General features: G+C 43.9%; 1 protein-coding gene across 1 annotated transcript; it reads right to left on the reverse strand.

Moving 5' to 3' along the window:
* Positions 1–53,789: 53,789 nt before the first annotated feature.
* Positions 53,790–89,100, reverse strand: DCTD (dCMP deaminase). Its single transcript, XM_015426975.1, has 6 exons — positions 88,987–89,100; positions 80,067–80,178; positions 78,954–79,089; positions 64,468–64,584; positions 58,372–58,468; positions 53,790–54,945 (listed from the first exon to the last, which is right to left on the reverse strand). Exons 1-6 carry the CDS (start codon positions 89,025–89,027, stop codon positions 54,867–54,869), a joined length of 582 nt encoding a protein of 193 aa, XP_015282461.1. The 5' UTR covers positions 89,028–89,100; the 3' UTR covers positions 53,790–54,866.
* Positions 89,101–111,066: the final 21,966 nt, after the last annotated feature.

The raw sequence follows: 111,066 nt of genomic DNA on the forward strand, positions 1-111,066 counted from the left end.
AAGAGAAAGAGGGGAAAGGGAGGGAGGTCATTCTTGGTGGAAGCCACTGTTCTCAACCATAAACATGGTAGAACATCTCAGTTTTACAGGCCCTGTGGAAGTTCATCAGGTCTTGCAGGGCTTGGATCTCACCTGGTAAAGAGTTCTACCAGGCCGGGGCTGAAGAGGCCCTGGTTCTGGTTGAGGACAACTGGATACTTTCCAGACCAGGGATCACTCGTAAGTTGTCAGGGAACTCAGCCATGTTCACTGCACAGCTGGGTCTAGTCGATGGTCTCTGCCTGCCATGGGCATCAGCAAGGACTAGAATGAGCTAGGCCAGTTGGGTAGAGCTGTAGCTCAGTGCTACAGCATCTGCTTTGCATGCAACAAGTCCCCAGGTTCAGTCCCTGGCATCTCCAGTTAAGAGGAGCGGTAGTAGGTGATGTGAAAGACCTTAACCTAAGACCCTGGACAGCAGCTGCCAGTCAGAGCCAGTCAGAGCAGACAGCTCTGACCTTGATAGGACAAAGGTCTGATTCGGTACAAGGCAGCTTCAAGCATTCAAGAGAGTGCAGTGCAGGAAATCACATCCACAAAGCCCCCAAAAAACGAGAGCTGGGCAGCTGTATCACTGTCACAACTGCCACAGCTGAAAGGACTTGGCAAGCAATTTCTCCGTCCTCCATCACAGAAGTGCCAGGGTGGGAGGTGTGACAGCGACTAAGTGCTGTGTGACATGGCCCAAAGGCTGGAGGAAAGATGAGCCTTTGACTCCCAGCGCTGTGAACGATTGTTAATGGCTTATTATCGCATTGCGGGTATTATGTCGTTTCACAGAGGCTCACGTCTTAATGTGGAAAACAATTTAACATCTAAACATACCAGCTCCTCAAGAAGATGGCTGTTAAACTGTCTCCAACCAAGTGTCCAAACACACACACACACACACACACTGCACTAAAGCTATTTAATTTGCTTATCATCAGCTTGCTGGCAATTAATATGCCTGCCATAACAAGGCCCATAAAATTGCTAGCAGTAGGGGAGTGAAATGATTATAACATTTTCCCCCCTTTCAGCAATACCCGTCTACAGTCTGAGCACTGTCAAAATCTTTTTAAAAGAAGAAAAAGACGCTGAGCTGCATTGGAACAGCTGTTGTTTACTGAAGCAATAATTACCAACCGGGATGGAGTTAAAATACCTGCTACCTGAGGTAAAAGCAAAACAGCACACATAGACACCGACACACGCACGTGTGCAGCTCTGGCCTACTCGCTAGCCAAACCCAAACAAAAATAAACGGCTGCTGAGGCTTCTTAATTTGTTTTATTAAACATTCAAAAGCCTCCCACACCATTGCTCAGTTTTCGTTTAAGCAAACTTGCTTGGTGCCACGTAATGAAATCAAAGTCATCCCACTTGACGGTGCTGTGCCTGCCTGGATAACTAGAACCTACCCAGGGCAAACTATATTGCAGTGGGGATACAGGATCAAATCTCCTTACAAAGCTGCCAATTTGGATCAGTGGGGTTGCCAGTTCTGGGCGGGGAAATGCCTGGGGATTTTGGGGGTGGAGCCTGAGGAGGGCGGGGTTTGGGGAGGGGAGGGACCTCATCTCTCCTTATATATAATTGAATAGTGGGTGCCAAAGTTCTAATTCTAAAATGCACTCCCTTAGTGTATGGCTGATGGCACTGCTCCTCAACATATATCGCCACCAATCAGAAGGCAAAGCCCGGGTCCCGCCCACACCACAACTGCTGCGACAACCTGGTCTTTTGCATATGGAAGCTGATTGGACTTCACTCCATTCCACACCTCAAACTCCCCCCCCCGCAAGGCAGTTGGAATGTCAGTTGCATATGGAATCTGCTGTATTCTGGTGGTGTGCAGGTCCCAGATTCATGTTTTAAAAGCAGACTGACACTGTTTGCCCAAAGCCAGAGCACTCTCCCAGAGCCTCTTTCTAGATCTCGTTGTATTTATTTCCACAACGGGCCTTATTTCTAGTTGGTATATAACACCATAGAGTCCATCTTCTAAAGCGGCCATTTTCTCTGTCACCCAGAGATCAGTTAGAATCCCAGGAGATCTCCAGCCACGACCTGGAGGTTGGCAGCCTTATGGATCAGGGCTGCTGGATCAGAGGTAATTTAGACCTCCCCACCACCACCATTTATTCCACAGTCCCTGTGGCAGCTCCAGTGGTGGAAAAGGACTGGCATTGTCTGGGTGAATTCAACCACAAATTCACACAGCAGCTCACCTCTCTTTGCCACTTACTGTTTGTACCAAGCAACCTGCATCCATTTCCATCAGTTGGGAAGGGGTACAAAAGAGTAAACTTAAAAAAAAAACACCCATCAATCTTATGTGATTCCACGGCAAGGTTTGCAGAGTGGGTTATACTTTCTAGTTGGCATTAAAGTTCATGCCTAGGCAAACTAGGGACAACATGGAGACAGGTGAACTTACGTGCTACTATCCTGATTTTATCAGGACTGTCTAGAAAGGTGAATGAATAAAAAGTCCTTCTGTTTAGGGGTGGGAAATTGTTCTGTACTCAAAAGCAATCACTGAAAAGGACAGGTAGCAGCTGAACTGCCTGGAATCAGCGGCACTGTGTGACCACCCTCTCCCAGAGCCTCTATCACATTAGTCCTACTATCCCATCTATGTCTGACAGCCCTTTAAAGCTAGGAGATGTCACTGTTGTGGTCCTTTCCGCATTTGTCTGCCACTCCGGATGTTCTCAGTCTTTGAGTTGAGGCAATTTGTCCACGGCAAAACAGCATCCAAATAACCCGGGGCAACAGCAGGCTGAAACTGGGCTGATCACTGAAGGAAGGCAATGTAATACAGAATTGGGAGAAAACCCAGAATAAAAAGAAGGTTGGACTCAATTTTAGTGCAGAATGGGGGGGGGGGCTGGATTAAAAAGAAGGTAGAGTTCGATTTTAGTGCAGAATTGCTTGAAGGACACCACGGTGAACGTGGATTAAAAGGAGAGTGCAGAAATTGCCTGAGATTCCCCTTTGCTGGGAGACAGACCCTACGCACAGTAGAAAGGATGTTTAAGGAACGCTCAGATCAGCTCTGAAATGAGTGGTAATCAAAGCAAGACTGAGTTTTGTGGGGACCAGAGTTGTTCAAAAACAAAGCCCCGTAAGTGATAAGAAAGGGGTTGTCCTGTACTGACCAAATATAGCCCAGGGGTAAGGACAGAATAGAGGGTCTTAGCGGGACAACCCATAGCAGGCATAGACGACACAGCTAGTTGTAACTACTTCCCTCTCCCTCATACCACACTCTCACAACTTCTGGTTAACGTGATTGTAACTACTTCCCTCTCCCTCATACCATACTCTCACAACTTCTGGTTAACATAGACTTACATTTTCCAACCCAGCTGTGAAAACTTGTGAAAATAGCGGGGAAGAGCTTTTAGCCATTCACATGTTTACCTGCGTAGCACAAATATCAACATGAGCTGGAGCAGCTCAAAGGGGATAAAGAACAATGTGCAGCAAGGCAGGAAATAACCAAGCCAAGAATGCTGTGGGTACCACTTGTGATAGCTGAATTAGCTTTCCTGGAAAAGCGTCTCAGAATGCTTTCCAAAAGCCTGTCCTCCTCCTTGGTCAAAACCCAAACAAAATAGGTCTAAAGTAAATAGTCTGTCACAGTGCTGACTAGAAGAGGGAAATTCCCTTTTGACAGCCTGCAGTTAAGGCACACCAGTGAGCTTGGCATTTCCAACCCAGGCATTACACACAATCATACGGTGCACAGAAACCACCATAGCCCGTGAATAAATGATAGAGTGCAGCTGTTCTTGACAGAGGCTTCCAAGTGTTAGCAAAGGCCAGGGCCTTAACAACCCCCTGTTAATTTGTTTCTTCTACGTGCTCCTTTCAGGTCTCCTTTTTACAAAACGGAGCAACAGAGAGAGTAGGTTCTGGTGAGTGGAAATTTCCCACCTCTAACAATGTTCGTGGGTGTAGAACAGATGTTTTGGGGAGAGAGTAGCTGAAGAGAACATTGAATGCATTGTCTCTGGTTTCCCTAGTAAGTTCCTGTGATGTTCCTTGCATACGTGTAGAGCATGTACGTCTATAAGAATTATATGAAAGGCCCCCAACTTGCAACAGGAGGGGGGGGGATCAAGAGAAGATCCATCAGAACATTCCCCTCATGCCTACTGAGTCAATTTCCCTTCCTTTAAGAGTGAAACGGACCAGATCAGAAGTGATTTCTAAGTTCTCCCATCTTGAAATATTTACCATACCTGGAAGATGCAAACGGTTGTTGTGGAACTGAATTTGAACACACCATGCATCTCCCCATATACCACGTCCTTGGAGTCCACATTTATGCCATACCTGTCCACGTGGTTGATCCAGGTGGGCACCACCACAACCAGCATGTTTTTGCAGTCCAGAGCACTGGCTTTGCATCCTCAGCATGGCAAAGTTACCTATTCTAAGAATCTCTGCTGGGATTCTGGTTATATTCTAAAACAGCAAATCCAGATCATGGAGCACTGCCAAATAGCTGGCACCATGCACAAGACCCAGTATCTAAAATGTTCAGTCGATGGAAAAATCAGTGAAATTTGTCCTTACTTGCTTTGAAGATGCCTGAATCAAAATATCTGCTTAACTCCACTTCCCAACTGCCTGACATTTACTACCCCACTTCAATTACACAAATCATCAGACATGGGAAAGAAAGGTAAGGACTTGGGTGAAGGCTGCCGAAAAGCAGAAAAAGCAAACCTGGATCTCTTCTGTTCACCCAGTATAGTAAAACCTCACAGAGGTTGGGAAGCTGTCTAGTGAGCACAAGCAGTCAGAATAAAGAAGATCAAAAAGCTTCATTATTTAATTTTCCCCCCCTTTGGATTTGGAGCTGAAGCCTGAGACTTAAATATCTCTTTCTAGGCTGTTGTCTGACTTCCTGCCAATCAGTGAAATCCGCTTTGTGAGGGGTTTTTGTGTGTGCGGTGGGAGGGTGTGATCTTCACTGGGGAAAAGAGCAGCAACCACAAATTAAAGTGCAGCTTTAGCGTCCTTTTCAAGCACTACTGAGTGCATTTCATGCGGCACTTTTCGATTAGGAGCATGCAGAAAACTCAAAGGAAGGGGTTAGCTTTTCCCACTAGTTGACAGACAAACTGATGAAAGTTTAAGGGATTTTTAAATAGCTGCTGGTTTAAAACACAAAGTGCTATTGAAGTAAGTCCAGTAAATCCCATTAGTCACCCTGGCTCTGTCCTTTTATTAGTTATTTTATTGAGTTCTAATAGGCTCTTTGGCCCTGTCTAGAAGAGAAGCAAGAAACCCCGATCCTGATAACTGGACTCTCCACCAAAAAGCTCTCTGTCAACTTAGTGACTGAGACACAGATCTAGATTCTATAGAGGGAGGGAAGGGGGTGGGAGAGACTGTCCATCATTGTACCATCCTGAAACAAAGCAGACAATGTCCCACATATTCTCCACATATACTCCCTCCTCTGGCCATTGACAGAAATGCAAAAACTAAAGTGCCTAAACCGGTTTACAATGGACATCAGGGACTCGCTGCTGTAGTCCTTGCTTGATTTCAGCAACCAGGAGGGACAAAGATCTAGAGTCCAAGTGAGGGCCTTCACAGATCCGAGGATCCCGTCAACATCTATTTTCAGTGATCATATGAAAATTATCCGTAAACAAACTCGATGGTATACTGGACATTTCTAGTGCCTCAATTCTATTAAACCAGCATCAAATTCAGAATATATCTGAGAGACAGTCTCATCAAAACAAACAAACAAACTTTGCAAAAGCATCACAACTCATCGCGAGTTCCTGAGAATGGCCCCAGACTCCAGAGACAGCAAGTACCAAAATCCCTTAAACAACTGAGCCAGCCACAAACTCGCTGAACTGATGGTAGCAGAGAAGGAGGATTACTTTGCCACTGTCATCACCACCTCGTAAGATTTTCCATGAGCTCTCTCTGCCCGTGTCGTTCTAGAATTCTCCAAGCCCACATCGAGTGACGCAGCTGCACAGTAAACCAGGGCACCAGCTTCTGTCTGGAGGGCAGGAAAGGTCAGCGGGGCAACCATGTTGATTCCAGGTTCCCACCACAGCCTCAACAGAGCTGGCAACTGGGATCTTAAACTTCCCCAGGACATTCCAGAAACCAGTCAGACCCATAAAGCATTCTGGTCAACCCTGTCCCTGCAGAGCAGGGCTTTTTTTGTAGAAAAAGCCCAGCAGGAACTCATTAGCATAATAGGCCACACCCAACAACAGAAACTCATTAGCATATCCAGCCACACCCACCTTTTGCTTCTACATTAGCATATTAGGCTGCACCCCCATGTGACCAGAAGTATAGTCATCCAGCCACACCCACCTTTTGCTTCTAATTCTGTTTACCTTGCTTGTTGTCAAAACCTAGGGCTTTTTTTGTAGCAGGAACTCCTTTGCATGTTAGGCCACACCCCTAATGTAGCCAATCCTAATGAGTTTCTGTTGTTGGGTGTGGCCTATTATGCTAATGAGTTCCTGCTGGGCGTGGTCAACTTGGGGGCCAGCCGGAACTCCGTTCCTGTGCGTTCCTGCCCAAAAATAGCCCTGCTGCAGAGTATTGGAGCTACATTCACCCATGCCTTGAGGATGGCATAGACTGGCCCTCCAACTCCCAAACATGACCTTCCCCCAGAGATCCAGCACAGAAAATCATGTGTAAGGCATGTCTTTTGTTACGCTGAGGGCCCATCACAACCTCAGAGAGTGAGAAATGTACAGTGGCCAAAACCAAGCAAATCAGCGTTCTGAAGAGGAGCAGCAGCAGGTCATACTGTGGCTCTAGACATACCCATACATACATCCCTAAATAAAAGATTAAGTACAGTAATACCATTGTAAGACACAGAGTATTCTGGGATAGCTTATACACAATTGAACGTGTATAGGCCATTTTCGGTAGCCCAGTTTTTAGAGCAGAGCAGGGTCTGCTCTAAGGTCAGGCAAAATCGTCCTGGAAACATCATCACTGTTACAGTTAAGTGGTCATTTAAGTTAAAGGTTGCTTATTGCCAGCCACTGCAAGGGTTGCGGCTATTCATGCCCAGATAATCGTGTTGTTTTATTCTTCCATTTATTTATCAAGTAAATCAGACTAATAAAAACACAAACCATGACTACCATGGGAACACTCTGTGGAAGAGTGATCCAGCGTGGCAGATGGAAGGAGAGGAGTGCTGGCGTCAACTGTGTTTTGATTCACAAAGCAATCAATACAGTTTAACACAAATAGTCCTTGTGTGCTGTGTTATGGGGGGGAGTCTATTCATGCTTACGCTCTCTGTCTCTCTCTGTCTGTCTCTCTATCTGCCGCTTTCTCTCTTTGCCGGCTTCACATGTTCTCTTCAAGGCTTATTCTGTTTGTGCTTGGTATTTCCCACACAGTAGGCATATGGCCCTCAATGGGGAGAACAAGGCCCCATGGGTCTGTATTGGGCAAAGAAAAGGGCACCAGAGGAGGGAGGCTGAAGTGCCTCCCCAATCATGCTAAGGACCCAACCTGAATTGGGCCCCTGCAGTGCTTGGAAATCTAATTCCCAGGAGCTGCCATCTGACAAGAGTGGAAAGAAGGACACCCTGATCTGACTTGTTAAAAAAATAGTCTACTTTAGCCCTTACTTTTCATTATACATTATGTGTAAGTCTCTCTCTCTCTCTTTCTCTCTCACACACAAGCATTCCTGAAGGTGATACCATTCTAAAGCTTGTTCTAACATCCTGAAGAAATAAATGTGCATGCTTGAAAGGCACTGGTGGTCTACTTGGAAAAGGAGCAGTGCTTGAGGCTCACATTTTTAACAACTGATTTACTCATACTTAAGGAGTCACAGCTTAGCTACGTGGATTAGTTTTAGGGTTGCAAAGTCCCTCCTGGCAACCGGCAGGGGAATGGGGGGACTTATCAGTGTTCCTGGCATCACACAGGAAGTGACATCATCATACCAGCAACTTTCGGGTGACACTCTGGTATTTGGGCAAAAGCTTTATGGTGAAATTGGCTTCTACTATAGAGATTTTGTCCAAATAACAGAGTGTCACCCAGAAGTCGCTGGCATGATGATGCCACTTCCTGTGTGACACCAGCAACTTTGCTTAGACTTTCTTCTTTCTACTGGTAAGTCCTCCCTGCTAGCCAGCTGATAAGCAGCAGGGGACCCCACCCCATTGGGGGGTCTGGCAACTCTAATTAGTTTACTTTAACACTTTAATTATGCAATGCCCATGTAACCCACTAAGGTCCTAATATCTACAGGGAGAGTGGGCAGGTTCAGTCGGTTTTGACAGTGGAACTCCTTCGGTGGGAAGGTAATAGCGTTCCATGCACCTTGGTGTTTAGTCATGCTGGCCACATGACCACGGAAACGTCTTCGGACAGCGCTGGCTCTTCGGCTTTGAAACGGAGATGAGCACCGCACCCCTAGAGTCGGACTCGACTGGCTTTCGAGCAAGGGAACCTTTATCTTTACTAACTGCTGTTACTACACATGTACTTGAACACAGACATAAGAGAGGCAATACAACCAATGCACTTTAACATTTAAAATAAACTCTTTATATAAACAAAGCATGGAGGTTTTCATATAAATCCTCATTCACTCCTGGTTGGTTGCTATTACTTCATAGCAATGAATTTTCAGGATATTACTGAGTACACATATCTTCAGCATTCACAAGGATGCATAGAACAAAAAAAATACTAAGCACATAGATAATACATATGTTGTAAGCTCACAGATACTGGAACAGCGTATGAGGTTTCCAGGCTGTACTTGGGATGCTGCAGCTCTTCTCAGATGACTCCAGGATTTACCTGCAATAATTCAAGGCAGGCCTTAACACAGCAAAGTCTATATAGGTCTCTCCCCAAGATGTTGCTTCTTTCTGGGCCAGGCTGAACTGCTGGCTGCTTTAACAAACAGAATATTAAGGAAGATGTTTAAAAGGATCAATAACTATAAAATTACATATTTTCACAATCATATGAAATTACTATTAAGTTTCTTAATAGTCCCAAACCAACATTTAATAACTTCCCAATATGTAACTTCACCTTTGTTTGAAAGAATCTCTAATAGTTACATTGGTTAACAGCATTTACCTGCAATAATTCAAGGCAGGCCTTAACTCAGCAAAGTCTATATAGGCCTCTCCCCAAGGTGTTGCCTCTTTCTGGGCCAGGTTGAACTGCTGGCTGCTGGGAATACCCAGCCTCCTTTAGGGAAGGCTACAAGCACTGAGCATGCTCATTAACTAAGTATAGAGGGGGGGAGGAGTTAATTGCTACACCACCTATTGGCAAAAGCAGGCATGCCTGATCCCTGTATGCTGTTAACAGCTACAAAACTGCATGGGTTACACCCACATCAAGCAGAATCAGAAAAGGGGGAAATGGACAAAATGACAAAACTGCTGAAACACACCACAAAGAATCATTTTATTTCTCTTTGATCCTCTCCCAGGAAGCCACATGGGGAAGAGAAGGGTAGTAACGGCACCTTTGTAGAGGACAGGAGCTAGTCCATGTTAAACTCATATTGTGTCATTTGAGCTGTCTGTATTCACTACTAAGGTCAGTGAGTTACAGCTTCTTAGAGCATGTTTTCATGCTTCAGTGCTTTAGAGCAAACTATAAACATTTTAATTCAGAACATCTTAGGGAGCTCTTCACACTGGAACTCTTTCCAACAATTGGTTCATAATTGGTCACCGTCCCTAACTATTCTTTCCCTTCAGGCTGATACAGACAACCCAGTCCACCTAGAGACTTTAAGCACCCCACTTTAAGCACCCCACACACATACATCATGCTGCACCAAAGAACACCTGAGTAGTAAACATAGAGCACTCTGGAATGGCAGGACTGTATAGCCAGATTCGGGAGCCTATGTGAGTTCCATTAATAAAAAGAGAATATGGATACTTACAAAGAGCTTTTTAAAACAATACTGATCCCTAATATTCCCTTTTGTTTCATGTTAGGTGATTTCATAGTAGGCGTTTGGTCATTTGCTCATCTCACGTATAGTCAGTAGTCATCATTCACACACCTCATGTCTGTTAGATCAGTCAAGGCAAGCCCTAACTCCTAACTGAACATCTCCTTTGCAACAGCAAAAGTGAGATATACGGTGAAGGAGTAAGGCTGCCAAATCTGGGTTGAGAAATTCCTGGAGATTTTGGAGGTAGAGCATGTTGAGGGTGGGGTTCGAGGGAGGGCAGTGGTAGGTGGGGCTGAGAGAACTCTGACAGAAACTGCTCTTTTTCAAGAACAGCTCTTATCAGAACTATGGCTTGCCCAAGGTCATCCAGCAGGTGCAAGTGGAGGAGTGGGGAATCAAACCCGGTTCTCCCTGATTAGAGTCCTCGCACTTAACCACTACACCAAACTAACAAACTTAGAGAACAACACACTAAAAACAATATAATACAGACAAGGAGAACCCTTGGGGTATATTCCCTAACTTGAAGTCCAGACGCAGTAAATGAGAAACAGCTGGTACCTTTTTACAGCTAAAGGCTTCTCCTTACCTTCAACAGCTCTCTGACAGGCAGAATTCAGTAGGCAATACTCTTCCCATTGTTTATTTCCATGCTGTAAAGAAAAGTCATTTGTGGATTTCCTCCTGCTTTTCAGTTGTCAGATGCGCTTTCTGTCCATTTTCAGATGTGACAACCTCAGTGGAAGAGGTCTCTAAAACAGCTTTGCTTATTTCTAGGTTAACAAGTAACAGCTTCCAAAACATGTTTTATCACCAGAGATGAATTATTCACAAGTGATGTCTACTAACAAAGACAATATTCTAAATATATAATACAAACAGGTTTCTTACCTGTTCATTATGTTGTCACGCTGATAAACTGCACAATTCACTTGTATCAAAGGGAAGATATATGCTCATTTAACTGGTAGAAGACTGTTAACAATCAGTTTACTGGAAGAAAGAGAGAGTAGTAAAATTAATCAGTAATAAAGATTTTTTTGGGGGGGGAAACATGCTAATATGCCAACTCCATCATAAACTGTCCAAAATAATAAGACTTCAAACAAACCAGTTTGCCTCTTGATATATTGTTATAATTGAGTACAAGGTATTTTATGCAGCAATTTCCTCAGTTTGCCAATTACTGTTCTTGCACTGTGCTCAACAGCAACTCACAACCACCTCTCTCCCTAGTGTTTCTGTAGGTTTTCAGAGGTGTGCAAAATCTCACATCTGGAATCCCAGACCATGACACTAGAAAATACATTCAGTTCAGTCAGAGAGGTCCCAAAATATTTATCTAAACAGTGAGATGAATTATTAGTAAAAATAAAGGACATCAACAAATAAAACTGATTGCAAAGTCAACTGGAGACAATGACTGGAATAGAGCAACCAATGACAAAACAAACTCCTCAGAAGCACAGAAAAGAAAAGGCAGAAGATGAAAACAAACCAGAGATTTAATCCTCACAGAACCCAAAACAACAGAAATAATATCTCTCCCGAATTACTCCACCCCACCAACCAAATTTTGCCTCCCCCCTTTCCTACCCCCAGGGAAAATGGATGGAGAGAAGGCTAGCTAGTAATAATAAATTAATAATAAAAAAGAGTCCAGAGCACGATCCATCCAACTAACCAAGATGTCTTTCCCAAGACGTAAGAAGCAGTGCAGCACACATTTGGCACAAAATGGCTAACACAACTGAGAGCTCCTATTTAAAATTTCCCTCCCCTCAAAGAAAGACTGTGATTGGCCAAGGCAGCTCTCCTGAAGAGTCCCAGGGCTGAGACTGGCTGTGAGAAATACTGTTTCCTCGGGAGCAGGAGGCAGGCAGGCAGGCAGGCAGGCTGTGTTAAATTCCTGGCAATCGATTCACAGTAGCAGATCTGGGAGTCGTCCCAGGAAGGTTTTGTCTGCCTCAGATATAACTCAGATATAGTGTTGCACAAGATCTTGCAGATGTGGAACTTGATGAAGTCTGTTTATGCTTCTGCTTATGCATCACTGGATCCAAGTCTGAGCTGCCCTAGTAATATGTTTTTGTTTTTTGCTGAAGAACCCTGGCTGTCCCACCCTGTCACAGTACGATATTTTGGCTGTTGGCTCAGCCCAGGAACCTGAGGGAAGGATCAGGAGCCCCCCCCCTTAACTTAAACAACTGAAATGACACTCAAGGCATTTTGAAATTCAAAAATAACAAAATATTTTATTTAATGTAGAGGGGAAAGGTCAGGTGAAATTCGGAGTGGAAATTTTCTGAGGTAAAATCAGTACATGTCCAGACTTTAGTTCTTATGTTCCAGGCTAATGAGAGTTTCTCCAGCTATTCAGAGTTACTTAAAATGTTGAAAGGCTTTTGTTCCAGCGTTTTCCAAACACTCCAGTACATTTTCTTTGAGTATTGTATGACTGTTTTGGTTTCCAGAAAATGTGCACTGATGTCACAAAAAGTGCATTGATGTCACAACAAATAAAAAATAAAATTTAAAAAATGCTCACGCTGCTGCTGCCACCAGCACTGAACTGCACCCCCTGGTCTCTCTCCCTCCCTCCCTGCTGCCAAGCCGAGGCATGGATAGAGGGCACCCAGCTTACCTAGCTCTGTATTCAAACAGCCATGTGACACGGAAACCCAGCAGTGCCAGCCCCGAAACAGGGACTCAGCAGTCAGAGAGAATTTAGGTTGCTTTTAAATGTACAAGGTACACAGGTTTAATGGCCTTCCACTTCTGCAGAAAGGTGAGATTCCAGCCCTCGCTGGGCACAGAGCCCTTGGAATCGGGCTAACAGGAAAAAGCGGGAGTGGGGGTGGGGGGGGGGAGTGGAGAAAACTGACCCGGGAAAGAAAAACAGAAGCAATTATCAGGGCGAGGTAAAGCACAAGCAGCTTGGAGGGGAACAGGGGCTGGGGCTGGACCAACACTGACAGGCAGGCGATCGATCAGGGGTGAGGGGGCTGGGGAGAGGGAGGGGAACAGAGGATTGAGGGAGGGGCCCATAAAAACTGTGGGGGGGGCACGGTAGCTACGGGCCTGTCGTTGTGAGTTTTTGACTAAAGACAGTTTCTAACCACACCAGATCAGGGACCTCTGGACTCGTCAGAGCTAACTCCCTGTTTGACTGGGTAAGGAATTTTCTTCTCTCTCTAGAAGATGTATCCCCTTTCTTTGTGAGTTTTTGACTAAAGAGTTTCTAACCACACCAGACCAGGGATCTCTGCATTTTTCAGAGCTAACTCCCTGTTTGACTGGGTAGGGAATTTTCTTCTTCCTCTAGATCTGTCCCCTTTCTTTGGCCTGAATGGGGGTCTCCATCCAATTACCCACTCAACCTTGCCAAATTTTACCAGTTCCCCTGTCTGTGTTAAACTGCTCTCAGTCAGGGCTGAATTCCAAAACTGTCTCTTCTCAGCTAGGGCTGAAATCAGACTGAATTCAGTCAAAGCAGAAATCTGACTGAATATCTCCTCAGCATGCAGCTCTCTCCAGGGACATTCTCTGCTCAGCTGTGCTAACCAATTAGATTGCTTGGAGTAGCCTGTTACTCAAGGCTGTTTTTGTGAAGAATTAATTTCAGCTATTTGTACAGCACTTCTAAGCTTCTTAAAAGTGCAGTCCATCACACTCCACCTTACCAAAGAGTGTTCCTTACAGTGCAGACCTTCCCAGTATCATAGTCAGGCCAGTCCTCAGGCCAGCAACCTTGTCTCCTGCTGTATTAGCATTCTCCATGTAGATACCAAATTGACTATCATCAGGAAAGGGCACAAAACTTAAATACTTAAATAGGTGTCATGAGTTGGCATTTTAGGTCCAGTCCTCTTCTTAGTTTACTCCACCTGGATTGTTCCCTTCCCTCTCTAGAACTCCAAGACTACATCAAAACTGCAGGATCAGACAATGTATTAATGTGTCTTCTTTCCTCTCCTAACCTCTACCCACTTATTTATTTATTTATTTATTATATTTATAACCTGCCCTCCCCGCAAACGGGCTCAGGGCAGCTCACGTTGCCTGGCACAATGTGCCAAGATTCATATACAGTTAAAACATTTAAAACTTAACATTTAACACTGTTAAAACATTTAAAACGTTTAAACAATCGACAATTGCCAAATAAAGTGCACTCAGTAATTAGCAACCAAGATGGCGTGATGTGTCATGCAGGCTCAGGCGATTACATTCTCCTAGGCGGTTTGGCTCGATCTCACTGCAGCCAGCCTCCCCCACAGATATTAATAGTGGTCGTTGATGGTAATGTGATGGTAATGTGGGCGGCTCCTAGTTGAAGGCCTGGTGGAAGAGCTCCATCTTGCAGGCCCTGCGGAACTGCACAAGATCCCGCAGTGCCCTGATCTCCTCCAGGAGCTCATTCCACCACTAAGGAGCTGCCACTGAGAAGGCCCTGGCTCTAGTAGCCGCAAGCCTGGCCTCCCTGGGGCCTGGAATAACCAACTGATGTTGCACCCCAGACCGTAGTGCTCTCTGGGGTATATATGGGAAAAGGTGGTCCCTCGGGTATGTTGGACCCTGGCCATATAGGGCTTTAAAACTAAATACCAGCACCTTGAAGCGAATCCGGTATGCTATTGGCAGCCAGTGCAGTGCCTTCAGCACTGGCCGGATGTGCTCCCATCTATGGAGACAAATCAGTAGCCTGGCCGTGGCGTTCTGCACTAGCTGCAGCCTCCGGATTTGTGCCAAGGGCATCCCCATGTAGAGAGCGTTACAATAGTCTAACCTCGAGGTGACCATCACATGGATCACTGTAGCCAAGTCGTCGTGATTGAGGAAGGGAGCCAACTGCCGAACCAGCCACAGATGGTAGAAGGCCGACTTAGCAGTGGCTGCTACCTAGGCCTCCATTGCCAGGGAGGGTTCCAGGAGTACTCCCAAACTCCTAACCACCGGTGCAGGTGCTAATGGTACCCTGTCAAAGGCCAGGAGCAGGAGCCACAACCCCGAACTGCTGGTCTGGAGTCCGACTGACCGCCCAACATCAGATAGAGCTGGGTGTCATCAGCATACTGGTGACATCCCAGCCCAAACCTCCGGGCAATCTGGGCAAGGGGGCGCATGTAGATATTAAGGAGCATTGGGGAAAGCACTGCCCCCTGAGGCACTCCACATTCAAGTAGGTGCCTCCGGGACTGCTGTTCCCCTAGTGCCACCCTTTGTCCCCGACCTTGGAGAAAGGAGACAAGCCACTGCAAGGCAAGCCCTTGTATCCCCACGTTGGCGAGGCGGTGGGTTAGTAGCTGATGGTCAACCGTATCAAATGCAGCCGACAGATCAAGCAACAGCAACACTGCCGAACCGCCCCGATCCAGGTGCCTCCGGAGGTCGTCAGTGAGGGCGAACAGCACTGTCTCCGTCCCATGTCCCGGGCAAAAGCCGGACTGGAAGAGATCTAATATGGAAGCATCATCCAGATAGCTCTGTAGCTGTATCGCCACCACTCTCGCAATTAATTTGTCCAAATAGGGCAAATTGGAAACCGGCCTATAGTTGGCCAAATCGGTCGGATCCAGGGATGGCTTTTTCAAGAGAGGGCGGACCATCGCTTCCTTGAGTGCCCCCGGGAACCGTCCCTCTACAATGGACTTGTTGATAATCTCCCTAAGGGCATCACGAAATCCCTCGTGGCCGGCTTTAATCAGCTAGGAAGGGCATGGATCAAGGTTGCATGTGGTTGGGCGTACAGTCTTGAGCAATCTGTTGACTTCCTCCAGGTCGAGCAGGCCAAAAGAATCCAAAGCCGGAATCGAAGACATGCAAGGGGCCTCAAGTTCGCTCACTGTATCAACTGTGGCGGGGAGGTCACGATGGAGCGCCAAGACTTTATCCGCAAAATAACTCGCAAATGCCTCTCAGCCGATATCCAATTCCCTAAGATTTAGTCTGCCCTGTGGCAGAGCTGTTATAGCCCGAATTGTTCTAAATAATTGAGCTGGGCGTGAGTTAGCGGACGCAATCATAGCCGCATAGAAATCCTTCTTAGCAGCTTTGACTGCCATCTCATAGGATTTCATAAACGTCCTATAAAAAGTTTTTGTTGCGTCGTCTCGAGCCCGACGTCACCGTCTCTCTAACCGTCTAAGCTCTTGCTTCATAAGCCACAACTCCCGGGTATACCAGGGGGCAAGCCTAGAGCGAGGGCGCCGGGGAGTGATCTCATCGATGGCTGCAGAGAGTTGGCTATGCCAGTCCTCCACAAGCTCATCCAATGAGCCGCCAGGGGGCATCGGATCCCACAGAGCCATTTGAAGCCACGTAGGGTCCATTTGGCTTCATGGGCGAGCTAAAATCCACTCGCCGCCTAAACAGGGTCGGGGTGGGATATTCAGACGGGCCTTCAGAGCATGGTGGTCCGACCATGGTACTGCCTAAGCAGTAATCTGGTCCACTGTTACCCCAGTTGTGAAAATCAAATCGAGCGTGTGTCCAGCCCAGTGAGTGGGGGTCGTTACAAGTTGGGAGAGTCCCAGCGCCGCCATGGACAACACTAGGTCTGCCACCTGAATGGAAGTCACGTAAACGGCATGGACGTTGAAATCACCCAAGACAGCCTAGGGTGTTCCAGCGCCCAGTCTGATATGGCCTCCATCAGGGCCAGTAGGCTATCAGCCAGCACGTTAGGCGGTCGGTACACCAGCCAAATCGCCACACTCTCCCCGGCCTCCAGTACCAGACCGGCACACTCAAGACCCGTGATCTCCATCGATGGGAGCGCCCTGAAGGAGTAAGCCTCCTAAATAAACATAGCCACTCCTCCCCCCCGCCCCCTAGTCCGTGATTGGTGTAGGACTGAGAACCCAGAAGGAGCTAGCTGGGAGGCAAAGCAGCCCCCGGCTGTCAGCGGCGTCGCCACGAAGCCAGGAGCCCAATTCTCACCAGCTCCTCTCCACTCCTGGCCTTGCTTGGAGAAGCCTCAGCCCTGTGCCTTGCTTTCCTCTTTCCTCACCCTTCACAACCTGCTTCTCCTCCTCCCATCCGCTTTCTGTTGGGGATACCATACAGACACTACAGCATGAGAGGCTTCAGTTGTGAGCAACAGCTACCAGAGAATATATCTACCTTAAAATGGAGCGGCTTTCCCTAGGAATCATGGCAATTGCTTGTTGATGGCTTATTCCATACTGTGTGTGGCTTGCATTTATGTGAATTTTTAATGTTCGTGTTTTCCCCAATCTTGATGTATGTTATTGTGCTGGCTTTTTATCTGCTCTCCTTCCATGCAGTCTCTTTTTGGTTTGTATGCCCTCTAAATACCAAATCTATGTCACTTCTATATTGACACACACACCCTTTCACAATTTCACCCAAAATATTACCCAAGGTTCTGCCTGCGTATACAAGGCCACACACGTGTAGCCCCCTCTGTCCCTTGGTAACACAACTGCTCCACATTTTGCAAATCTTCAGATGTTGCCTTCAGAGAATTCATGGTAATGGAAGTCAGGTCGGTATAACTTGTCATGCGCCAGACTAGAGGCAGTTTACCAGATGTGCTTTCGGCCTTCCATGACTGTGCAGCAGGCAGCAGAACAGGAAAGGTATTGACCCCTTTGCCATCCACGGCTGATTGGCTCGTTCACCTTGGCAGAATGCAAGCCGTGCAGCCCAGACTGCTTAGGGCTACTTAAAGAGCAGGTTTAGTCAGAATTCCACTCAGGTCTATTCAATGGGCTTACTCCCAGGAAAGTGTTCTTAGAAATGTACTGTTAGCGCAGCTTAGGGCTCAAAATGAACTTCTGAGGCCAGACTCTCAGCTGAAGCTGAGGGAAGCTGCAGATGTTTCTAGCATTTGCTTTCCCTCCCCGCAATTGCTTTAATGGGTTGGAGCTCCTAGGAGACTATTTGACTTTTGCTCATGTCTGTGTGCTTCTCCCTTGTAGTGCTGACTGTGCAGAAGCTTGAAGCTGTCAACAACCTGCGTTCAGTACGCTCCGAGTCAAGGAAAGTGAAGTGACATCTGATCTGTCAAGAGGAAGGTGGGGATTTTTTGTTTTGTTCTGAAAAATAAAAAGCAAAAAATGTTCTATGCAGAATCGATAGTCAAATCAATATTTCCCCCTCCCTCCAAAAGCTCCCTTTGGCCTGAACTGCATTCTTTCTTCTCTCCACCCTCCCCCCCTTCCACCCCCACCGCACCCTGTTACAGCAACCATCCATTAAAGTGAATGAATGGTACTTACTTCGCCAGGGACCACATCTTTGGTAAGTGTTTCTGAAGCAATACAGTAATGATTATTGTGCAGTATTGCATTTTAATAATTAAAATAAAGCACTGAGCATTATGCTCGCTACTCTGTGGGAAACACTTCCCAGTAACTAGGCCCTCAGAAAGCATAATTCACATTAGCAGAGAGATGCCTCCATGGGGTAAAAGCCTAGATGAAAACATAAAGGTGACCCTGACTTAGTCACCCTTTATCTGAAGCAGAATCAAGCTTTTAAAAACGTATTTTGCACTCACGGAATATTACCTTTTCTTTAAAAGTTCTACCTATTACAGAAAGTAGATACTGTGTTCAGAAGTGTTATATAATTGTTGGAACAAAACTATTTGCATGAAACAAGAGTAAGGCCAAAGGAGCAGAATTAAATTGACAAAAAAAAAGAGAGAGAAGATATCAGAGATTATTCTTAACTGAACAGAAAACTAGAGCCAACAAAAGGTGCTCATTTTATTTCACTTCCCACTTGCTATACAGTGACCTTAGGGTGAGTTACATATACATATATATTGATTTTTTAAAAGTTGTGTTTTTTTAGGGTGGAATCCACAGTTAATCAAAGGCAAAGGTAAAACTCCAACTGATTTTGATGGTGTGGGTTGCCACCTTAGACAAATTTCCATGTGCCAGTGAAAGCACTCCTACCATTGCGTGAAAAATGGAGTTTTAAATATATTTGTATCTGGGTGTTTTTTTTTCAATTGATTGAATGGCCATTCAGAATGGTGTATCTCTCTGCATTTCTGTACCACCTGAGAGGATACATATTCTACTTGAAGAACATGGTCTTCTGCTTACTATTTTTCCCACAGAGCTCTAAACATTTTGGAATGCTTCCCTGACCCTCACTGTTCACAAATATCTCTTGTGCCTTCCTTGGACAAAAACAACACTTCTGAGATGATACTGTAACCTAGAGTAGATCCTAGATTACCAGTATAAATTGAACCTACTGCTCACATCAATTTGGAGATGGGCTCTGAAAAAATCTTCAAGGAAGGAAGGAAAGAAGGAGAAGGAGAAGAGGAGGAGACTGGATTTATACCCTGCCCTTCACTACTCGAAGGAGTCTCAGAGTGGCTTACAATCCCTTTCCCTTCCTCTCCCCGCAACAGACACCCTGTGAAGTAGGTGGGGTTGAGAGAGCTCTGACAGAAACTGCTCTTTCAGGAACAGCTGTGCCAGAGCTTGTGACTGACCCAAGGTCACACCAGCAGCTGCATGTGGAGGAGTGGGGAATCAACCCCAGTTCTCCCAGATTAGAGTCCGCACTCATAACCACTACACCAGACTGGCTCTCTAGTACTCAACATCATCAACTTCAACCCTGCAAATCAATTTTTTCCACTTAAGTCAAAACTGCAGTATAGATACACAAAAATATTACAAATTTTAAAAAGCAAACCACCACAACTGTACTCCCTAACTGGGGGTGGTGGTGTTTGAACAGGGCCATTGTAACCCCCCCCCCTTTAAAGGGTATAAAGGTAAAGGTTCCCTTGCTCGAAAGCCAGTCGAATCCGACTCTAGGGTTGCGGTGCTCATCTCCGTTTCAAAGCCGAAGAGCCAGCGCTGTCCGAAGACGTTTCCGTGGTCATGTGGCCGGCATGACTAAACACCAAGGCGCGTGGAACACTGTTACCTTCCCACCGAAGTGGTCCCTATTTATCGACTTGCTTTCGAATTGCTATACAGAAAGGAAAAAAGGGATTATATAACATAATTGTGTATATCAGAGATAATTGCATATATAGCAGAGTGTATAAATAATTTCTAAAAGACATTAAAGTGTAAACGGGAATACTTTCTCCTGTCTTTTGCCCTTCCACTAAGTATTAAAAAATCCCAATTTTGCACGCTGTACCTGAAGATTACTGCTGGACTTCACACAAGTCCGTTCTAAACTGCAGTAAGGCCATTCACTTGACTTAAAGTGGTACAGAAAAGACGAGGATGTTGCTTTAATCTATGAAGCTAGACAGTTAAGCACTTTCCAAGGCTTTATTGGCAGAGTTCATTTTTTAAAAACCTCAAGATAGATAAGATTAGGCTGCACATTAACAGACCGAGACTCACTAACGCTTCACGAGCAAATGAAAAGAACCATTGACTGTCTATTAAAGTGCAACAAAATTACCATCTAAGAAGTGGTTGGATACCAGAGCAACAGCAATTAGTAAGACTTTAAATCAAGTATTTTATACCAGTCTCATCAATGATTAAACCTGTTCCTATTTCCTTAAATTACTAAGGTTATTATCTATGCTGCTAGCAAATACCTGACTGGGCAACAAAGCACACATGCTCTGTCCTTACCCCAAAATCTCAATTTTGTGATTCTTTTTGTTGTTAACAAAAATATTCAGAATACAACCTGCCAGTTAACATTCTTCTTATGGAGGCCTTTGCTAAAGAATAAGAATGTGCTGTTGAGTTGCAACCGACCAATGGTGCCTCCCCAACCATGGGATACTCAGAACATGAGATGAGCAGTGGTGGCTTGCCATTGCCTTCCTTCGCATAGCATCTCCAGTCTAGACATCATTCCTAAATGCAAGGACCAGCACAATGAGGGGGAAAGGGGTTTTGTGTTGAAACAAGGACACTCACTCAACAATCCTGTAAAAAAAACAATTCAGGAAAGTGGTTAGAGAAAATTTATGCTCCAATGATTCCTAAGTATGAACATGGAACTATATGCATGTCCTTTTTGGAATATTGCCTTCAAAAATTAAAACATCCTTTTCCTAGTTTTTCTAGTTGGTAATATTTCAGTGTCCTCATTCTATTGATCTTGTTCATTCTGATTACTTGGGACAGAAGGCTGTGTGTTTAACGCAAGTTTCATTCTAAGCTCCCAAAGGATCCTATCCATACCTGAAAAAGCTAACATGTACCCAGAGCAAAGTACTACTAAATGACAGTCACCTATCTATTATTTAGTTGATTATTATATTTTAAATACTACAGGGCTGCAAGGGGTGGGGCATTATATACATTTGCTGCCCTGAGCTTGTCTGTAAGCACTGTGCCCTGGGGTTATAGCTGATGTATAATTGGCTCTTCTAACATTGGGTAAAGAGAACGGTATGTCCACTGAATAACTCCCAGTTAACACAAACACAATGGCAACAAAGCAATGAGGTTCTATGTATTGATGGACAGATGGACGGACTCCACCCCAGAGGCATTGGACAGGGCATTACAGGCCATGGCTAGTTGGCTTCAACAGAGCCGATTGAAATTAAATCCAGTAAAGATGAAGGTCCTCTACCTGAGTTGTGGGGATCTGGGATCGGAAATCCAGCTCCCAACCCTTGGAGGAATGCCCCTAAAGCCAGCGCCACCAACCCTTGGAGGAATGCCCCTAAAGCCTAAAGGGTGAAGAGCTTGGGGGTGCTCCTGGATGCCTCCCTTTCAGTGGAGTCCCAGGTTGCCACCATTGCTCAATTGGCCTTTTACCATCTGTGGCTGGTCGAGTATCTCACTTCCCGGGACTTGGCTACAGTGATCCACGCAATGGTCACTTCCGGACTGGATTATCCACGCAATGGTCACTTCCAGACTGGATGATCGTACCTTGTTCTATGTGGAGCTACCCTTGAACTTGACCCAGAAACTGCAGCTAGTGGAGAATGCAGCGGCATGTGTGCTGACAGTGACGCATGTGCAGACTCACGTCGAGCCAGTGCTGTGCCAACTGCACTGGCTGCCAATAGAGTACCTGACGCAGTTCAAGGTTCTGGTGTTAACCTTCAAAGCCCAATGTGGCCATGGACCTGTATACCTTCGGAACCGCCTCTCCCCATATGTCCCTCACAGAGCGTTGCACTCAAGTGATCAACATTTCCCAGTTGTCCCCGGCCCTAAGGAAGTCTGACTCTCCTCGACTAGGGCCAGGGCCTTTTCTGCCTTGGCCCCAGCCTGGTGGAACAAGCTCCCTCTTGAGATCAGGGCCCTGCAGGATTTGCTACAATTCCTCGGGGCCTGCAGGACAGAGCTTTTCCACCATGCCTTTGGATGAGGCGGCAGACATCCAAATCTATCTCAGCCTCCCCTGCTGACAATGCTGGCAAAATGGATCCAGCTCAAACTGAGCATCGTTGTCAAGGCGAATCCACCCTGTTTTGTGTTTGGGTTGTGTTTTATGAGAAATATGGTTTTTTAACTACTTGATTATATTGTTACTTTGTTATTTGTAACCCGTTCTGAGCTCGCTTGGGGGGGAAGGTGGAATAAAAATCGAATTAAATAAAATTACGTGCCAATAAAAGTGACTGACTGACAGACAAATTAAACAAATAAATAAATTGCAGTGGATGTCAATTGCGCATCTGAATTTTTTGCCCCACAGTTTCTGTTTAATGTATGCTGAAAGGAAAGTTTGGAAAGGGCTCAGAATTTTCAGACTCAAACAGGGGTTCAGTAGCCCTTTGGAGACCAAGAATTCGTGCATCAGTGCTCACTTCCTTAGATGAAATTCTAACACAGTTATCCATCTGAAATTGGCAGAGGTTCTCTTCTGAGGCAACCTTTTCTGAAGCCATAGCAGTACATCCTTATGCTAATGCCTACCATTCAGACTTAGCCAGAACTGTTCTGGGTCAGATATGTTGATTTAGTCAACCGAGGAAAATTTTTCACAGCGGAAGGAAAGGTCATAAATCTTAGGAAGACCAGTGCTCAGTACATTTCCCCCAGAGCCAGACACCAGATTCCCACCCTTTGCAATAAAATCACAAGAGCTGGAAAGCTGCAGCCTTCATACTATATTGTTAGACTGAAGTTTCAATAACCAAAGACAATCTTGTCTAGAAACATTTGGCTGACAACCAGGGATGGTTCTTCCCCAGTAGTCTGTCCCCAACACATGGCATTCTGAGATATGCTGCCTCTGCACGCAGAGGATCCAGTAAATCGTTATGGCGAATGCGATATATGTATCAGCCATGAATTTTTCTTATTCCTTTTTGAGCTTTTAAAATTACAGGTATACACTGTAAAAGGCCCTTTGTCCTACAAGAAGGCTTTGGGTGAGGCCAAGAGCAAACGCAGGAAACTGAGTGAATCCTCACTGCCCAGAGTAACAAGCCACCACCAATCCCTCTTAGCTAATCCTCAGCTAAGAAACCGAGGGACCAGGTCTCCAGTAGTACCAGGTATTAATCAAGATCTCAGCCCTGAAAGGCAAGGGACTTGCAAGCTGAGTTTCAAAAGCAATTACTGTGGTAGCTGTAGCCAAAATATGCCCAATACCCAAATAATACCACAGAAGTATGATTAATAAGTTTTGTTTAAAAAATGTGCAAAGGAATACAAGTATAGAAGCAGTGCAAAACAGGGAAGAACGGCTAATTTAGTCACCCCTTTACTTAAAAACCTAGCAGTTCGAAAGCAAGAAACTGCAAGTAGATAAATAGGGACCACTTTGGTGGGAAGGTAACAGCGTTCCGTGCGCCTTGGTGTTTAGTCATGCCGGCCACATGACCAAGGAAACGTCTTCGGACAGCGCTGGCTCTTTGGCTTGGAAACGGAGATGAGCACCGCAACCCTAGAGTCTGATTCGACTGGCTTTCGAGCAAGGGAACCTTTACCTTTACTTACTTAAAAATACAGAATTGATAAATGTGCGAGACGAAAATAATAAAACTAAATAGCGAACCTATCCACGTTATCTGGCCAGAGTGAAGATACGAAGTCCAGCTAGAACTCCAATATCCATAATTCCAGAGCAGGTAATCCAGCCACACAGGAGCCAACCGACAGTCAAAAGGGTGGTCAGAAGTGTCAAACTAGAATGAATGGTCTTGCTTTATGCCAGAATATCTGCATAATCCCGTTTGGCCATTGCTAAGGTGTATTGCTAAGACATGTCACCACCTACCTCTGCAGCTGACACATATCCACAATCAAGCAACTTTCCCTTGCCCAGGGTTCCTTGCGCTAATAAGGTGGAATGTGACTGTAAAACTCCCTCTTGGTGTCTGGCCTTGAAGCTCTCAGGCCCATGATCTCATGTGTAGCTATGTCTGACTCCACCTCATCCCTTACCCTTCTCTGGAAACTGTAAATCAGTGTGACTTTAAGGTTCTGTTATGTATGAGACTGAGCTTGGTGCCAAGCTTCATAGACTGCAAGGATCCTGAGACTCTCCCTGTGAGCCAATCAGAAGGGCATATTTTGGAAGGAATCATTGCTGTTGGCTCTTACTATATAGAGGTAAGTTGTATTGAAGCAGCTAATGCCTGAGCCTTGTGTTAGATAGCATTGCTTACTAGCATAATTGAGCACTTGCTCTGATTGGCTGCCCAAAAAACAGACCAATCAGAGAAGTTCACTGTGATTGGTTATTGCTGTGTCAGGAGGTGTGGTTTTGACTGCTCTTGAGTGTATATAAGTGGGGATTGTTGCTGGGTTGTTCTGTGTGTTGTGTTCTGAGCTGAATAAAAGAAATCACTGTTGAGAAGAGCAGCCTCAAGCCCAGTGTTCAATAGGTTCCCAGAGCGGAGCCTTATGTAACTTAACTAAGCCCCAAAAGCCTGAATCAATTTTGAGTGAAGGTTAAGAGGCCAAGAAATGGCTAAGCAAGGCCAGTTTCTTGACATCCACATCATTATTTTGAGGGGGAAATAAGACACATTGTAAATTATAACATTCAAACTTATACGTGTGTTCTTTACATTTAATGTAAATTATTTTCCAAGTGGAAAGGAAGATTTTTTAAAAAATTAGGGAAAAACAGCTGGAGCCAATCTCAGCTCCCTCCACTGCATTTTCATGGCAGCAATAAGAGTGAAGAACATCAGTATATGCATAAACTATGCTCCCTCTAAGCTGCGGAGTCTTGGGAGCAAAAAATTCTACTTTGTGATCTACCGGCATTAAAGCTGTAGGCGAGCGATTTGGCTACTGTATAAATTTGTTTGCTCTGGAGCCATCCTTCCTGAGTTAAGACAAAAATGTGTGAGCTGGAGGCTAAAAAACTGTGAGCTAGCTCACACTCAGCTTAGAGGGAACACTGCACATGAGCTATAAATATTTATTTATATACTTCATTTTATCCCACTTTACTCCCCAATGGGGACCAAAATGGCTTACAACTTTGTGTCTCATCCTCACAACAATCCTGTGAGGTAGGTTAGGCTGAGTTTGTGCGACTAGCCCAAGGTCACCCAGCAAGTTCCATAGCAGATTTGGAATTCAGACCTGGAACTCCCAGATGCTTGTCTCACATTCTAACTACTAAATGAGGCATATCTGCTACGTATACCCCTTGAAACCAAAATATATGATGCAATGCACAGATTCCGAACAAATGTGTATGCATTATTAACATCACATAGGATTGTTATGTGGGTGACTACTCTATGGGTTTCTAAAACACTAATATCACAACCACACAAAACTGATCACATTTGAACCCCCTTTAAAATCATTAAAACTATATTCAGTGAGATTTTAAAGTACTACTGACCGGACTCCACTACCCCCTTCCATTTCTGTTTTGTTCCAGAACTTTTCTGTGCACTACGTTTCAACTGCTAAATTCTGGTTTAACTAGGATAAGCTCTAAATTAATTCAGGAACCAGAGCCTATGCCATTTCCCACAGCTTTCAATTATTATTCCCTCCTCTACCTTACTGACTGATACACACAGGAACATTCATAAAGCTCTACAGTAAAAAGGCATCTTGATGCAGTAACACATGTGATTTTGTTTGTTCCCTTTCCATGAGTGAACCGTCCCTTAAGAATTTGTACCCACATCAGTCTGAATGTAGTGGCCCACGATGGCTCTGAGGGCTTCATTTCTACTTTTCTCACACACAGCCTGTCAGTTTCTACTGGTCATAACAGACACTGGCCTGGATCCAGCCGGCATTTTTGCTCCATCTCAGCCAATTCTCATCTTCATCACAGCCCCCATCCCACATGACTTTTGTCCATGCAGATCCCGTGATCCCCATCATAGCCCTTTTGGTGGTCAAATGAGACCCCCTCCTCCTCCCTTTTTCACCAGTGGAAATGCTGGCTGGATCCAAATACTAATCTCACCAGAGTTTTGCTTCACTTCTACTGCATCTTTTGTACTTCTTCCCACCTCACAAAGTTTACTGTTAGCAAAATTTTGGAACATTTCTTTTTCTTTTCTTTTCTCAGCAATAAATAGCACTCCGTCTCAGAAATGCATACAAATGGCTACCGTTAGAATTCTAATGTACTCTTGGAATGAAAGAAAAGCTTAATATAAATCTTTCCCCCCAAAATAACCAGAACAGAAATTTGGACAGGGACATTGCCACCTAGGCTGAGCTGGGAGAGTTCAGTGTCTGCTGTCCCCCTCATAAATTAATTGAGGTCTCCTGGTGTTGTAAATGAGCAGCACATCCTGGAAAAGATCATATCTGTCAAGATCGCAGATTGGTTTTCTCTCAGAGTTTGCAAAAAGTCACAGTGTACAGTGCCTTCATTATGTCGATGAGAATGGCTTCCCAACTGGAAACAAATGTGCGCTTTATTCCGTTAGGCCTGAGATTTACAGAAAAGCAATTTCCCTTCACAGCCAAGCAACAGCAACTCCCCCCACCCAACACACACCAAAAAATGTCATTTCGCGTCTTTCATTCGGTCACCTTTTTACTGACAAATGTATATTCTTTCAGCTTCATGGTATACTCAAGAATTGTGACATTTAATGGCCAAGTCAGGTTAATCACAGGTGAGTGCATGTTCCTGATGGATATTGCAGCTTCAGCTGCATTCTCTGCCTGAAGAGAAATTGAATGATCTGGTTATACGATCTGGTGCCTCACACTCTCTTCTAAAATGTGGGCGTCTCATATTTCAATTCTGTCCGGAAAGCTTAGAAATCCACCTTAAAATGTTACAATATTCTTGGATTGTGACCTGAAAGGAAGAACAGACATATATTGTGGCCTCTGGAAATGCTTCTCTCTCTCTCTCTCTCTCTCTCACACACACACACACACACACACTCTCTCTCTCTCTCTCTCCCCCCCCCTTCCTCCCCCCCCCCTCTGACTTTGCACCACTGCAGAGCACTTAAATACAAGTGTAGAACTCTTTCTGGTTAAGCGTTTCATTTACTGGTTTCTGTCACAATACTGGATGCTACGCGTGAACCGGTGCATTGACCTTGTACTTGGCGACATGAATGCAAATAGCCAGTTTTCTCAGGGCAAAGTGCTCTATTAGCATTCATTAATGCTAATGCTAATGTTACTCCTCGGTACTGCATAAAACTCTTAATGCCAAGTTATTTGCCGAGGAGCAATATAAAAATTGCTACTCCACAGTGAGCCAAAGCCACCTGCTGATTGAAATCAGCAAGAAGATAATGAAGTGTGTGTCTGCTGGCTTTCCTTATATAACTGTCTGTTTGAAAATGAACAGCGGTTCCAGGGCTGTCTGAAGTTTTTGTGTGCTTTTTCCTGAGAGGCCTGAGACAAATGAGTTAATGAGGTCCCTCCCACTCTTTGTACGGGCCACATTTCTTTGATCTTGCCACTGAATTCTCACACAAAGTAGCTAACTTTATTCCCGCCCTCTCCCCAGCATTCCTTTCAAAGACTTGTCTTCCTTCTTTCCAATATAGTTCTGGAATAAATGAGATTTTTTAAAAGTATTTATTTTATTTTGCTTTCTGATTTCTACTTTTAGACTCATTTCTAACTAGGCTGACAATTTTGATTTGTAGCTCCCATGCAGCTGTTTATTCACAAGGAAGAGACCTCACAAATTCTTCTAACCGCTTCCTTCCAGCCTCAAAATCACACCTCTGTAAGCAACTATGATCTTTCTATCATGCTCTGTACAAAGTTCAAGCTAAATTTTCCACCAAGCCTACTTCCTGTTACTTGTGATAATCTGTAGAATCCAGTATCAGGACAGCAGGCATTCAATCCATGTGTCATGGTAGTGATCATTTGAGTTCAAGAGAATTCTAAAGCTCTCAAAGGAGATACCCCACTTTGTCATTGACGATATAAGGATTTTACACCAAATACTGGAGGAACTCTAGTATAACAGAAAGTTTGAAGGTGGGGGGCAAGAGAGAGTATTCTGGAATTGGAGGGTAGGGTATCGCTGACAACAATTACTAGACCTTGTATTTCTGAGAGATTCATAAGAACTTATGTACTTCTTACAAACTGATGACTGTCATTATGGGGAATAACCTGCCTACCTGAGCTACTGCAGTAGCCCACAAAGTTACATTACACTGGTGGCAGTAGTCAGATAAGAGGTTAGCAGGCTGTGGAGAAATGGCTGTTGACAACAAAGATAGCACCATCCAACAGGTGCCCTCAGGAATTAAGGAAAGTAGGCCAAGAAGCTCCGTTTTTATGACTGAACCATTTTTAGGAAGAAACTACACATTAAAAATGTGAAAGATGTAGTGGAAAACCCAAATCATGAGGTCAGACAGCTTCATGAAGACAACAAACAGCCCCATCCTGGAAGATGTCTGAGAAAAAGACAAGATTTTAAAACAAGACAAAGTTGGCATCTAAAACAGAGATTGGGAGGGTCGGGGGTGAGACAATCTACATTACACAACAACAGGGATGCAGGGAATGAAACCAGGACATTTTAAATAAGACTGTCCTTCCACTATACCCAATAATACACAGGATAGTGCCCAGAGAACTGTTGTACCCACTGATTCTGGACCACTTAAGTATTTAAGTGTTGCCTGGGAGAACACTATCTATTGAGGCAGACTCAGCATGGGTTCTGTAAGGGAAGATCTTGTCTCACTAACCTGTTAGTGTTCTTTGAGGGGGTGAACAAATATGTGGACAAGGGGGATCCAATAGATATTGTTTACCTTGTTTACCTTGACTTCCAGAAAGCTTTTGATAAAGTTCCTCATCAAAGGCTCCTAAGTAAGCTCAAAAATCATGGGATAAAAGGACAAGTCCTTTTATGGATCAAAACCTGGCTAATTAATAGAAAACAGAGAGTGAGCATAAATGGGCAATTTTCATAGTGGAGGGTGGTAAGCAGTGGGGTACCGCAGGGATCAGTACTTGGTCTACTGCTTTTTAACTTGTTCATTAATGATTTGGAGTTGGGAGTAAGCAGTGAAGTGGCTAAATTTGCGGATGATACGAAGTTGTTCAGGGTGGTGAAAACCAGGGAGGATTGTGAGGCACTCCAAAGGATGGGCATGTGGGCGTTAACATGGCAAATGGGGTTCAATGTGGCCAAGTGCAAGGTGATGCACATTGGAGCCAAAAATCCTAAATATAAATACACATTGATGGGGTTTGAACTGGCAGAGACTGAGCAAGAGAGAGATCTTGGAGTGACCTCATTTGGAATACTGTGTGCAGTTCTGGTCACCACACCTTAAAAAGGATATTATAGTTTTGGAAAAAGTGCAGAAAAGGGCAACTCTAATGATAAAAGGGTTGGAACACTTTCCCTATGAGGAAAGGTTAAAGCACTTAGGGCTCTTTAGCTTGGAGAAACGACGACTGAGGGGTGACATGATTGAGGTTTATAAGATTATGCATGGGATAGAGCAGGTAGAGAAAGAGGTACTTTTCTCCCTTTCTCACAATACAAGAACTCGTGGGCACTCCATGAAATTGCTGAGCGGTAAAAGGAAGTACTTCTTCACCCAAAGAGTGATTAACACATGGAATTCACTGCCACCGGGAGTGGTGGCGGCTACAAGCATGGATGGCTTCAAAAGGGAATTAGATAGGCATATGGAGCAGAGGTCCATCAGTGGCTATTAGCCACAAGGTATAGATAGGGCCTCTGGAGCAAGTGATGCTCTGTCTTCTTGGTGCTTGGGGAGGGGTCAACAGTGAGAGGGCTTCTAATGTCCTGGCCCCACTGGTGGACCTCCTGATGGCACCTGGTATTTTTGGCCACTGTGTGACAGAGTGTTGGACTGGATGGGCCTTTGGCCTGATCCAGCATTGGCATCTCTTATGTTCTTATGTTCTTATTTGGCCACTGTAGTATAGTAGTTAAGAGCAGTGGACACCTGCTGGGTGACCTTGGGAGCCAGTCACAGTTCTCTCAGAACTCTCCCAGCTCCCCCTACCTCACGAGGTGCCTGTTGTGGAGAGAGGAAGGGAATGTGATTGTAAGCTGCTTTGAGACCCTTTAAAGTAGAGAAAAGTGGGGTGTAGAAACCTACTCTTCTTGGTTAGAATGGCTGCGGATGTTCCTTGAGTGATCCTAGTTGATTCTGGGACCCAAATTTCTGTGATGCCTGAAGCTCTACAGCAAGAAGCATCACAGGGAGTATTTCTCAGAGAGTGAATCATTACTTTGGGGGTGTCTGGGTTGCAAACAGCCAGAAGCTGAATATAACAGGAAGCTGGTAAGCCACCATCCCAATTAACACCCTAAACCTAATATGGGATGTTATTGTAGTACAAAACTTGGGTAATTAATTAATAATAATTATGGCAGTGTGTGTAGTACAGCCAGGAGATCCTAACATTGTCTGGCAGACAGAAGTTCTAGCTCTTTTAGTATTATGAACCTCTAGGTGGCAAGCTAGACTTGTTTTTAAGGCAAGAGATGTTTCAGAGGTGGTTTGCCATTGTCTGCCTCTGCATCATGGCCCTGGTATTCCTTGGAGGTCACCCGTCCAAATACCAGCCAGGGCCAACCCTGCTTAGCTTCCGAGATCTAATGAGATTGGGCTACCCTGGGCTATCCAGGTCAGGGCACAAAACTGAGGCGAAACAGCAATATTGATTTCCTACTTAAATATGAAGTTAGCTTGAATACGTGAGATAAGTCATGTTCTATAATTAGGAAATGTGCCAAAATGAAAACATTAATGCATGTCAAGCACTGTGGCAGGAGATGCAACAAATCCTTCAAGGGCTGAGGTAAGTATACCTACAACAAATAAGAAGACTGACAAATGGTGAAAAGTTAGAAGGCATTACTGAAACGTATGGGGCAGCATTATTAGCTATGATGCTTTTGTTGCACAAACCCCTGCAATTGCTAAAAGGGTATTTTAAATTTAGCTCCAGAATTTCATGTGTTAAATCCACTGGGAAAAGTGTCTTCCGTTGGATAGGGCTTTGCCAATACAGGACAGTTGCAAAGCGTTATAAGGTTGGCATCACACTATCAAAATTTGCAGAGAAAACTCAGCCTTCAGTTATTTAGTGGACAATGTATGCAGTATAATGCCTGCCACAAGTATTTCCAGGAACTGAAATCCTAATGGATTACTGCCCTGGTATTAGCTTTTCCTAATCCTCAGGAAGCCTTTATTCTAGATACAGATGTCAGTGACATGGAAACTGGGATTGTCATCTCCCAAGAATGAGTGAGAGGGTAGTAACTTATCCCAGTAGAACATTTTCTAACAGAAATATCAACAAGGAATTATTAGCTATAGTTACCTTTACTGAACAACTTAGGCACTATTTGCTTGGCAAATGGTTTTTACCTTGCAAGCAGTTCACTAGAGCAGTTGCATTGTTTCGAATCACCAGAAGGTCAACTTTATAAATGGTTGTAAGATGTGAAACAATTGATCTTGACATTTTCCACAGACCAGGAACATGGCATAGGCATGTCAATGCTATGCCTCGTATTCCAAAAGAAAACAGAGAGATTGATCCAAAAGTGGGAGCTACAGAATATGACTGTTTTATTTTACCCACTGTGAAGCGGGGGAAAGCCGCCATGCAGACAGAATGTATTGAGAACTAACAGCATGGGAACCATCAGCCCTACAGACGGGACCAGACAATACAAAAGCAATTCAAACGTATGATTCAGAACCAGGATACAACTGTTAGTCCTGAATTTGTCACAAAAGCCAGCTTTAAGCCTTACCTAGAGATACAGGAAGAGTTAAAATTAAGTTATCCAAGCAGATCATAATGAGACCATTCATGCACCAGTGTAGACTGCAATTTCTCCAACACACAGTTCCTTGAAAAATTGGTATGTTGCATAATGGTCATATGGGTTGTCATCTGCGAACTGATTAATTATCAGCCAAAGTGGCAGCAATAGCCTTTTGGACAGGATAGTGTGAGGCCATGAAACAATCCCGTCAAAGGTACACTGATTGTGCATCTAAGAAAGTCGCGGATCCTATTAAAAGGATCCTATTAATAATCCTATTAATATTATTGGGCATTGGAGTTTTCTGGAGTATTTATATTCACATGATATGAGGCATGGGGTTTGTTGATATTGTTTATCATGCCATCGACTGTTTTTATTGTTTTATTGATTTTATGTTGTCAACCGCCCTAAGCCCACTTGTGGGATAGGGCAGGGAAATTGACAAGAAGAAGAAGAAGAAGAAGAAGAAGAAGAAGAAGAAGAAGAAGAAGAAGAAGAAGAAGAAGAAGAAGAAGAAGAAGAAGAAGAAGAAGAAGAAGAAGAAGAAATAACCTTAACCTCTGGTTATACTGCACAGCCAAAGCTGCTTTTTCTCTGGAACAATTTAGCTTTAAGAACATAAGAAGAGCCCTGCTGCATCAGATCAATAGTCCATCTAGTCCAGCACAGCATCTAGTCTCACACTGTGGCCAAACAGTTCCTCTGGATGGCCAGGAACAGGGCAGAGCCCAAGGCCTTCCACTGATGTTGCTTCCTGGCTCTGGAATTCAGGGGATTAGTGCCTCTGAATATGGAGGTTCCATTGATAGTAGCCATTGATAGTCTTATCTTCCATGAAACTATCTAATCCCCCTTTAAAGCTGTTTAGTCCTGTGGCCATCCTCTGGCATCCTCTGGCAGCGAATTCCACATTTTAATCACTCTCTGTGTAAAGTAGCATTTCCTTTTGCCTGTCCTGAACCTACTGCCCAACAGGTTCACTGGAAACTCTCAAGTTCTAGTATTTTGGGAGACAAGGTTCTTCTTGTCAACTCTCTTCACCCCATGCATGATTTTATAAACTTCTCTCATGTCCACCCTTAGTCGCCTCTTTTCTAAACTGAAAAGTCCCAAATTCTTCAGCCTTTCCTCATAGAGAAGATGCTCCAACCCCCGAATCTTCTCGGTGGCCCTCCTCTGCACTTTTTCCAGCTCTGCAGTGTCCTTTCGAAGATATGGTGACCAGAACTGTACACAATATTCCAAATGAGGCCACACCACAAAGGCATAACAATATTGGCTGTTTGATTCTCAATCTCTTTCCTAATAATCCCTAACATAGAGTTTACCTTTTTCATGGCTGCAGCACACTGGGTTGACACTTTCACTGAGCTATCCACTACCACCCCAAGATCTTTTTTCCTCTCAGTTTCAGCAACTTCAGACCCCATTAACTTATACTTGAACCTGACACTTATCAACAATGAACTTCATGTACCGCATTGTCTCCCAATCACCCAGTTTGTGGAGGTCCTCCTGGAGCTCTTCGCAGTCAGCCATGGTTTTCACCATCCTGAATAATTTTGTGTCATCTGCAAACTTGGACATACACTACTCACCCCTAGTTCCAGATCATTTATGAATAAATTAAATACTACTGGCCCCAATACTGATCTTTATGGCACCCCACTCCTTATATCCCTCCATTGTGAGAACTATCCATTGATTCCTTTTCTTTGCTTCCTGTCATTTAACCAGTTTTTAATCCATAAGAGAACCCATCTTGTTATCCCATTACCACTAAGTTTACTCAGGTGAGGTACTTACCTTGTCAAAAGCCTTTTGAAAGTCCAGGTATAGAATGTCTATAGGGTCACCATTGTCTCCATGCTTGTTCACTTTCTCAAAGAACTCCAGAAGGTTGGTGAGGCAGGACTTCCCTTTGCAGAAGCCATGCTGATTTTCCCTAAACAGCTTCATGCCTAATAATTCGGTCTTTGATTATGGTTTGTACTAATTTGCCTGGGACAGACATTAGGCTGACTGGCCAGTAATTTCCTGGTTCCCCTTTGGATCCCTTTTTAACGATTGGTGTCACATTTGCTACTCTCCAGTCTTAGGTTCACTGGCTGAATTCAGTGATAGGTCACACACACACAGGTTAGTAGATCAACTATCTCACATCTGAGTTCCTTAAGAACTCTTGGGTATATGCCCTCAGGACCTGGAGACTTATCAGTTTTTCATTTCCCCACTAGAACTTCATCTCTGGTCACCTCAATTTGGCTCAGTTCTTCAGACTCCCTTCCTAAAAATAGGAGCTGTGGCATGGGCATATGCCCCACAGTTTCCACAGTGAACTCAGAAGCAAAAAAGTCATTGAGCTTCTCTGTCATCCCACTATATTTTTGAGCAATCCCTTGATTCTTTTGTCATCTAAAGGCCCCACTGCTTCTCTGCCTGGTTTTCTGTTCCGGACATATTATTATTAAAAATGTTTATTGTTTGTATTGATGCTTTTGGCAACCCACTCCTCAGAATCTCATTTTGCATGCCTACTTATTGACTTACATTCAATTCACTGGGGCAGACCTTCCACCTTTTATAAGAAGCCTCTTTACTTTTTATAGCTTCCTTGACTTGCATTGTTAATCACACAGGGCTTCTTTTAGACTTGGCAGTGCCTTTCCTAATCTGTGGAATGCACTCTATTTGGGCTTCTTCGTTGAGCAAAGGCAGTCCTCCCATTCTTAGGAGAAGTAACAACGTTTTTTCTGCTTATTAAATTATCCAAATTTATTAGCCAATTATTTTCTTTTGAGGGTTCAACTTCACCAGTATCTTCCAAGAGAACTCCCTTCCTTATTCTCGTTAAAGGAACCTTTTCAATATTCTGTTCCAGTTCTATCACGACTGTTGGCTCATCATATAAGTAGATCTTCAGGGCTCTGCTATCAGTTCAACAGCCAAGATGGTAGGCCGCTTTGAGACCCCTTAGGGTAGAGAAAAAGGTAAAGGTAAAGGTTCCCTTGCTCGAAAGCCAGTCGAATCCGACTCTAGGGTTGCGGTGCTCATCTCCGTTTCAAAGCCGAAGAGCCAGCGCTGTCCGAAGACGTTTCCGTGGTCATGTGGCCGGCATGACTAAACACCGAGGCGCACGGAACGCTGTTACCTTCCCACCGAAGTGGTCCCTATTTATCTACTTGCAATGTCTTGCTTTCGAACTGCTAGGTTGGCAGGAGCTGGAACTAGAGACGGGAGCTCACTCCGTCATGCGGCACACTCGGGTCTCGAACTGCTGAACTACTGACCTTCCACAGCCTGCAGTTCAGCGTCTTAACCACTTGAGCCACCGCAGCTCCTAGGGTAGAGAAAACTGGGGTATAAAAACCAAATCTTCTTCAACTCTTCTTTTTTTCAAACTGCACCAAAGACTGTTAGAAAAAAAGGAAAAGTGCAAAATGGCAGCCTTGCTTTAGAATATACAAGGCAACAAATGCTTCTCATTTTCTCAGTGTTGATCTTACTGACATGTGATTTGGAATCCCCCCCCCCAAGTATTATTGCATGATGTTATGTGCTAATAACTCTGCTAATCTCTAGTTGGCATCTTCTCTTCCTAAGAAACAACAGTGGGAAACTGTTTATCAGATGTGATGTGTACCAAGACTGTTGCTAAATATGAGCAGCAGAATCTTCTGTAACGATGTGAACAGTACGTTGGAGATAACCAATTTATTGAGACTGCTCATTGTTATTTTAATTGCTTACAAAACACTAACAAGCTTTGATAAGATTGGGCCCCAGCTGTGGTGCTTTGCAGCTGCACATCATGATGCGGCATTTTCCCACCATGACTCTGCAGCACCATGTCATGAAAGTAATTACAATACAATTTATTTATTTTATTGCAGGCACTAGCATTATCCCCAGTACAATATTTAACAGTTTGAACAGTGCCTGTGTTTTTAAAAGCCGACGATCACGAGTCCGGAGCTTGAGCATCAAGTAATCATGAGACGGAAAAACAAAATCTATTTTATTCAGGATGGCTTTCAGCTGCTGGGTTGGGATAGACAGTGTTTATTGAATGCTGGTTGATTTGTTTTGGCTTTTTTAGTGTCTAATGACTGCTGTTTTAATATGTTTTATACATAATGGGTTTTGTATTTTATTCTATTTGTGAGCTGCTGCTACGATTCTTTGTGAGAAATAAAAGAGTAAATAATTTTATTCTTGCAATGCATTTGGCACAACAGCTAAGTATTTCCTTAATAGGCCTTTATCACTGACAGCATGCAGATGAACGAACTTCTGTTTGTTTGTGATGAATATGAACCTGAGGTGTTACCGTGCTGACTTGCTCCCTCCTTCCTCCTCTCTCCTGGGTTTCCCAGTTTCAGAAGCCTTCAATCAAAATTGAATTCACTATAACATCTGAATGGGGGTACCTGGGGAAACAGGTTTATTCCCTCCTCACAAGTCAGGATAATAAAGCAGGGATTAATCTCTTCAACTGGGGCAGAGAAATGAAAACCATTGGCTGAGGGATTTCCTCACAACCATCTCTGATGTCACAGTGCAGTTTTGTCCTAAAGGTGGAACATGGCAGAGAGGAAAGTGTGGGCTCACCTCTGGGATATAAAAGGATGAGGATCTGGGGGCATGGGTACATCTACTCCCCTTGCACCCAGGGCGCACAATGCCATACAGTTCCCTCCCCTGCTCCTTGCCAAGAGTGCGGCCAAGCAAGCAGTGTTTTTGGCAGCCCACAGAGCTGTTGGGCATCAATCAGCTTGCTCATGCAGGAGGGCTCATGGCCTGGAAGGATAGGATAGGAAGAGGCTATTTAAAGCATCATCGCCCGGACTCCTTCCTCTTTGATCCACCTCTGGCCAAGGTAGGAAGACCTTGTAGGACAGTCTGCCTAGCCCAGGTCAATATTCTTGCTGGCGTTGCCAGGTCTCACCTCTCCTGCAGTGGGGGGGCCCCTCCCCTCCCAGCCCTTGCCAGGACTCTTGCTGCATGCTCTTTGTGCACTAGGACCATCATGTGGTGGCTGCCTAGCATTCAGGGCAAAAACTCTATGGTAACCACAGAGTTGTCCCCCCCGAATGCTAGAGTGTCACCATGCGATGCCCCAGGGTGATGATGTCACTACCGGTAATGTCATTGCATCAGCACATTTGCTGCTGTTAGAGGGTGGGGCTTCCCCCACCAGCCAGCTGGCCAGCGGTGGATTAGGGCCCCCAAAATCGGGAGCTCCCCTGGCCCCACCGGGCGGATGGCAACCGTAATTCTTGCCCAAGGACTTTGAACAGAGGTGCCTCTCAGCCAGAGCAGGTGGGAGCCAGGGCACTTTCCCCATCATCTGCCTCAAGCAAATGAAAGCTGATGGTTCTGGACTATGGGTTGTGAAGTGGTGTCTCCTCTTGGCCCTCAAATGGGTGGGATCCTTACTCCTCCCATGAGGAATGGAACCTGGCTGTCAGGGTGAGATTTGCTGCCTGGAGACGGGGCTGAAGCAGAACTCGACAAATCTCTTGAAGTGATTTTAGGTTTTTCAGTATCATTTATATAATGGGTTGGACCCCACAAAAATGTCCCCAGGTGCAATGGTTCCTGTGCAAGTAGAAGCACTAAAACTAACCCTCACTTATCTGCTTGTGCTAAATAAAAGTGATTGTGCTTCACCCTGAGCTGGACAGCCCAGGCAAGCCCAATCTCATCAGATCTCGGAAGCTCTGCCAAGGTAAGATGGTTCTGAAGCAAGATCTAGAAATCAAAATCCAAACTACAATTAATTGGTTCGAGTACCTACAGGTTCAAGACTTAATTCATACGACTAACTTTAGGCCGACCCTGGCAGGTACTTGGATGGGAGACCTCCAAGGAATACCAGGGCTGGGAGGTCAGAGGCAGGCTATCAAGCCACTTCTCTGAACATCCTCTGTGCCCCAGTAGGAGTTGCCAGAGGTTGCCATGACTTCCAGGCATGGACGCGCACGCGCACATGCACAAAATGCAAAAATACCCCCCAAAAGGTGATTGTGTCTCCGCTATTTCTCCCACGTGTGAAAGGAATAGCACTATGCATTTCTCCTGACTCAGTTCCAAAAGCAAATTAAATAAAAACCATGTGAACCATCTTTCGTACATTCCGTTGCTCCACAGGCACATTGTGATTTTGTTAAAAATTATGCTGGAGTGCTCTGAGTGGCTGCACCCCTTGCGCTATTGTTTGTGCAAATGGAACTGCTCTGAACACATTTTCCTTTCCGCTCACGCATCACTGGATCCAACCCTCAATAACTATTAATTTGTACTATGCTCCCTGTTCACTTACACCATATTGCATTGGTAGGTTTAGCATTTTCAAATGATATCTAAGTGCCAGCAGAAATCTGATTTCTTATGCTCCCCAAAGACTGTCCTTCACATGGTAGCAAATGGATATTGTGTGAGATTTCTGCTTCATATTGTAAAGCGCAATGCAATGAATGCTGAAACAGTTTGCTCCATCGTCGTCCCCCAAAGGATATTTAGATAGCAAGAGTTTTGCCATTGCGGCAACAGAGTAGGAATTTGTCATCTGAAAACAAAAGCAAGCTGTAACGATGAGCGGTTCTGTTGCGGGTTACATTGTTAGCGATCAACAGCCAAAGGAGGGGCGAGAGACAGAAACACTAGACAGGGAGTACATCTGGGAAAACCCATCTTCCAAGCCTTGTCTGCGTAAATATCAGCTGAAATATTGTTCAGTAGGAAGGGATGTTTTAAACATTAAAATGTGCTGGCAGAAGGTCAAGAAAGCAAGGCTGCCCCTACCAATTCAGTAACTAAGAAGCGCACACCTGGCACACTTCACGTTGGAATAGCTTCACTTCCTATGGTGGCAGCTCTGAGGACTAATTCTTTCAGTCCATTAAAATATTTTGCTGAGCTAGCAGCAGGTTTCCCCCCTCTTGCTGGCAGGTAATGAGTTCACATGCATCATCTCTGCTGGCACTGGCTCTTTCACCCAGTCCACGAGGGTTCTATTTTTGTCTGTACTGTATTCAAACTATTACTGACATGTAATTTTTTAAAAAACAAACAAATGTTACTGTAACCCATGGTTTACACAAAAGTAAAATTACAGGGAGAAAATATCTAGCCTTCATACATTTGGTTGCAAGACCTCAAAAGATTTAGAGTAGCAATGTTTTCTTTTGATAGTTGTGCATCCATACAGAGCCATTGTCTTTGCATGGCTGTATTCTGCAAAATGATTTACCACCAAGTTGGTATTTGTGAAAGAAGCAAGTAATGAGAAATTAAATTGTGATAGGATTGGAACCAGGTATCCCCCCCCCCTTCCTCATTCCCACTGCCAACTAGGGTTGCCCGCTCTGGTTTGGGAAATACCTGGAAATTTTGGAAGTGGAGCCTGAGGAGGGTGGGGTTTGGAGATCCAGTTTAGTGTAGTGGTTAAGTGTGCGGACTCTAAATCTGGGAGAACCCGGTTTGATTCCCCACTCCTCCACTTTCAGCTGCCGGATGACCTTGGGCAAGCCATAGTTCTGATAAGAGCTGTTCTTGAAAAAGAGCAGTTTCTGTCAAGAGCTCTCTCAGCCCCACCCACCTCACAGGCAATGTTCCCTCTAAGCTGTGTAATCTTGTGAGCAAAAATTCTACTCTGTGAGCTACTGGCATGAAATGTGTGAGCGAGCGATTTGGCTACTGCATAAATTAGTTGGCTCTAGAGTCATCCTTCCTGAGCGAAGACAAAAATCTGTGAGCTGGAGGCTGAAAAACCGTGAGCTAGCTCACACTAACTCAGCTTAGAGGGAACACTGCTCACAGGGTGTCTGTTGTGGGGAGGGGAAGGGAAAGGAGTTTGTATGCTGCTCTGAGACATCTTTGGGTAGTGGAGGGTGGGGTATAAATCCAATCTCTTCCTCCTCCTCCTCCTTCTCTACTTCTTCTTCGCATTATTATGCCATAGAATCCACCATCCAATGCGGCCATTTTCTCTAGGGAAACTGGTGTCTTTCGCCTGGAGATCAGTTGTAATTCCAGGAGTTCTCCAGCTACCATCTGGAGACTGGCAACCCTACTGCAACAGGCATAATTCCCTGGCACTAGAAGGGAGTGGCTGTTCCAGTATACTAATTTTAAAGGAGCCGCCAGAAAGAAGAGGTGCGGCACAACGCACATAAGCCCTCCTCCAGACCAGAGTCAAAGACTCAGATGCAAACGTCTTTCCTAAGTAAATGAAAAAAAAATCCTGAGGATTTACCATATCCTAGTTGTGGATTTCCCTGAAGACTGGAGGGACAAGTCAGTCTGCTGATGCAAGGTTGAGGATTATCAGAGAAGAGAAATAACTACTTCTGTGTTATGTCTGTACCACCAGAATTATACTTGGTGCTGACCTTCTTTCTGCCAAACAGTGCCAGAGACAGTGTAGTGGTGTCAGCTATTTGCTATAGAATCCCAAACCAGACTCCAAGGGTACCCGGACAAAAAGCATAATTTTATTTGTCATACCTATACATGGTCTTTCTTCTAGAAAGTTCCAGGCATTATACAGGTACTATCAGGCAGTCTACCATCCAGGCAGTCTACAGGACCAGGGTTGCTTCCACATGGAGCTCTTGCTCTATGGTCTCACTCAGACTGTAGCTTTACGTTTGGGGCTTCCGTACAACATCATCTGGGAGTAGCCCAACTTCTCCAGCTGTGCTGCACATTTTCAAAAATCTGCTCTGGCACAATCTTTCTGGGGAGCTCCTACTCAAAGCGGGTTTGAGATCTGTGTGGATGGGAAGGTGTAGATTTCTGCATCTCCCCACCCACACTCTGGGCCATTGCTGCCCCATTTCCCCTTCTGCCTGCAATTCCTCCCATCACCACTGGAGGGCTTTTTGCCATTTTTTAAAAAAATCTATTGTAAAAATATTGTCACACAATAGCGAGATACGACTATCAATTTGAAATAAACGCGGCAAAAAGCCTGCTGCTGGCAGAGGCGAATGGTAGGCATAAGGGGAAAGCATGGAGAAAATCCCCATGTGGAGGCTCCATTGCCACTGGAAAGGCCTTTGCATTCACTGCAGGAATGAGAGCAAAATGGAGAACTGTCCCCATATGGAACCTAGATCTGCTTCGTTTCAGAAATAAAACTGCTTGCTACCTGCCTTCCAAGCATTCTCTAGGCAACATCTACATACTACACCATGCTATATAACATTACTTAAAACAGCTGGTACCGTCTGTTCTACCATTTATGTATGAAAACCCCCTTTAAAGAAATGTTTCTAAGAAAGGCCACTGGCTTTAGTGCTTTAAAAAGTCTGAAATGCAATTTTAATCTGTTACCATTCAAACATTAGACATATGCCATATTCAATTTAGGTTTGTTCATTTTGTTGAAATACTTATTCTTAAACTGTCTGCATTCCTCACGCCAAAAAAAAAATCAGATGCATTAATTTATGCAGACTAAATAGAAGTTGAATTTTTGATTGAAAGCAAAGGTTATTTCCCAGCGATTACGCTTTTTAAGGCTAGCCCACTAGTTTTCGCTTAAGAGCTTGAACAGCTGTTTAATTTATTTAAAAACATTCCATTTTGGCTGCGATCCTAAACCTGCTGCTCACGAGTCAATCTCACTGAAATCAATAGCAGTGCAGCAATTATGGCCACAATCCAACGCGGTGTTAGGCATGCTCCAGCTGCAGATGGGGCAACTGTACATATCAATCTGGGCAGAAATTCAGAACCTCTGTGAATTTATATTCTCTTTGACAGCAGTTCTGTTCGGATCAAAGACCTAACAAAATCTACACTCTTAGTAGTCAGAGAAGTCGCCGGGTAATTTAATTTCAAGATTTTTTCCCCCACAGAGCATTTTTATTATCTCAAACGTGTGATTGTGCATGCAGTTGTCATCACTGCCTCTTCTTCAATAGTCTTCCTGCTGGCTTTGAAGTAGGTGCAAACTTCCACTCCCCTGTTTTAACTGTGCTCCTTCCCATCCTGCGCAGGCCCCAGGAAGATCGGTCTGCTTTGCTGAACACCTCTCCTGCTCAGACGCCAGCCTCCACGCTCCCTCTCCGCAGCCTGCCTGTCTCCTGTACTGCGGCGATCAAGAGATTCCCCCCCCAAAAAAATAAGAACAGACAACCCAGACCAGTAGACATACTTTTGCGGTGCTTGCTGCTCACATCTCAACACACCCAGCTGAGATGCCTGCAGCCCTCACAGAGCAGCCGGCGAATGAAGGGGAAGAAGGTGTCTGCCTGATGTGTACAAGAAGGCATTTTAGACAAAGCCCATTTCTCGGGAGACCAGGATGAGAACTGAAGAAGGGCTGTGTAAAAGACGGCTGCGATCCCTTTCAAAGTAGGAAAGGAAAACAACATTTTCAAAAGGTAGATGTGCAATGGCTTGGAGGCTTCACAATACGAGGGGCTTCTAAACGGGGGGGGGGAGGGAAGTTAATTAGGTTGTAAGTTTTGCCTTGTACCTTCATCTTCGACATATGCAAAAATAGAGCTTTAATATAATTTCTGGAAGAATAAGATTTTTCCCCCTTTTATATAGGGCCTCTTAAAATAGTTTAGGGCTTTAATGTGTCATTATCCAGCTCCAAAACCAGCATTCAAGATTTGGTGAGTTTCACAACTGGATGTATTCTCCTTTTCCCTTTGTTACGTGGCTAAGGTCAGGACACAAATGGGAGAGGTAACAGTGCGAGGGAGGGCTAAGGAAGTTGTTGATGGGGTGTAGGTAAGTTACCACGTAATACAATATAAGAAAAAATCAAGTTGCTGCATCTTACAACCCTTGCTGCCAAAGAGGATTCTCCTGGATAGAGAAGCTAGCGAGCATGACTCCAAAACATTCCTTATGTTGGATTCTGGAAGCCCAGCTCTAAGCAGTTACACCATTCTAAGCCCATTCACTGCCATGGACTTGGGTGTAACACTGTCAGGGCTCTAAATGACCTTTGGAGTCATTGCCCGGCCTTCCTAGCCTCTGTTACATAGGAAATGGTATAATAAGGCAAGAAAGGATATAATCTTGTGCACTATAAACCATTGCCTACCATTCGGCCTTGCTCCACTGTAAGAAGTGTTACACACAAACACAACTGGGGGGGGGGATTAGTCCCAATAACATTTAGATCTGCAGAGGTTAACAGAAAAATCTGCAGAGGGAGGTAGTGCTTGCTGGCTGATAGAACAGAGCCCTGAAGTTCATCAGAGATTAGAAAGAGACGTCTCTGTGTCTCCTGAAATAGTACTTTCCTGGGCATATCAGGAGCATAAATAACTTACGAACATAAATATCTTACGAATCACCCATAAATTGCTAAAATGTCTATTATAGCACCTGGGTAGATGAATACCAGATTTTGGGAAACTGAAACAAATCCTAAAGTGAAGAACAAAGTCTTTAGAACCTGGGATCTTTTGCAGGAGTTGAAAGCACACAGGAGGCCTCTCTGTCAATATGGTTCATGTATTACACCTAATAAGGACTACAGAAGAAGGCTTAAGCTCTTTGATACTGGAGGAAAGTTTCTGTGTATCATAATGCCTTGGCTCCTATGAACTGTGAATAGGATAGACATCTTGCTGCTTTCCCCTTCTCAGTGGGGTGCTTTGATCCCCTTGCCCAAGGTCATCCAGCAGCTGCAAGTGGAGGAGTGGGGAGTCAAACCTGGTTCTCCCAGATTAGAGTCCACACACATTACGACTGCACCAAAGTGGCACTACACCAAATGCCATTCTTAAGGATCCCCTGTCCCTGAGGTGTGCTTTGTTAGGCAATAAGCATTTCCCAGCAGGAACAACAAGATGGCAGACGTTCCCTTCTGTGAACCCTGCTCCATTTATGGCTCATGGGAGCCAGTTCTCAAGTTTTCCGTTTTCCTCTGGTTTGTATTTTTTCAGTATCCTTGCGCATTTGTTTGGTGAAAGTTGTCTTTGTGCTCTTTCTCCGTGTTCCTATTATATACCAGGCAGAAGAATTTAGTAAACTAATGTGATGGATTGTCCCTTACATTTCACCGCAGTGCAACTTTTCTCTGTAGTTTTCCTGTTATAAAATACAATGTGGAAAAAGTTGAATAAAAGATGAAGACAAAAGGAAGGGGGAACAAGTACTCTGAGATAACTCCTAGAAACATATTTTTAACTTTACTTCTCTAAAAGATGTCTTGAATCATGGCATTTATTTTAATGTGGCTAAGCTGTCTAACAGAGCAGCTGTATTATGAGAAAATGATGGAAGATCCACTTGCAACTAATAGACCTGCAAACACTTTCAAAGACTGATGGCTTGTGTGGCCTGTAGGCCCTATTCTGCTCTGGCCCTCAGGCCCTATTCCACGCTGCCCTCCTAGATGTTTCTCTACACCTGGAGAGGCTTTCTCTCTCTCTCCCCAGTAACTCACTGCTACCACCTGACCTTTGTACAGAATTACCCACTGGGAGGGTCAGGAACCCCAGCTTCCCTTCCAAGTTCTGAGGCCTTGCCTCGGTGTCTCCTGCTACCCAGCACCTGGTCACCATGGGGATAGGTTACTGCCTTGTGCCCCTGGAGGAATAGCTGTTTGCCAATGGCCTTCCTTCCTCCTGATGCTCCTTTAAAAATAGCATGCTTGAGATAGTAGGTCTATGCGGTACAGAGAACCACTGCCAGCACCAGAAGTTATAAAGTATTTATTAAAGAGAAAATGTTTACAAGCATACTTTTAGCACAGCACCAGTTTGAGCAAGGGATACCAAGAAAAAATAGGTAAAACACAAATCCTCTGTACCTCTCTCTATACCTACCAGATGTTAAAATATAGAACAGGCTCTTTAAGCTTAGGAGTTCTAAATCTCTACAGCATTGCCATTTCCTTAAGGCTTGCTCCAGCTATTTAGGTGAGCACATGTTCAGTGGCTGCCTTCCCAGTGGAGAGGTCTGTATCCGCTCCTGGCACTCGAGGAAGAGAGAGCCCTCATTCCTGTTTTTATCATATCTTTTCCTCCACCCACTGACCAGGTCACACTATGTCAGAGAAGCGTTTCCTAGGGCTTCTTCCTGGAGATTATTCCTGGATTCATTCTAGCCTAAAGTCCTCCAATTTCTGTTCCCTGCTTGGAGAAGGGGAAGAGATTGACCCATCCATTATTTCTCCTGCTAGATCAATTAGCATTTGTATGAGGGTGAACTGAGGTATTTCTGGGAAGCAGACTTTGTCCAGAAGGGAAAAAAAACTGTTAAAATGCAAAATAGAAGTCTGACTCCTTTCAAACCTCCCAAGACAAAACAGATTTCTTCACAGCTTGAAATACCACTTTATCTTAAAAATGGATATATTACTTGTAACCCCAATATCAGAACAAATTACAAGGGATCTGAAGCTTAAAAATTTAGCTAAGTTGAATGTAGTAACAGTAGGTAGACTTGTTAGTGAGAGAAGGAAAGTGATAGTTTGTAGTACGGCTCTAAAAAATGTGGTGTTCACATTGAACAATTGGAACTGGCCATGACTCAGTGGTAGAGCATAAGGTGGGCATGCACAAGGGTCCCAGATTCAATCACTGGCATCTCTAGTTAAAAGTATCAGGTTGTAGGTGATGTGAAAAACCTTACCCTAATGCCCCGGAGACCCACTGCCAGTCTCAGTAGACAATACTGACCTTGATGGATCTACGGTCTGATTCAGTATAAGGCAGCTTTCTGTGTACATATGTAGATGCAAAGTGGGGTTAGAATGCTGGACTAGGGGCTAGGGTCCCTGCCACATGGGGGGGGGGGGGGGGACGGGCAAAGGGGGGTTTTTTAGAGCCTCACCAAAAGAGACACGTGGGGGGGGGGGGAGGCACGGGCAAAGTGCGGCTTTTTAGAGCCTCACCAAAAGAGACACGTGGCGGCGGGATCAGATAGATCCCCTGAGCCGCCGCACAATTACTTCCCGGCACGATCAGATGTCGGGGGGGGGGAGCCACTGAAGGGAGAACGAGGAAGCCAGCTGCACATGCGTGCGCATGTGCAGTTCGGCCAGGAGCCTCCAATGCTCCTGAAGACGGGCGCTCCGGCTTACCATCAGGTAAGTCCTTCCCTTTTGCAGGTTCTTTTTTGCTCCGCGTTACTGGCCTGAAGGGACGGATTGAGGACGGGTGCGCGCCGCTTCCCAGATGTTGCGGTTTGATCGCGCCCGTTTGCTGCGCCCCCGATCCGTCCCTCTTCCGGGCCAAAACCTCCCGTGTGACCGGGGCCTAGGTCTAGGAAACTCTGGTTCAAATTCCTCCTTGCCATGAAACTCACTCACTTGGGCCAGTGATCACCCCCCTGCTTAAACCATCTCACAGGATTCAATGGATGAGGCTTCATTTAAGCTTCTTGCAAGTAATAAATAAAGTTAAATAAGCATTTTCTATTTTTAACACCTGTAGTTTGGTCACTTTATTGCATTATTCTCCCTATTGGTAAAATAGTGCTGCTTTTGGTTTTCATTCCCCTCTGGAATATTTTAGAATGTGTGTATGTTGATTTAAATACGTCTCCATTTTCAGAATTCTATTGATTTGAAAAACAGAGAGAGGCTTGAATCTGCTGCAAATGATCAAGGATGGGAAGATTTCCATTAGTGGACTGCAACTTTCTTGCCATTCCCCTCCCACTGTAGCCCAAACGTCCCCCAGAAAGCTGCTCCTAAGGGACAGGGAAGCCCCAAGAACAGCATGAAAGGGGAATTGGCGGTCTCCAGCAGGACCCCTTCAGTTAGCAGAAATGTTTAGGCAGGATCCAAATCCGCTAAATCTTCAGATAAATAATTGTGTTAGATTTTTAGTTTCTTACTATTTACAACAATTATCTCTTTGACTGAAAGATATTAACAGGTTCAAACCTCAAGAGTACCATATTGTCTGACTGCATAGCGGAGGAGTATAAATGGAACTTGGAGCAAAATTCCAAATGCATGGGATCATTTTCATGTATAATGAAAGATTTATTCACAGATGTTATTTCACTGAGTGAATATGGTATATTGTTCTACACTGAAATTCAAAAACAGCTGGATCCTACACCAGGATTTAAAGACAAGCTGGTTTCTAAAGAAAATACCATGAATAAAAGTGTTCTTTGAGCACTATGGCCCAGCTATGGCACATGTAGATATTATAGTAGGAGTTGAGATCAAGTTGCCTGTCTTGCCATAAAAAGTTCTTGTGAACTTAGGTTTGGGCCTACAGTACCATCATATACTACTGTACATATTGTGTTAAGTTTTCCTCTTCCTGAAGGCAGCAGGAAAAGAGGAAAACCCAACATGAGATGAATTGACTCAAGCAAGGAAGCCACAGCCCTCAGTTTGCAAGACCTCAGCAGGGCTGTTAACAATAGGATGTTTTGGAGGACAATAATTCATAGGGTTGCCCTACATCAGAAGCAACTCGACAACACTTCACACACACACAAACTGCCTTGAGTGCTGTGAAGTAGAAAGTAGTCTAATAAATGTTTTTTAAAAATTTTAAAAAATATGTCTGCCTTATTCTGAATTCTTATTGGTCCATCAAATTCAGTAGTCAGATTGGCATCAGCTCTCCAGAATCTCAGGCACAGATCTTTCACATTGCCTACAACCTGATCATTTTAACTGGAGAGGCCAAGGATTGAACCTGGGACTTTCTGCATGCCAAGCATACCCATTGAATACCTTTTATGTCAGTGCGCACACAAGACCTCTGCCAACCACCAACAGGGTCTTCTCAAGCCCCCCACCCCCTTTCAAGGATATGACATTTTATGGCCCAGGCATTTTTGTAGTTCCCCTGTTATACAGCAGCCTCCTGGATTGGATTACAGAGGCACCTGTTCATGGAGCCTTCCAGAGAGTGAGGGGTTCTGACTGAGTTGGGAGAAAGACAAGGCATATAAATGCTCTAAATATATAAATAATTGCCCTAACGCATAAGAACTCTCATGAGTGGAGGGCGCCCACTTTACAGGGCAGCTTGTCTACACTTGTCAACTATATGGCAAACCTCAGCACACTCAAGTATCTTTTTATTGCAAAGACGGATTTCTTACAGTCGATCCAAAATTAAAGCTAAAAGAACTTTGTCCGGATATCAACCAAAAGTGATTTAGTACCACAAAAGGACAAAGTCATAAACTGTTATTGGATTTATAATAGAAATCTCTCTATCTTCTCCATACTTGCATTGTGACATTGGCCAACCGCCAATACAGTAAAAGCGGTATAGATATAATCATCTCAAAATGAAATGGCTTAAATACAGCTACTCTCTTCTCCTTTTACAAGGAAAAATGTATCAGTCAAGACTAAACTCTTCCTGCAGAGATCTCTGTTGGCTTTCAATAGCTTTCAAGCCACCCATGTCAAAGCATTCTTCATAAGTGAACGTTTCATTTTGTTTTTTCCTGCCTAAACACTTGACTTAAAATACTACAGGGATCATCTCTCCTCATCAGCAACCCCCATCAGGGCTGTTTTTAGGCAGTGGTTTTCAAACAATATCCTCGGGGGGGGGGGGGGGGACTGGTAGGTTCAGGGAAGTTTCTCAGGGACTGAATGAATAGATCACTATAAAGTGGGGGAGGGGGACATAATAAGGATTTATTAAATTATGCATGGGGTTAAGGGAGATAACTTCCCCCACCCTCCTTGTAATACTAGAACTTAGGGGCAACCCCTGATAGGTAACGGATTTAGGACAGACAAAAGGAAGACCTTAGTTACTCAATGAGTAATTAGTGTGGAATCCACTGCCAGTGAATGTAGTGATGGCCATAAGGATTAGGCAGATTTATGGAAAATAGGTCCATGATTTATAGAAAATAGGTCCATGATTACTAGCCATGATGACTAAAGGGAATTTCAACAGCCTCTGAGTATAGTTGCTAGGAGGCAACATCAGAGTCCTTGGCCTCCAGAACAACTGGTTGACTGTGTGAAACAGGATGTTGGCCTAGCCCTAGATGGACTACTGGTGTAATCCAGAAGGGCTCATTTTATGTTCTACGCTGGCATATAAATATCTTTGATAAAAAGCATGGCCATTATAACTGATTTTCTTTTGCAATATGCAGGTACTCGGGAATGTTGAATATGCTCTGGGAAGTTCACACAGGGAAAGATGAAACTCAACAAACTTGTGAGAGCAGCCTAAAACATGTCCAAGTCCTCTACAACAGCTACAGATCCATCGAAGAAGTACAGATGTTCCAGAGAAAGAAAGCTAAATGTGGAAAGCAATCCCTGTATGTAGAAAATGTGAAAAACAGCACTTTCACCAGTGGCCATCATATTATCTGAAGAGTCGCTGCCACTATAAGTAAATAAATGGGAGGGAGCCATCATTATCACTCATTCTTCAGAAGTAATAGCAGATCTGCCTTCAGGGATTATTAGGCTATTCAGAGTGTGCTTACTACTACAACAAAAATGTATGCTATTTTAATTGGTACTTTTCATCCAATGATGTTCCAACTGGAACTAAGCAGTTTGACAGAGGCAAAAGACTGAACCAAAATAATGTCTTCCCACAAGGTGAAGGCACATCCTTCTCTGTTGTGGGACCAGTTAAAACATGTCCAATGTTCCCTCTAAGCTGTGGAGTCTTGTGAGCAAAAATTCTGCTTTGTGAGCCAGTGATTTGTCTACTGCATAAATCAGTTTGCTCTGGAGCCATCCTTCCTGAGCTAAGACAAAAATCTGTGAGCTGGAGGCTAAAAAATTGTGAGCTAGCTCACACTAACTCAGCTTAGAGGGAACACTGGTTATGACATAAAGTTCTTGTGCACAAAGTGATGGTTTAGACATACTCTGCATCCTTTTCCTTTGGTATATGGGGACTTTTTGAGTAATCAAAATACATATTAACTTGAAAATGAGACACCTGCAAGAGAAGAATGACTGAAAGGGCTTCAATACCTAATATATAGGTTTCTCATATAAGTTGCATAGGATGTCGTAGAAATATACTTCTCTATTATGTTGCATTAGAGAAGTGGATCTTTTAAATGTCAGATATTAAGCAAGTTCATATGAACCACTTTTTTTAGGAACCACATTGTGAGAAGCCAGATAACCTAATACAGGAAATCACTTTACTACGAACTTGGAGTACATATCCATATCCATATTACTTCGAGTTATTTGATCAGTGATTTCCCCCCATTATATATAGATTCCATAACCTTGCTATGCCACATATTTATGGAAGGCCCTGCCTTGTCTCTCCAGTTAGCAGCTAATATAGAGCACCTAATATATAGTTGATCCAACTCTTTTGTTATGCACATTCTGTTCTTCAGGCATGCAGGTCCTGCTTAAGACCATCATCACGCTGATTGTTTTGATCTGTCTCATTAGTGTTGGGCATAAACAAATGACACAGAATGGCCTGCCTCAGGCTTGTACGAGGGTAGCACTTCCAATGAACAGTGTGGGCCTTTCATGTTATCTATTGATGGCAGCAACACTCCCTTCAGATTTGGTGTCATTATGGCACAAATGCCAAATAAGTACTTATCATAACTCTTCCATTCTGAAACACATCCCTCAGACACCCACCTATTTACAATATACCCCGCTGACAGGAACAGGGAAATGCCAAAAACATTTCTGCACAGCACAATTCCACTCCTCCAAAACATCAGCAACATTAAGAAGAAAGTTACTGTGATCAGGCATTAAATATCTGCATGTTTTGATTAACCATATGCTTCATTAAAGCCTCACTAGCTTCTAATAAGGTAGCTGCAGGCAGGCACCGGGCAGATACTGCTTCACTCTCAGTATGGAAATGGACTACCACGCTGTTCATAACTGCTAGAAGCATTGTTAAAGTGTTATAATTTAAATGTGTATTTGGATGAGACACAGTTCTTCTAATGACCAGTCGATTCACCTCATGAGGAAGAACCCCTCCTCCCTCTGCCTTCAGAGTAATCTTTGGTAACGTATAGGAGCATTACCTACATTCAGACACAGGTATAGATTGCATTATTTCCCTCAGCTCAGCACCTCATGGGCTAACCTTCCTATCTTAAATGTCAGATTTTATTTTAAGCCATACAGTTTACTTTATGAAAACACTTATCTAATATTTTGTAACCTGGAAGAATGCTGCATTGTCCTTTCAGGCTATACTCTGGATTATGTAAATTAATGTCTCAAAGCCCCTTCTTTATGGTTCAGATCTGGATGCCAGGTTTTAGATCTGCGCCTTTTATCCCTGTAATTTAGAACTAAACACTCCAAGGGCTCAGATTTCAAAATGAAACTGTGTGCCCTTGAAATAAAAGGGTTTTGAGACATCACCACTAAACTGTCAGTATTCTTCTCTCATGAACACTTATGTAACAATCTGGTTACTCCTTTCAAGTTGATGAAAGAGATTACAGAAGTGTTCCACAGGCGGACTGCTGTAACACGAGCCAATGAATTTTCTACTATGATCCCAAGATCTCTTTCCAGAAAACCAGTGGCTAATTTAGCCTTCACTGTTGTGAATGTGAAGTAAGAATTCTTTTGTCCTAATGAGCACTACGTTTGACTTCATGTAACCTTCCAGTATCGTTCGATTACTCAGTTTGAAAATATCTGCCTTCCTCAACAATTTGGTCATCAGCTGCAAAATTTGCCTACCTCCCTTTTCACCCAACTCCAGATCATTTGTGAATAAATTTAATAGCACTGATTCCAATAAATATTGCTCCACTCCCAGTGTTTCTTCTTGTCATTCTGAGAACTACTTGTTTTGAAGCATGCCATATGGCACAGAAAGTATCAGAGGAAAGGAGCTGAATGGTGAGATGACATGGGGGGGGGTGGATTAAGAATCCTGATCGGCCCCTGCTTCTTTGCTGTAAATAGTATTCTCCACCCCTCCAGCTTCCTTTCACACACTTCCCACCATGTTAAGATACTAAAGAGCCTGAAGATATTGTATGATTTTAATTGAAGGAGGGAAGAAAGTCACTCTCTAGTTTAAGAACAATGCTGAATTCCCCAAAAGCTCTCAAATCCTTACCTATCATTGAATGCAGTTAACTCTTTGAAGTGAAATCTCCCCCCCCCTTTTTTGAACCCCCGAAAGGGAATTTTTTATTGCATTTTCTAAAGACTATAAACTACAAAGAAAAAATGGGATGGGGAAACAACTACAACTAAGGATACAGGAAAGAAAACCACTAATAACTAAAACCCCAAGTATAGGAGATCCTTACATTAGCTTGTATAAGTGTTAACATAAGAACATAAGATTTCAGTCCAGTCCAACACTCTGTGTCACACTAGGATTGCCAAACCTGTTTATTCCTGCTTCCCCCTTGGCAAATCATTGTTTTGTTTATGCATGTGGGAGGAACCCCTCCCCCGCTCGCTCGTCTCGCTGTTCCCGGGGGGGCTTTCTTTTAGTTTTTCGACATCTCTTTTTTACTTGACTCACTGTTCATTGTTGGTCCAGGGACCTTGCTCGATCGCAGTTAAATCGCCCAATCTCCAATGCTTGTCCCGGCCGGCGGCTCTGGATCCGTACGGACGCAACAGTGGCCAGGACCATCAGGGCGGAGGAGTGACTCAATTCCGCAGCATCTTGCTGCGGAAGAGGCTACCCCTCAAAAGCCCCATGGCAAGGAGCCTTTCGCACTGGCTCCATGGGGGGGGGCAATGGACAATCGAGCCCCATCCTCACCGCAGGCGCTCAGATCATCTCCCCGGAGGTCCAGGAGAGACGTCTGCTAGCGTGTCGCCATTAACCGGAAGCTCTCCGTCCTTGCTTTCGAAAATCAAGTGAAATCTTTCCTCAGCATCAATTCAGTTTGTTCAATTTTGTCACAAGTCTACTTACACTGTCTCTTAGGCTGACCTAGATCAGATAGGAGATAGCATAAATAACATTATCTTGTATTGAGCGATAACACTGCTCCATTAAAAACACCCCTATTTCCTAGCATCTAATGAGCCTCTCTTCTAGCTTCATTCACTGGCCCCACTTTTTTTTTTTTCTTTCTTTCAGTCATCTGGCCTCCCACACGATAGGCAAGTCAGGAAGAAAAACTGGGCTGAGTGCAAGTGTCTATCAGTTTTCCTTCAAAATATAAAAACATACAAACCATTAAAAAATTTAAAAGTAGATATTCTTCTCCCTGAAAGTAGCTTTAGAAGCTTTATTTCCACTAACGACCAAAGGACTCACCCACACATGGAAAAACCTTCAGAACTAATTAAGCTAAATTTCAGATGGAAAATTCAGGAAGTTAGAGAGCAATCTTGGTTGCTGCCGAACAGAAAATATTTTTACACATTTGCCACCATAACCAACATACCAGCGCCATAAGCTTTCTTCAACAGCCAAGTAATTTCTGATCATTACTCTTTATGTAATGAGATACCAAATGTGTGAAATATGCTTTGCATATGATTGCAGAAACAGCAGCACTCTAGACAACAGCCAAGCACAAGGCATAATATTATAATAATGAGTCCATTTCAGTAAAGTTGCATTTTAGTAAGACTTTAATAATACTGGTAGCAGGCCAAATTACATAACATCTTAACACAGAGAGAGACTTCACACAGAAAATAAAAGTCCATTGAAACATCACAATATTTGGGTGGGAAAGAATATCTTTGGGATTTGAAACATCATCTAAACACACAATTAGGTTTATTTACTTTTTAAAAACCCTATAAGATTGAAGAGGGAGATACAGAAAGATACTGAAAAACTGAATGGGATCTAGTTTTAGTCAGTGTTTCCAAAATGTATGGCACACGGCCAGTTTTTAACAACGAAAAGCAAGCTAAAACCATAATTACGATTTCTGGCATGTACAGCCTCAACACAGACTGAATCTCCTTGTTTTCCTTTTGAGGAAAAGAAGTGATTAAGATACCTCAGAGGATGGTCTCAGAACTGGAGTATGGTGGACTGCCTAGTAGAAATTTAGACCAATAAAGTAGTTTCCTTTTAATCACTAAAACCAGCTCCAAACAGGGTCCCATTGGTGAGAGCCAAATGATTTATTCACTTACCCTTTCCTAAACTGAAAGCATGTTGGGAAAAAGGAATTAAAGCTACTCTGAAACTACATCTAATACAAAACATTCTTCAAATGTAACTGAACACATGCTCATGTGCTACGCTGCAGCAAGAGAAGCAATTAAAGAAATGAACATCTGGTAAAATACCAAGGTGTAATGTATCAGCATAGGTATCACACACAACATAATATTCTGCCTGTTACATAGATGTCTAGCTTATTGTTTGAATGTCAACATTATCATTGTTAATAGTTATGCTTTCTGTTGAACTTCTGGGCTAGTAAACATCCTATACATATGTGTTACTGAAGGTTTCCATAGGGGTTTTCGTCTATAGTCAATTGCTCATAGGTTATTGGACTGGGATTTCAGCTCAGACATTGTATAATGGATATAAGAAATAGGACAGCTTTCTTATGGTTCATACAAAAGTGTAGGTCTCATTTATAGATTCCATTTAGGTTTAGAAAAGTACAGAAAGTCAAAGTTTAAGGGTGTGGCAAAGGGTGACAATTCTGTCAGCCCAACATATGCTTCAGACGCATACAGTAGTGGCTATCAAAAAGTGATGCCTAACTGCAAGATGAAAGGCATTCCCAACTTCTCAGAAAAGGATAATCACAATCTTCTAGAAATGTAATTAGATGTATTTCACAGAGGCTTTTGACTTGATCTGCTGTTAATTGAATCAAAATCAATGACTATCTTACTGCACTTTGGTTTGAATTTCCTAAAAATAAAGAAAAGAGAAAAAGATATTAACTAGAGAAGTAGTTAAACATTTTGTTTGCTTTGGCTCCCAACTAAATTTTAAGACGGGGAAAAAAAATATCCTTGGATTCACTCTGTGTTTTTATCTCTACAGGAGCCAATTATAGTGCACCATACTGAGAGAAATCCGGACAAGAAAGACTAAGACAAACAGACACACAGGTTTGCTTAGACTGTATGTTTCTCAGCTATTGGAGTTCATAAATTAGCCAGGAGTCAAAGGATTTCTAACAACTTAGCTGCAGGAGGCAGCATCATGCAACCAGTTTTTCTGTAAAATTTGATATCTTTCTTTTTTCACACCAATTTTTCATACAGAAACTTGCAAAGTTTGTTCCGGGAGTTTTAGAGCAAAGGGGAAACGCAAGGGAGACAAAAATATATAAATTAGCTAATATGGATTTATTCACAACTATACAATTGTAAAATTAATATTACCAACTAAGATTATCCTTTCCCATCATTAGAGCATCTGCTGCCGCAATTAGCAAGAAAGGTATTTGGGGACGGTGTATATATTTCACAATCTACCAGTAAACAGAGGATTATGCAAATAGTGTGGATTTAGTGACTCATTAAGCTTGACAATTCACTTCTTGAGATTCATTAAGCATAGCCATGTCCTCACAAATCAATATAAAAGACCAAAAACAGTAAACACAACGAAGGACGAGCCTGGGAAGGTGATTACACACAAACTTCATCCAGCCCAGCAGATGGAAATGCTGGAGGCCTTCTAACCATGGACATGTTGCGAAAAGGTTTCACTTGTGATATCAGCTGTATCGGGGGGTCCCCAACCTTCCTGAGCTGACGGGCAACTTTGGAATTCTGACACGGGGTAGTGGGCACAACCACAAAACGGCTGCCGTAGGAGGCGGAGGCATCCACAAAGTGTCAGGAGCTGAGGCTATGCATCATTCTAATAGCAGCGCTTCAACATTTCAGGAAGAAGTTCTGTTTAAACAGGATACCTTCTTAAAATGAGCATACTGTTTAAAAATATTTTCTCGCGCATACACAGCATACCTTCGGTCACACAGTGAATATCCTTATTCTGTGATGGCAGCTGCTGCCACAACAATGTTGTCATTGTCTTTTTAAATCTGCACAGTTAATCAGATCTCCAGTGTCCAATCAGAAGCCTTGCTGGGCAAAGACCTCACCTGGCCCCGCCTACTTTCTGAAAGGACTTGGTGGGTGCCGGGAAAGGTGTCAGCAAGCACCATGGGGCCCAAGGATACCAGACTGGGGACCCCCAAAGAATTCTTGGAATGGAACTTCAGACATTGCATACTAGTTCAGGATTGCAGCCGCAGCAGCAGAAAAAGAATTGGATTTATACCTTGCCCTTCACTTGGAGTCTCAGAGCAGCTTATAGTCCCTTTCCCTTCCTCTCCCCACAACAGACACCGTGAGGTAGGTGGGGCTGAGAGAGCTTTGAGAGAACAGCTCTGAGAGAACTGTGACTGGCTAAATGTGGAGGAGTGGGGAATCAAACCTGGTTCTCCAGATTAAAGTCCACTGCTCTTAACCACTACACCAAACTGACAGCAACTAGCTGTCAGTCTAAAATTTTCAATGTCAGAACAATCATACATGCCGGCATATTAACATAAGAGGAGATCTGCAGAGCAGACAGTAGTTCATCTACCCTAGCATCCAATTACACATAGTGGACAATAAACAGGGCATAGAGGCAACACCGTCTCCTGAGGTTGCCTCCTCACACTAGTGTTTACTGCCTCAGAGACAGCGGGCGCAATCACACGCACAATTAGCCCCGCCATAGGTGCGAATGCTGGGCGGATTTAAAGGGTGTGATCAGACACGAACATCTGGGAAGCACCCCACATCCGTCGGCAACCTGTTTTGCTCCACCGCAGAAGTGGAGTAAAAAGACACCAAGGAAAATCCGGTAGTAAACGGGTTGCGACGGGCCACAGATGGAGTTTCCCGTGTCTGATCGCTCCAGTGTGCTCTCATGACATCGGGATGGTCTGATCAGGCCATCCCAACTCCGTGCCGTTGTTCCCCCCCCCTTCTCAGTATGCACATCATTGTAAACTCCATAGGGAGACCTCAGTGCGGAGATGCGATTCATCGATTCCTCATGTAAGCGCATCGGAAACAAACAGCAAAAAAACCCAACAATCCCTGACTCACCCACGGTTGCGTCTGATTATGCAGTGGTGGGCTGTGCCCACAGCGTCCAAGGACTGTGCGATCACGCAACTGTGGGTCAAATTCCTCTGGAGGAAATAGCCTCGCTTCCCTTCCCCCCCCACTTTATCTCACGTGTGTGACCGCCTCCAGCAATTAGTTACCAAAGCATAATTTATTTCTGTCATGACCTAACAAAAAGTCTACCCCTTCTTCCCTGGGGCTAGAGATTCCACCAAAGCAATCTGCCTGGGTCTTCTCCTTAGAGAAGATTTTACTCCTAAATAACTTACTTTGTTTTACCCAGACAAAATGTTTTCAGTGTACAAGTACGTGGGTCCTAGGCCATAAGATGAAATGTGTATTTTTGAGAAATCCAGATGGAAAGTTCAAGCATGCTAGCTGTCATACAGAAATACAGAATGAACTGGATCCAAATAACCATGAGCAGAATGGATCTTTCCCACCTCTACTGCAACCCTTTGCATCCTCTAAAAAGCAAAAAAGGTTTGTGGACCTGCAGCAGGAAGGGAAAATGGGCAGAAATCAGTTTTCTTTTTTATGGAAACGAAAGGAGCCTTCTGCTTATAGAATGTATCCAATTCAAGATAGCATGATGCTAAAAGGTTTTACATAAAAGGTCATAGTCCCCATAGAGATTAAGTATTTACAGTTAAAAACGCTCTGTCATGAACTGCTTTTCCCTGCAGACAGATTGGCAGACCCAATTTTCAGGGAACCCAAGTGTATTTTTAGGTGGCAACATATCTGAATTCACTGTAACATCATACACAAAAGGAATGCATAACTGACTACAGAAAATGTTGTCAAAAGCCAACAGCAATACCCCTTGGAGTGACATCATTTTTAAAATTTATTTAACTCATTTGGACCCCATCTTTCTTCCAATGGGAACACAAAGCAGCTTACACCTTTCCTCCATTTTACTTTCACAATAACCCTGTGAGGTAGGTTAGGCTGAGAGGGTGTAACTGGTCCAAGGTCACCCAGCGAGCTTCTATTCAAACTCGAGTCTCCCAGATATTAGTCCAACACTCTTAACCACTACACCAGATGGGCTCTACTAAATATCAGTGTCTTAAACAAAGGAAGAACCCTATAGCTGAAAATGAACACCAGATCCTTAGTTGGTATGGGACTCCACTATAACACAAAATCATGGAGGAATACGAAAGGGAAAAGCCCCTGCGAATCATCTCACCTGTATATAATTCCAGCTAAATCAAACAAACGCCGTGCAGCTGTCATCTCAGGAGTGTCGTGATATTTGTCTGACATAAAGATAACTTCTTTTATACCTAGAATAGGTATAAGCAGAGATGTTACTCAAGGTAAGACAGATTTACAGAGCCCCAAAGGAATTCCTATTTAGAGACGTTGTTGACAGAAGATATACATGCAAATCTTCAAATTGCAAAGCAGCTCTGTTCCCAACAAAATTATTTCCACATATTCAGCAGGGCTTCCCTACCACTTGGCAAACAAAGGAAAAAGAACACCGCAGGCTTACAGAATTCTGTCTGCCATAATAAGCAACAGGAGCCCTGTTGACGGTAGATATTGCATTTTAAGTACAAGGTCATACTTATCAATTGTTTTTGGTGTGAAAATGCCAAATGGGTTGGATCCAGCCAGCTTGTCCACTAGTGATAAAGGGAGGACTAAAAAATAAAATAAAATAAAATAAAATAAAATAAAATAAAATAAAATACTGTGTTGGAGAACTTCTAGCCAGTCTCCAGTCTTCCATTCTTGGGCAAAGTGAGTGGTTGCTTCTCAGCTGCAGGGGCTCTTGGCAGAGACTGATTTTCAGGACCCGTTTCAATCTGGCTTTAGGTTGGGATTTGGAACATATGGTTGATGACCTCTGCCAGGAATTAGACAAGGGGAGTGTGACCCTGCTACTTCTGCTGGCTCTCTCGGCAGCCTTCGGTGTCATTGACCATGGTATCCTGGTGTGCCACCTCTCAGTGCTGGGACTAAGGGACACGGTGTTACAGCAGCTCCAGTCCTATCTGGGATGTTGGTCCCAGAAGGGGGTGCTAGGGGCTTCCTGCTCCAACCCCAAGGCTTCTGGCCTGTGGAGTTCCACTGGATTCGATCTTATCCTCCATGCTATTTAATGCCTACATGAAACCACTAGGAGAGGTCATCAGGAGGTTTGGGCTGCAGTGTCACCAACATGTAGATGACACCCATCTCTACTTTTCATTTCCACCTAATTCTGAGGAAGCTGTCGACGTTCTAAACCGGTGCTTGCTGTCAGTAATGGGCTGGGTGGGGGGTGAACAAGCTGAAACTTAATCCTGACAAATCTCCCATTTTGAATGGAGTTACACTCCCCTTGAAAAGTCAGGTTCGCAGCTTGGGAATGCTGCTCAACACAGCAAGTCACCTTAGAAAATGAGGTGGCTGTTGTGGCTAGGAGTGCTTTTGTCCAGCTTTCACTAGTGGGCCAGCTGTGTCTAATCCTCATGCAGTCTGATCTAGCCACTGTGATCCATGCCCTAGTTAACATCTAGACTTGACTACTGCAATGAGCTCTACTTGGGACTATCCCTGAAGAGCATTTAGAAGCTGCAGCTAGTGAAGAATAGTGTGGCTAGACTGCTAGTCCATGCCAGTTATTGGAATTCTGTGGTCCCAATATTACAGCAATTACACTGGCTTCTGATCCACTCCCAAGCCCAATTCAAGGTGTTGGCTTTGATCTTTAAAAGCCTACATGGCTTGGGACCATCTTCATATCTGAAGGACCATCTTCTCCCATACATTCCTGCCCAGGAACAAAGACCACAGGGATAGCCCCTCTTGACTGTCCCATCAACCCAAAGAAGCTCATCTGGTGGGTACGTGAGAGAGAGCCTCTTCAGCAGCAGCCCCATGATTATGGAACAACCTTCCCAGGAGGCTGTTAAAGATGTTTTTACTCATGTCCGCTTTTAATTAGTTTGAGTTCTGCCTACTGGCAGTTTAAAGTTATTGATTGTAAATTAGTGTTTTTTAAATATTGATATTGTGTTTTATTGCTGTTCACACTGTAAACTCCCTTGAGTACCTGTAAGGTAGAAAGGCAGAGGGAGGGAGGGAGGGAGGGAGGGACTAAATAAGGGAAGGAAGGAAGGAAGGAAGGAATTATGCTGAAGATTATGGGACCTGAAGGGAAAAAAGCCACATAGGACATAGGCTGCAGTGAGGAGGGGAACTGAGTGAGCCTGAACCAGAAAGATGTCTGATTCAACCCAGTATGTCTGACAACAAGGGCAGCACATACTGTCAACTTTTAGAAAAACTGATAAATACCGAAGATGAGAAGGCACGTGCACACATTAAATTGCTTGAAGTTCTACAGAAGCTGTAGGCACGGAGAAGTGTGGTAATTTGTATCTCACTTCCATTCAATGTGCTTTCTATATACAGCACCTTTTTTTCTTCAAACCAAACACCTTCTGTTAACAAGGTACAGAATTATGACATTCTGTTACCACACATTAGAAACAAGCTAAAATAGGTCACCTAACATGACAGCAACAACTAGAACTAGTATGACAGATACGGAGCAATGGTATCCTGACATGTCAGATACTGTGGTTATAAATAACAGCCGCTTAATTTGGAAAGGGACAGAGTTGGTACAGAGGCCGAGAAACACATCTGCACCTCAAGGTCATAGGTAGAAGAATACAGCAGCAGGTTTTCAGGTACAACACATATAAAGAGATGAATGTTTATATTTTTGTATATCTTAGGCGAGAAGATTGTTCATGGCTAGAAGACTTGTATGACACTGTGTGTGTAGAATTATTGTATGACATTGTGTATAGAATAGCCAGGAGATCCTAAGATTGTTTGGCAGCCAAATGTTCCAGCTCTTTTAGCATTATGCACCACTAGGTGGCGAGCTAGACTTGTTTTTAAGGCAACAGATGTTTCAGAGGTGGTTTGCCATTGCCTGCCCCTGCGTCACAACCCTGGTGTTCCCTGGGGGTCTTCCAAATACTAGCCAAGGCCGACCCTGCTTAGGTTCCGAGATCTGATGGGATTGGGCTAGCTTGGGCTATCCAGATCAGAGCTGCATGGCTAGAATTTATACAGAATGCTTGCCTGAATGGGAGTGCCAGATACTCAGCAATGAACTTCTAATTGTAAAACAGTTGCTAACTCAACCGTTGCCTACTTTGCTAGCATTCGTTTGCTGAATTTGAAATTACTGCCGCCCATCAGCATCTACAGTGCTTTACATTGAAAAAGGAACTTTTATGCCTAAATTTGTCTGTTGCAAAATCAGTAGATTAGCCCTATATAATTTAAATCGATTCTAGGTAATTTCAAAATTAACTCCTGTCCTGCAGTTTCAACCACCCCTTCTGCCCCACTCCTCTCACCCTTTAATGCTGTCATTAACTCACTGTCAAAATGCTATTCCAACAAAGTCCATCCTGAACATGAAAGAACGATTCCTCAAGACAAATCAGTGGGTGACGGATTAATTGACACTGAGGCTTGGATGCACTGGAACGTCTCTTCAGATGGAAGGATTTCTGTTTGCGGAGCACAGCTTCCTTGCCTTCTCGCTCCGGCTGCAGCCCAGCACAGTGTTCCCTCTAAGCGGTGCGTGTGAGCTCATTAACACAGGAAGCCTCACTCAGCAGCAATATGGAGCCACGCAGGGTCTTGCACTGCCCATTGCCCGTTTTAAGATTACAGCAGTTATGTTTTGCTCAGGATGTTAGCTGCTCTGCTCAGTAGGAGGAAAAAAATTAGAGGGAACATTGGTCCAGCATGGTGTGGCGATCAGAGTGTTGAACTAGGGTTTGGGAAACCCAGGTTTGAATTCCTACTCTGCCATGGAAGCTCTGCTGGGCGACCTTGGGCCAGTCACAGACTCTCAGCCTAACCTACCTCACAGGGTTGCTGTGAGGATAAAATGTAGGGGAGGAGAATCTTGTAAGCTGCTTTGGGGTCCCCACTTTGGGAAAAGGTAGGGTATAAATGACATAAATAAAATGGTTTCCCCCACCTGAAATTCCAGGGGGACCTGGGAATGCCAGGAACAGTATTTCTGAGGGCAGTTTGCCCTAGGCAAAGGCTGCGGGGGGGGGGGGGGGGAGGTAAAGAAGTCACAACCCACAGGCAAATATCCTTCCATTTGCAGAAACATTCTGGAAGTTCCAAACCCAAGTCTGTACAATATTTATAAAGAACAGGACTTAAAACGACAAGCGCATAACTACCGCACTACTGTTTAAACATACAAAAGTACATAATGACAAGCAAAACTCATTTTGGCAGTCTTGCCCCATTATTACTTGGAGCATCCATCTGATTAGGAATTAAGAAATAACTGCACTGCAGTGGGGGATTTCAAAAGCACGCTCTCTTTCTCCCATAAAACGTATATATGCTACAGAATTAACCATAAGTAGTCTTTATCACTAAAAAGGCAATTATTATTAGATCCAACTTACATTTATGTACCCTACACTTAATTTTTCTCATTTTACCGATTCTTATTTTACATTTATAGTGTATTTTGGTGGTTTTATTTTATAACTGCCCTTTACCTTGTGTTAAATAATTCTACCATAGCCATGAGCTACAGAATCTCATTTTGATGCCACTAATAGGTATTACTTGTTCTTTTATATAACACATGTTAAATGTATCATTTTTTTCTTCTTCTCTCAATTCATTCCTGATAATGGACTTAACTTTTAAAGGTATTAACTGCAGGAAGTCTTCTCTCCTTTCATTTTCTAAAATTCTAGCCAGCCAGAACATGGGATGAATTTGCCAATACGTTATATTTGTGTCAAAACAATCCCATTTATATCTAGCTAAAACTTTTCCATATGCGGCAGATGATATTCTGAAGGTCAAAACAATTGTGAGGTATGCCCATGTAGAAAAAGTCAGTTCTAAGCATTCTGTTCCATTCTTCCAACTTCCTGTTACACTTTAATAGGATCAACAAACAGAACCCAGAACAGGGCATGAAAGGTGCCCCTAGCAGTCCATCCAGTCTAGCATCTGTTTGATACAATGGTCAACCAGTTGCCCTGGAAAGCCACCACAGAGGGCATAGAGGCCAAATGTTACTTCTGAGCAGTGATATTCAGATGCTCAGTGCCTCAGGATGTGGAAGTTCTCTTTAGTCATCACAGCTAATAGACTTCAATGGACCTACTCTCTACGAATCCATCTAATCTTTTAAAAAGCCAAATCTCCTTTTAAAGCCTGCACACATAAGAACAGGCTTAAATCTCCGTGTCTAAGGTCAGACGGATCATGTTTAAATCCATCAACAGTACATCTCTTTGGATGCTCTCATGTAAGTAAAAGTGAGAAAAAAATAAAGGGTTGGATCATAGACAACCTTTTCACTCAATCTCACTCAATTACTACAACTCTGTCTCACATGGCTTTGGTTCATGCCAGTCCCATGATTCCCAGCATACTTTTTTTGATGGTTAAAGTGGACACCCACCCTCCTTGCTTCACCAGTAGAAAAGCTGTTTGGATCCAACCCAAATTGCTACATTGGAGACAATGTTGCAGTAAGGTCAAAGCCCGCCTACCACCCTGGACAGCAAACAGATTTGCCCCCAACGACAGGGTTCCTGTGCAGGGGAATGTACCACCCCTTCTGTGCAACATATCAGCCATCTCTCTCTGCATTCTCCACCTGTCATAGTCAAAGATATTATGCTAGAATCTAATCAGATGAAAAAAATGCCCAACAGTCAGAGCAGCATATTTGCTGCAGTAGGGAAGATTTATAGCCATTGTAATGAAAGTCATAATTATAAGAGAGATCACAGAAGTCTTACGACATTTATGACCAGAGATATAAAATCTTCAAGTGCTGACCATGTCTAATGTTCAAATTAATATGTTACATATATACTCCCAGTAGATCTTTTGTCACACCAAGTTTATTCTCTTTTCCCACTGCACCCCCTCCACCTCCAAACTCTCTCTTCACAAATGTGTCAGAGCACTGTAAATTGACAGTAATTATATGCAATGCCTGCACAGTTCCTTGGCAGCTCGTGGACTAGGAAGTTGCAAACTTAAATTAAAAACAAGCTAAGAATCACAGAGGATGCAATTAGCACTGGAAAACCTGGCACCACTCAAGTAGAGGAAACACAAGGAGTGTTTCAAAAGTTGATAGTGCAATTAATTTAGATCTAAACAGCCACGATTTGAAAACCAAAATACATCTGCGATGAGGTGCCCCACAAACGGGAAGTGTGGCAACAGTGACATATCAAGCTGGCAAACCTTTCCTTACCTGCCTGGATGATAAGCTTGGCACATTCATTACACGGAAACAAGGCAACATACATGCTGCAGCCTTTCACGTCCGCAGAGTTCTTGTTCATTATGGCGTTCAGTTCAGCATGACACACTGATTAAAGATAAAAAGGAACCCAACAAATATTCATATGAGCATTCATTAAAGTGAGTCATCAATCTAAAACTTAACAAAGTGTTAAGCTGCAAATGCCTGCGCCCTTCAGAAGCAAACAGTCAGTGCAATTTGTCACACAAGAGAGAAATTTAGGAAGGGGTTTGGGGGGGAGAAGCAGGGACATAATCCAGAAATACCAAGATCAGTGAAGGTCAAGCAGTCTGGCCAGGCTTGCAATGAGTAATGAAATCATTAGGCACATTAACATGGCCATTTGTGAACACCTACAGGACGAAACAAAGCCATAGGCTGAAGGCCAAGCGGTTCCAGCTATCCTGAATGTGGCAATATCTCATGGCATCACTGCTCCCGCGGAGCATCTAACTGCTAATATAAAGGAGCTCATTTTTGTGTTTACATGTACAGGTAGGAAGGTTCCTTTGATTATGCAAGTGCACTTTTGCGTTCTTAAGGGCAGAAGTACTTTTAAAGTGGAACCAAGTTGTCCCTTGTTCCAGGTACAAGACGTCTTCAGCTCTGCTTCATTGTATTATGTTCTAAGCATAGAACTGTGTTCAGACACTGCAGCAAGCTAGCAATAATGTGCATGAACCTTGCCTATTGCTTACCTTAGGGATCCCAAGTTCCCCCGGGGGGCGGGAAAACCCCCGCCCCAGAGGCCCGTTCCCTGGCGCCGCCGGATCGGGCCCCAGGGGGAACTCCTCCCCGACGTGCGCGTCACCCGGAAGTGACGGAAGGACGCCGGGCACGCTGGGGGCGGGGCCACGGCCATACAAGGGAAAACTCTATGGTTTTCCCTTGTATGGCCGTGGCCCCGCTCCCAGCGTGCGCGACGTCCTCCCGTCACTTCTGGGTGATGTGCGTGCAGTGTGCGCGGCCAGCCAGGAGCCCCCCGCTCCCGGCGATCAACTTGGCAACCCTAGCTTACCTTGTCCCTCACTCCTCCATCTTCTGTTTTTGCAGAGTGTGAAAAAAGAATCCCAGCTGAAAACTAACCCCAATTTCCAATAATATATGGACACAGTTGAGCACCTTAACCATTGCCCCACAACCCTGCCACAAATGGAATTCTCTACTGGGATTAAATCCTGTTTCTTGGGGGGGGGACTAACCTGGGTTAGGCCACACACTTGTATGGGTAAACAGTTATTTTTAAATCAGAATTCCTTTGGTATTGTCTGCAACAAGGAGGGAGGGGAGAGGCACAAGCCCAGCAACAAGCCAGGTTTATGCACATCCAGGCCTCCTTTTTGCATGACTCAGAATTCAGATTGTGTCCAGCAGATAATAGAACAATGTTGAACACTTGAACACTTGAACAATTGAACACTTCTTGTACCAAGAAGGAAAGAATGGCTTAGGCTCCAGACACACTGGAGTGTAAATCCATTAGGCCGAAAGCTTATGCTGGAATTAATTCCATTAGTCTTTAAGGTGCCACTGGACTCCTGACTTATTCTGCTGCTATATACTAACACAGCTACCCATTGCAAATTCTTATTGTGAAATAACAGTAATTTATTAAGAAGGGACAAAAATCTCTCTTAGTATCTGTCATGATCCTAGGCCTATAGTAGTGTGGCCTACAGGCTCTAGGGAGGCCTAGTGGCTCTAGGGAAGCCTGTATTAGAGTAGCTATCAGGGCCTACATTTCCCAGGTCTCCTCTGAACCCTGTGATTGGTTAACAGGGGATTTGGAGGGGAAACTTACACCAGCAGAGGAGTAGAAGGTGGTGCCTGGGAAGAAGGAATAAAAGGCGTTGCCCAAAGTGGGACGGTATTCTCTCCTTGGAAGCAGAGCTACTATGAAGCTCCTGCAGATGGAAGGATCCCTCATCCAAAAGGGGTGGGTCCGCTGTAGGCCAAATACCTACAGAAGGCTAGGGACGGTATAATCAGACTCATTAGGATTTCTTATTTTGCTGGTTTACCTACCTTTACTGTGTTCATTTGTCAACATGTTATTAAATTAAATTAAAGTTGCTGTTAAATCTCTTTAAATAAAATAATTTGTTACTCTGCCTGAGTCCTCACGCCTCATTTGGTCACTTATAAGGGGAAACCTACTGGACAAGGAAGGTATAAATGGGTAGGGGGTGCTCTGGGCCTTCCCAAGGAGACCCATACCAGAGTGGTGGCAGCCATCAGAGAACCTTTCTAGCCACTGCCCAGGACAGTATCACATACAAATTCTACATAAAACATACTGGCAGTCTGCTTGCAAACTGAATGTCCAAAATATATTCCTAATTTCTGGGTTGAAGCCAACCAATTTATTCACAGTTTGAAAAAGGAAGAAGATAGGATCCATTTTGGCTAACAAAGGCCCCGGTCACACCGCAGGAAAAGCTGGGGCGGAAGTGCGGCTTTTTAGAGCCGCAGCAAAAGAGAACCGCGGCAGCAGGATCAGACAGATCCCCCGAGCCGCCGCACATATGCTCCCCAGCGTGATCAGATGCGAGGGGGAAGCCATGGACAGGAGAGCGAGGCGAGTCAGCTGCACATGTGTGCGCCTGTGTAGTTTGGCAGGGGGCCTCGCATGCTGCGGGAGACAGGCGCATCGGCGATCACACGGCCGCCCATGCCGCAGATTTTCCAGTATGTAGTAGTGCTTTGCAGGTTTATTTTAACTCCGCATCTTTGGCCGGAAGAGATGGATCGGGGACGGGTGTGCGCCGCTTCCCAGATGTTGCGGTGTGATCGCGCCCGCTTGATGCACCACTGATCCGTCCCTCTTGCGGATCAAATCCTCCCGTGTGACCAGGGCCAAAATGGCTATGATGTATTAAGGAGGAGAATTGGGCAAGACTGAATAAAAAAGCTAACTGGATCTTACCCTCTGTCTGGAATCCAAAGCTTGAGTATGCCCTGTGGGATTGAATTCTTAGGAAACAAATCCAAATGCCATACTGCATCAACTTATTGAAGTCGCCTTAGTTTCAAACACAGTACACCATGTGACACAGAGAGCTACTATTTGAGAAAAAGAACCCCATATTCTTCTTAAATACACAGAACTAATTGTATAGCTCTTGGGATTCTTTTTCAGATTTTTAAAGCTTTTCTCAAGCTAAGCAGGGACTAGAATCTTATGAATTAAAGGGTTGGGTTTTTTACGACTGTGCAAAATTCCAGGACAGACAAAGCACTGGAAAACTTCAAGACAAATTCTGTATGTATATCTCTAGAATGATCTTGCCTATGAACAGTATCCTGCTTTAGAGTGATTCATATATTTAAAATATGAGTAGAACATGCTCTTAATAACCACGATTTCTCCTTTCTAAAGGAGTTACATGTGGCGTACGTGCCAACATAATTAAAATATTGATTTGTTGTTGTTGTTCAGTCGCACAGTCGAGTCCGACTCTTCGCGACCCCATGGACAATCTCCCGCCAGGCTCTCCTGTCTTCCGCCGTCCTCCGAAGTTGGCTCAATTTCATGTTCGTTGCATCGCTGACACTGTCTAACCATCTCATCCTTTGCCGTCCCCGTCTTCTTTGACCTTCAATCTTTCCCAGCATCAGGGTCTTTTCCAGTGAGTGCTCCCTTCTCATTTGGTGGCCAAAGTATTTGAGCTTCAGTTTCATTATCTGGCCTTCCAGGGAACAGTCAGGGTTGATTTCTTTGAGGATTGACTGATTTGTTCTTCTTGCAGTCCAAGGGACTCTCAAGAGTCTTCTCCAGCACCATAGTTCAAAAGAATCTATTCTTCGGCGCTCGGCCTTCCTTATAGTCCAACTCTCACAGCCATACATGACTACTGGGAATACCATTGCTTTGACCATGCGGACTTTTGTTGGCAGGGTGATGTCTCTACTTTTTATCATGCTGTTTAGGTTCGCCATCGCTTTCCTCCCAAGGAGCAGGCGTCTTTTAATTTCATGGCTGCAGTCACAGTCTGTGGTGATCTGGGATCCCAGGAACGTGAAGTCTGTCACTACTTCCACGACTTCCCCTTCTATTTGCCAAGGAGTGATGGGGCCGGATGCCATGATCTTAGTTTTTTTGATGTTGAGCTTCAAGCCCACTTTTGCGCTCTCCTCTTTTACTCTGAGCAAGAGGCTCTTTAGATCCTTTTCACTTTCAGCCATTAGAGTGGTATCATCTGCATATCTGAGGTTGTTGATCTTTTCCCCAGCAATCTTAATTCCCGCTTGTGATTCATCCAGGCCAGCATTTCGCATGATGTACTCTGCATATATATTAAATAAGCAAGGCGACAATATACATCCTTGTCGTACTCCTTTTCCTATGCTGAACCAATCAGTTGTTCCATATCCGGTTCTAACTGTCGCTTCTTGGCCCTTATACAGGTTTCTCAAGAGACATGTGAGGTGGTCTGGTACTCCCATCTCTTTAAGGACCTGCCATAGTTTGTTGTGATCCACACAGTCAAAAGCTTTAGCATAGTCAATGAAGCAGAAGTAGATATTTTTCTGGTACTCTCTTGCTTTCTCCATAATCCAGCGAATGTTGGCAATTTGATCTCTAGTTCCTCTACCTCTTCGAAACCCAGCTTGTACTTCTGGTAGTTCTCTATCCACGTACTGTTGAAGCCTAGCTTGTAGGATCTTGAGCATGACCTTGCTAGCGTGTGATATGAGTGCAATTGTGCGATAGTTTGAACATTCCTTGGCGTTGCCCTTCTTTGGGATTGGAATGTATACTGATCTTTTCCAATCCTGTGGCCACTGTTGCGTTTTCCAAATTTGCTGGCAAATGGAGTGCAGCACTTTAACAGCATCATCTTCTAAGACTTTGAATAGCTCAGCTGGAATACCATCACCTCCACTAGCTTTGTTGTTAGCAATGCTTTCTAAGGCCCATTTAACTTCACATTCCAGGATGTCTGGCTCGAGGTCAGTGATTATACCGTCGTGGTTGTCAAGGACATCGAGGTCTTTCTTGTATAGTTCTTCTGTGTATTCTTGCCATCTTTTCCTAATCTCTTCTGCTTCTGTTAGGTCCCTACCGTTTTTGTCCTTTATCATGGCCAGCTTTGCATGGAACGCTCCCTTGATTTCTCCAACTTTCTTGAAGAGATCTCTAGTCCTTCCCATTCTATTGTTTTCTTCTATTACTTTGCACTGTTCATTCAGGAAGGCCTCCTTATCTCTCCTTGCTGTTCTCTGGAAATCTGCGTTCAGTTGGGTAAATCTTTCCTTTTCGCCTTTGCCTTTCGCTTTCCTTCTTTCCTCTGCTATTTGTAAAGCCTCATCAGAAAGCCACTTTGCTTTCTTACATTTCTTTTTCTTTGGGATGGTGGTGATTGCTGCCTCCTGTACGATGTCACGAACCTCTGTCCATAGTTCTTCAGGCACTCTATCTATCAAATCCAGACCCTTGAATCTATTCTTCACCTCTACTGTATATTCATCAGGGATGCGATCTAGGTCAAACCTGAATGGCCTCGTGGTTTTCCCAATTTTCTTCAGTTTAAGTCTGAATTTTGCAATGAGTAGCTCATGATCTGAACCACAGTCAGCTCCAGGTCTTGTTTTTACTGACTGGATAGAGCTTCTCCATCTTTGACTGCAAATTATATAGTCAATCTGATTTCGGTGTTGCCCATCTGGTGATGTCCATGTGTAGAGTCGCCTCTTAGGTTGTTGGAAAAGGGTGTTCGCTATGACCAGTGTGTTCTCTTGACAAAACTCTGTTAACCTTTGCCCTGCTTCATTTTGCTTTCCAAGGCCAAACTTGTCTGTTATTCCAGTTACCTTTTGACTTCCTACTTTAGCATTCCAGTCCCCTATGATGATGAGGACATCATTTTTTGGTGTTAGTTCTAGGAGGTGTTGTAGGTCTTCATAGAACCGGTCCACTTCAGCCTCTTCTGCATCAGTGGTTGGGGCATAGACTTGGATTACTGTGATGTTGAATGGTTTGCCTTGGAATCGGACAGAAATCATTCTGTCATTTTTGAGATTGTATCCCAGTACTGCCTTTTGCACTCTCTTGTTGACTATAAAGGCCACACCATTTTTTCTACGAGATTCCTGGCCACAGTAGTAGATATAATGGTCTTCTGAGTTAAATTCGCCCATTCCTGTCCACTTTAGTTCACTGATTCCTAGGATATCGATGTTCAGTCTTGCCATCTCATTTTTGACCACGTCAAGCTTACCTTGATTCATAGATCTTACATTCCAGGTTCCTATGTAGTATTGTTCTTTGCAGCATTGGACTTTCCTTTCACCATCAGACACATCCACAACTGAGGGTCCTTTCGGCTTTGGCCCAGCCGCTTCACTCTTTCTGGGGTTACTTGTACTTGCCCTCTGCTCTTCCTCAGTAGCATATTGGACACCTTCCGACCTGAGGGGCTCATCTTCCGGCGTCATATCTTTTAGCCTTTTGATACTGTCCATGGGGTTTTCTTGGCAAAAATACTGGAGTGGGTTGCCATTTCCTTCTCCAGGTGGATCACGCTTGGTCTGAGTTCTCTGCTGTGGCCTGTCCGTCTTGGGTGGCCCTTCACGGCATAGCCCACAGCTTCATTGAACTGCGCAAGCCCCCTCGCCACGACAAGGCAGTGATCCATGATTGATACTTAGTCTAATTTCATTTTGTTTAGCCTAGCCTGTGGAGTGACTTGTAATACAAATACAAATACAAATACAATACCTTTATTGGCATAAAATATCAAATACACATGCAGCAGAGCCTCAAGATAGGCTGGAGGGGTATCACATTCCGAATTGCCTTAAGATGAGCCTCTCCTCCTAGTTACCTCATAAAAAAAAATTGCTACAGGTTCCAGAATTTCTATATTATGCGAAGACAATAAAGAACTAATTTTATGCTCATCAGATTGGCCCAAAAGGGGGTGCAACACAGGTTCAATATAAACAACACGGATGTGACTTGTAATACAAATGTTTGTTTCCTAAAACACATATTTAATCACCACTGAATCTGTCTTATAATATTGAAAAGCAGATCTGTTCCAAGGCAGCTCTTACACACCGAATAAATGTTCCTATATTTGCTAGTCTTTTGGAGGTAAACAAATGCTTATTCTAGTTAGACTAGTTGTCAGGAAAGAACTGCTCTGGTTGTGTACAAATAAGATACCAGGGGAATGAAATAAAAAGCTTAAGTTGTACATTATGTCAAATTGCTGTGAAAACAATAAATCAAAGTGCAAAACTAAACTTTTGCATTACAAAAATAAAAGTTGCTCAGATTGAGAGCAAAATTTAACCAATCAGGCCCTTTCAGACATCCAAAACAAAGAGGTTCAGACAAGCTGGGAATCCAAAAATGCCAATACTGGTATGATCCAGATCATCTGATTATTGTCTGAAGGACATCTGAAATGTTCAGGTTACTATATAGTTGAATAAACAGAACTGCTGTTTGTCTAGGTGGGGGTGAAACAAGGGTGCAGTGGAGTTGCAGAACAATGGCTTGTTTTGCTATGGAGATTCTACTGTACAGGCTTGCAAAACAAAAAGGCCTGTCTGCAAGATACCAAGTATGCTTTTGCAAAATGGTTGGTCATGTATTGCTGCATTGCCCTTTGTATGATAACTTCATACGCATATTGATCCAGCCCATCCTTCAGAGGATTCCAGGAAGATCAGAGGAATGGTAGACCTCCTTTCTGCTAGCTGACCTAGAGCCTGAAATCTTGGACACAGGTGCAGGATTCTGTGCTGCTGCCAGAGCCTACCAAGCCACAGGACTGACACAGTGAATTTTATTGTAAATATTTTTATAGTACCTTTTATATATATCTTCTTGGAATTATTTGTTAACATATGTCTGTTTTGCTGATCTTTGACCGTAATAAGTGTCAATCAACCAACCAAGTATCCTCTTTAAAGCTAGGAAGTATTTTGAAGGCTTTCCAGGTTTCAACATGACACTGCTGACCGGTCAGAAAGCACAGGTCCCCAGACTTACTTGTGTGGCCCCACTTGCATCCTGAGGGGTTGTGCCGCAGGCCAGGCCAGGCACCACCCTCCCGGAGCACACACGCTTCTTCCCAGGGCCCCGGCAGTTTCCGCAGGCCCCTGCAGCCCTCTTTGCTGGCCAGTCAGCCAGAAACCAGACAGCTTGTGAGTGGGTCAGGGCAGGCGGACCTCACAAGACTGGTCCGCCTGCCCAGCATATAAAAAGCTCCCCAGCACACCAGGCTTCATTCACCTTTGGCTGCCTTTCTGAACAGATGCTGGGAGAAGAACAGTAGCCATAGATCAGCGATGAAGAGGCAGCAGAGCGGTGCAAAATGGCAGCAACGAAGAGCAGCATCAGTGTCGGCGGTCCCTGCAGGGCAGTGGTGTTTGTCCTTCTGGGCTCAGCCATTACAGTCAGAGCCCCTGCACACAGAGTTATAAACAGCTCTTCTAAGAGCTACTGTGGGCTGATCTCATACTTGCTAAGTTCTGTTTGAGGGCTTATTTTCCAGGGCAGCTAGTCTTGGGGTGTCTCAGGTAGGCTAGGTATCTCTGTATGCAATATGGGCATAGCAACCTGATTAAAAGAGAGAGAGAAAGAGAGAAGTTGCTGTTTGGGTCCATTCTTGTTAACAGGGTGGTTATGGGAAGTGCTCTCATGTGTCATCAGGCCACAGTGAACCATCGGCTCCAGGCAACTTCTCTGTTCCACATTTCCAGCATCTGGTCACTGGTGCTCCTAGCCCTGGCCTTCACATTGGGCATGGTCCCAAAACCTCACCTTTTTGGAATTCTTCCTAATTTTGGTGGCAGTCATGATTTGGATGGATTTATTCACAAACAACAGGGTGTGTTTCTGGTGCAACAATCAGGCTGTGGTTAGGGTCATTAATTGGCTGCTGTCATGTTACAAGCAGGTCATGTGCCTACTGTGCAAATTTGTGTTGGTACACTTCCTGGCTAACATGACGTTTTCAACCCGTCACATTCCAGGTTTGGATAATAATGTTGTGGATACCCTGTCTTGGTTTCAGGAGGAGAGGTTCCAGGTCTTCGCTCTCAATGTGAACAATCCAGACCCCTTCCCGGAAGAACTTTGGTCATTTGGCAGAGATCTATAATGCAGGGAGTACTAGACTCTGTCACCGTTTCTATCCTGCATTCCTACACAAGGGTGGCCTCAGGATTCCTTGCCTTCTTGGCCAATGGGGGTGGGTCAGGAATGTGGCCAACATCTGAGGCCTCAGTGCTACAGTCATCTCTTTTTTTAAGTAAAGCCACAGCGGACCCAACTCTTGCACATCTTTTGTAGCCTGCTGGGCCTTGGAAGGATGGTATAGGACCTCCCCAACCTCACCTGATGCCATCACTGTCTAAGCTGGCGCAGCCTCTCTCAGCAATTTGGTTGTCGTTTTCGAGGTAAAACTCTTTGAGGCTGTATTCACACTGGGTCTTTTCTCAGGCACTTCAAGCTAGGCGAGCTGGTGGCTAAGTCTCATCACAACTGATCCAGGTGGATGTTGGGTCTGACTGATGTCACTCCATAAACGCGGCATACATGTTTCCCAGGAGGTCTAAGACCAATCAGTAAGGGTGCAGGGCTGAAATCCACCTTCATGCATCTCCAGGTTCTCATCCTGCCCTGTTTGCACTGTGAGAGGCTTCCTTGACATCTTTCTGCAGCAACCCAGCACCTTGTTCATCCCCACCAACAGGTCCCCCCTAACTTGGTTCCAGTTCATGGCTGTCTTATGGGCCTGTCTGGCAGCATCTGCCCCCCCACCAGCCAAATACAGGGGGCATGCCTTTAGTGTCAGGGCCACTACTGCGGTGCCTGAGCTCAGCTTGCAAGAATCGTCCATACAGGCCATCAGCATGTATCAGGCCAGTCCTTCTAGTTACAGCACTCCACCTCTGTCTAGGTCTGCAGGCACAGCAATGTGCACTGGGCTGGAAGATACATCAAATCGACAGTTGGGGTACACACTTTGGCTTGGATAGCTTCTTGTACATCTCTTGGATTGGGCACCACAGCATGCAGTGGGACAAACAGGTACTAGCTATCCTGAATCAGGTCAGGCTGCATGTACCTTCAGATGCTATCATCATCCAGCTTGGAGAGAATGACCTCACTTCCTGCAAGAGCCTGGACCCAGCAATTCAGGTTGTCCTACACACCCAGTTCCCTCCACATTAGTCTTCTGGTCAGACTTGTTGGATAGGCGAAAATGGTGTAGTACACACAACCCTGAAAAGGTCGATATGGCCAGGCGGAAGGTCACCAAGGCAGTGGATGACTTTGTGATTGCACTAGGAGACCAGCTGATCCAGCACCCAGACATCTTGTTCAGGCAGGAGGCCCTCTTTAGGCCAAACGCTGTGCACCTCTTGGACTGAGGGCAGGACTTGTGGCTGCACAGACTGCTGAGAGGTCTTTGGGAGTGATTGCAGCTTTAGTAGATTTGGCAGGAGAAAGGTGTGTCACTTCACCTGCATCTAGTGGTGGTTTTGGCATTGGTCTGAATCCATATAGAAAAAGACTGGACCTGCATGCCCATCATCCCAGTTGGGTGTCCCATTAAGGGACCTTGGGGTGGAGAGAACAGGCAGGAAGGGGGAATCAGTTCAATTGCTTTCCAGATTGACCTCAGTCTACCTTCATACAAATGCTAATGGGTCTAGACAATGGGATGGGCAAGCCCCCCCCCCCCCCCTTCAAGAGGGGAACACAGATCTGGAGGAGTTAAATACTAGAGAGACTTCAGGAAGGAAAATTCTGGAACTTCCAGAAAAGCTTCTCTGACCTAGTCAGTGGGTGGGGGAAAGGGAGAAGATAAAATTCCTGGAAGCAAAGAGAAAGGTCTCTTTTTGGAACTGAGACTATCAAAGCAGACAGAACTCTTAACTGAGGTCTGGAAGAGGTGGCCATTAGCCATGTATTGCTATGGACAGCTGAAGGAAGCTTCAAGGTCTGTAATTTCCTAGGCTAAGAAGCCTGTCCTATATTTTAACATCTGATAGGGCATGTAGGGTGAGAGGGACAGAGGAATTGCATTTTACCCATTTCTGTTGAATCTCTTGCTTTATTATTATTATTATTATTATTAATAATAATAATAATAATAATTTAATTTATACCCCCACCCTATCCCACAAGTGATCTGTACTAAAAAGTATGCTTGTGAACATTTTCTTTTTAATAACCACTTTATAACTTTTGCTGCTGGTACTGGTTCTCTGTACCACATACACTTCCACCGTCTTGGACACGCTATTTTAAAAGGAACACCAGGCAGAAAGCAGGCAGTTGGCAAGCGGCTATTCCTCCAGGGGCGCACAAGGCAGTCAATGATCCCCATGGTGACCAGGCACTGGGCAGCAGGAGACACAGAGGCAAGGCTTCAAAACTTGGGAAGGAACTGGGGAGTCCTGACCCTCCCAGCGGGCAATTCCTTACAAAGGTCAGGTGGTGGCACTGGTTACCTGAGAGAAAGAAAAGCCTCTCCAGGTGTTGGGAAAACCTTAGAGGGCAGGGTGAAATAGGGCCTGCAGGCCAGCACAGGCCCGTTCCACCACAATTTTGGTGGCATGGTGAGATAAGAACAAACAGAGAACTTGATTGGCCAGGCATTTTGAATTGGCACGTGAACACATAGAGAGAGCAATGGAAGGGGTTTTCCCCCCCTGGGTCGACTGGAGCAGGGTCAGATCAGGCTATGTAGGATGGACTTAGCTGAGCAAGTGAGAATACTGAAGCTGACAAAGCGAGAGCTGCAGGATGAATGTCAGAAGCAGCAGATAGATTTTGAGAACAGGACTGCTGATGAGATGAAGGCTCCCCTGCTAAGCTGTAGCAAGTCAATAGGGGTGGCTGCAGCTGAGCACCGAAGCCAGCAGGACAAGGTCCAGCTCAAGGAGCTAGAGCTGAGAAGTTGTGTTTGCAGGCAGAGAAGAAAATAGAGATCCAGAAACTGAAGATGAGGCAGGAGCAGCAGAAGGAGGAGAGGGAGGCCCACAGGCTCGAGAGGGAAGAGAAGCTCCAGGAGAGGAAGGAAAAGATGCAGGCGGAAAAGTGAGAGGAGCAGTGAAGGATGCAGAAGGAGGCAGCAGTGGTTACCCAAGAGAGAAAGGAGAGCATCTCCAGGTGTTGGGAAAACCTTGCCAGGGCAGGCTGAAACAGGGCCTGCAGGCCAGAGCCGGCCTGTTTCGCCACATAAACAATGAAATATTTCCTCTCAGTCAACTTTCAGAGGAACCATTAATTTAGTTTTTATTTAAAACACTGCAGCCATGGATTTTTAAAATAATACTTCTAATCCATTTTATCTCCTCAAACTCAATTACCTATCTAGGATTTGTGCCATACTAGCAGTAGTTCCACATTCTTTCTGCATGCTTATGCAAGATCTGTCCTCAAAAGCCGATAGGCTATGAAAGAAACACTTCCTTATTTGTCTGCGTTTGGCAGAACAGGCTACAATTGCCCCGGTAACTCATGAGTATTCCAGTGTGCATCTAAAGGTGCATCTAGGGAATAGATTCAGTAGCGCTACCTATGCTGACCAAGAAGTTACAAGTGCTCATGAGGGGGGTGTAGTTAACGTACTTGAGTCCCTTGCCCTTTCCCTTACTATGGTTAGGAATATGGGTTTACCAGGAAGCACTGAGGATGGTCAGGAAGAGGATAGTTGACCTTTTAAAAAATAGTACACAGAGCACTGCAAAGACTGTATGCTCAGCTTCTGAAACAGGGACTTCTTTGCCTCTTCCTTCACATTTAAATTTTCTCAGAATCCCTTGTCACAGGTGAAGTGAATGTTCTGCCAGCTGCAGAACTGAGAGTACACTTTACTAAAATTCCATTTTCAGATTGTTTTTGGGGTTGCACGTCTAGTGCAAAAGATACTATACTGTCCCCAGATATCTTTCAATTATTCCTATCCTGGCTAGAGATCAGCTTCCTGATAAATCCTGGATGATCACTTTTCTTCGCAGATTCTGATCCAGAAATAACTCGATCTGTCACCACATGTTTGGCAACTGTGATCTCCTTAAAATGCTACTAAGATGGGTTCAAGTTTGGTGACTTTTTAATGGGAAAACTGTATTTGACTATTGTAATATTTTATCTTGCTGTGTGTCCTACTGTACTGTATTGGTTTTATGCTCAATAATAAAGTGAAAGGCTAATTGAGAAGAATGGAACAAATACACAGTTCAGCAGCTAAGTGACTCCAGGCAGAATATGGTGGAAAAATCCAGAAGACTTAGGTGAGTGGACGGACTAATTGACTGGTCCAGTGCATTCAAACCTTTGTAAAGGGATATGGCTCTGGTTCTCAAACTTTTTAAAGTGAGACTCAAATCTTAACTTACTTTCTATGCAAGCAAATCCTTAAACAAAAATCACCATTATTTTTCTCCTCCCTAGCAGAAGAATTTCACATCAGTGAACAACTTCATACTTTTACTCTGTAGTATTTATAAATAGATAGCATTCTTAAGCAACAAGATATATTTCATAGTATTTTCACACATTACACAGAGGCAAACTCAAATTTCCCTTCAAGCCTCTCAGAACCTCCTCTCTCTTGGTTCCACAACCAACCTGCAAGACAGCTCTGACTTGCAATGGTAATTCATTGTAGAATTAAAACAAGCAAAATCAAGGGCTAGAGATCTTAAATATTATGAAAAAATGTTTTATAAATAAATTAAGGATATTTAATTATAACAAACAACAAATCTCATTTAGTGACACAGAGTCTTGCAGCACCTTAGAGATCAACCAATTTATATTGTGACACAGGCTTTTATAAACAAGATTTAGTTTTGTCAAAGACATAAAGTGTGTCATCATTTGGTGAGCAAAATAAACACACTGGCATAGCAGAAAAAAATGTGACCACTGGTGCAAAAGGCAAAGTTAGGGTTCAGTCGCAATTATGGGATCTTCCTCAAACAGATATCCTTGATTTGCTTATGAAACTTTTTTCCATAATATTTTAAGACCACGAGCCTTCACATTATTTTCGTTATACAATGAATTAGCCTGATAATATAATACCAGACCCCAGAGGTACTCAAACTGTGGACTGAGACACTAATGTGAGTCATAATATGTGTTAAATTAGGTACGCAAGTCAAGAAAGATGTTGTGTGATCACCTATTACTGCTGCTGTGAACAGTCACTGTGTTTATCGTACGCACCTTTGGGCTCTGCAAAGAGATGTCACAGACTGTAGCTCTTGCATTTCATCATCTCTTTTCCCCTCTCCAACAGAGGACTTTGGGCAACTGATGAAACAGACTTCAGCCCACACTAAATGTTAGTCTTTAAACTGCCACAAGGCTCTTTTTTGTTTTTGTTACAATAGAGTAAAACATCTGTCCACACGCAATTTAGTGACAGTTGCATTCAAGGCATATTCTTTACCGTAGGGGTATTTCGTGTCAAGTTTACTATCTGCTGTTCTTGACCAAGGCAGCAAGTCGTCACTGCATCCATTGGGCATGCCGTTGTACCCAATCCCAACTATCTTGTTTTCTGAATTCACAATGCAAGCGCCAACCTAAAACGAAATAGAGTTACTGTTGAGTACTACAGGTTAGTTTGTTATTGTGAGAGCTGGGTCACAAGCCTTGTAATAATAATGATGTGTGTGTGTGTGTGCGTGTGCATACACACACACACACACACACACAAGTTTAAACTCAGTTAAATGATACACTTTCATTCAGTGTTCATAAATTTCTAAAGAAATTCCGACCACAACCCTATGGGGAAAAAATAAGATTAAAACCCATCTTTTGACGTTCACTTAAATTCCGCAGATGACTAAAAAAACAGTTTGTCTACATTACCTGTTGTTGAAGAACCTGCTCCAGTTTAATGTGTGACTGAACTGTTTGACATCTATGAAGAAAACATCTAAGCTTTGATGTAAGTTTCTCCAGAAACTAGGCTTGCCAAATCCAACAAGCATTGTTCCAAAGAGGGCAAAAGTTGCCAACGTATTATTTGACAAACAGGAATAAATGCAAAAAAATAACAAGGCAAGCTTTGCAAAAAATAAATAAGAAAAGAGGAAGACCCAACATGAGATGGATTGACTCAATAAACGCAGCCATGGTCTTCAGTTTGCAAGACTGGTAATGATAGCATGTTTTGAAGGTTCTTGATTCATAGGGTCGTCATAAATCACAGGCAAGTTTATGGCACATAACACACAAACATAAGGTATGGCTAGCTCATATTGTAATCACAAATGCCCTGATTTCGTCGGCAGTTATTCCCATCAGCTATATGAAACCATATATTAAGAGCAATTAGACTTACAGAGAACCAAACACCTTCCCTGCGGTGCCAGTTCAGAAAACGTTCCCGAAGGAGAAAAGCACTTCAAGCACAGAACACTTAAAGCCACATTTCCTACTTGTAGGTTGGGACAGCCCAATCATTACATTTCTTCTAATGAGGAAAAACTTATTGCTGTATGGTTTTTCGATAGACAGCACAATATAACATGCCTGGATGCCCAGTCCTTACCTGTGAACTCGGATCCTTGCTTCTTTGAGCTGACAAGAAAGCTACAGCCATAAAATATTCAGGCCATTCCAAATAGTCATCACGTTTCTTACAGGGCATTTCACAGCAGCACCTACATATTTAAAAAAAATGACAGTACCAGTAATGGTTTCATGAACTTTTCTGTATTTTTTTAAAAAGAATCTATTAGGTGTACTTTGACCCTTGTGTTTGAATCTCTGGAAGTGTCAATTACTGTTATGTAAAATTCCAGAGTGGCATCGGAGTTTAATTAGTACAACTAAGAGAGCAGCATCTGACCCTGAAGGTTACGGATTCAAATCAAGAATTTAATGGCGGAGAATATCAGTGTTTCATGTGTGCCCTGGGCCTTGCAAGCAACACTTCTTTGCAAACCAAAAAGGCCAAAAGGAGACTGAATTATCTCATTTAAAGCAGCAATTTGCAGTCTTTAGGCAGCACAATACCAACTATTATCCATCCCTCAGCATTACCTTCTTTGGAAAAACATGCAAAAGGTTACATTCCCTGCTCCAACATTTAAGTTACTGGAGCAAAGATATCTCTTCGGCCAACAGTAAGCATCTGGTACAATTCCATTTGCTGCAACCAAAAAATAAACAGAATATGAAATGTTCTTTGTGAAATACTTCTTTTGGTGTTACTAACTCTTTCTAGGTGACCTCCCTGCTGACCCACCACCCTCCGACCTCCACGCATTTAATTGACAGTCTAAAGGCAGCATCATGCATGCATGCCTCTCCACACACCCTGACACTCCATCAAACATATTTTGAAAAAGTATGAACCCATACAAAACTTGTTTATAATCATCCTACTTTTGTATCTGATTGATACACAGCACAAGCAGTAATCCATCTTTCAACCCACCTTCAACTTCTGAGAAAAACATAATTTATCTCCTCCTTCATACAAGTTCACTCTGTCTTGTAATAACTAAAAATCTAATTAGCAGATTTTCTGTACACCAAGACATCATTTCCTATTCTTCAGAAGGGGACCTCCCATACCAAACAACGTGAAATTGCTGTTTTGGAAATGACCTGCAAGGTACATGGACAGAAAAGGGACCTGTACTCTTATCCCCCCCCCCCCGATGTAGAAACTAACCATTAAGCGTTTTCCTACCAAGATTACATGTGGAGGCTAAGATTAAGCTTCCACAGTTTTGTTCTCTCTCTCTCTCTCTCTCTCTCTCTCTCTCTCTCTCTCGCCACAAAGCAACATGAAGGACCAGAGAACTTCTAACTACTTGCACCAATGTTGTGGTTGTGGCGTGCTGAGAAGAAGAAAAATCTTTTGCTCTGAGTTTGGTTTCATATTTGGAAGTGATTGACACAGACTAAAAAATTCCCTTTCTCTGGAACCACACCAGTACCACTCTTCTTCATGATGTCACTTTCTCACTGACATCCAGTCAGCCACGAAGACTTCAAGAGAAAACATACAAGACAACTTGTGAAGAGTAAGAAAAACACTTTTCTTTCCAACTTTCCAGTTCCTAAGAGAGCCCACCTGAAGGACAATCATTACTTTAGCCCAAACTAAGATATAAGAGGTGTACTGTGTATAAATTGCATTTAGCTAAGATACCAGTCAGGACGAGGCAATTTGTTCATTGCATCATGACAGAGGGTCAGTTTAAAGGCTCAAGTGAGCCTAGGCTTGAAATTAAACCATTTCAGCTCTTGCTGAAATACAAGGTTTCAGTAGGAACAACAGCATTCTTTCAAAGCACTTGATGACTTATTCTCCCAGCAAAGCAGTTGCTGAGTCCTAGAAGACGGGGACGGCAAAGGATGAGATGGTTAGACAGTGTCACAGATGCAACAAACATGAAATTGAGCAAACTTCAGAGGACGGCGGAAAACAGGAGGGCCTGGCGAGATCTTGTCCATGGGGTCGCGAAGAGTCGGACTCGACTGTGTGACTGAACAACAACAAAAGAATCTTCACAACACTTTTCCATAGCACCAAACCTCAGATACAGTTGACCCTAAGGTCACAAGGATTTTTGGCACGCCATATTTTCTAGTAATCCTTCCTAAACTAAGAATTTTACAGAAACAGGCAAAATGGTGAATGAATCGACCACCATTGTGCATTTTGCAGAAAACACGATTAAGGGTTTAATCGTTTAAGTGATGTATGAAAGAGAATGCTATCTGAAACATGGTGAAACTGGACATATTTAGGAATGTGGCAGCAAGAATTCCTTGGCACACTCATTTTTAATGTGACATTAGGCATGGTCACAGTCACATGAACAGAGGTGATGCAAGGTGTATGCACCCAAGGTCTTTTAGTAGGAGAAGGAGGAGGGGAGGGAAAAGGAGAAGAATGATTTATACCCTGCCCTTCATTCGGAGTCTCAGAGCTGCTTACAATCTCCTTCCCTTCCTCTCGCCACAACAGACACCCTGTGAGGTAGGTGGGGCTGAGAGAGCTCTGAGAGAACTGCTCTTGAGAGAACAACTCTGAGAGAACTGTAACTGACCCAAGGTCACCCAACTGTCTGCATGTGGGGAAGTGGGGAATCATACCTGGTTCTCCAGATTAGACTCCACCACTCTTAACCACTACACCAAACTGGCAGAAGGCATTATCTCACTCCCTTCCATGCATTCATTTCTATATAGATTAACTAATGCAAAGACCTAAAGAAACCAAAATTCTATTGTCTATGGATCATATTTACAGCCAGATAGACGACTACGTCTTCCACCTGCTCAGCTATAAAATTGTTTCCCAGAACAGGTAGCTTTTCAGGCTTTTTTCATACCACTGTAAGTCATCCAATAAAATATCTCATCACATCATGCATATAGTTTTATGACATTTTTAAAAGTCAAAAGGACTTCACTGAAGAACATGGAAAAGTCAGTAACTCTGAAACAGAGTACCACAAAAATTTTCCCTTCAAGACCAGCATAAAACCGAGTCCTTAAGAGTTGTACACTTACAATGAGCAATAGCTAAAGTCTACCAGAATGAGTTATATAACATGGCGCTAATAAAACCAACACTGTGGACCAAACCCTATAAGAGAGTTAATGTGGTACAGTGATTAGACTAAAACCATAAAAACGGATAAGTGTTAGTCTGCAGCAGTAGAAAAGAGTCCAGTAGCACCTTAAAGGCTAACAAAATTTGTGGTAGGGTATGAGCTTTTTTGAGTCACTGCACCTGAAGTCACACACACTAAATAATCTGCTTTCAATGAACTTTTAGTGCACTTTCCAACTGGATTTTACTGTATGAACTGACTGAATCACAGTGAGTCACTGCATCTGTAGAAGTGACCAGTGACTCATAAAAGTTCAATAAAGTAAAGGTAAAGGTTTCCCTTGCTCGAAACCTAGTCAAATCTGACTCTAGGGGGCGGTGCTCATCTCCGTTTCCAAGCCGAAGAGCCAGTGCTGTCTGAAGACATCTCCATGGTAATGTGGCCGACATGACTGGATGTCGAGGTGCACGGAACGCTGTTACCTTCCCACCGAAGCGGTACCTATCTACTTGCAATTTCTTGCTTTCGAACTGCTAGGTTGGCAGAAGCTGGGACCAGAGATGGGAGCTCACTCTGTCATGCAGCACTTGGGTCGCGAACTGCCAAACTACCAACCTTCCAGTCTGCAGCTCAGCGTTTTAACCACTGAGCCACCGCAGCCCCTAAAAGCTCAATAAAGGTAAAGGTAAAGGTTCCCTTGCTCGAAAGCCAGTCGAGTCCAACTCTAGGGTTGCGGTGCTCATCTCCATTTCAAAGCCGAAGAGCCAGCGCTGTCCAAAGACGTTTCCGTGGTCATGTGGCCAGCATGACTAAACACCAAGGCACCCGGAACGCTGTTACCTTCCCACCGAAGTGGTACCTATTTATCTATTTGCAATTTCTTGCTTTCTAACTGCTAGGTTGGAAGGAGCTGGAACTAGAGACGGGAGCTCACTCCATCATGCGGCAACTCGGGTCTCGAACTGCCGAACTACCGACCTTCCACAGCCTGCAGTTCAGCGTCTTAACCACTTGAGCCACCGCAGCTCCAAAAAGCTCAATACCCTACTACAAATCTTGTTAGTCTTTAAGATGCTACTGGACTCTTTTCTACTGGACTAGAACCAGGGATACTTGAGTTCATATCCCTGTTTGCCATACCATCTCTGGATGACCTTTGGCCAGTCATTCACATTCAGTCTAACCTACCTCAGTTTCAGAGGTGTTCCATAATATACAATCTAGATTCAAGTCCAGTAGCATCTTAGAGACCAATGAGATTTTCAGAGCATAAGCTTTACAGAGTCAAAGCTACATTATCAGAAACAGGTCAGAATGTAGGCCCCTGAGTCCTTATATGCCAGTCAGAAGGTAGGAGGGATGCTGCAAAGAAGGCAGTCATGATAGAAAGGTACAATAGATTCAGGGATCTCCATTCCTACTTGTATCTGACAAAGTGAGTTTTGACTCTCAAAAGGTTATGCCCTGAAAATCTTGTTGCTCTCTATGGTGCTACTAGACTTAAATCTATCTCACAGTGTGGTTCTGACAATAAAATGAAGGTGAGAAGAACCATGCACATCACCCAGAATTCCTTTAAGGAAGACTTGGATAAAATTTTGTTGTTGTTGTTGTTCAGTCGCACAGTCGAGTCCGACTCTTCGCGACCCCATGGACCAGATCACGCCAGGCCTTCCGGTCTTCCACTGTCCTCTGACGTTTGCTCAACTTCATGTTTGTTGCATCTATGACACTGTTTAACCATCTCATCCTTTGCCGTCCCCGTCTTCTTTGACCTTCAATCTTTCCCAGCATCAGGGTCTTCTCCAGTGAGTGCTCCCTTCTCATTTGGTGGCCAAAGTATTTGAGCTTCAGTTTCATTATCTGGCCTTCCAGGGAACAGCCAGGGTTGATTTCTTTTAGGATTGATTGGTTTGATCTTCTTACAGGGACTCTCAAGAGTCTTCTCCAGCACCATAGTTCAAAAGAATCTATTCTTCGGCGCTCGGCCTTCCTTATAGTCCAACTCTCGCAGCCATACATGACTACTGGGAATACCATTGCTTTGACCATGCGGACTTTTGTTGGCAGGGTGATGCCTCTATTTTTTATCATGCTGTTTAGGTTCACCATCGCTTTCCTCCCAAGGAGCAGGCGTCTTTTAATTTCATGGCTGCTATCACAGTCTGCGGTGATCTGGGATCCCAGATACGTGAAGTCTGTCACTACTTCCACGACTTCCCCTTCTATTTGCCAAGGAGTGATGGGGCTGGATGGGTGGGACTAGTGATTGTGAAAATGACTAGGTGCTGTTTGAATGTTTGAACATAGCGTAAACCTGCACTTTGATGTATTGTTTTGGTGAAACCTAATGTTTGATAATACTGACACCAGTATTTATGTAATAGTATAGAAAAAAATTTTAAAAGAAAAATAAGAAGCACAAAATAGATCTACCTTAAGCATACATCTATTATGTTGTTGTTGTTCAGTCGCACAGTCGAGTCTGGTACTCCCATCTCTTTAAGGACCTGCCATAGTTTGTTGTGATCCACACAGTCAAAGGCTTTAGCATAGTCAATGAAGCAGAAGGAGATGTTTTTCTGGTACTTTCTTGCTTTCTCCATAATCCAGCGAATGTTGGCAATTTGATCTCTAGTTCCTCTACCTCTTCGAAACACAGCTTGTACTTCTGGCAGTTCTCTATCCACGTACTGTTGAAGCCTAGCTTGTAGGATCTTGAGCATGACCTTGCTAGCGTGTGATACGAGTGCAATTGTGAGATAGTTTGAACATTCCTTGGTATTGCCCTTCTTTGGGATTGGAATGTATATTGACCTTTTCCAATCCCGTGGCCACCGCTGCGTTTTCCAAATTTGCTGGCAAATTGAGTGCAGCACTTTAACAGCATCATCTTTTAAGACTTTGAATAGCTCAGCTGGAATACCATCACTTCCACTAGCTTTGTTGTTAGTAATGCTTTCTAAGGCCCATTTAACTTCACATTCCAGGATGTCTGGCTCGAGGTCAGTGATTATACCGTCGTGGTTGTCAAGGACATCGAGGTCTTTCTTGTATAGTTCTTCTGTGTATTCTTGCCATCTTTTCCTAATCTCTTCTGCTTCTGTTAGGTCCCTACCGTTTTTGCATGGAACGCTCCCTTGATTTCTCCAATTTTCTTGAAGAGATCTCTAGTCGTTCCCATTCTATTGTTTTCCTCTATTACTTTGCGCTGTTCATTCAGGAAGGCCTCCTTAATAAATGGATAAAATGCACTAAAGCAAATGAAAGATAATGGCCATCTTTTCAGGAAGTAGGGTTATGGCTTACTGTTAAGGGAAGAGCTATAATTAAGTGGCAGAGAAATGCTTTTAATCCACATCCATTCCTATGCTCAGCCCTAAGTAACTTGAACCAAAAGATCTCCACTGGACCTAGGAAAGACTTCTACCCAAAATCTGAAAAGCCCACTATTTCTTATGTTTGATAAAAGTACACTCTATGGAACACTGGCTTTACTCAGTACAAGGCTTCTCTAATCAGATCATATAAATGCTGACTTGTTAATAAGACTTTTATGAAATCTCATGTCCAGCCAGAATGTGTTACATTCTGTGCCTGATTTTGCCATTTTATACTCATAACCAGGCTAAATATTAATAGCTGTCTCTCACTAGTACTTTGTCATATTATTCAGCTCAGAGATTCAGATATATTAAGGCTTTGGCAATATTCCACCTACCAGAGACCCACATTCATCACCTTGGCTAGATCTCTTTGGACATTAACCTTCCTTCATCACTACTGAAGTCTCTCACTATTCAAGGGCATCAGCTGCTTCCTTTACTTTAGATAGATTGGTCTCCCTTTTCCCTTTATAATCAAGACGAAATACTTGCATAAAAAGGCCTTTTTATCTAAACGGGATTTTGTTTAAAAAAATGCATGTTACCCTCTGCATAGAATATTGACTGTAACCAAACCTTTACGGAAGGTAATATTGTTTAGTTGTATGGATTGCCAGTTTTCTGACAGTTATTGGTCCCTCATGAATACCCTCAAAGTATTTTTTAATACACAGAGAGTGCTACATTCCTATTGGAGTACTGTGTATTTAAATACTTTTGTATTCTTTATTATGCCTCTATCTGTGTATGGAAAACACCATAGCAAAATTAGACTTGAAAGCTATTACAGGCCTATAGCTGAGGACAGCAACAGTCTGCCATCAAGCCTGGCCTCCCCATCTCCTCCCTTCCAGAGAAGGCCATGGAATATTCAACACCATCTGATTATTTTGATATTGCTGCTTTTACTGTTTTTAAATTTTATTGTGGATATATATTTATCCTATTTATTGAAATTGCATTATAACTGTTGTTAAGCCCCTGGGCCCCAAATTGGGGAAGGGCTGTATATAAATCAAATAAATAAATAAGACAGAAAGACAGATTTTAAAATGACCCAACGCTGGCAGGTCCCTAATTTTGCAGATTCATTATATAAAGTCTCCAGTTACTATCTCTAAATTCTACACACAGCACTGCTTAGAGTGCCAGACGAGGATCTGGAAATCTTATAGTGCCATCATAATCAGGTCTACACAAAACCCAGCAAATATACTCAGGCCCCAGTCACATGGGCCAAATAACGCGGGGGTGGGTCTGGCTCTTTGCGGCAGTACAATTAGATCCACCAGAACGTGATCAGATGTGACGGCGGCACACCGCGGTTTCGTCCATCAGTGCGTGCGCGTCAAGGACAGCCGGGGGGAAAGCTGCGTGCTGGCACGATCACACAGAACGATTCCGTGGGCAGCCCGTGGCAAACTATTTGCTAGTACATTTGTTGAGATACTTTTTAAACTGCGCAGCTTTGGCGGCATGCCACAGGTTGGCCAAGGGTGCGCTATGCCTGCCAGATGTTGCAGTGTGATCGCGTCCTGAAAATCCGCCCAGCATTCGTGTGGCTCTCCCGTGGCAAATTCCGCGTGTGAATGGAGCCTCAGTGGGACTTTCTCCCAGGAAAGTGTTCTTAGGATTGCACTGCCAAATTCAAAGGCGCACTATACCATGCAGTCACACACACTAAATAATCCACTTCCAATCCATTTTCCAACTGGATTTTGCCAGTGTACACAACTAAAATCCATCTGGAAAGTGTACTGAGGTGGATTGAAATTGGATTATTTAAGTGTGTGTGACTGCAGCCAGGTGTGACCTTGGGCCAGCCATACACTTGAAGCCTAACCTACACTTCAGAGTTGTTGTTAAAAGATGCAGGTCACAGGATATGTAAGGATATCTGAAGAAGTGAGCAGTGACTCAGGAAAGCTCACCCCCTGCCACAACTTTTGTTAGTCTTTAAGGTGCTACTGGACTCTTGCTCTGTCCTGCTGCTACAGACTAATATGGCTACCCATTTTAAACCATCTGATTGATCAGCGATTCGAAGTACAAAATTGAAATGGTGATTCTAGAATCATCATCGATTCCTGCCGTAAACTAAACTTGTATTTGAAGATTGGGGGTGGGGACCCACTCTTGTCAGAAGAATCAAAAAGAAGGGGTAAAACTCGTTTTAAATCACTTTCTTAGTTAAGTTCGTGTAAAACTCTTCTGCTCCTCAGAAATCACTCAGGCAGCCTCTATTACTTTTGCAGTAATACAGAACGGGGGGACGGTTGAGATTTAAAATACATCTCTAAGAAGGGTGGAAGTCTCATCCCACCCCCACCCCGGCCGCCGCGCATTTAGGCCAGCTCTCTCCACAGCATGGGTCGCCTAGGCGCTTTCCGGACAGCCCCAGGAAAAGAAAAGGGAGCACGTGTGCAAAGCAAACAACAAGAAGGACTTGCAGCGGCGACGGAGAGAGCAGCAGGGGCTCTCACCCGTCTGCACCCTATACCCCTACCCATTGAGGTGGCTGGTCCGCGAGTGATTCCCACCGCTCATCTTGCTGCAAGCCGGTAAGAAGTCCGACCCAAAACCCACGTCTCCGCTGGAGAGCCCCTTTGCCGTTTGGCGGGGAATCGGCCGGAGGAAGAGGAGGAGAAAAAGCGGAGCAGAAGGGAAGCTGCTCCAGGAAGCCCAAACGGTCACCAGGGAAACCGGGCGCGGGAAGCGCTTCCTCAAGTCCCATCAAACAGTGCAATCCTGCACAAAGGTACACCCTGCTAACTCAGTTGAAGTCAGTGCGCTTAGAAGGGTGTAACTCTGGTTACGATTGCACTGAAACTCTCGTTAGATCTCTCAGATTCTTGCAGGGCACGCTACAACTTAAACACTGATGGTCTAAAATAAAAACAAAAGCGTTGGTGGACTACATCTCCCAGGATGCATTGCTCTGTCATGCCTGGGCAGCGAAAAGGCACAGAAGTTCTGGCATGCTACGAGTTGTACCACCACCGTTGGGAATCGATGGGGGCCGTCTGCGAGTTTTGGGGTTTTTTTTAATTTAAGGTTTACCTGTTTGCACCTAAGTAACAGCCTCCTAAACCCATGGTTTTAGAAAGATGTAACTCTGCTTAGGACTGAAGTGTGTAAATGTTGGTGATTGCCAGGGGTCATTTCCTGCAGGAGCGCACAGCAGCGGAGCTCTGGCAGTAAAGAGCCCAGGGGGCGGGCACATGTAACAAGCCCCACCCCCTGCTCTCAGCTACCCTCAGTCAGAGCAAGAAGCAGCCGGGTAAGTTGCAGAGCTCCCCCTCTGGCCCCCCAGTCCAAAACAGTCCAGTGGCACCTTTAAGACCAACTTTTATTTAGGTACAAGCTCTCCCTCCTCTGCAAGGACAGATCTGCATGTCCCCCCCCTCCCCCCAATAGCTAGCAATCCAAAACAGTGCAGTGGAGCCTGAGCGGTGGGTGTTGCCTTCTGACACACTTCCGTGATGTCAGGGGGTGTGGCATATGCAAATGAGTTATGCTAATGAGTTATGCTAATTAGCTCCTGCACCTCTTTTTCTACGAAATGACCCCAGGTGATTGCAGGGTTTTCTGTGGCCCCAATCCAGGGCTTTTAGGAAGAAAAAAAAAAGAGGTGCCGGAACCCTCAAGAGGGAAATGAAGTTTTCAAGCTGTATACTGAAAACTCACAAACTTTTAAACATTTCTAAAAGAATTTTGTCGAAGAGGTTCCGGAGCTTTATTCCTGTGCGTTCTCCCAGAAAAAAAGCTCTGCTCCAATCTCGTAGGGTTGCCAGCTCCAGGTTGGGAAATACCTGGAGATTTTGGTTGTGGAGACTAGATGGTGGGGTTTGGGGAAGGGGGGAGTTCAATGGGGTGTAATGCCAAAGTGGCCATTTTCTCCAGGTGTACTGGACGCTTGGAGATCAGTTGTACATTATCGCAAGGGATCTCCAGCCTCCACCTGGAGACTGGCAAGCCTGAGTCTCAGGAATTTTCTTATTAGGTTCTTAGACTTTTAAAGCTAACTCATCAATTGCTTGATAATAGAACAAATTCCTTGAGAAGACGTTTCGGATTTCTCTGTATGATTGATTATGCTTAATATGTACTGTAAAGTCACAAGTGACTTATGGTGACCCCAGCAATGGGCTTTCAAGGCGAGTGAGAAGCAGAGGTGATTCGCCATTGCCTTCCTCTGTAGAGTCTTCCTTGGTGGTCTCCCATCCAAGTACTGACCCTGCTTGGCTTCCAAGATCTGCTAAGACTGGCCTATACCAGGGGTCCCCAACCTTTTTGAGCCTTCCAGGCACCTTTGGAATTCTGACATAAGGTGATGGGCACACCCACAAAATGGCTGCCGCAGGAGGCAGAACCATCCACAAAATGACTGCTGCAGCTAACCTTCAGTCATACAGTGAAGACGTTCCTTGTGCTGCGGTGGCAGCTGCTACCAAAGTAGGGATGCCAGCCTCCAGGTGGGGCCTGGGGATCCCCTGGAATGACCGTTTGTCTCCAGACTACAGAGATCAGTTCGCCTGGAGAACATGGATGCTTTGGAGGGTGGACTCTATGGTACTGTACCCCACTGAGGTCCCTGTCCTCCCCAGGCTCCATCCCCAAATCACCAGGAGTTTCCCTACCCATCCCCCACCTATGGCCAGGGGGGACTTGGCAACCCTATACCAGACGAGTTGTTTTTTTTTTTAATATACACAGGGGAGGGACTTCAGTGGGGTATAATGCCATAGAATCCACCTCCTAAAGTGGCCATTTCCCCCAGGTGAACTGATCTGTCACCTGGACATCAGTTGTAACCAATGCTCCCTCTAAGCTGTGGAGTCTTGTGAGCAAAAATTCTACTTTGTGAGCTACTGGCATTAAAGTTATGAGTGAGAGATTTGGCTACTGCATAAATGAGTTTGCTCCGGAGCCATCCTTCCTGAGCTAAGACAAATACGTGTGAGCCGGAGGCTAAAAAACTGTGAGCTAGCTCACACTAACCCAGTTTAGAGGGAACACTGGTTGTAATACCAGGAGATCTCCAGCCACCACCTGGAGGCTGGCAACCCTAAGTTGGATACATTTCATTTCATTCCGTTATACGGAGCAGGTTACAATGCAGCATAATTTTTTTCCATCTGTGCTGCTTATAGATGGTATAAAGATGAAAGAGGATCCACATAGTATTATTTCCTTAATTGTTTCTATAACGGAGGGTCTAATGCAATCCTTCTCATTACAGTTTCTCTTATGGACAGATTATGAATTCTGTTAGATGTACCAAGAAGAGAACTGCAAGGAGAAACTGGAAATGCCAGGGGGGGGGGGGGGGGGGGGGAGGCTTGTGGTAGACTGAAACCGTGGTTGCCTGCAGTTCATATTCCGGGGGAAAGAAGACAGAGGAAGGTATTGCAGATGGGTTCCGGAGACCCCACGTTAAGCATACCCTGCTTGGAACCATGTGGGTATGGGACTCTCTTGGGCCTTTGCAGTCATTAGCTACGTGGCAGGTGAATGTAGGCAGCCAAAGGCTACAGCTGCTAGTGGGAGTATAAAGGTAAAGGTAAAGGTTCCCTTGCTCGAAAGCCAGTCGAATCCGACTCTAGGGTTGCGGTGCTCATCTCCGTTTCAAAGCCGAAGAGCCAGCGCTGTCCGAAGACGTTTCCGTGGTCATGTGGCCGGCATGACTAAACACCAAGGCACAAGGAACGCTGTTACCTTCCCACCAAAGTGGTACCTATTTATCTATTTGCAATTTCTTGCTTTCGAACTGCTAGGTTGGCAGGAGCTGGAACTAGAGACGGGAGCTCACTCCGTCTTGCGGCACCCTGGGTCTCGAACTGCTGAACTACTGACCTTCCACAGCCTGCAGTTCAGCGTCTTAACCACTTGAGCCACCGCAGCTCCATAGTGGGAGTATAGGAAGCCATATAATAAACTTAACAACTACAATGAATGCTGATTTAATAAGCCAAGACTGTGTAGGCCCTCTCAGATCTAGAATTACAGCTGACTATAGAGATAAGTACCCCTGGAGGAAATGGCTATTTTGGACGCTAGACTATGGCCAATCCCACCATCCCTATGCTCCACCTCCAAATCTCTGGGAATTTCCCAGCCTGGAGTTGGCAACCATATCTCAGAGGTCCGGAGAGGCCCAGACCTCTGACAACACATGAGCACATAAAAGACAAGGTGTAAAAGTTATCAAATGCCAAAAAAAAGTAACCAGTGTCTACATTTGAGTACCCATTTGAGTTAGAGGCCTAGGTCAAATGACCTTCTGCTCCCATCATTGGCCCTGCTGGTGTTTAACCTTTTTTCCCTTACATCTTTTTAAAGCCACTCCCCCCCCCCCCGAGCTGAGATGTGTCATGAGAAAAAAGCATACAGGTATCTGTGTGTTCCTTGTTGGTTTTGTTTCTGTAGGGGAAATAGAACCTTAGGGTGAGGTAATCATTGAGATTTGGAAAACACATGGAGGAGAAAGGCTTAAACTGTCCTCATCAAACTCTGCAGTCCCAATATGAATCCTATATACACTAAGAGAGAGCACTGCTGTTAGCCTTCTGAAAAACTGAGAAATTCTGATCACAGATCCCTTGGGTCATGACTAGTTTAACCTTAAGGAAGGGCATTATTTGAATGAGATGAGATCAAGGTCTTGGTCATTGTATTCATAATTTCTTTATCACTCTGTCCCCAAACTGAGGGAGACAATGGCTCTATACACTGTAGATGTATCATCTCAAGTCCTTTGGTGGCTCCTCTGTCTTTAAAAGTCAGATAATCTCTGGGTACCACTAACTGTGCATTTCTTCTCTTCGATCAAGCACAATTCACCCCCTGTAGAAGTAGAATTTTGCCCTTAGCCTTTACAGAGAAAGTGAGACGAGGAGGGTGTTTATCTCTTCCTGGGAATGTGACAGTGTCACTAGAATTCGACTCTTTAAAGTCACCTTTAAAGTAGGTGTAAGCTCTGAAGAACAGGGTAAGGTGAAATATAACTCTCAAGTAAGTTCTTCACCCTTTCTTTCATTTTCTTTTTTGGCTGACATTTCAGCACTTTCATCATTTATTTCCCCCCCTTTGTTCCAGAGAAATACAGAATAACCAAAGAAGAATGAAATATTTCAGGGAACTGTTATATAAAAAGCGGAAAGTTGGAGGATTCTGTGTAGTCTTTTTACATGGAGAGTTCTGCTTAACTGGGCTTGGTTTCCCACAAGTGTACCTACCTATGCTGATCTCAGTGAAGTTGCTGCTATTTCATTCTACCTGCTTCCTTGGCTAGTGAGAAACTTGAAGGGCAGAAAAATCAAACTTTCCTTGCGAGGAACAAGTAATTGGATATTGCACTATAGCAGTCATTCACAGCTGGATTGGCATGTCCACACAGGACAATCCCATTCCGAATTATTGCTAAAGCACAAGGGTAGTACAATGTAATGAGGTGTGGATGCAGTCCAGTAGTATTTTTTATAATAATAATAAGATTGAAGGTCAAAGAAGACAGGGACGGCAAAGGATGAGATGGTTAGACAGTATCATAGATGCAACGAACATGAAATTGAGCAAACTTCAGAGGACGGCAGAAGACAGGAAGGCCTGGCGTGATCTGGTCCATGGGGTTGCGAAGAGTCGGACTAAACTGTGCGACTGAACAACAACAAAAAATTATTTACAGTCATAGTGGTAAGATTGACAGGTGGGAAGCAGGTGTGAATGCATAAAATAGGTACCGATCCTAATCTTTCCCTAAATTCAAGAACAGTTCTCCCTACCAGTGAGCTGCAGAAACAGATGTGATACTGGGAGATCTGTGTTTAAACCTTCCCAGCAAGATTAAAAAGTAAATAGCTGTTTTGTGGAACCCTGATTATGGGCCATGGCACAGGGGAAAGGGCTTAACCATTCCATCCCCACACAGTTTCCCCAATTAAATCCCATTCCCCATGCTCTGTTAATAGCCCTGGAAATGGGGAGGAGGGACAGAAAGGATGCCTGTCTGTTTTCCTTTTCAGGGCTAGTAACAGTCACTTTGTAGAAGATGCATCCTTGCACAGTCTTATCTGCATTAAGTATGCCTGTGTTGTTAAGTTGCAACTGATGTATGGCAACCCCAGCAAGGGGCTTTCAAGGCAAAAGCAGAGGTGGTGTGCCATTGCCTTTCTCTGCAGAGGACTCCTTGGTGGTTCACAATTAAGAAGGGTACACCTGCCCATCTATCTCCAGTTTTGATTTTTTTTCATTTCCTTCACTATGTTTCCCTCCAGAATTAAACCCAAACAAATGGTGACCTTATAAACGAAACTTGTTCCAGTTCGGTCCTTGTACCTGTCAAACAACTTTATTATGCTGTCTGCTAATTTGCTGCTCGCCCTTCATCTATACTTATGGACCAGCAACTTCCATTTCAATATATCTCAAGAAGTGTGCATGCGCACAAAAGCTTATACTTTGAATAAAACTTTGTTGGTCTTTAAGATGTCACCGGACTTTATTCTGTTGCTTCAGACCAACATGGCTACCCACCTGAATCTATCTTGGTGGTCTCCTGTACAAGTACTGAGTGACCCTGCTTAGCTTCCAAGGTCTGACATCAGGCTATACTGTACCATTCCACAACCCATTATCTGCATTAAGGTACTAATAATAACATCCTATATTAAAATTGTTGTTAAGGTTTACTAGATAATGAATACTGTATCACTGCTTCTGTATCGCCTGATGGCGTTAAAATGCTGCAGATTAATACAGCAACTACTGTGCAAGCAAGAGTTGTATTGAATTTCTCTTCTTTAGTATATTTGTTTTTTCAGGCAAAGACAGGAGAGTTGGACTATTCATTTGCTTCTCACAACAAGCTGTAAGCAAGGCCATGAAATTCATTTATTTAAAAAGATTTCTATGCTGCCTTGCCCCCAGCTCAGGGTCTCCACGGCGGCAAACATTTCAAACATTAAAATAATTTCAAACATTGCAAACCATTTAAAGTATATCTATATGTGTGTACTTTTGCCACCTGTCTAGCCTCAGGTGATGGGGGCACCCAAAACAGGGCCTCCAAAGATGACTGGAGTGGTTGGATAGGTTCATATGGGAGTAGGTCAACACAAACACTTTAAATTTGTCCAGGTAACAAACTGGAACAAGACTGGAGTGATATGCTATGACCCCCTTCAGTCAGTGTTCAGTACCAGTTGTAGCCTCCAAACAGTCTTCGAGGGCAGGCTCCTGCAGTAATCTATTGCAGTAATCTAATCTAGATGTAATTAGGGCATGTACCACAGTGGCCAGATCTTTTCTGCCCAGGAAGGGCTGCAGCTGGCTCACTAGCCACTACCAGTATGTATTTATCCTATAGGAGCCTTGGGTCCAACCGCACCCCCCAAGCTACAAACCTGCTCCTGTAGGGGCAGTGCAACCCCGTCTAGAACAGGAGACATCCCAGTTCCTAGGTCAGACCAGTAGCACCTCCATTTTGTCGGGATTAAGTTTCATCTTGCTAGCCCTCATCCATCCCAAAACTGCCTTTAGGTTCATGGTTTCCATGAGATCTGCTGGAAATGCAGGATGGGGCTGAGTGTCATCAGCATATTGGTGGTGACTCAGCCTGAATCTCCAGATGACCTCTCCCAGCAGCTTCATATAGATTTTAAAAAGCATGGGTGACCCCTTGCAGGACCCCATAGGCCAGGGGCCCCGCAGGAGCACCCCAGCACCACACTCTGAAACCTACCTTCAGGGTAGGACAGAAACTACCATAAAATGGTACCTCCTAGCCCCAACCCCAAAAAGGCAGTCCAGAAGGATACCATGATCTATGATTTCAAAAGGTCCAGGAGAATTAACTGGGTCATATTCCTCCTGTCCAGTTCCCCACACAGGTCATCTACCATGGTGACCAAGGCCATGTCAGTCCCATAACCAGTCCTGAAACCAAACTGGAAAAGATCCAGACAATCTGCTTCATTCATAAATCCTTGAAGTTGCCCAGTCATCATTCATTCAATCACCTGGTATCTCTCTAGCAAGCAAGCTGAGTCTGCATGGATATTAATTTGGTGCTAGAATGGGTCAGTTCTGAATTTATTGGCCTAGGAAAAGGAGCCCGATTTGGTCTCCAGGATATAATGATCAACCCAAATAAATCTGGATTCCAGCATCACCTTAAAAAGTCATGAACAGTGCCATCCTAACCAGAGTTCCACCTTCTAATCTCATTGACTTCAGTGGATATAAAAGGGTGTGACTCTGTTTAGTATGTCACTGAGAATTTATTCCATGGTAAGAGCCCTCACCCACTCAGAGTAAACTGAGCACTCTTTTTATCGGATCTTAATCGGATCTTTATCGGATCTTAATCGGATCTTAATCTCTCTCCCTTCCCCCCACTGCTGAATTTCTGTTGTTAGTAGGAAAGCCTAATGGATGTAAACTGCATGCATCAGATGAAGTGAGCTCTGGAATAAATTTTGTTAATACTAAGGTGTCATTGGACTGGTTCCTTTTGCTGCTACAGACAAATACAACCACCTTTGTGGAATGATTAAACCTGAGGGATAAGAGATCACATTCCATGTAACTTAAATATCATATAATACAAGTGTGAATGTTCTAATTAGCCACATAGATAATGGTTATGTTGGGACAGCTGCTAACATAGAAGGAAATACTCTGTCAGATGATAAAAAAGACTAAACAGATGAATGTGTCCCTACGTTGTTTCTGTCTTCACAAAAGTAAACTGAGATAAGGCAACTAGAAACATCGACAGGAACAAGGAGTGGGAGAGGCAGAGGAACCTACATGTCAGAATGACTAATGGCTGACACAAATTTGTTAAAAAGAAAGCCTGTAAGCTAACCTAGCTTTTGTTGATAAAGTAACTAGATGAGAGAAGTACAATTGGATGTTCTGTTTGTTTTTTAATTGATCATAGTTTTGGTTTAATTTCACACAAGTCCTCCAAAGAAAGCTTGAGCAGGGGTCATTTCGTAGAAAAAGAGCTAGGGGGACTCATTAGCATACCTCATTAGCATATGCCACACCCCCTGACATCAGGGGCCCGGCGGTGGACCTGCAAGGCCAGCGGGAGTGCGAGGAAGCCTCGCCAAGGCCCTCCCTGGCCCCAGGCAGGCAGGGGTGGGGAGAGGCGGTGAAGAAGCAACTTACCCAACCTCTTCTCCTGCCTCCTCCTGGCTGAATGAGGCTGGAAGCGGGGTGGCCGGAAGCAGGGGCAGGGCTTCGTCATGTGCCCCGCCCCCTGCACCTCACCCGGGAGAACTGCATCCCCCCCTTCCCCCCCGAAATGACCTCTGAGCTTGAGAAATATGAACTAGAAAGACTTATTGTTGTTCTTTCTTTAACTTACTTGTTCCAGGCCCCGAGAAACTTATGTTGGGGATGTTCTTCTGTGTTTTTGTAAGCTAAGGTTCTGTTCAGCAGTCTTTCATCATGGAACATGAATCCTCTAGAAAGGAAAGCTGAGTCCCTTACAGTAACATGATAAAGAATTTAACTTGTGGATGTACTTCTTTTGGCTGAAACTTTCCTTGTAACAGAAAGCCTCAATGAGAGCACCAAGGCTATACTCCTAATTCTCCATAGTTTTTATTCATTTACTTATTTCATTTACAGTCTACCTTTCTCACAAAGTCACATATGTATGCCACTTTTCTCCAAGGATCACAGAATGGTTTGCTATTGTTCACTGGGAATTTGAACCCAGATGTATCCACTTAGACACACTGGCTAAGTCCCTGTTAGTAAGGGATTCACCAACCATCAGGATTCTTCTCTGGCTGTGGTAATCAGCTTTTTTTCACATCTCTAGACAACAGAGTGACCCATCCAAACTAGTATGGTGTAGGACACAGACATTTGAATCAGATGATCCTTCAGACCACTGCTTGGGAGACTGGAGGTACATAGCAAACTCACAGCTGACTTATGGTGACCCCGTAGCATTTTCAAGGAAAGAGTCATTCATTACTTGCCTCTTCATAACAACCCTGGACTTTCTTGGTGGTCTCCCATCCAAATACTAATCAAGGCCGATGAGATCAAGGTAGCCTGGGCCATCCTTGGTTATTAATTATCTTAAAAATCTTCTGATTGCCATGCCTTGCAAGGTCATCCAAACAATGTTTTGGGCACCCAAAGACAGTATGGCAGCCAGGGACACACCTCTTTGTCCCTGTCAGTAAGGGACTCACCAACCATGAGAATTCTTCTCTGGCCGTGGTAATCAGCTTTTTCTCATATCTCTAGACCCAACAGAGTGACCCATCCCAATGGTGTAGGACACAGGCATTTGGATCAGATGATCCTTCAGACCATTGTTTGGGAGACTGGAGGTACATAGCAAGCTCACATACTCCATCTGTCCCATCGTGTTTTGTGCACAGCTTTGCATTTAGCCTACTGTCAAGCGCCAAACCATATTTTTTTGGTGGTATTAGCAAACTATGATTTATGCTACCCTTCCAGCCAAAACTTTATGAAGTCAATTTCAACGAGTAGCAAAGCACAAATCATACATTGCCAGCTTGGATATCACAGTGAAGTAGATACAAACTGCATGTAAAACTGCACAAGACAGCAGAGGTGAGATGGTGAGGGAGCCCGTTATCCCTAAGCTCATTCACAGTTTTCCAAACCATGATCTGAAGAATCATCTGAAATGATTCTGAGTATTGGATTGAGGTCCATGGATTTCAAATCCCTATTTAGCCACAAAGCTCACTAGCAGTGCCATGCTAAGCACACTATCATTGTCTTTTGTTCCTGTCTCGTTGCTGAATTGCTGATGCTCAAGACTGTAGTCGTAAGAGCAGAGAACAAAACAAACAAGCCATGCTCAGCAGACTTACTTACACCTTTCTGTCCTTTGAGGTCAGTAAGTTTAAAAGGGTATAACTCTGTTTAGGATTGCACTGTAGGTGCACTTAAGCAAACCACGCTCTCCATCTAATCTTGCTCAGTGTTGTTGAGGATTTATATGCCACAGTTCTTAGAGGGAGAATGTTATACAAATGCAATCCTTATATAAATAATGGATTTTAGCATCAGTCTGAGCAAAGATCACTAGGATTTATACATTGAGTTAGTACTGCAGCCACAGGATGAGATAGATAAAATGCTAGATTTGACTTTGCTGAATGACCCTCATTGTTAAAGGATAAAACCAAAGAACTGACCAGCAGTATCGGTCACATCAACTCCTTTCAGCAGAAATGCAGTTCTTCTTTCAGAAACGAAAATCCTCTAAGAACTGTTCATTCACCACTATAAAATGGCAGAGAGAAAAAATAATGTTTAATTAATGGTGAGGCATGAAATACTTTAATTCGTTAAGGGCAAGAATAACTGTTGCGGTAGAAGGTTGACCAGGCAGAAATGGGTATTGGGTTTTGGAGAAATTGTGGAGAGTCTGGCCCTTATTTTAATGTGCATGTCTCACAATATGTGGAACTGCAAAGTACAGGAAGAGCGCAAAAGCAGGTGGATTAGAACAGCCGTTTATAGAAGGAGTCCTCATACAAAACATAATGCCGGGTAGCATCCTAATGTCAGTGGCTACGCTGGAAGGGTGATCTGACTTCATCAAGCAGGTAGTCGAATCTGTAGGCTGTGGAGAGGCATGACCTGAACATTATTGGCTCTTGTCTGTCAGAGTACTAGAGAAGAAGAATAGAATTCCAGGGTATCAATAGACATTATCCGTATTTCTGGAGAGTTTTTCAAACACACAAGAAAATGAAGCAATCAAAGCAACAACGTAAAATATTAACTAAAAAAAAAAGATGGAAAAGATGCCAGCTGAAAGGTTGTATTACTTATTTATTAGGAATCTAACCAGGATATCCCCTGTTGCCATAATAAAAACTGTATTGTCCTCCCACTGAATTCCTACTTGAGAGGTAATTGTCTCCAGAGAGGCACTATTTTCTCTCTCTCCAAAAGCTAGACATCTTGTACAAGCACAGTTAGAAATAGGCCAGAAAGTACCACTGCTTTGAAGGGCTCCCCCACCCCCGAGCTCTAATAACTATTTACTTATTTACTATCTTTTTATAGGAAAGGTTAATAATGCAGTTCTTACATTACACCAGAGAACAGGCAACTCAAAATAGCAAAAGTCATATGACATACACTTTGGTTATTATGAAACAGAACAGAACATACATTATCATTATACTGTACATAATTGTAAAAATCAGAAAACATACTCTTTTTCAATAATTCTGTCATCTTTATGTTTTCCTTCTCTAATGGTGCAATCCTAAGATTTTTTTCCCCTGAAAGCAAGCCCCATTGATTAGACCAAAGCAGGGTTCTGTGTAGATCTGCTTAGGATTGTTCTTTAATGTAATGTGTACATTTAGACATATGGGCAGTATCTTCAATTCCACTACATATGTCTAGTTGCATGCAGTACTGTTTAATGTGAGGTTTTTCTGCGCATGTCAGCAGAGAGAAAAATAAATTCCAAATCTGGCCGATCCATTGTGCCATTATTCAGAATATTGCACCCAGGTATAGTATTTGTTGTTTGCAGAATCTGGGCTCGGGTTGTCCTAATAATAGGACAGACCCATGAAGCGGGAAGGGAAATTGTGAGAAGATGGCTGCCAGCCTGTAAGATCCAGAGCGAGTGTTTGTCTCTCTCCTGTTGCAGGTAAGGCCTGGGGAGTCACCAGGGGCATGAGCCCTTTGGCACAAGCTAAAAGGATTCTTGGCATTCAGCTTTTAGACTAAGGGTTGTAGCCTAGAGTAGGTGGGAAGATCTCCTGTCAGAGGAAGAGAGGAGGTATCCCCCCCCTCCTTGCCTTGTTAGTTCATTTCTGAAGTTTTGTATTTTACTTTTGTGTTGTTGTGAGCCACTTTGAATCTCTATTGGGAGGAAAGGCAGGATATAATAAATGAAAAAGCCTGGCTTTATTACACGACAACTCCAATTGCATCATTTCTCTCAAACTTTTGTAGTTTATAAGGAGTGAGAAACCACTGATATATCACTTTAAAAGATTATTTCCCCCAACTCTCTGCTTACTAAATATTGTGGGATATTTCCCCTATATACTCCTCATCAGGAATCTACTGCCTTCTATCCTTGACCTTTTTTCTCAGAATGGCTCTCCGGGAAGGTTTCTAACAGCAATATTAAAAAAAAAAAAAACACCACCACAACACACACCTTCAAGCTGATCTGAAAATGTACCGCTCTTGCTAGCATAGCTCCTTGAAACACGGCACAAATGTGATAACGAGAGATTATTCTTTGGTCAGAAGGATTTTAAATGGATTTTAAGAGTCTTTTCAGTGGATTTTTAAGCACCGGCCTTTTAGGTCTAAGGCTTGAAGGCTTTGCAAAGCATCTTCAATATCTTAAAGCGTGGTTTCAGCTGAACAACAGTGAGAACCTGAAATTATCTAGTGCCCTGGAATCAATATCAAGCAATATTTCTCTTTGAAAGAAATTTACTCTGACAGAAAGGAGTAAGAGCAATGTGAGGGAACCGAGACCCAAGCTAAAGAGCTGGATATAGAAATTCCCTCCAAAGCAGTACAAATTAGTTGATGTCACCAGAGCAAGAAAACCATAGTGACAGAGTAAAATGTTATTGAGTCTCTGGAATACTTTATTATCACCACCGTAGGTCACTAAGCTTCACAAGCTATATCCATCAACTTTGATAGCAATTTATAAGCTAACAATGGGAGCTGGAAAGTGAGGTGTTTTAATGTACTAACCATTTCCAGAAACACCTGGGTTCAAACATGGTTTGGGTCAGGAATGAAATGGGATTGCTGATCTCAGCCTGCTCTCTAGTGGACAGTGAGACATAAAACCAGCACGGAACTGGGTAAATACTACAGGAAGAATGGTACACTCAGATCTGGGGGAGAGCACCTGCAGTTTTAAAAATCCTAAACACAGTATGAGATTTGCTTGTTTTGTTCCATATCCAGCTACTTTGGCGTGTTTCAAATGATACTGCATTTAGTCTGGCTCTTAGCATCTTGAAAAGGCTGCAGCAGAAAGGAGACACATGGAAAGAAGGACAATTCAACGTATATGGGGCTTCCACAAAAGAAGAACTTGAAAGGCTTTTGTGTTTATAGAGTAATGGTAAAAATGAACTGGTAGTGAAATGATGACAAATGGATGGCATGGGATCCTATTATTCCAAGAAGAGATGTCACTGAAATGCAAAAGCCACAAATGAAATGCTGGACAAACGGAATGTCCCTGGACCTAATGGCTAGACAGAACATGAGCTCATGCCAGGTACACTACCCTAAAGGCACTGAGATGCTTCACAAACATTCCAGAACCCAGGATGTTGCACCATTACAGAAAGTTAGCACAGTGCACTTGTGCCAAAGCAGCTGCACTCTGCTATGCTTTATACAAGTCAAATGTGGGCATATGGGGGTATGTCAAGCATAGAATGAGGAAGTTTCTGGGGTTTAGGGTGGGGGAGGTTGCCATCCAGTTGCAGCCAAATTATAGCGACCTCATGGCATTTTCAAGGCAAGAGACATTTAGAGACGGTTTGCCATTGCCGGCCCCAGCGTAGGAATGCTGGACTTCCCTGGTGGTCTTCCATCTAAGTACTAATCAGGGCTGACCCAGCTTTGCTTCTGAAATATGACAAGATGGAGCCAGCTGGGCTATCAAGGTCAGCGCAAGTTTCTATTGTCTCCCTGGAAATGGGAACAAGAATCCCCCTTCCAGCCCTTGTGCAGCATGGACTATGAACATTAAACGAAAGGCATGAGTATCCAGTGCCTCAGTGTCCACCAAAACCCATTGCAATAATTTGTTCCATGTAGTCAGTGCCACGAACGGAGATATTCCTTTGTGATGACAATCCTGCCCCCCCATCCCCATACAGCTTCAAAAGAATTCCAGTCATGCATTTAAATTCCAACCTGTGATATTGGCCAAGGCAATTCACCAAGAAAGTATCAGCTTTTGCAGCTTGTCAGTTTCTGACCTGACGATGAAAGATTATATATCTGGAAATGAGATACAGATTATATGAGAACAAGTGTGGCTCATCTGAGCTCATGCTTTTAGCCTTGAAGCCGGAGCTGAAAAGAATATTAATAAAGCCATATGTCTTTTTGCTAATTGTCCAATAAAACAGATCTGCTAATGTAAGACGATTTTTGATGGATGCCATGTTCGGTCGCCAGCTGGCACCAACCGTAATCCTTTAAAAATATTTTCTCCCTCTTTTTTGAAAATCCCCCCGCAATAATGATCTACAAAAAGAAAGGAAGAAGATGGATGTGCTGCTACCAACTGGAATGAATGGGAGAGGAGGGAAATATTTGACTAGAGTTCTGTGTTTTGCGAAAATGAGTTTCACTTCAGAGCTTTCTTTTTTTAAAAAAAAGCTTATAAAGTAAAGAAATGTCAGTATAATAGGAAAAATAAAATACGGTTTAATATTAAGTGAATATAAAACACATGTGAAACTTCAGATATGAAAATACATCCTTAAATCCTAACTGCTTAATAGTAACATGAAATAACAAGCCCTTTTTGGACATCTTCTGTATTCCTGCAGCACTGGCAGGTTTTTGTTCCTCAGCATCAGCATAAAGGCATTTATAGCGCAATCCTAAGCAGAGTTTCAGTCTTTTGCGTCCACTGAAGTAAATGGCCTTCATAGGATGTAACTCTGCTTAGGATGGCACTGTTAAACTAGTATGCCTCGCTGTTAATGTCAGGATTTGCGTTTTCAAATGAAGATATTACAGCTGAAAGGTTTTCCCATTTTCTTCAAAGAAAACGTTTTGATTGGGGAGATCAGAGAAGGGTGTAAAGTAGTTACAGACTGCATGGATCTGCTTCAACAAAAGCCATTCTGCCAGTGTTAAGATTGGGAGCAAAGATCTGTGATCAGTGGTGAAAAAGAAAAGCAATGGGAAAATATGGCGTACCAGTCAAAGACCATGGAATTCAAACAACACAGAGTTCATGTAAAGCATTGTAGGTATTCCGCAAAGCCATGCTAATCCATTCATCACCACTGCTGATCGGCTGCCTGAACTGCCAGGTGAGTTCTATGCTGAGTACTGTGATGTACTATGAAGCTAAGATATCTGGTCAGCATAAAGACAGATTAGGGAAACTAAAGGCCTGGAACATGGGAATAAAGTGGGGTTTCAGGAGGATGAGTTGCTCTTCTGAAGCACATATTTATTTTAAACATTTTAGATGCTTTCTTTCTGCTGTAATGTATACTCAGTGCTGTTTACAGTATCTGTATATACACACACACACACACAATATGGAAACATATTAAAGGCACTGGCATTAAAAAAGCAATCGCTTAACTACAACTAATTAAAAACTACAGCCGGGGGGGGGGGAAATAGCCGTACACCATTAGATGCCAAAAGCTCAGGTAAATGGGACAGATGGCCTGGCATCTATTCATTGTTTTATCCCATCTTTCCTCCAAAATGTTCACAGCAGGGTACATCCCCCACCTTGTGTCGTCCCAGGTCCTAATCCAGCATTCTAACTACTACACCATATGGGTTCTACTGATTGCACTAGGTAAACATCTTTCATGAGGCAGATAATCAGGGTGCAACTGCAGAAAAGACCCTGTCTCCAGTAGCCATGCACCGCACTTTAAGACCCTGTCTCCAGTAGCCATGCACCGCACTTTAGAAGGCAGAACAGCTGGAGAAAGGCCTCCAGGGATGGGCCTCAAATGATGAACACTGGTTGTATATGAATTAATTCTGAATCTGTACTTCAGCTCTTGTCATATGGCGTCACAGAGTACTTCCACCGAAGAATGCATATGAGACTCACTGCCTGAGGAAAGGTGGAATGTCCTGGTTCTAGCCAATTAAAATGATCATATTGAAACCAGAATCTCACAATTACATTGGAAGCATTTCGGAAGAATAATTGAAGTATTTAATTTTTGTCCCGTTGGGCCTAGTGGTGGTTTTGTTCACTTGGATGTAGTGAATCAGGGTTCAAACCCAGCAGACAAGTTGTCCATTCAGGTCACACAACTCAGCAGTGTTATTTATTTATTTAAGATTAATATCTTGCTTTTCCTGTATTAATGGTCCCCAAGGCAGTTCAGAGCAGATAATTTAAAAATACAACTCTACATTAAAAATAACCACTGGAAACAGCAGTAACTAAAACAGCAGATAAATTGTGAATATACCCATTAGAAATTAAATGCCATCAAAAGCCTGAGCAAAGTAAAAACAAATTCGTTGGTACTTAAAAATTGGCAATGCTGGCACCTGATGAAGGTGCTAAGGAGAATGTTCCATACTTTGAGCATAACCACAGAATAGGTTTGGTTATAAACTAACAGTGCAATCCTAAGCAAAGTTACTCCAGTCTAAGCCCACTGAATTCAATGGTCTTAGACTGGAGTAACCTTTCTTAGGATGGCACCGTTAGTGACATCAGAGGTTATTTCGGGGGGGAACGCGGGGGAACGCAGTTCCCCCGGGTGAGGTGCAGGAGGCGGGGCACATGACGAAGCCCCGCCCCCTGCTTCCGGCCGCCCCACTTCCAGCCCTCATTCAGCCAGGAGGAGGCAGGAGAAGAGGGAGGGTAAGTTGCTTCCTCCCTGCCTCTCCCCACCCCTGCCTGCCTGGGGCCAGGGAGGGCCTTGGCGGGGCTTCCTCGCACTCCCACTGGCCTTGCAGGTCCACCGCCGGGCCCTTGATGTCAGGGGGTGTGGCATATGCTAATGAGTTATGCTAATGAGTTCCCCTAGCTCTTTTTTTATGAAATGACCCCTGAGTGAAATTATGACGTTGTTTTGCATACAATATATTATGACATTCAACATATGACCAGCAACCTGATGAAGTGACTTGGTCAAGTTAAGCATGTGGGTACAGAGCTATGCTTGGCTCAGAGTCCATGTTTTTGACATCTAAGTACACCTACAAAATTTATTCCAGCATTAGCTTTCATGAGTCAGAATTCACTTCATCAGATGCATTGGATATAAATCCATCAGGCCAATTTATATACGTAGCAGAAAGGTGTAGGGGGGATGATATAAAGAGAGGCCAGTTTAAAACAAGACCCAATCCAAAGAACAATAAATTCAACCAGAATGGATGTGACGTCCACAGCTGTTGTTGGATAGGTAAAATGTAAATGCTAATGCATGAGGAAATATGATAAGCAAATACACTGGGAAATTACTGAAGTAATTAATATCAGTAAGATATTACAGTATGTAGGATATCCCCTGACCTGGATGGCCCAGGCTAGCTTGGTCTTGTCAGATTTTGGAAGCTGAGCAGGGAGTGTTGGCCGGATTAATATTTGAATGGAAGCACACCAAGGAGGTCCAGGGTCACTATGCAGAGGTAGGCGATGGGAAACCACCTCTGTTCATCTCTTGCCTTGAAAACCGTTCTAATCTAGTCCTCACACTCGCTTTACTGACAGTGGTCGCATAATTACCAGCACTTCTTACTCTTCATTATTGGTTGATAAATGTTCAATAACGTTAAAATAGTTTTTACTGTTACATAATAGACTTTTGAGGCTTCTTGATCCTTATCTCTTGTTGCTTGTTTAATGCTTTTGATGTTCATTGTTGTTAATCTATATAATAGCGAAAGGTGCCTCCTGCGTGCAGATACCTAAATCCGCACATCGGGGACACCTGGGGGGGAGGGAGATTTTCGTGCACACTTGGGGCAGTCCCCAGGTGTGCACAGAAATCTAAAAACCCGGAAAAAATATTGGGGGGGATACTTAAATCCCCCAAAAGTGACAGAGTGTCCCCTGCGCATGCGCAGGGAATGCTCTGCAAACTCCCTGACTGCCGCCGCCGCTTCGGCTTCGGAGCCGGGGAGGAGAGGGGGGGAAGAGGCAAGCTGCTCAGGCCTCACTTCGGAGCCGGGGGGAGAGGCAAGGGGGGGTAGATCGAGCAGGGTGGGTGGAGGTGGGTGGGGGAGACGGGGGGAACCGGCGGGGTGGGGGGGGGCTTACCTCCTCCTGCTGCTTCCTCCTCTGCCTCATGAGTGTCGAGGTCCCTCCCCCCCGCGAGTATCGCCGGTCCCGCCCCTTGTGATTATTTAAAAACAAAAGATATCAGACTGACAAAAAATTGTTAATGAATGTTAATCTTTCAGGTGCCACTCAGCTCCTGTTTTATTCTGCTACTACAGACTAACAAGGCGATCGATCCAGAATTATCATCCTGGAAGGCACCTGACTATACTAGCGTGCATGCCCATGATGACACACTGGAAGCCAGAACAATGGGAATTCCCAGCCAATGGACTAACTGCAGAGTCACATTCTTTCCTCTTCTATGTGGCTGAAAAGTTGTGCCATCCACTGCAAAAAATGGCCAGTAAGAATATCAGTAAATCAAACATATCTATTGGTCTGTCATTACAGATAGAAGTCGACCCTTGCTGAGATCTGAGAATAGTTTTGAACGTTTGCTAATTTTATAAGTAGTCTGCCTCATGCCCTAAAACCATAATTGTAAAAAAAAAAAAAAGTTAAAACTTTTCAGCTGTGATGTCTGTAATAAAAACGAATACGGTTCGAGGCAACATCTGACAATATTTTATTTTTTTCTGAATGGGGGAAAAATCAATAATCTTGAGAGGCAATCAACCATTAAAAAACAAATTGCTTATAAAGAGACATGCTGTTTCAGTTGGCTATAATGGCGTATTGTAATAAGAAAGATCAGATCTGGTTGTAGCCGCCTCTGGCATCCGTCGTAGAGACCTAAGGCAAAATTGCAAATAAAATTGTACTTTAATGGTGCTAGAGTGAAAATGTTTAACATGCGGCATCCTCCTGCTGTTCCTATTTGACATCAAACTTTTGAAATAGTGCCTGCTGGTTCAAACTTTCTAAAGCTACAGTGATATATACCTTCCCAAACTAGCAGTTTTCACTGTTATTCTCCTACTGGTGCTATTGCATAGAACTGCATCCTGCTTGTTTCTTCTACTGAGATGGAAGCAATATCCCTTCCTGCCTCCTTCCAGCAGTCAACAGAGCTGAGTCAGCTCCTCGCCGTTGGAGGGAAGGAAATCTGCAAGTGAGGAATCCCATGAGGTGAGCAGAGTTTGGCTTTTGAAAGATAACTTCCTCTACAAACACAAAGCATCGCCTGTCCATATGGCCCAGCCAGTGATACGCTAAGAAAGCAGAGCCTTTGCAACTGAGGCAGGCTGAACCTTTGCTCTGGGCAGATGGTACTCCGTGTGTGTGCCTATTACTGCTACTGAGTGCACAACAAGGATGAGATATCAGATCTGCCAAGCAATGCAGCGCCAGCTTTGCCTCACCGGTTTCTAAAGGGTAAAAACAAGAAACTTTCTTTATGTATTATGTATAATACTTTTATCATGTTGTTGTTTGCAAGACTGGATAAATAAACACCGAGCTCTCCAGTATGGCCTCTTTCTCCCTTGTGTTCTCCAAACTACTCCAGCCTTTTCTGCTTCAATCCAAGGATATGAAGCCACTAAGCCCCTGAAGTCCAATAATATGCCACATGTTGTTCTGCATACAATCCTTTTAAGTTTAACTGATACGTTTAATTGCTTTCTTCAAGACTGAGACCATACACAGGTGTGCTTTTTTGCCAGAACGATACCAAAGATCTGCCATGAATTGTGCTAAGTCTAAGGGGAAATGTCCCATTAATTTACCTGAAAAGGATAAAAATAAAAGGATGTTAATAAGATTATGGAAAAGGACAACAGAAAATAAGGGATGGGATATTAACAGATCAGGAAGGAACTTCACCCACAATATGTGGTTTCTTCTCTCCTGTTCACTATTCCTTACTAGAAATCCTCTTACATCCTCCTTGCCTCCACCATGGCTTCCATTTACATACATTTAGTAAGCTGCCTGTTCTAATATTTTCAGCTAAGCCTACAATACCTTTTAATATCCACTTTTAGAAGAGGGAGTTTCCCCCTTTCCTGCATCCTGGTGATGTATGAATATTTGCTTGAGCTTCCCTGAGCAAAAGGTGGTCATAGTGAATCTCAAGGCTCTCTAGGGTCATTGGTGGAAGTCTTTTATATCTCCCACCACTGGATCCTTTTAACTGGAGATGCCAGAGATTGAACCTGGGACCTTTTGCATGCAAGCAGATGTTTTACCACTGAACCATAGCTCTTCCCTAGTGGTGGTTTCTCCTTCCCCAGTCAGTCATCATGTGAATTACCTACGGCAGAAGGCCTTGGTGTAGAAGTGCATTTAATAATACAAAAGAAAGTGGGGGGGCTCTGCTTCCTGCTAACCAGAGCCTGAACTGTGCCAGTAAGAGCACGAGACCATAAAAATTAGGATTTTTGTGAAGCAATGGTTTATCAGGGAAAAACATGAAGCAGCCACACTAATCTATTTAGCAAGTGTCAAGGAGTATTCATGGGCTGGCTGAGCCTATACCAATCCCACCCCCGGTGCTAGGCAGCTGCTATGCCAAGGCTAATGCCAGTGTAACAGCGGTTTGATGTTCTGTACTTCCAACAGCAAAACTGACAGCACAGCAACAGCTAATGTAAGCTAATTATGGACCACAACATCCTTAGAAATTTCACTATTAACCATCAATCACAACGTTATGCTTCAGCTGAGCACGTTTGCTGTGCAGGGAAAGCATCAATCAATGCAGAAGCAGGCTACCAGGTACAACCTGCAACACCTGTTAGAGGCCACCAGTACTGCCGTGCTTAGGAGGACAGCAGTGGATACCTGCCATCGCAAGGTCATGAACACGTGCCTTCTATGGCACCAGACCCTTGGTCCATCAAGGTCAGTATTGTCTACTCGGACTGGCAGCAGTTCTCCAGGGTCTCAGGCAGAGGTCTTTCCCATCCCCTTCTGCCAGATCTTTTAGCTGGAGATGCCAGGGATTGAACCTGGGACCTTCTGCAGGCCAAGCAGATGCTCTACCACTGAGCCAGGGTCCCTCCCATAAAGGTCCAAAGGCTCCCCTCAAAAGAAGTTTGAATTCTGTGGCGATCCAAATACAGACAGCAGAAGCCTACGGACAGCTACTGTTATGCCAGGGCCACAGAAGGGAGGCTCATGGAATGAAGATAGGGATCTCTGTCATCTCCCATGCTGTGGTATCACAATGAGATATGCAATGAATTTCCTTACAGTCATCATGGCCCTGACCTGGGTGGCCCAGGCTAGTCTGATCTTGTCAGATCTTAGAAACTAAGCAGAGTCAGCCCTGGTTAGTACTTGGATGGTAGAGCACCCAAAAAGTCCAGGCTTGCTAAGCAGCCCACCTCTGCTCGTCTTTTGCCTTGAAAACTCGAAGGGGGCACCATCAGTCAGCTGCAACTTGATGGCAGTTTCCAACACCACCACAGCCATGTACTGAAGGGACTAGTCCTGTGGAAAAGCACAAGCTCAATATTTGTAAGGTCCCAGGTTCAATCACTGGTGAGAGGCTCCAGATACAGTGTGAAAGCCATACACATCACACACACACACAACTAGGAAGGAAGGAAGGAAGGAAGGAAGGAAGGAAGGAAGGAAGGAAGGAAGGAA

This window comes from Gekko japonicus, unplaced genomic scaffold (genome assembly GCF_001447785.1).
Source record: "Gekko japonicus isolate JY-2015 unplaced genomic scaffold, Gekko_japonicus_V1.1 scaffold185, whole genome shotgun sequence".
Taxonomy (NCBI): domain Eukaryota; kingdom Metazoa; phylum Chordata; class Lepidosauria; order Squamata; family Gekkonidae; genus Gekko; species Gekko japonicus.

Coding starts and splice junctions, on each gene's coding strand:
- DCTD (XM_015426975.1), bottom strand. CDS start 89,027: ATGAGCGGTGGGAATCACTCGCGGACCAGCCACCTCAATGG. Junction 64,585..78,953: donor TGACACGAAATACCCCTACG/GTAAAGAATATG, acceptor ATCTTTAATCAG/TGTGTCATGCTGAACTGAAC. Junction 58,469..64,467: donor CAAGCTTATCATCCAGGCAG/GTAAGGAAAGGT, acceptor TACCTATTCTAG/GTATAAAAGAAGTTATCTTT.